General features: G+C 44.3%; 1 protein-coding gene and 1 long non-coding RNA gene across 2 annotated transcripts in view; both read right to left on the reverse strand.

Annotated features, from left to right (window-relative positions):
- Positions 1–35082: 35082 nt before the first annotated feature.
- LOC147700996 (uncharacterized) lies at positions 35083–103839 on the reverse strand. The gene is made up of 4 exons (XR_015297423.1): positions 103718–103839; positions 92332–92481; positions 40623–40757; positions 35083–35676 (listed from the first exon to the last, which is right to left on the reverse strand). It is a non-coding gene; the product is annotated as an uncharacterized LOC147700996 (long non-coding RNA).
- Positions 103840–129183: 25344 nt separating this feature from the next.
- The window catches only part of LOC147700997 (phospholipase A2 inhibitor and Ly6/PLAUR domain-containing protein-like), a 23681-nt gene continuing 8685 nt past the window's right edge, over positions 129184–144179 (reverse strand). Inside the window, exons 3-5 of the mRNA XM_086929288.1 lie at positions 142486–142635; positions 134702–134836; positions 129184–129755 (exon numbers count right to left, since the gene is read on the reverse strand). Of these exons, the coding sequence (XP_086785414.1) occupies positions 129574–129755; positions 134702–134836; positions 142486–142635 (467 nt within the window). The 3' untranslated portion in view covers positions 129184–129573. The remainder of the gene's footprint in view (positions 129756–134701; positions 134837–142485; positions 142636–144179) is intronic.

The following is a 144179-nucleotide window of genomic DNA, read 5'->3' on the forward strand; positions in this document are numbered from 1 at the left end:
AACGTCCCTGAAACCTATGGTTTTTTCAGTGGATATATATATATATATATATATATATCTTCCCACGCCGGTTCACAGTTTCCCGGCCATTGAGCGCTCGTTGTGGGTGCGGTCCCTACGGCAGAACCTCGCTGTTAATTATTTAACACTCCTCCGCCACTTGGACGAAAGTAATGGGCGCATTCCCTTTGAGTTCCACAAATTGATTTATTTAAATCTCTTCAGCAATGAAAACAACACGATCTACGCGTTTCAGTGCTCCTAGCACCTTGCTCATGATCACTTTCTCAAGTTTTTTGTTCCACATTTAAAGCAACCTCAGTATTTGATGTTACATCACATCCTGTTTTTAGTAGCTAGGCATTGTGGTATTTGTGGTTTTTAACAAATTATTTGTAAAAAAAAGTCTCTAAGTGAAATTAAACCATTTGACAAGAGAAATCAAAAGAAATCAGTCAACATTTTGCTTTTGTACTTTTGATAATATTGGCTGACATTGTGATTTTTCGACAACTCCAGTCCCTTTCCATCCCTCTAGTGGGATTGGTTAACTGTTTGTTAAATAAGGTTCCCTTATTTTTAGTCTTAAACTTTCATTCTAACACATATGATAATATTTAGCTGACATTATAATTTTTCCGCCATTATTTTTGTCAACGCTTGTCCCTTTCCATCCCTCTAGTGGGATTAGTTACCTATTTGTTGATAAGGCTCCCTTATTTTTGGATCATCAAGTCTTGTTTTGAAATGGTTTTCAACCTCACCAGTTCACTTGTATATGTTCCTCATTTGTCCATATTAGAGATGAATATATAACTCTTCTGATTGGTTCAGGCCGTGCGGACTTAAAGTTCTAAAATTTAGGATGTGGGGTGACTCCTTTTGTCTCAGAATTTTTTCGCGATCTCCTCCACGAATATTACTTGGGACAGTTTCTATTCCAAAGAATTTCAGTTTTAGCCAATCTTCATTGTGCTTTAGCTCCATATGTTTTGCCACTGCGTTGGCTCTGTCCTTATGTACTGTGGCTCTCACGTGTTCCATTATTCGTTTTTTTAGTTCACCTTTGGTGCTACCCACGTACATAAGGGGGCATGGACATTCTATTCCGTAGACTGTGAATTCAGTTTTGCATGAGATTAATTGTCGTATCTGCCATTTTTTGTTGTTACGCAATGATATTTCCTTAGTTTGTTTGGCAATTTGGCACATTTTGCAACCATAACATTTCACGAAGCCAGTGGTTTTAAGCCAGTCTTTCTTTTTGTTGGGTTTACAATGACTGTGAATCCACTGATCCTTCAAGTTGGGTGCTCTCCTGTATGTTACCACTGGATGTTGCCCCACTAGCTTCCCTAAAGTGTCATCCAAATGTAAAATCTTCCAATTTTTTCTCATGATTTGAACAAGTTTTTTACTGTTTTCAGAGTAATCAGTGATAAGTCTGATGGGTTCTTGATCGCTTTTGTCTTTGTTCGATCGTTTTAGGCATTCCTGTCTGGGTTTTTCATTGGCTCTTTTCCAACATTTCTAAATGTTCCCCTGATTATATTTGCGGTTTTTGAATCTTCGTTTTGTTGTGGCACTATGTTTTTGCCATTCAGAATCTTCGCTGCATATTCTTCGGATGCGAAGAAACTCCCCATATGGGATGCTTGAGATCAGGGAGGCCTGGTGGAAGCTTGTCGCTTCTAGTGTTGCATTGGTAGCCGTTTCTTTTCTGTGCAACGTCGTGTGGATCTGATTGTTTTTGATATAGATGCGGGTATCCAAGAATGTTACTTCTTTGTTGTTGATTTCGTATGTGAAGGTCTTCCTGGAGGTTTGTTTCGGTCTTTGTGGACCTTTGGCAGGAAATATATTGTTGCTGTTGTCGGGTGGTTAGTTGTTAAATACTTTTGTTCATCTTCATCAATCAAATTATTCAATTTCCATTGTCTTAGTTTTTCATCCAATTTGTTCTTTATTTCAACCGTTGGATTAGTTTTGAGCCTCTCATAGTATTTAGCATCTTTCAATTGTCTATGAGCTTCAATGATGTATGAACTTTTTTCCCAAATCACAATATCTCCTCCCTTGTCCGCCATTTTTATTTCTATTTGGTCATCTTTGCACAGATTTTCTAGTGCTTTTCGTTCCTCCAGGGTTAGGTTATCTTTATAATTGGATCCCTTGATTTTATACAGGTCCTGGATCACAGCTTCTTGGAAAATATCCACCTTGTTTCCAGCCGGTAACTGGGGATAGAATTTCGATTTGGGCTTTAGTTTGCTGATGCCTGCTCCTGTTTGTGCAATTGCTTGACTAACCGTCATTTCATTTTCATCAGTTATGTCTAGATTCAGAAGTGTGGTATATGCTTCTGCTTCTTTTACACAGAGATTTGGGGTATTTTCTTCTTCCATTTGTATTTTTCGGAAATCTTTTTTGTTTTTATTTTCCTCAAAAAACTTGGCCAATTTGATCTTTCTTATGTATAGATAGAGGTCTATTCGTACTTGAGCAATGTTCATCTTTTTCTTTGGGCAAAAGTTTATGCCTCGCTTTAATAACATGGTTTCTGTTTCAGTGATTGTTCTTTTGGAGAGGTTAATAATTTGCAATTCATTGTTTATTTCCCCCTCTTCTGGCGCATACTCCATGTTTCCGTGCCCACTTTTTCACTTGATTGATTTGTTCCTGTTGCCCCTTCTTGTCTTTTTTTGTTTGTGGTCCAACGTTGTCCTCTTCCCCTTCCTCTTGATTGATTTTGTGCGCCTCGGCTCTGTTCCCACTGTCTTTGTTGTAGCACCAGGCGCATATCTCCTAAAAAAGGCATCTTTTCGTTATTTACTGATGTGCTTGGTTCACCTTCATTACCTTCCATTGAAATTAATGAACATGAGGAAGATGCACTACTGGAAAGATTTGAGCCACGTTTTTGTGGGGACAGTTGTTTGAAAAAGTCGTATTTCCTCGAGAAGCTAAATATACAACCCTCCTCATAGTCTACAGTGTCACGTATGAACTTGTTATGTTTGCGTTCTCTAACTGTATCCTCATGTTTTTCAATTTGGCTTTCTAGTTCCTCCTTAAATTTGACCATTTCATTGTTAAGTTTTAAGGATGTGACCTCTTTCTCCATTTCCTTTACTTCTTCCTGTATTTTATTCAGGCTGATTTCAATATGTTTCACGTGAATTGCCACTAGTCCCAGAGACGATTTTAAAAAGAATTCCCCCCATTCATTGCTGAAGAGATTTAAATAAATCAATTTGTGGAACTCAAAGGGAGTGCGCCCATTACTTTCGTCCAAGTGGAGAAAGGAGTGTTAAATAAATATATATATATATACATATATATATATATATATATATATATATATATATATATATATATATATATATATATATATATATATATATATATATATATATATATATATATATATATATATATATATTACCTACTGGCTATCGCCAGTAGGTATATATAGTTAGGATTAATTCCCTATGGGATTTCTGAAAATTCTATGTCTAATAACTTTGGCGTTTGTGGACGGAATCGGCTGAAATTTTCAGGAAAATGGCACATTTTGTTTCTGAGCAGCCCCTGAAAATTTCGTCAAGGGGGGGCTGAGAAAAAAGGGGGGTCCCAAAACGCGTTTTTTGCATTGAGTTTTCCATAGGGCGGTTGGACTCACTTTTAGCTCGAACGGCTGAATGGATTTGCACGAAACTTTGCAAAATTGTAGGGACTGTTAGCCCGATGTGCCTTTGCTAGGTCTCAATATATGTGCTTCAGTGGATTTTGAGAAATTAACATTTAAATCAAGATATATATCTGTAACAGCGCTCAGGGCAGCGATCCGGTCCGCTTACTTTTCGCGTTTCGGAACTTTGCGTGCAGAAAGCTGATTGGCTCTCCGGTGTCTGTCAACATTCTAAACAGTCCGGAGCGGCCGCCATCTTGTCTCTCGGTAGGATCGAGAGAGAAGAAGAGGTGAAAAACGAAAGGGGAATTTAATGAAAGGGGGCAAGGTATCCCCCTCTTGACCCCCTAGGAATGTTGTTGGGGTTATTAAAGGGTCCCGTGGGGAAAAGAAAAAAAAAATGATTTTTCACGGTAGAAGCACTTCACGGGCCGCGAACTGGGCCGCAAACTGGTAGCGAAACGGGAATTCGCCATTTTGTGCTTCGTTTTAATTGTTTAGAGATAAAAATTATCGCCGCACATCGGCCACAATGCATGAGTATCGTTGAAAAGTCAGCGATATTCATGCATTATCCAGCAAATGCTCTTAGCCGTGTTATCCACCTTCCATTGGATAACATGGTTAAAAACTGCTCTGTGCGTGAGCTTTTTTTTTTTTTTTGCTGCGTGACGTTTGTTAACGTTCGATTCGATGGAAATCAGGAAGTGTTGACCACCATTTTGTCACTGCGAGTAAATATTTTGTTATAAATGAATCCTTATTGAAAAACATTGTCTGCGCCATCTTGCCTTTTTGTCCAATGCCACAATTTTGTCGTGCACGGCAGCCATTTTAGATGCCTTGACCAGGCCCACTCTCTGCACGCCGCCGATCCTCAGCATGGCTTCCCACCCTCGCAAGCATCTCCCCCACGCACTGGTCATCCCCGCTCTGTCTCTCATGCATGGGCCATATACTTCCCCCCATCTGCGCTGCTCTTCTCTGAGAATCACACCCTGTGCCCTCCCGACACCTCTCTTTCACCCTATTCACTACCGCACCCTCTGACACTCCTCTTCCTCTGTGTCCGATTGTCCAGGCCGGACCTAGGCTATCACCTACCCCTGCGGATGTAGTTTATGGCCCCAGCTGTAGAGAATTCAGACATGCCAACCCTCCCGATTCAGGCGTGTGACTACTGATTTCAGTGCTAGTCTCCCGCCTCCCGATTTCTGCAAGCAAAAACTCGGGGTCATATTACCAACAACTAGCGATAATTTTTGTCTCTTATTTGTTTAGAGACAAAAATTATCGCCGCACATCGGCGATTTTTATCGCAGATAAACCTTGCTATTATCGCAGAAAAGTCAGCGATATTCATGTATTATCGAGCAAATGCTCTTAGCCATGTTATCCACCTCCCATTGGATAACATGGCTAAGAACTGCTCAGGGCAGGTGTTAGATTTTGGAGATATTCGCGCTTAGCGCGAATATCTCCAAAAGTTGGTAATAGGAGATAGCGATGTTAGGGACTGTTTCCAGTCGCTAACATCTTGGCACGCCCGCTTTGCATGTCATTAGTGATAAGTATCACTGACATGCAAAGCGGGGCCCAAGATGGTCGCTATCTCCTTTTAGCTGTCACTAACTGGTGTTAGCGACAGCTTGGTAATAGGGAGATATTTTTATCTCCGCTTTCTTGGCTTTTAAAGCCAAAAAAGCGGAGATAAACCCCCTTGATAATATGCCCCACGATTCCTTGGGGGTTTCAGCTGACAGGGCTTGGTATTGTGTTACATGGTAATTTTTCCAGGAAACGTCAGAGGGTCGATGCAGGGGTTCTAGAAGAGGTGATAAACCATTTAAGCCTCATGAACAAGCGCATGGTCTTTTAAAGATTTGTGAAGTACTCGGGGCGGCGGTGTGTGTGTGCCCTCTTTCAGGAGCGGGCGGGGGGGGCACTGCCAGCAACTTGCCAGGTCAGGTAGTGTTCAACACGTGCATCACCCTTTCTCTGCCTGCTATTGCGCTCCATGCTTCGGAAAGGTAAGAAAAAGAACGTGCATTTGAGTTTGAAATGTCCGATCCTGCAGCAGCACACTTCCAAAGCCCACACATGACAATAACCCGATTCAAGGCCCCATTCACCCCGTTTAAAAAAAATAGATAACACTCCAACAAAGTAAGATTATAAAACTTTATTAACTATTAACTATAACGAACGGAACAAAAACTAAAAACATTTAAACATTTTTCAACACAAAAAGCAACAATGGTTAGAAGCTGTCTTTTGTGCGAATAGTCCCAAGGCAGCACAACGTGCAGAGTTCTGGACGGCACCCAGGTGATGTCGCCTGGGTGCCGCACTGGTTTTGGGATCCTACAATGCAGCACAGAAAAACAGCGTGGGGCGTCCCGGGTGGTGCGGGGGGAGGCCTCGTCAGTAGCGGTCTGTTGTGCGAATAGTCCCAAGGCAGCAGAACGCGTTGAGATGTTGATGGGACTGTGTCCAGTGTCACATGGCTGACACAACATGTACGACAGGCACCCAGGTGATGTCCAGTAAACTGCTGCACTGGTTTTGGTATCCTACAATGCTGCTCCGAAAATTGGCGAGCGGCGGCCCGGGGGTGGGGGAGGCGGCGTGAACGGGCCTCCCCAGGTGGCGGCCATCTAGCTGAGTTGCGCTCGCTTTTGCGGCTACAGCGTCTCGCTCACCATGTTGTTGAGTTGCTTCCACTCTTGCAGTGCAGCGATAGGCGGCTGCCACATGGCTCTTAAAATGGCGGACGGCTCCTCGGTTTTGGGCCTGGTCCACTGAAATGGCCCTGGGACACCTTGGAACTCGGACGCTTGCCTGCTAGGGCTTGGGCTCCATTCTCGAAAAGCGTCCCCTCAGCCGTGAAGATTCTACAAAAGTTTTGGGGGCCCCCGACTCCCGCAGGCTTCCGGTGGGGAGCGGCTGCCATGATTGCTCGCGGAATGACCACGACGGAGCCACGAGATGGTGGTGCTCTCATGCTGACGCCAGTTTCAGTCTGAATGATCCAGAAACAAGGTGGGGCTTTCATCGTTTGGGAGAAAAAAATGTTCTAAACCAATGAAAAGTGTTATTTTTAGGTCATATGACCAAGCCTTCCATCTTTAGGAAACCAAAAGTAAAATGAACCAATGAAAAGTTTTATAAACAAGTCACATGACCTGTTATGCGGCATAGGGCTACAAAAAGCGTAGAAAATCCGTTGGCACGTGAGGCGGCGTCAGTAGCGGACCGATGTGCGAATAGGCCGAAGGCAGCACAACGCGCCGAGATCCGGATGGCACCGAGGTGGTGTCCAGCAAATTGCCGCACTGGTGTGGCCATCCTACAATGCTGCGCCGAAAGACGGCGTGTCCAGCTGAGTTGCGGTCACTGTTGCGGTACAGTGACTCGAACGCGCCGAGATCCGGATGGCACCGAGGTGGTGTCCAGCAAATTGCCGCACTGGTGTGGCCATCCTACAATGCTGCGCCGAAAGACGGCGTGTCCAGCTGAATTGCGGTCACTGTTGCGGTACAGTGACTCGAACGCGCCGAGATCCGGATGGCACCGAGGTGGTGTCCAGCAAATTGCCGCACTGGTGTGGCCATCCTACAATGCTGCGCCGAAAGACGGCGTGTCCAGCTGAGTTGCGGTCACTGTTGCGGTACAGTGAGTCGAACGCGCCGAGATCCGGATGGCACCGAGGTGGTGTCCAGCAAGTTGCCGCACTGGTGTGGCCATCCTACAATGCTGCGCCGAAAGTCGGCGTGGGGTGCCCCGTTGGCTTATGAGGTGATGTCAGTAGTGGACCGATGTGTGAATAGGTCGGAACCAGCACAAGGCGCCAAGATCCGAACGGCAAGTCCTGGATGTTGAGTGCCTCAGTTGAGAGTTCTGAGCAGTGCTTGTAAGACTATCTGAAGTTTATTATAAGAATCAGAGTAAGTTGAAGACTGTCTGAAGCTTATTTGCACCTTTTGCAGCTTCACTATTGCCCAAGGTGGTGTTCAGCGGAACTTTTTTCCTTTTCCTTTCTGCTTCTTTTCCTACAATCCGTTTCATCTGAAGACACGACCAGGTCCCTGAATGTGTGTAGGGGGACGCTATTGAGTGAATGAAAATGGCGGCTTGTCCAGCTGAATTGCGGTCACTGTTGCGGTACAGTGAGTCGAACGCGCCGAGATCCAGGACCGATGTGTGAATAGATCGGAACCAGCACAAGGCGCCAAGATTCGAATGGCAAGTCCTGGATGTTGAGTGCCTCAGTTGAGATTTCTGAGCAGTGCTTGTAAGATTGTCTGAAGCTTATTTGCATCTGCTGCAGCTTCACTATTGCCCTTGTGTGGCCAAAGGTCGCACATGACATAGGCGGCCGGCTCCCGAGGTCCGGCGGAACTTTTTGCCTTTTCCTTTCTGCTTCTTTTCCTACAATCCGTTTCATCTGAAGACACGACCAGGTCCCTGAATGTGTGCAGGGGGACGCTATTGATTGAATGAAAATGGCGGCTTGACACAAAGCTGACTCAAGCGTTACTGTTGATGCTATACAGACAAAAATTGGTTTTCAGTTTGTACATTCTTCATGTTTTTTTTTTCCATCCAAGTCTGATTAAGAGTTTGTAGAAAAATGGCTTCAGATTTTCCACATACTACTCTTCAACATTCTTCCTAAATGTAACAATGTGAAACTCACTAGGAGAACGGCTGTTTCTGTTTCCTTTCAAAATGCTGCCAACAATATTTTCTGAATGGAAGACACCATCTTGTAGCATAAAGGGCCGAAAGGGGTTCTGGTCTGGCCGATGGTTGGTGGAGACATTTTGACTATATCTTGGACCTGCCCGGCCTCGCCCAAAATGGCGCCGGTATAAATGGGACTCGTAACTCCTTGCCCGCAAATGTATATCTAGAAAATGTTATTGTAAGTGGCCCTGTCCTATTTTAATTACAAAATGTATGTCCACCGATTCTGCAACTGTTAGACACCTTAGTTCTTGCAACCTAATGGCCCGCTCGTTACGTTCCTCTACAGTGTAAATGTCTCCTCATCATATACGATTTCAGTTTGCTCCGTGGCCGGCCCACGTGGTTATAGGCCCGTATTTGTATACTGACATTTTCACAATAAAGGTTTTTAAAACAAAACACGGTAGTAGTATTTACATTGGTAAAGTTTTTACTTTTAGTCACTGTTTTCGAATCAGTAAAAGGCAAGTGAAATAAAGCAGTCCAATTACATGACGGATAAAAGGTATAATATGTAGGAACGCAGTAAAGATAAATGGTCAAGGGCAGTTGTGTTTTTCATGTCTGCAAAATAAAGTGATCGATAAGAATCTGATAATCAGGCGTATCTGCGACTAAGATAGCAGGCCGAATCTCTTTTACTCAACGGTTCCGTCATGGAAGGAAGAAACGCCCTTTTTCTCGAAAAAGGAATATATTTTACTTGCAAGACAGTTGTAAATTTTCCGGGAAAGTACATTAGCCTGGAATATTATAACATATGTTTGAAAAAAAAATATTCGAAAACAATAAAAAGCGTAATTTTTAGGTCATATGACCAAGCTTTTCATCATTAAATTAACAAAAGTAAAATGAACCAATGAAAAGTTTTATTAACAAGTCACATGACCTGTTATGCTTACGTTACGCGCTGCGCGCTGCGCCTCGGATCACTTCCGGGTGCGCTAACGCGGCGTGTCATATAACGCATTACGCGACAACGTAGGTCAAGAATATAGTCAAAATGTCTCCACCAACCAGCGTTCAGAACACAACCCCTTTCAGCAGTCCAAAAAGTTCTGTTAAATGACAACAGAGGAGACAGGCAACAAGAACCATCAGTCAAAGAGGGGAGGGCAAGTTCTTCTCTTCCGGGTCATGTTGGGGCGCTACCGGAACTGATCGAATTGGTAGTCTACAGTGTTTCTGGATGTTTCAGACTAAAGCTGGCGTCAGCATGAGACCACTACCATCTCGTAGCTCCGTCGTGGCCATTCCACGAGCAATCATGGCAGCCGCTCCCCACCAGAAGCCTGCGGGAGTCGGAGGCCCCCAAGACTTTTGTAGAATCTTCACGGCTGAGGGGACGCTTTTCGAGAATGGGACCCAAGCCCTATCAGGGAAGCGTCCGAGTTCCAATGTGTCCCAGGGCCATTTTAGTGGACCAGGCCCAAAACCGAAGAGCCGGCCGCCATTTTGAGAGCCATGTGGCAGCCGCCTATCGCTGCACCGCAAGAGCGGGAGCAACTCAACTACATGGTGAGCGAGACGCTGTAGTCGCAAGAGCGGGCGGTAAACAGCTGAATGGCGGAAGAGGCACAGTGTAGCAAAAGCGGCCGGAATGGCAACTAAAACGGTAAAGGGGCGCCCCACTACAGCTTGTCTTCAGGTGAAACCGATTGTGGGACAAGGTCCAGAATTGAAGAGTCATCAAAAGGCAAAAAGTTCCGCCGGACCCCGGGAGCCGGCCGCCTATGTCGGGGGCGATCTCAGGCTACACCAGTGCTATAAGACTTGGGGAGGGTGTCGGAGCCAAGCGTCTTATCCGAGTCCATGGCCATCACACCGCCCCTCAGGGGCCTCCGTCAAGCTGTTTAGGAAGGTAACATATCACATTGTTTTCTAATGCAGTCAGGTCCACAAACGACACTCACTTACTTTGAGAATAGTGAAGCTGCAGTAGGTGGAAATAAGCTTCAGACAGTGTTACAAGCACTGCTCAGAACTCTTAACTATGGCACCCAACATCCAGAACTTATGCTATTTGAGAATGGCAGTGACATCGAAGCAACTCAGGGACCAAAACCATTAACGTACTTTCACGTATGAAAATCTTACTTGGGGAGGGGGCAGGAGCGAAGCGCCCCCTTCCAGTCAGCGCCACCACACCGTATGTTGAAAATTTGAAGCCATCGTTCTACAAAGTCAACCAAACTTGGATTGAAAAATCTAGAAAAATGTACAAACTGAAAACCAGTTTTGGTCTGCTTAGCATCAGTAGCAACGCTTGAGTCAGCTTTGTGTCAAGCCGGCATTTTGATTCAACAAAGCACAGGCATTGAAAAAGGCTCAAACTCAGAACTCTGAACTATGGCACCCAACATCCAGGAGCTTGCCATCCGGATCTTGGAGCCTTGTGCTGCTTTCGATCTATTCCCACATCGGTCCACTACTGACATCATCTTATAAACCAACGTTATGTAAATAGTTTTTTAATAAAATGTTTTACCCTGTTTCTTTGCTGGTGTGTTGTCTATATTTTTAATATTTGCATAGGGTTTGTCATTATTTTGTGCGGGATGGGTGATGGAGCCGAGCTGTCTTGCAGCTCTCATGGTGTGGAGCTCAGTTCATCTCACTATTTTCGTATTTCTCATGAAGGGTTGTTCCTAATATTTCTATTTTAGCGAGGTCAAAAAGAGATCCAATTAGTGGCCTACTGATTTTGCTCGATTACTTTTATTTTTTTACACGATTTTTCACTATCTGCAAAGACTAAACAGAGTATTGCGACTTTGTGCTTGTTTGTAAATAGAGAATGATCCAAAGAGAACCAATTCTAAAACAGTAAATGCTTGGACAACAATCAATCAAATGGAGAGACAAGCAGGCACGACGGATTACAACGGGGGCAAAGGCTTGCGTTAACTACCGTTCACTATCTGCAAAGAGAGAGTACTACTAAGACAAAAGAGGGGAGGGGGGGTGCAGCGTTCAAAGCACATCAGCGTGCATAAATACAAAAATGTTTTTATCTATCACGTACTTGACATTTTAAAGCTTTTCATATTTGCTATTAAAAAACCAATGAAATTCACAGAAAAAACCATAGGTTATAGTGGATATATAGTTAGGAATTTGCATTTACAAAACCTTGAAAATTTAATGAAAAAACCATTGGTTTTAGGCCATATATAGTTAGGGATTTGCATTTACAAAACCTTATTTTACTCGCATAAAACCATTGAAATTCCATATATAGTTATAAGCGCTAACTATATATCGCGCACCCGCAATCCACTGCTGATGATGTCACATATTACATCATTCATGACATGGTTAGTGACATCACTGATGACATCACTGATGACATCTCAAATGACATCACTGATGACATCACTGAAAACATCTCATTTGACATGACTGATAACATCACTGATGATATAATTCATGTGATAATACGATGAACCTCTTCAGACTCTAATATAACCTTAGATACAATCAGTGTAAACAGACACTCACAGACTGTCACTCATCCATGGAGTTACTCACACACCTAGTCAGTCATGCAAAGAATCAATCACACCTCCATTTCCTCAACTATACAGTTATACAAACTTTACTTATTCAAACATATACTAACACATATTTACTCTATTATACAATCCCTGATACAAGTTCACAATGATCCATACAGCCACTCACACATTCACTGGCTCTTATGCACAGTTATTTATATATGTCAACTCTCACATGTACTGTGTTTTACATATGTACTTACTTTGACATGTAGCACTGAGATATCCATTCACTCACCAATGCACTCATGCACACAGTCAACCGCCCATACAGCTGTTTCCACATGCACTTTTGAAACCATACATCTAGTGAATCAACTGCTCACACATCTATGCACAGAGTCATACACCTCCCAGCCACCCACCCACACACTCAGTATCCCATACAAATACTTGGGCAACCAATCAATAACCCATATAGTTACTCATATAGCTACTTATCAACACATGCAACAGTTTACAGAACAACAGACATGATGATGCACAAATGAAGACAGTTTAGTCACTAACCCATGCACTCAGTGAGACACATTTAATCACTCACTCATACAGTCAGTCATGCACCTACTAAATCCTTCATCCAGACACTTATATATCCACTCATTCTTCAATATGTAAGAGATATTTTAACTTTACAGAAACATACAGTCACTGGATGTTGTCATCAGTGATGTCATCAGTGATGTCATTTGAGATGTCATCAGTGATGTCATCAGTGATGTCACTAACCATGTCATGAATGATGTAATATGTGACATCATCAGCAGTGGATTGCGGGTGCGCGATATATAGTTAGCGCTTATAACTATATATGGAATTTCAATGGTTTTATGCGAGTAAAATAAGGTTTTGTAAATGCAAATCCCTAACTATATATGGCCTAAAACCAATGGTTTTTTCATTGAATTTTCAAGGTTTTGTAAATGCAAATTCCTAACTATATATCCACTATAACCTATGGTTTTTTCTGTGAATATATATATATATATATATATATATATATATATATATATATATATATATATATATATATATATATATATATATATATATATCGCCACAAAGATGCCGAGCAAACCAAGCACGAACCTTGAAGGGCGCCCTTCAAGGTTCGTGCTTGGTTTGCTCGGCATCTTTGTGGCGATTTAATTGTTGGAGCCCGACCTGCTTGCCCCCTGTGACGCTGTTGCGGAGCGAGGCAAGTTGGGAGCAGAAGGACAGATGTCCAGATTGCAGGCTGGAAGTACTTTGGATAAGCAGTGAGTGCAACTAACAAATCATGAACTGGGCAAGAATGTTACCTGTATGAAATGCGCAAAGGGATTATCAAATACTCAAGACATGTGTGCGCAATTCAGCAGTAGAACTTTAATATGCTGGCGTTCACTTTTGAAACAAAATTAATTTACCTGCGCGCACTCTGTGGGAGAATACGGCCCGTGTGGATAAAAGAGATGTCACGTGGGCAATTCAAAGGACAGAGAGGCACCGCCCGTGATCAAGGCTTGTAAGAGCAGAAACGTTGGGCTCAGGTAGCCTCTTGCCGTCATGCTGTGCATCATTAAAGCAGTTTTCTTAAGCAACCCAGCCAGTGTCAGTGTGCCTTCTTGGAAGGAAAGGAGGGTTCGTTGCTATATATATATATATATATATATATATATATATATATATATATATGTATACATCCAACTCATCGCTTGCAGCTGCCTCTCCTGGGCAAAATGACAAAAAGTGGACCCAAACTTTAGTGCCAATCAGTAGTGCTTTATTGTCAAACCAGCCAGGCCACCATAACGCATTTTGACCCCCACTCGGGTCTTGATCTCATGACGCGTTGTCACAGGAAAGGGCGGCATATAAAGTGTGTACACAGGAAATGACGCTATCTCAGTGCAAACCAAATCATGGAGAGCAACGAGTTACTCTTAGCAGCTTATTACAATAGAACTGTGTAAAATATCATGCATAAATTCATGTAGGCATCATGTAAAATAAATATATAAATATAGTAATACATTTATAAATATTTAAAAACACTTTTTTGATGCTCTAAAAACGTATATGCCACAATAGTATTTCGGTATCAAACTATCCTAATCTCATGATGTCTGACACTTTAAAATATACCTATGTATACATTTGGTATTTGCCCTATGAAACTTGTGACCTGGAAATCCAGGTATACACACTTAAATTAATCATAACGGGCCAATCGTTTTTAAAACCTATGTATATACATTCTGCATTTTCTAAAAAATGTTGTATTGCCACAGTTACTTTAAATCATGTTGTTATATAGCCCAAGTGAGCATCGTATTTTTATCCTAAGATACTTATGTAATTTTGATCCTGTATTTGACATCACTTTATACCAATACAAAAAAATATGTGCAAAATAGTGCAAGAATAAATAACGCCCTTTTGCAGAAAAGCACCCGTTACAGGTGTCATTGTACACTAGTGTTATACTCCAAAGAGAATGTGTTAAAAAAGCAAAAAAATAATAATCACTGAATCAATTCCTATTTTAAAAAACCAGAACCTGATTTTTACAACTGTCATACTTATATTCAATATGGGCCCACATTGAAATTTTAAATATCAGAGAACAATATATAGATATGAAGGAAAAAGATTATAAACAAGTATAAAAGTCTTCACTAGAAATCAATCCTGCTTGATTTTTTGTGTCAAGCTCAATTATGTATCTAGTCTCAAGGACAATTAGCTTCGCCTCACGGTTGCCACCCCGCTTCATTGGTAAAACCGTATCAATTAGATAATATTGTAAGAAATTTGGATTGCTGTTGTGTGTCTGCTCAAAATGTCTAGCTACTGGGAACGATAGGTCCTTTCCCGCAATAGCTCTATTGTGTTGGAGTATCGGTTTGTGGGCTGGTAGTTTTGTACTACCTACATATTTGAGCCCACAAGGACACTCCAGCACATGTTGCAACCAAATCTACAAGCCTTGCAACTAGGACATTTTCTGAACCCCTTAATCTGTGACATCCAAGTTCCCTGAGTGGCTACTTTGGGGCTACTGCTCACTAGGCTGTTACCCATCGAGAATGATTTCTGAATGTGAGCTCTGTTTTTTTGGAGACCAAATCTCCAATCACTGGGTCCCCCTGAACCAGGTTCCAGTTGCGATTGTAGATTTTCCGTAGATCTTGATGCTGCCTAGTAAAAGTGAGAATGATCCTAGTTTGGGTGCCAGATTTGACATCACCCTGCACTGTTTGTTGTATCTTAGGTATCAATGTTTCACTTCTGGATATATTTTTGGTCTTTTGCAAGGCTACATCAATCACACTAACAGCATAGCCTCTAGCCGGAAAGTGTCTTTTACTGGCTGCCTGGGTAATCTGACACTCCACGTCCGAGCTGCATATACGTCTGATACGCAGCATCTCACCATAGGGGATGCTGTGCATCAGATGCTGCGGATGGTGACTCGACGCGTGGAGCACAGTATTGACCGCAGTGGGTTTCCTATATAGTCTTGTTGCCAAGGAGTCATTGTCTATGTACACCTCCACATCCAAAAAGCCCACAGCTTGTACGTGAAATGTAAAATAAGGTGGTTTCTGTTAAGCATTTCAACACATTGGATTGCACTCTGCTCTGTGCCTTTCTAAATAAAAAATAGGTCATCAATATACCTGAGATAAACAGCATAATTCTCGCGTGATGGCCCATCAGGACCTGCTCCTCCCACAGCCCCAAGTGTAAACAAGAGTAACTGGGGGATAACTAGGCCCCCATAGCAACTCCTCTCAAGTGATGGTAGATCTGGTTGTTGAAAAGAAAGTAGTTGTGTTCTAAGAACCCTTTCATCATAGCTAACAACATTCTATTGTGTGGTGCACAGTTCATAGGTCTCATATTCAGGAAATGTTCAACTGCCTTTATGCCGTCATTGTGTCTAATTGAGGTGTACAAAGAAGTTACATCTAAAGTCATCAATAACTCCATTCGATATGCTCAATTTTTCTTAAAAAATCAGATGTGTCTTGGACATATGAGCTCAGACCCTGATCCTCTAAGTACATTGACTAGTTCCTGCAGGAAATAGTCAATGTACTTAGAGGTGTTTTCCATTATGCTATCATTAGCCGATATAATCAGTCTGCCCAGTGGTTTGGTAATGTTTTTATGCACCTTTGGAATTAGATAACATGTGGGGATCACTGGGTGTTCTTTCTTCAAAAATCGATATTCTGCATCACTGAATAGACCCCCACTCTTCCAGGCAAGAAGTTTAAGGTAGTGATTGTTCTATGCCGCTTTAAGAATGTGAATGTTACTTTTTCTGTAGAAGGATATATCCGATAGTTGTGATTCAGCTTCATTCACTTAGAGCTGTCAAGGCCTTAAGACCACGTTTCTACCTTTATCTGCTTGTCTCACGATTACATTTGCATCTGTACTCAATTTCTTCATGAGAATGTTGTGACATAGATTAAGTTTGTTTGTTGCATGGTGGGCTTTATTCACAGTGTTATATAGTGTTTTCAGATCCTGCGTTACTAGTTCGTGATATACGTCTAAATTGTCATGCAGCAAGCATTATTGGTTGGAAGACAGATTTTGGTTTGAAGGGCGTTACCCAAGCCCCTCTGTCCCCCAAGTGCGCCGTATTATCCGCCACCATTGGACCTTCCTGCTCATTTTGTAATGCCCATGCTCCTTCAAACACCTCCAAGTCTCCCGCTGTTAAAAGAGAAGGGCTGGTTGGATTTGCCACAGTGGATAAAGCAGATTTTTTTTTTGGGGTTGCAGTAAATGGGAATTTGCAAGTTTTAGCTTTCTCGATAAGCGATAAGTGTCCAATCTCACATCAGCATAGTTAAAGTTACACGAAGGACAATATGAAAGTCCTAGTCCTAGGACCTTTGTTTCCACTGCTGTTAGTTTTATATTTGTTAAATGAATTACTGTGTTGGAATTTAGCTTGCTCTGATTCCTCTCCTGGAATCGGTTTCATGTGCCCATCACTGCTTTTTTGCCCACGATTTTGCTGTCTTTTATTGCACTTTCTTCTCTGTTGCCGCTTGTAATTGTGTCTTTGTTTTTGGCTCCATGGGCTCCGCGAGGCCTCAATGTTTCTCGTCTGTCTTTGCACAGACAGTCGACCTCTTGGGCCAGGGAAAGCTTTATAAACCCCAAATTTTGTGCCCTGATGCCATCATTCTCCGGGTCACTTCGGTGGCCAAACTCAAATCCGAGGCCGAAGTTGAGGTTACAGTCGCTTCACTTTGTTCATGGTCTGGGACTGCCGGCCACCCCCGCCTTATCATGCAAACTATAGTAAACAAAACGTATCAGTCAAGCAACAGAATTCTATGGAAGGCAGGGGGTCTCGCGACCCCCCGGCCGTATTTATTAAAATATGAAAACAAATCAAAATGAAATAAAATAACATTATTTACATAATTATTAAATGCAAAATTCAGACATTAGATTTACAGCGAGTTAGACAGGTATGATGGGCTAACCTAAACAAATGTCTAATACAGCGTGTTTCCTAATCGAATCTAACATCCTACATATCAATTTTGCATTCTAATAATTTCTGGTCCTACGGCAAGGTCGTTAACCGGTGTCAGATCCTTTACCCAGCTACGCCCTCACGTCAGAGTGCACATGCGCGACAAGGGCCCGGTTACCAGGAGAGTTCGTCCCTCTCCTGGTTGCCCTCGTACACTCCGTGAACTCCATTTAACCCAAACGGAGGGCCCTTACACTCGCGCCATTTGCTGACGTCATAGTGTATGTGCGGGGTGGCTACCAGCCCGAGGAAAGCGTGACTCCCTCCCCTCCACCCTTCCAAGCAAGCGGATATCCTGCCCCTGAAGTTCTAGGAGAGACCATTGGCCCCTCCCCCTGGGCAGCCCCATTCGCTAATGGTGCCGCCCCCTAAGGACCTTAAATTGCTGCTCACCATTTATGACCTTACCGCCACAGGCCAGCATAGTTGACCAACTATCTGCTCCCCCCCCAACTGCCTACACTGAAAGGTCATACCCTCCTAGCAAAACCTTCTACCCATGCTAGTATGTTCCCTATCAAAAGGGCATTCCCATCCCACAAGTAGAACTGTTCCCCCCAAATGCACCCATGAGGTATACTCTGTAGGTGAGGAGTTCGAAAAAGCTTGTCTATTTTATTGTTGACCCTCTTTACCGAGTGATTCAACGCCCTTACTGTGATTTACCCCCCTCCACTGAAGCCTCGGTATCAACTGTGGCCACACTATAGTTCAATCCGGTAACAGTTTCGCCAGGCAACCTGCCGCTGAGATGATTTCTTCCAACAGGACCCTTCTGCCCAAGTCGACTAAATCATTCCCCCCAGGTGCAGGATGACCACTGAGGGCGGTGAGGTGTGTCTTGTGAGTAAATCTGACATGTAGCCCCTAAGCTGACTGAGGCGGAGCACCCCTCTGCCATGGAAGGAAACATTGAGACCCCCGCACTCCGCCCTCCGTCTACCCTCACCTGCAAGGAAAATTGGTTTAGCATGTTTCACATAAGAATGACCGACTATCCATACTACATGTGTCCTCCTTTTGTCTTCCTGCTGTTGCCGAGATGTTGATGGTTAGTTTTGATGACACTGTAGAAGTTTCCGCCCTGCGTCACAGGCCAGAGAAACTAGAAGATAAACATAGACAAAGCAGGCATCAGGGGGTGTCGACTGACCCTTACAACATGTGCAGCCGCACATAACGCTTATAGGCATTGGAAGACCATCTCCCAATCCTCTTCACACTATTGACATTCAATCCCCTCACAGTGGCCTCGGTGGCTGCCCCTATCCGGAAAGAATGTGTCCCAAATTCCTTGGGGTTTAAACCTGCTTTGGCAATAAGCATAGCTAAGACTCTTTGGAACTGAAACCTGGTCAGAGGGGTACCATCTGCATGCATTAGCAATGCCCCCCTTGCCTCACCCGCTCGTTGTTTGATTAACGCTTCAACATGTGACACCGGGCAGCAAGGGTTATTCAGTGCCCGATGTAGTACTAAACTCTCTCCCCTGGCCTCCTGATCAGTCTTGGATTTCCGGATGGTAACCCACATTGTGTCACCCCGTATACTGGTATCTCTCAGCTGAAGGCCACCTATTGTGTTGAGTTTGTTGCTAGCAACTAATTTGCCTACCCGGAATGCCCCATAAAAGGCCAGGGAGGAGGCAGCCTTGAATAATATCACCTCTCCCAAAGAACTGCATGTGTCGGCCAGGGCGAGGAATACTACTGCCAACCGTTCTAGACCTATCGGTCTTCTGCTATCGGCGGTGGTTGCTTGTAGGCGCCGCCATCCCTTCAAACCCTTTTGTATTATGAAGCTGTCCGTAGGATCGCTGGCTCCACTTGCTTGTGCGAAAAAGGAAACAGCTGCCTTATATCTGCTAGCTGTTGCCGCTGAGCGCCCCTCTTTGTGTAATGTGTCCATGTACCCATTAAAACTAGCCTCCCAATCCTGTCCCAGAAATTTACAGTAAGACCTGAACGCCTGGTCATGAGAGCTAGGCTGGCTGCCACGAGGTCATGTAGTTGGGGGCACCAATCTGCCAAAGTGTTGATGGGAAGTGAGCTGGCGAGGCCTCTGCAGCTGGTAGGTGTTCCCTGAATACCTCCATCTTAAAGCGAGAAAGGGCGTCAGCTGCGTTATTCAAAACCCCTGGAACATGTTTGGCCCTGAAATGTACATTCAATTTCATGCAACTCAGCACAATCTCCTTTATCAGGTGTAGTATGAACTTACACCGCGCTGCCTGTTGATTGATGCATTCCACCACGGTCATGTTATCTGACCAGAAAATGACAGATCGATTAGCCAATTGCTCGGGCCATACCATTAACGCAACCCAGATTGGGAACAGTTCCAGGAACCCAATGTTTGCTGTCAAACCGCTCTCTTCCCACCAGTTGGGCCATCTTTGGGCCACCCACTTATTGCCAAGTATGGCGTCAAACCCTACACCGCCGGCAGCGTCAGTCTATAGTCCTAACTCTGCTGAGGTCAGCGTGGGGGCACCCCACAGTACTCTGCCATTGAAATCCTCCTGGAATGCAATCCATATCCGCATGTCCTGGCGAACCTCGACTGACAGTCGTGTGCGATGATGCTTGTCCCGCAGGCCCTTCATGGCTTGCGCAATGGAGCGGGAAAATGGGCGTGCCATAGGTATGACCCGCAAGGCAAAATTTAGCTGGCCAACTGTCTGCTACAACTGCTGTAGAGTGACTTTCTTTTTCAGCAAACATAGTTCAATGGTTGCCCTGAATTTCGCAATCTTTTCTTTGGGTAACCTAAAACAGCCTTCCACGGAATACAATTCAATTCCCAAGAATTCCAGACATGTCAATGGCCCTACTGTCTTTCCATGCGCGAGTGGGACTCCAAAAGCACGCATGAGCATGAAAAATCCCATGCGCACTCCTGTGTGCCCGCCAGACCCAGGAAAAGAAAATCATCTAGGTAATGCATGACATACTGGTGGCCCGTAGATTGTCTCAGAACCCACTTCAGGAAAGAGCTGATGTTTCAAAGTAAGCACATGAGCTAGAGCAACCCATGGGCATACACCTATCCATGTAGTATTTGCCTTCGAAGGAAAAACCTAGCAAGTGTTGGTCTGCTGGATGCACTGGGAGTAGTCTAAACGCTGACTCAGTATCTGATTTCGCCGTCAATGCCCCAGGACCCAAAACTCTCAACATTTCAACTGCCTGGTCAAAAGACGCGTATTTCACACTACAAATGGACTCATCAATTGCATAATTCAATGATAAGCCCTCAGGTGCGGACAGATTGTGTACGAGCCTATACTCGCCCTTTTCTTTCTTCAGGACCACTCCTAAAGGCGAGCAGACAAAATCCTGTACAGGGATGTGGGAGAAAGGCCCTGTTACTCTACCTAAGCGCAGTTCCTTCTCTATTTTGTTTGCCACCACCCCGGGATTGTTCTTAACTGACAACTGGTTCCTACACTGCGATGTCTCGGTATAACCCCCAGCTGGAATCCAGAAACCATGTGTGAAACCTTCTTGGAGCATCCTTGCGGAAGCATAGTTTGGGTATCTATTAAGCCAAGGGATCATAGCAGCCACGATAATAGGTGAATGCGCAGTAAGGGTGTGTCCTCCGCTATTCTGGTTTTCTCCTCCCTCTGTTACCTGACGCACTACCTTTTGACCGGCATGCCATTTCTGGGTGGGAAGGGTGGCCGTATATGTAACACGCTTGCCTGAATTTACAAGTGCCCGGGGCCCTGTTGCAGGTTTGCCTATTGAAATCCCAGCAGACTCCTTTCCCACCCGTATTACCTTTGGCCCTATTGGCCATTTCTCCGCCTTGCTCTGGCCGAAAGGGCTGCTGAAAGGGCTGGTGGGGCTTGGGGGAGTATCCTTTGTTCCAGTTTGTGCTAGTACCTGCAGATTGCCCCCTCTCAAACTGAGAATGCCAGGAAATAGAGTCAACTTTGTCCCATGCTCCCTCGCTTTCCTGACAGCTATGTCATATTCCTTCCAAGCGTCCCCCCCTTGATTCTCATTAAACATTGTAATCCTGCTCTGATAGCAAGCCATCTCAGCCTGCATTCCGGGGTAACGTTCGGCGGTAACTGCACTAAACACAGAAAAAGCCCTGATCCAGTTGATGAGCGTCTCCTCTACCCTAAATTTGTATAACTGAGATCGTCATTCACTAGGCAACATCATCTCTTTCTGTGATTTAGCATATTCCCACTCCCTGTTGTCAATAAGCAATGAGAAAATATTAATATATTTATCTGCCCAAATCAATTCCTTCACACTTTGAGATACACTGCAGCTATCTGTGCCGCTAATTCTGGTGGCACCTGACCCGCCCCAGTTGATGGGCTTTCTGGAGGTACCGGCGGGACAATGACAGGGACTGGGTTACTCGGTGGCGCGACCGGCAGCAGGAGAATGACAGGGACTGGGTTAATGGGTGGCATGACTGGCGCTATTGGCACGTTTACTGGAATTTGCGGAGCAGGCGTGGGTGACCCAGGTACCACAGACACTCTATTCGGTACCGGCCTCGGGGACCCCCCACCCACAATGGGCTTGGGAGGGCGAACACTACCCTTCCTAGTTCTGCTACGTTTTGGTGGTGTCTCGAAATCCTCCCATGGTTTGGGCGGTACTATGGTCCGTTTAGGCCTTCCCGTCGGCCCTGCCTGTGCCTCAACCTTCGTATCCAGCTCAGCGACAGTCCTACCCAATTTGTCCAACTTCCCCAATCTCTTGTCCATTGCTGACATTCTGCGCATCATTGTTCGAAACATTAATTCCATGTGCGAATTCCCTGCACCCCGTCTGGCAGACATATTGCTCTTACACCTACACTGAACAGTGCGTTCTGTTAGTTACTGGCACAATGTGCCCTGTACCTGTCCAAGTCGGAGGCTCACGAGCTGGCCGTAAGCACCACGCAACTGTGACCGCACACACCAGCTAGCCTGGAGTGTTTGGGCAAGCGAACTATAGCCCCGCGGCCCGCCAGAAGCAGTGAAATGCAGGCCTGCCCACGTCCTCAGAATCCGCCGTCCACCGTGAGCTCCCTAGCTGCCCGGTCCGCAGCGGCCCTTGTCTTTGGTCCTAAAATGAGAAAATAGTTAAAAGCGAATTCAGGCTATACAAAATGAGGTATTTTATGTCCCAAACTGTGTAAATACTCCTAAATGCTTTGCCTTGATTATTATTAAATCACACCGCCTGATTTAAACACAAAATTAGCCCCCCACTGAACCCTCTATGCAAAAAGGCTGCCACTGGGCTGTGGCAAACAGTATGCTAATGCAAGAAACAAGCTGTTGTACCAACAATATAGTGCAAAAAACTTGGCCTGAATCAAACAGTATGCTAATGCAAAAAACAAGCTGTGGTACAAAGAATATACTGCAACACTTGACCTGAATCAAAACAGTATGTTAGGCACAAAACGCGCTGTTGTTCAAACCACTTTTTATATAGAGGAAACTTGCCATAATCAGTTATACACGTGCTTCATTTAGCACCAATTCATTAACCTAGGGCACTGAATTTTGATAAGCACCATGAGATTAAGGGGTTTGCCCAGACTTGCCCTGCTTCCTGAACGATTATTCTGGCTTTGTAAAATTATTCACAGTCAGCCCCCGCCTAAACTCACAGCGATACGATCTTTCTGGTCTCCCATCGGATTACTGCCCAGGCCGCCCCTGTTCAGCCTGTGTCTCTCGATCACCATATCCCCTGCAAAATCGCATGCGCTCCACTGGGCCAGATCCCGAACGGCCGTACAGCAGAGCCTGTTATGTACCTTGTGCACACCAAACCTGCACCATACGCGCTCGCTCTCCGTGTCCACAGCTTCCCTACGCGCCCATCTGTGACAAAACCGCACCGCTGAGCTCGGCTCTCCCTGGATCGTGAATCCTGCTCTTCTCTTCTGGCTCGATTCGAATGCCGACCGCTGCCAAACCGCAATCCTGAAAAGACAAAATAAAAGAAAATTACAAGCCCCACAGCCGGGCGAGGAGCGAGCCTGGGAAGCGCGGGCACAAAGAGGACGCTTCCCATGCTCCCCAGGCTCTTAAACCCCCCCTTTGCTATGGGTCCCGCCCCCTTGACCCGGAAGTGTAAAACGGCTTCCGGGTCAATGGCGGGACCCACGGACCAATCAGGGCGGAAGAAGGGGGGTTGGGCCCAGCCATGTGTGCGTGGGGGCCGAGGGGCCCCCCTTTCCTTTCTTTGTGGCAGATTGTTTGTTCGTGCCTTAACCGCATCATATCCCCGGGCATACGTAAATACCTGCCCGTTGAGATAATCCGCCCGGTCTCTTTCAGACTTAAAAGCCTTCCTTCTTTTGATGACATATTCTTCCTTACATAGACGGGTCAGCATATCTTCCCTTAACTTCTTCGTTTGATCAGTTTCCTCCAGTTTCTCTATTTCCATTTCCAAAGACTCAATCTGGATCTGCAATTTAGTGCGATCACTGTCCGCATATTTAAATAATATCTTCATGAGTTTTCTTGACGAGGCCTGACTAGACTCCGCCCATTCTGATAACATAGCCGGATCAGGATTTTCGTAACTGGGTGCTAGTGCAATTCTCAGTCCTCTCGGCACCCTATCAACCTCTAAGTAGCGGGATAATGATCTATGTTCCCACTACTTTGAAGGGTCTGAGTGTTTTAATTTTTCCAATCTTTTGTAAAGTTCTCTGGTATTGGGGCTCCCAAGTGTGTTACTTATGTTTATGACAGCAGCCGATCCCCCAGCCGGGAAATCCGAAAACATGGAGCAGGCTAATTATACATTTGCGAAAGGTTGCCCCAAATGGAAGAGCCTCACCAGGTACAGTGTTTTCAAGAGCTGTCTTTCACGGAGGCTGCACGCAGATTTGGACAGGGATATCATCAAACGTTAACTGCCAGGCGCGTTTCAAGTATTCCTGACTCTTAATCATTGGCAAAAAATCCGTAGAGCAGGAAGCCATGTGCCACACGTTATAATCGCTTGTACCGCCTCTGTGGCCCTGGCCACTTCTCTGGCCTTGTGGTTATCGTATTGCACACAAATTAACTGCCAGTGAGCCGGAGCGGGCCGCTCAAATATAATCGCCTAAGGTTGTCCCAAATGGAAGAGCCGCACCAGGTAGAGTATTTTCAAAAGCTTTATTTAATGGAGGCTGCACGCAGATTTGGACAGGGATGTCATCAAAAGGTAACTGATTACAACAACAAAAGAGTGCCTGATGCTGTGAATTCGCAGTGACAGTGTCCCTACCTAAAAGAAAACACAGTATAGAAAAACTAAACTAACATGTGCGGTCAACAGACCGAAAAAAAGGAAGAAAAGACTATTTTCTTAAAAGAACTCTCACCCACCCTAGTGGTGACATGCTTCATCATGGGGTTCCCACAAGAGGGACCGAATGTCCCCCCTGTGTGCTTCAACGCCTGCAATTGCAGCGGAGGTAGTTTTTTTGTTGTTAAGATTGTGTATAGAGACGTTAGAAGACAATGACTGGACAGAAGCAATACAGAGTCCGAGGAGGTAGCAATTAGGGCACGATTCTGCTAGTATAAGTGAGTATATTGCATAGATCATACAGCTCATGGACATTACTGCATGATATAGGGCGCAGCGACTCAGATCAGTGTGCAAGGGGCTGAGGGGAAGCAGTCAAATTTTACCCATACATTGTGGGTATGCCCAACAATTCAACAGTTATGGAGAGAAATAATGGGGATCATGTCAGAAGTGATAGGTCAGGAAGTCACACCTGGCGGTGAAGAAAAATGGCTGAAATATTTTTATGGTATGGCTCATGATTGCAAGGCATAGTAGCCAAATGAAATCTAGTAAGGGAGTCGGGTGTGAATCAGCCACCGAGTGTAGTGAAGTGGAAGGAAGACTTAGACTGGTGTTGCAATGCTGAAAAAGTGAAATTTCAGGACAGGGGATGCCCGAAGAAATGGGACAACATATGGGGTAAATGGACACAATACAGAGGACTATGAGAGATTTGTTGGAGCAGTTAGTGGGAATGAAGGGGAGAACAACATATACTGTATTGCTTTGTAATGTACCCAAGATTGATTTTTTTGCTACGTCTCTGTATTACATACAAAAGACTCATAAATGTTAGTACGAACATGTATGGAATGTATTTGTTAACGGACGCATTGCCAGGACATTTGTTTGTCATCTTAATAAAAAAGATTTTTTTTAAAAAAGTAAGAATTAATTCTGTTGGACACATGGCCCAAGTTACCATTCCTAAAGCACTTTATTATTGAGCCCCTACCAGTCGGTCTCTTAAATCATCTCCACTAGTTTTTACGTCACCACTCTAATGTCTCTATGAGGTATGCTCTATCCCTACCACAATATCAACAGCATCTTTCAAGGAAGTGTTCTTAGCCAAGGGTTTTTTTCCTGTACCCTCAGGTTGTTGGTGCAACACACCAACAGGTCTCAGATAATAACTCTGTAAGGCGGCCAGGGAGCGTGTTCTATTCCTTCAACCAACACCAGCTCTGTGGAGTGCGCTGCATGCACTGCTCACGTGATTATGACATGGGAAGTGTTCTTCATGGTTCTATGTATGGATCCCGGCCTATCCTGGTCTCACTTACGGATTTTCGACAAGTAACTCCCCACCCTTCGTCAAGCGCCTTGAGACCCTCTGGGTATGTAGCGCGCTATACAAATCTTTTGACTTGACTTGACTTGACTTAGCAGCTTCAGGGTAGAATGGTTGGAGCCATTGCATCCCGGCAGTAAAACTTCAATTAAATCCAAGTAAACACATATGCACTTTCTCATCAAGGTCTTTCACCAGACACATCTACCTTAACATTGTGGAGTACAGACATCACTCTCCACAAGCACCTGAAGTGGTGGGACGGGTTCAATGGTTTCAGTTAGTTCCCATAGGTCGGAGGGGTTGAGGTTGTGAACATGTCTTCCTCTAGCAGAGTTCTTCAACACCAGTGTTCAGTCCTGTTTACTGAACAGTCCCATGTGGATCTGTAAGGTAGGCAGGTTCCTTCTGATCAGCAACACCATCAAGCACAGGCAAAGCTAGACCAGTCCAAAACGGAGCCTTGCAGTATTTGCCCAGGAGAGAAGGACAGAGGAAGGGTCGTCACCCTACAAACTTGCACGGAGCACTTTATTTCAGCCACGTGGGGAAGAACTACAATTCCCAGCAGCCCTTGCGCCTGGAGGCACCACATGCGGCAGACCAGCACACCCTCTGTGCCCTAGACACCGCTCTTAAGCGGCCACCGGCTCCCGGGGGCGGGAGCCTTGCAACATTTGCCCAGGAGAGAAGGACAGAGGAAGGGTCGTCACCCTACAAACTTGCACGGAGCACTTTATTTTGGCCGCGTGGGGTAGAACTACAATTCTCAGCAGCCCTTTCCCCTGGAGGCGCCAAACGCAGCACACCAGACACAGCTCTTAAGCGGGAGCGGGCTCCTGCAGGGCGGGAGCCTTGCAACATTTGCCCAGGAGAGAAGGGCAGAGGAAGAGTCATCACCCTACAAACTTGCACGGAGCACTTTATTTCGGCCGCATGGGGAGAACTACAATTCCCAGCAGCCCTTATGGCTGGAGGTGCCGCACACAGCACGCCAGCATGCCCTCTGTGCCCCAGACACCGCTCTTAAGTGGCCACGGGCTCCCATGGGGCGGGAGCCTTGCAATATTTGCCTAGGAGAGAAGGACAGAGGAAGGGTCACCACCCTACAAACTTGCACGTGGAGGCGCCGCACGCAGCACGCCAGCACGCCCTCTGTGCCCCAGACACCACTCTCAAGGACTTTGTACCTATAATTATCTAAAAATTGATTTTGTGGTTCTATCATATTGTTAGTATGCATGTGGAGCAGAAATTATCTTTGTTTATAGTGAATTTCTATAACAATGTCTCCCCTGTAATGATGGAGAATTTGCTTCGAAATTTGGGTAGGGATATGAACAGTTTGCATAGCCTGAACACCAAGGACACTTTTATTATTTGGGGTGGGGACTTCAATTGTCTTTTATGTCACAAGGGGGATAAAGGAGTTTGTGGCAATAATCATGTTAAGATACTAGTTTGCTGCATTTCTCCCACCTATTGCAGGGTGATTTTCTTAATGACATTGTATTCATCAGTGGCATGGGGTTTGCAAATAGTCTTTGCTCACCGGAGGTCCCATTTAGCCCAACTGTCGAGGTGTTTTTTCAACAATTGATTATATCCTGATATCATGTAGACATTGTTCTAGAGTTTAGAATTTTACCACACACGGTATAGCCCTGAGTGACCACTTTCCGTTAAGCATCAACATTTTGGTGTCCAATCAAGACTTTAATAGTAGAGGTAAATCTGGGGAGTTTGTAAATAACATTGAGTTGAGTAGCCAGAATTGGTATGCACTGAAGTGGATTAAGGTGAATCCAGTAGATTTTCTCACAAAATTAGTAAGGAAGTGCGAACAGAGTTTTCACGTATATCTTGACGAGAATACCTTCCATAAATTATTAGCAGAAAATGTTAAAGTTATTTTAGCTTTTGTTAAAGAAACACTCTGGATGAAAACAAAAAAACGCAATAAGCATAGTGAGAAGTGGTTTGATTCCACTTGTACTAAGGCCCATACCAGACTGCAACATGCCTTAAAAGCTAAAGTTAAGGATTATGACCTTATTAGGGATGCCAGAAGGGGCTATAAGTGGGCACAAGCAGTAAGGAAGAATGCGCCAAAAAAGGAAGCTTGGGACGCCTTGCATGAGGCTTCATTAAATCATGAACCTGCTGCTATTTGGAAGGCGGTTAATGCATCTTTCTTTATGGATAAATCGAAAGCAACTATTGAAATTGCTATTACGGAGGAGGAGTGGGTGTCACATTGTTCGAAACTATATACCACTCAAACTGTAGTTGAGCATACAAGGGAGAGGATCGAGGTTGATACAGAGTTTTCTCCCACCCAGTGTAAACTTAGTATGGATTTTACTGTGAATGAGGTGACTGGGGCCATACAATCTAGCCTGGGATGAAAGGCACCGGGAATGGATGGTGTCCCGGTTGACCTGTATAACAACAATGAGGACTTATGGGGACCATGCTAGCACAGCTATTTAACGCCTGTTGCTCTACTGGGGTTTTAACATCTTGGTATGAATCCTTTATTGTACCTATTTTTAAGAAGGGCGAAAGGGCAAATCCAGCCTGCTATCGCCCTATCTCATTATTGGATTCTACAGTAAAAATTAAAGGGAGTGTGATTTTAGACAGACTTCACACAGGGGCGAAGGACCATTCCATTATAAGTGATGTACAATATGGTTTCCGTAAGGGGCTAGGTACCATTGATCAGGGCCTAAACCTTCACATTCTGCTGGAAAAATACACAAAGGCAAAAAGGGAAAGACTGTTGTTAACGTTTGTTCATCTAACCTCAGCATTCAACTGTGTTGTGCATGAGAAACTCTGGGCAATTCTGGAAGGGCGGGGGCGGATGACTCTACGTTTTATTTCTAAGGCAGCCTTATTCAGGGGCTAGGGCTAGGGTCCGTTTCGGACAGGATAGGGACTGTACTAGAAACTTTTCAATCATGAAAGGGCTGTGTCCTTGCCCCATTCCTATTTACGCTATATATTAATGAACTTGAAAGTACCCTAGTCAAGGAGTGCAGGGATCTGCCAATGGCAGCTACACATCCTATCCCTGCACTCCTTTATGCAGATGATGCAGTCCTTATGGCCCATATGCCCATTGCCTTGCAAAGGGTTGTAACCTCATTTACACAGTTTACTGACAAACCTGGGTTTAACTATCAACTTTTCCAAAACATTTTCTATGAGGTGCGGGTTAGGGTCAAAAAAGAAGAAAAGCTTTATTTTTATTGTCTAAAAGCCAATTGAGCATACTAATATATTCTCATACTTAGGAATTTTATTTGAACAGACAGGCTCCTGGTGTAGAGTAATTATGGCGAGAAGACTCCTATTTTGTAAGTCAATATTGTCACTAACTAATTTTAGCAGGGAATGGGTAGAAGTCAACCGAGAGAATTGTTGAATATTTATAGGGTAAAATGTGTAGCAATTGCCACTTATGGGGCAGGTATCTGGGGGTTTGTCAATGTTAACTCACTTCAAGTAGATGAAAACCTCTTCCTCGGATACCTCCTAGCAGTACCGGAAAGTACTTCTACACTTATTTGCCACACTGAACTGGGAATGCCTTATCTTGAAGATGTGATCAAGAAGATACAGCCTTTACTGTTGTAGCACAGGGTTTGGACCACTGAAGAGTCTGTATTTAACCAGCGCATTTTAAAGGATGTTTAAGTATTGATGGGGCAAAAAAGATAAGACGTCTAAACTATGTTGAGAAGTTTTTTACTCAAATAGGCCACAAGAAATATTTTAATGACCCATCTTCCATGTGTCGGCTGTCAAGAAAGGACCTCAAAAAAATATATATATGTCATACCTGAGCGAGTTTAGAATTTCAAGTGAAATGACCAAACCATTGGTGGGGGCACATCAGCTTACCTTGATTACTGTTAACATGCAGCCTCACATTTTGCTATCCACTAAGGACTTTTAAAGATTTTTGTTAACTTGCCTCAGGCTTAATATCTTGCATAGAATTTTTAGTTTTCCAGAGGTAAATGACTGATCAAGATCACTTTGTAACCGCCCATGTGATGATATTTCAACTCAGTCGTCCATACACATCAATCAATCAATCAATCAATCAGAGAATTTGTAAAGCACGCTACTTACCCGTGAGGGTCTCAAGGTGCTGAGGAGGGGGGGGGGTGCTGCTATTGTTAGAAGAGTCAGGTCTTGAGGAGTCTTCTGAAGGCGAGTAGGTCCTGGGTCTGCCGTATGTGGGTAGGGAGGGTGTTCCAGGTCTTGGCTGCGAGGTAGGAGAAGGATCTGCCACCGGAGGTTGTTTGTTGGATGCGGGGGGCGGTGACGAGGGCGAGGCTGGCAGAGCGGAGCTGGTGGGTGGGGGTGTGGAGCTGAGTCTGCTGTTCAGGTAGGCTGGTCCGGCATTGTGGAGTGCTCTGTTCTTTTGTAAATTTTATTCCATACCCAGAAAAAGGTGGATTGTTCCCGTGCTAAAAAGATTGCAATCCCGACGGTGCCATCCTGCTGTCTTGGTGATACAGAATTTAGACAATGTATTTACTATTGCCTCTGTCACTGCTTTTAAAAGAAATATTTTTAAATCTCATAATTCACTTAGGATATGAATTTATACAATTGTTTCTATCTATCATTTTAATGCAATTTATATAAACTGTATTTTCTTCACAGAAGCCTCTCAAAAGCGGTATCGTTACCACGTTAAGATCTACCTCATTTACTATCCTGCTCATTTTAACTCCTTTGCAGCCAGAGCGTAGTGCTACAGTGCCCCGCCCGCCGAGCAGCTCTGTTTACATTTTGCGAGGCCATCTGACCCATAACGAGTGACGAGTTTAGTGCGCTAGTTGTACTGTTATTTGGCACATCTCTGCCTGTGTTTGACCTGCGCCCGTAATTGCATTGTGTACCTACCTGACCACCTTTGTCATCGCGATCGCCTACTCTGTGCCCCAGTGTTGTTTGCAGTTCAACTGCTTGCTGCCATTTTGTTTGTTGTTTGTGCCTCCTTCCACCGATCTCCACCCGCCTCCCTGCTGACCCTCCCTCCCTCTGATACTGACCTCGCAGCCCCTCCTTGCTTGCGCTGTGACCGCCCTGCTCTCAGCAGAAGCGGCCGCTCATCACGCAGCTCCCAGCTTCACAGAAGCCTCTCAAAAGCGGTATCGTTACCACGTTAAGATCTACCTCATTTAATATCCTGCTCATTTTAACTCCTTTGCAGCCAGAGCGTAGCGCTACAGTGCCCCGCCCGCCGAGCAGCTCTGTTTACATTTTGCGAGGCCATCTGACCCATAACGAGTGACGAGTTTAGTGCGCTAGTTGTACTGTTATTTGGCACATCTCTGCCTGTGTTTGACCTGCGCCCGTAATTGCATTGTGTACCTGCCTGACCGCCTTTGTCATTGCGATCGCCTACTCTGTGCCCCAGTGTTGTTTGCAGTTCGACTGCTTGCTGCCATTTTGTTTGTTGTTTGTGCCTCCTTCCACCGATCTCCACCCCGCCTCCCTGCTGACCCTCCCTCGCCCCTCCCTTTCCTCTATCCACATATGACTGACGCCTTTTCGTGCAGCGTTCACGCGCAGCGGTCGTGCCCCAGTTGCGCTGAAGGTGCGCCAAAGGTAAGCCCGTCTGCGCCCGTCCGGCGCAACTCCACGCCCAGCGCCAGACCCCCTGGTCCATGCAATGCCCAGCTCTCCCGCATTACATACGACGCCTCCACCCTCCTAGCCCTTAACCCCGGCCGACTCCCCAACTGCGCCCAAGCCGCTCCCGGACACACCCATGGACCCTTCACATGCTACTCCTGCAAGTTCGACGACACCAAGATAAACTCCTCATCCACGAAAGTACAACAGATATCTGACTCCAACCACCTAAAATGCATCCTGCTCAACACCCGCTCAATCCAGTCACGCCATCGACCTCTGGAACCTACTAGACTCCATTTCTCCCGATGTCGCCTTCCTAACAGAAACATGGATGAACGCCTCATCAGCCCCAGACATCACCATTGCCATCCCGGAAGGCTACAAGATCATCCGTAAGGACCGCACCGACCAAACAGGAGAAGGCATCGCTATCGTTCATAAGAACTCCATCCGCATCTCAACCAGCTCAGACGTCAACCTTGCCAGCGCCGAACACCTCCACTTCCAGATCCACACCGACACCAAGACCACACTCAGAGGCACACTCCTCTACCGACCTCCAGGACCACGTGCACAATTCAGCGACGTTATCACTGACTTTATCACCCCACACACCCTCCCCTCCGAGGAATACATTCTACTGGGAGACCTCAACTTTCACCTGGAAAAGAGCAATGACAGCAACGCCACCTCCCTTCTGGACAATCTCGCCAACCTCGGACTCAAACAACTTGTCACTACGCCCACCCACATCGCAGGTCACACACTCGACCCTATCTTCACCTCCAGCAAACATGTCTCCTTCAGTCACACCACTATTCTCCATTGGACGGACCACAGCTGCGTACACTTTACCTACAATAAGACCACAACTCACAACCATCCTCAACCTACTCTGAGAAGAAACTGGAACAAAATCACCATCGACCAGATCTCCTCATCGCTTCTTCAAAACCCTCCTGCCCTCTCCTCAAACCCCGACCAAGCAGCCATTAACCTCACCCAATGGCTATTAAACAGCGCCGACATCCCAGCACCGCTGAAAAAATGTCAAATCAAACTAGGCAGCAATAACGCCTCCTAGTTCAACGATGATCTTAAGAAATCAAAGAAACTCTGTCGCTCCCTCGAGAAGGCCTGGAAAAAAGACCCAAACACCATCACCAGGGACGCCTTCAAAAACGCCACCCGCATACACCACCAACTTACCCGATCTGCCAAGAAAGCCACATTCAAAGACCGACTTGACAACAACGCCCACAACAGCAAGGAATTATTCAACATCGTCAAAGAATTTACCAACCCCTCAGCCAACTCCAACGACATCACCCCCTCTCAAGCCCTCTGCGACTCCCTAGCTTCGTTCTTCCACAGCAAAATCGCAGACATCCACAACAGCTTCGACAACCGACCCGGAGACCAACCCACCCAACCTTCTGCAGGACCTTCACCCCCCTTGAACATCCTTAATGACTGGAACCCAATATCCACTGAGGACACCATTCGCCTGATGAACTCCATCCACTCAGGATCCCCCTCAGACCCTTGCCCTCACCACATCTTCAACAAAGCAGACTCCATCATAGCACCACACCTCCGAGACGTCATCAACTGCTCCCTCAAATCCGGCACCTTCCCAGAAAGCTGGAAACACGCCGAACTCAGCGCCCTTCTGAAAAAACCCACAGCTGACCCCACCGAACTCAAAAACTACCGCCCCATCTCGCTCCTCCCATTCCCGGCCAAAGTCATCGAGAAAGCTGTCAACAACCAGCTCGCCGCCTTCCTCGAAACCAACAAATCCCTCGACTCCTCACAATCCGGCTTCCGAGCCAAACACAGCACAGAGACCGCCCTCATCGCAGCAACAGACGACATTCGAACTCTACTGGACAATGGAGACACACTCGCCCTCATCCTCCTCGACCTCTCCGCAGCCTTCGACACAGTCTGTCATAGCACCCTTCTACAGCGCCTCAGAAACATCGGAATCCAAGGGAAAGCACTGGAATGGATCACCTCGTTCCTCACCGGAAGAACCCAGAGAGTCCGCCTCCCACCATTCCACTCAGAGGCCACTGAAGTCATCTGCGGCGTACCACAAGGGTCCTCACTCAGTCCCACCCTCTTCAACGTATACATGAGCCCCCTCGCGACCATCGCACGCCAACACAACCTCAACATCATCTCCTACGCGGATGACACTCAACTGATCCTTTCACTCACCAAAGACCCTAACACCGCCAAAAGCAACCTACATGAAGGAATGAAAGATGTAGCCGAGTGGATGAAACACAGCCGTCTGAAACTTAACTCAGACAGAACAGAAGTCCTTATCTTAGGTTCCTCCCCCTCCGCCTGGGATGACTCTTGGTGGCCAGAAGCCCTTGGAAAAGCACCCATCCCGACGGACCACGCACGGAACCTGGGCGTCATCCTGGACTCCTCACTCTCTATGAACAGACAAGTCAACGCCGTTTCATCATCTTGCTTCAACATTCTTCGCATGCTCAAAAAAACATTTCGCTGGATCCCCACCGAAACCAGAAAAACGGTCACCCATGCACTGGTCACCAGCCGCCTGGACTACGGAAACACCCTATACGCCGGTATCACTGCAAAACTCCTGAAAAAACTCCAACGCATCCAGAACGCATCAGCCAGACTCATACTAGACATCCCACGTAAAGACCACATCTCTAGTCACCTGAAAAACCTCCACTGGCTCCCCATCAATATGAGGATTACTTTCCGCCTTCTAACCCACGCACACAAAGCACTTTACGAACTTGGACCCGAATGCCTCAACACACGACTTTCCTTCTACACCCCCTCCCGCCAACTACGATCCTCCAACCAAGCGCTTGCTACCGTACCTCGCATCAATAAAACCACCATGGGAGGTAGATCCTTCTCCTACCTCGCAGCTAAAACCTGGAACTCACTCCCCACTCACCTTCGTCTCACTCAGAACCACCTAGCATTCAGAAAGCAACTTAAAACTTGGATATTCGACAAGTAATTCCCCACCCTTCTTCAAGCGCATTGAGACCCTCCGGGTATGTAGCGCGCTATATAAATCTTTGACTTGACTTGACTTGACTTATTTCTTGTAATATAACCGAATAAAGATCTTTGAATTGAATTGAGTTAGAATCTGTCCCACTTATATTTACATCATCACATCCTACATGTGAGGTCAGGGTAGGATGAAAAAGTAAAAAACACTGCACACAATATTTACTGTGGGTCATTATTCATTTATTTACTCGTGAAGTTCTACATAGTGTACATGGCCCAGCGGCAACAGAGCACATTACAAAGAGACATGAGGATAGATGCAGACAGTGCCAACAAAGAAAGAAGAAACAGTGATCATTCTGACACCAAACGAGAAAGTAATCTGTCAAGTAAATGAGGTATTTACTTGTACATTGTAGCCGTTTGGACCTCACATTCGAGTGTATTAAGTAGTGCAAGATGCATGTCTGCTACGAAAGGTCTTCTGTGGTTTCCTGAAGAGAATATCTCGAGTGTAGGCAGAGGCTGAGGCACCACTTCTGCCCAAGTACCAATAGATGGGTGACCAGAGGTGGGATAAGGATGGCACAGTTCAGGTGTCCACTGGTAGTGTGATGCTGCAGAGGAAGGCTACAGATGCAGTTTCATCAGCAGGAGTAGAGCAGCTGCTGGCAGGAGGAGCCCATCTCCAGGGCGAGAGGCGCTGTTGGTACATACTGTCCTATATTTTATAGCTGGACTTGAGAAATTACCTAGTGCACAAAAGCTTTCAGTGGCACAGCCACGAAGGGTAACTTGAGTGCTCTGGGAACCTGCAGAAAGAAGAACAATATGTCAGGAATTTATGAAGCACTTACAACAAGTGGTTCTTAAGTAATGGGTGACTGGTAGAAGATGTTCCTTAAATGATAAACTTTGCCAGCACCACCATTTGTGACCTTCAGCTTTCCTTCAGTCCTTTCAGTGAGCCCTCACCCACCCTCACCCACCCTGGTGGATGCCGTTGCTCTGTAGTCAGTGCACAGGTAATAAGTCTCTTTGCCAATGTTGTGATGCTGTTAGGTGCTGCATGTGCGCTCCTATTACCCTCACTGTGTGATGCCTCGTTAACTGCAGTTGCTCGTGTCCTGTTATGATTGAACTCAAGGATGCTGGTACCCCCATGTGCCTGCAACGGGTCTTGTCTATCTGTTACCTACGTGCATCTAATATAGTTTTATTATCTGCATCCAGAGTATCCTGATATCAGCACTTAAGTCTTATGTTATCTAGATGCTAAGTGGTACTGTTTTCTGCAAACCGGGCAAGCCACATATCATCCATTTATGGGACATAGCCATTACAACGTGGATGTTACCACGCACAGACTTTACCATGCATGTGTTACAATGCATTCACCATCACTATGTATCGCCTTTACCATGCATTTTTTACAACGCATATGACTTTACCACAAATGCCTTTACAATGAATTACTTAGCAAAGGTATGTATAGTTAAGGTATATGTTTGGTACTGGTGGTAACAGCAAATGTGTGGGAAGTGTGGTGTAGGCTATCGCTTCATTAGAGGAAACAAAGAGACCCTTTTGCTTCCTCTTTATGACGTTTGCAGCGCCTCAGAGGAGCTGCTGGTAGTCGTGGAGAGGTAAATAGGGTTGGACCTGAGGTGGGCTTCTACAGTTTTAGGGCTTTGTGCTGGGGATGGGTATTTTTAAAAAGTGCTGGAGCCAGGGAGAAGTCGATCAGAGTTCCACTTTTAGGGCTCAGGGGAGGGGTAGTTTTTTAGAAGGGCTAGGGGCCGGGTGGTGGAGGGAGGGTGGTTTGTGCAGAGGTCCGCGTTTAGGTTTCATGGCAGGGGAGGGCTATTATTTAGAAGGGCAGGGGGGGGTCGCACAGGGTTTTACTTTTAGTGTTCAGGGGAAGGGTAGTTTTTACAATGACTGGGGGCTAAGGGGGGAGTCGCGCAGGGGTTCACTTTTCGGGCTCAGGGGAGGGGAGGGCAAGGGTAAAGGAGGGGTATTTTTTTTAATGTGCTGGGGGCTGGGGTGTAGGAGCACCAGGGACCGGTTATAGAACTCGGAGAAGGGGTCAGGGAAAACCTTTACCATGTATATGCCTTTAACATTCATGCTTTTACAACTACATTTGTTGGAAAGGCATGCAAAGTATAAGCATATTCATTGTAAAAAAAATATCCGTTAAAGGTTATGCGTGGTAATGGCACTTGCTTTGTAACACATGCGTGGTAAAGGCATGCGTTGCAGTGTAATGCGTTGTATCGTCATACATCCTACTTTTATTGGCGCTTCTGGTCGTTCTGCTCTCGGTATTCTGCATGATCTTGTCTTCAGCACCCTGTGTTGTCTTGTGATGTGCACTTTGTGTTATCTTATTTTCTGCACCCCACATACTTATTTTAGCGGCACCCGAGGTCACCAAATTAAGTACACCTCATGCGATCCTGACAACTGGATTCCATCTAATTCAGTTATCTAGCTGGCAAGCTGGCCACCTACACCATCTGAGTTTTTCTACCTTACCTATTCTAGTTGTCAGAGGTGTGGATGTCTTGTTACTCTATGTGTCCTCCACCCCTTCTACCGCCATATCTATATTATTTTCCGCTAGCCCTCCTAGACACTTGGGGACGGATTCACAAAGGTAAACTTAAATGTTTGGCCTAGATTAAGACCAAATGTCTAAGTTCATGACTTTGGGTATTCACAAAGGGCATTTATGAGTACTATCTTTATATCAGCTCTTAGGCCGGATCTCCGCCCGAGTGCGGACATAAAGAAATTACTCGTAAATGGCCTTTGTATATTCCCAAAGTCATAAACGTAAACGTTTGGACTAAGTTTAGGTCAAACATCTAAGTTAACTCTGTGAATCTGGCCCATGGCTGCTTTCCCTATCCTATATTTCAATCTACTATGTTCACTATTAACTTCAACAACTTTCTAATTATTATTGTAGATTTCAACTACTGGGCTTCAAGGCTGAGTGAAAGACTAAGGATTCCAGCGACCTCCTCACTAAAGTTTCAAACAAAAATCAATGGTCCTACATATATATATTTAAGGGCATATTTTGGACCGTACACTTTAACTGAAAGCTTTAAAATTAAACCCAATCCTTGGTCAGATAATTAAATCATACAATGTTCTATTTTATATCTTTATAATAAGCAAGAAACCCGTAAAGAATATATATATACAGGTCTAAAACTGTTCTAAAGAAAATGTTATCTAATTTTAAAAGGACCGTGAAAATATTACTCCTGCTAAGTTCGATCATGCTTAAGACAGATGGATAAATCAAATGACAGATTTGCAAGGACCTGTGAATTTACAGACATAGAAAAGAAACACCCTGATGCACAGAGGATGTAGATTTGGCCAAAACAACAATGTACCAAGCAGAAGCCTGAAAATAATATTCAAAAGAGTAATACATATTTGTGAACTCCTAATCGAAAATACCAAAGAAAAGTATTATTCTGCAGAACATTACTACCTCGTCTAATCAGTATCAAGTAGTTTTTCAGATTATTAAATAACTTTTAGATGACTGAAAGACTGGCCCTGATGTCACTCTAACACAAGACTTATGTAACTCCTTAAATACGTACATCATTGATGATGTGTAAAGCTTGTGGCGCAAAACAGAATCTGACCATTCCTCCCAGCCATGATGAAGCACACGCCTGTCCCCAACAGACTCTTCAACTTGGCTCCTTTTTCTACTGAGGACGTTTGGCAGGCTCTGATCAATTTAATGTGGTCCATGCCCTTATACTATCTTAAAACAGACTCAGATCGACTCTTTCAACCCTCTAAGAGAAATAATATTCAATAATTTGCTAGAATCAATTGTTTCTTGGAGATCATTGAAGTCTGATTCAGTTACTCCCATCTTCAAGGAGGCTGGAGCAGACCCCAGGGCAATTAAATGAATGTCCCATGCAGCAGCATCAAAGATATAAAAATAAATCACATGGGTAGACAACTCAGTAGTCCTGTCCAACACAGGCTTTTGGCCTTAGTTTGGAAGCAGACGGGGGGGGGCTGATATTACTAGACCTTCTAGATGCCTTTGACACCTTTCGACGGTGGCCTGGAAGCCATCATTCCTGAGGGAGCGTATTCACTCAGTAAGGCTCTCTCCTAATCAAGCTTCGACTGTCCCTCTGAAATGTAGAGTCAAGTAAGGTCCAGCTCTATCTTCTCATTTACCACCTCTACATTGGGCCACTTGACAAACCATTTCAATGACAGGTAAACATTGTTATATGTACATCAATGCCACCTAGCCGTTAGTAAAACTGGGTGGGGATTTGCGCCCCGGTTCACACTTCCAGGAGTACATGTCTGGTATGTAGGGGAAGATGGGTAGCAGCTGGCTGGAATTGAATTCGGAAAGGAGGTCTTTGACTAGACTCCTTTGGCCAAGAGGAACGGATTGCATACAGGGAGAAGTACAGGTAATGAAAAACCTGGGAGTAAAGGTACAAATCCACTTTATTTATTTCCAATCATATCTCTGGGCTGGTGTTCCCTCACTCCTACTGACTGACAAAGTGAAGGAAATCACACCTTTCCTCACAGAAGATGGGAAAAGTTGAGCAATATTGCTTATTATTAGCTCCGGATTGGACTATGCCAGTTTCTTTTATTCAGGCCCACCTGATTATTGACTTCAAAGCATGCAGGTGATCCTGATCCCTAGTGCATGTCTTGAAGCTCCTCTTTTAAGCCTCTTCTCCGATTATTATATAGACCGTCCATCAGGGAGCGTATCCATTTTAAGACTTCAAGCTCTGAACACCGAACAATGTACGGATATTGTCCTTGGTTTATATACAAATGCACTTGTCCTCTAGAAAATTGTGGTCATCCAAAGATAATCTTGTGATGACCCAAATTCACCAAAAAGGAGGTTGGTAGCCACAGCTTCTCTGTCAACACAGACAGTCTCTGCAATTCAGTGCCAGATTACTTATGATTACACACATCTCTCAGTGCGTTGGACGAGATCAGAAATCATGGTTGCTTACCCAGGAATTATAAGCTTGAAAGTCTTTATCAGATGTTCCATAATATACAAATGTTAATTCAGTGCCAATAAAGTATTAGTGTACATGCACTCTATACATTTTTCATATAGATAAATAGACAGATAGATGTGTAAATGTGTATATATAGATACATAATTCATGTATATACTTTACACACAAATATATATCTTTATTTATGCATGTCTATAATTTACGTATTTTTTTGTTTTGAAGAGGAGAAGCCGAAGAGACTGGCCTAAAAATCATCTCTGAAGCTGGATATACATTAAATGCACTGACCGCAAGCTGATCTAATGAGGCGATTAATGAGCATGCTGAAGATAGTTGTTTCCAGTTGGATTGAAGTTGTCTTACTTTAGGCCCTTCAAGGTACAGAGATAGTCTTTGTGTTATTGCTTCTCTAGGTTTTAAGAGCTGCTGATGCTTGAAATATTCTACAGAGTAGATTTGACCCCTTTCCTTTCTAGGTTTAGGTCTGAGGCTGTTGTGTTGTTCAGTGCTTTGGGTCGTTCTTCTGGACACAGGACAGTTTTTAAATGTCTCACTGCTAAAATAAAACCTGACCATCCAAACCTCTAGGTGTTAGTCCTAGATTTGCCGGTCACTTTTGAATTGACAACAGTAGGATTGCAATGAGATATTTCTGAGCTGTAGATACTGTGGCGGTGCACCAGGTTTACCTATGCTTGTTTCCACAGTGTACCAGAGGCATTTGTTCTCCATCCCAGAGCACTGCATGGTGTGATTCTGTGGGTCACACGCGCCACTGTTATCACGGAGGCAGGCTGGACACGACAGTCGGTTCTTAGTGGTATCTGGTGAAAGAAAGAAAATAGGACGATTGATATTCCTCAATAGTCAATGTTATCAGCATCTGGAAACAGCAGGTTCTAAACACATTGTAACTTCAGGACCAGAGAAAGAAGAAAGACACATGCTGTACCAGCTTCTGAATTCAGTCTCAACATTGCCTCAGCATTGTTTCTGGTGATGAGGTGGTAATACACTGGACCTGGAAACGAGCACGAAGAACCACAGCTGAAGGGTGAAGTGAGGTAAATGTTAATACAGTTCAAAAGAGGAAGGATAGTGCTTGAAGTGAGGCTATTGGTGTGGATTTTAATGCCTTCTGCCTGTAGCTCAGTGGGAAGCTAGCCTCATATGTGGTCGCATCCATGTTATCCCCTGTTTCAGATTATGTATCCCACTCGGAAACATCATTTACCTTGAACTTTCAGAGGCTTGGAAATGACACTAATTTAGAATGTGCTAGTGGGGCTGATGTTAATTTTCAGATGCCTCTAGTAACTAATCCATTTGTCGGGAGATTGAAAAAAGCAGGCGATGATGGTAGTACCACATGTCCTTCTTAGACTTAACTTAATCTGCCTTTGCCTCTTCTCAGATCCTTTCTAAAAAGACCAAACTCGCCCATGCCTGATAATTCATCCTGTCCCTATGATGTTCACACAGTAAAATACACTGACTCCTATCTGTGGGTGGATTAATGCATTCACTGCAGGGATCCATTGTCACTGGTTTGAATGCTGGACGCTGCACGTAGACCATCAGACTGAGGTGCATCTGTGACAGAGCACCATAGGACCACCAGGTGATCAGGCTCCTTACAAATACCTTTGTTATTTTTAAGAACTTTGGCACATTCTCTACTTTCCTCTTCCCCTAAGACATTCATATCCACACCACACTGATCATTATTCCACTTTGGCTTCTTGCACCACATTTGACCTGAGATCAGCTGCACCCCTTTGTCCATCAATAACACTGGAGGAAAACCAATCCCCCTTCTACAGCAAATCCTCCATGAGCCTAATCATAGACCAAGAAAGGGGAGGATTCCTGCTGTAAAACACCTCAGAATCAGAGCATGCACTCTTAAACGTATCCCTCAGTCCTCTAGATGTGACAATAGTAAGGGTGATACTTGGCAAAGCTCATTCGCTATTTTTGACTCCCTAGCACTAGGTCTGTGCCTCGTCCTCCAGGGGTAGCACTACCACTAGGGTGAAGGAGCAACGCACCACTGCTTTTTTTTGCAGTACGAGAAGCAGAATAACTTGCATTTATTACCATTTTATGTTTGGTTGCGTGCAGGCGGGAGGGCATAGCTGCTCTGAGAGCAGGGCAGAGTGTGCCTGCTCACTCCCGAGTTGCAAAGACTGTTTTATGCCGCTCCCCTGGGGCAACCAAAACCAATCATGCTCACTCTGCCCTTCTCCATGCAAGCTGCAATGCAGCCTACATGGAGAAAATGGCCTCCCCATAAGACGATGGCTGGGCGGCGTCCCGACCAATCACAATGCTACTTGCAGCGTTTTGATTGGCTATAGGGGAGGGAGCCTGGCTGCCTGCTTCTGTTTCCTCTTCTGCTGAAGGCAGGAGAGCAGGAGCAGTGAAGACAAGAGACCCAGCCAGCAGAAAGGTAAATTTAATTATATATATATTTTTAATTAAATTAACCCTCCCTTTCTCTGTGTGATCCCCTCCCTGTGCAAAACCCAACCACGAGTAATGTCGGCTGCGACTGCCATCCTCACTCTCATCATCAAGACCCTTTTCATGCAGCTAATCCGATAGCCAAGCACAAGCACCAGTTGGGAATACTCCAAAAGGGGCCCCCTATTTTAGACCTATTAAGCACTTCATATCTTTTCCCTCATTTTTCAGACTATTAATATTTTACTCTTTTTGACTCCTGTGTGTGGAATGTGTTCTTCAAAATTAGAAACAATCAGCAGTTTTCGTTTAGCCTATGGTTCTGGAGCCTTCAAAATGGGGAATCCTTTGCTTGCTTGATTCCCTCACCATTAACGCCATGACCTAGGGCTCTACTTGGTCACACCTCAACGTGCACTTACCACTATTAATAGTGAGTTTCCCAGTTTATGGAATTTAAATGAATTTTCTTTTGTGCTAGGCAAGAGAGCACACATCATTGTATTGCATTAAACAAACCGCTCACCACTATTTGAAACATTAGTGCCACTCAGGTCGTACATCTCTAGATGTAGACACTCACACACACAATCTGCAGCACTTCTTTCTGAGGTTCTAGCTCTGTAGATGTAGTTGCTTACGTTACATGTAAGGGGGGTTGAACCCATGCAGTCGCGGGGACCTGGGCGTTATATGGTATGTGTAAAGAGGGTCCCCGCAAGGAATAAGTGTTATGTGCACCATACACCACAAACAAAACTAAGTGTTATTTTACAAACTCTGTAGACAATAATCAGAACTACTGAAAACCGGTATTGATGTTTATTTTCCAATACCCATCGCAAGACACTTATCGGTACATACATAAATCATTTTCAAAAAGCCCCAGAGGCCGCGGGGGAGGAGGTGAAAAGGTGAAGGGAAGGGCATGTGCTCAAGGCAGGATAAAGTCAAAAGGAATAAAGGAGAATCACAATGAACACAATCAGAATTGATAATACATGAATCAAAACAAATTTGATACCATTGCCTATGAAATTATGGCATTCAATATAGATATGATACAAAAAAGACCTTCAACGGTCACACATGGAATACTATTGAAAGGGCAGGTGCCGGAGGTCTGTGTTGAGGAAAGAAGCCGTCGACGTTTCGACCCCTGGCCGTAGGCTAAGTTAGGTCCTTAAACGGGGTCTTCATCAGGACAAGGAAGGGGCAGGGTGGGAAGGGGCAATATTATCTGTCAAATTAAAATAAAAACAATTGATCAAATTACTGTTCTAAAACTGTCAACCATTTGGACAGAGTAATTAACAACAATTAATTTACCATGGGCTTAGGGCCAAATGGGCCTCTAAGTGTTGGGAAATTATTAAGTTAGACCAGCCATAAGTCTGGTTCATAAACAAGTGCTATAAATCCACAACTACACAGAGGGGAACGCTAGCGAATTATTACATAAAGGAACGAGAGTTAAAAAACTCACATCACTTGTCTGCCAATCAGCCGATTGGAGAGATTTACTGTTATCAACCCACACAGGGGATTAGGAAACCAGGCAGTGTTCTTGAACTGCAATCAGAAGGTGGTAATCGATAAATGAATATTGTATATGAAAATGGCCTACTGAATGCCCATTCGGACATATGGACTTACTTAAAAAGAGAGGGAAGTCAACCCTGATGTCACCATGGGTCTGTCCCTGGGAGGCTTGCTTCTTAATCAAGGTTAGAAATATTTAAATTTTGCTGCGGAGGGAAAATGAAAACAGACTTGTAAAGGGCTACATCATTGAAATATATGCTGTGAAAGCACACTAGCGGGCAAAAATGCCCATTTTACGTACCACTAAGGTAATCCGTCACTCACACGGCATCAACAACTCATCGTGGGTCCGATTAAATCATTATGGACGCTTGGAGCCTATACGAAAAAATGCAATACTGTCCATTAGGAAACGGCTAGTGTTTGTGAGGCATTAATCGATAGAAGTAAAACAACACCAAACTTACACGTGATGGTGCTCGTCTATTCAAGATCGTACAGCATAACTCCTTTGTTCGTTAGAGTTAGTGCCGAGTAACTGCCGGGATTGGCTTTCGAAGTATTTCAAAGTATTTAGCGGGAAAATCAATCCTGAGAAAAACCAAGAGATTGGGTTTCAGGGTTATCTCCGTATTTCTAAGGTTGTTTAGTGTGTATAATCGGGCGGCCGCTTAATATAGAACGACGTTTCGTACCTGTACCGGCTGACGATTACAGCCGCCTTCTATGCGCATCAAGGTGAATCTGCAAGTCCGCTACGCGGAGTTGGGGGCGGAGTCTACAGGTAAAAAGGCTTGTTAAACATAAAGGAGTTACTCCGAGCCTTGCGCAATCAGAGGTTGTAGTTTTGGGAGAAAGACTTGCAGGTAAAACGCTACGCGGAGTAGGGGGCGGAGTCTGCAGGTGAGGGCTTGTTAAACATGGAGGAGTTACTCCGAGTACTGCGCACTAAGTGGTTGTAGTTTTTAAGATTTGATTGAAAGACTTACAGGTAGCGAGATCTTCTTTAAGGTCACAAACTTACACGTGAAACTTAAAATTCACAACTATTCGCGCACCTCTTCAACACAAGGGTGTAGGCGAGTAGTGCCAATTGCAAGATTTTTTAGCAACTTTAAAGAGATTCCACGAATAGATATTAGCAAACACTAAGCATGATCTTTTTACTATATAAGAAACCACACCATGAGAAAATCAGCGTTACTCGCGCACCTCTTCAACACAAGGGTGTAGGCGAGCGAAACCACACACAAGAATTTATAATACATTATGATGTTGTCACAGAAAGAGAAGAGAGAGATGTTACCTCGGGCAGATAGGCTCATATAAGTTAAGAGTTTTTTACAAGAGTGAAACATTATCGAAAAATTGAAAGATACTCGCGCACCTCTCCAACATGAGGGTGTAGGCGTGCCAACTTTTCAAAGTGTATGACTTTACTTCAGGCAGATGACAAGAGTATGATAGCCAAGTTATGTGATACACATACAGACCTTATCAATCTAATGAATGAGGAATTGCAAGTTAATATATCAGGTAACACACAACATTTTCATGATAACTCCTGCACTCAGTCGTGTGATATTGCCATACTGAATACACGGGCGACTATATATGTCCACTAGTAGTTTACCCCAGTGCTGCTAACTGTGCCAGGCTACTATCATGTTCGTTCAGACCATTTTTGATAGAGTCCAGAAGGGACATCCATTTAGATTCCCTTGTGTTGAGAGCTCCCTGAAGGTTACCTCCTCTGGTGCCCAAAGATACTTTTTCGACCACCCACCATTTTAGGTCGGGTACCAAATGTCCCTCCTTCTGCCAATGGTCTACTAGGGGGGCACCCAATACCTTGCACCGCAACCTGCTACAGTGGGACGAAATGCGGGCTTTTATCTTTTGCTGGGTTTGCCCCACATATATGTGATCACATGGGCATTTTATGATGTAGATCACGCTGCATGAATTACAGTTCGTATGGTGTCTCAATGTGTAAGTCCGTCCGCCATGAGTGAATGACTTAGTCTGAACGGTAGTGTCGCATGCAGTACAATTTCCGCATCGAAAATGACCTATCAACGGAGGTATATTCCATAATGTTGTAATCGTAGGGTGACTCTCTGGTTCGAGGTAGGAATGAACCACCATGTCACGGATGCATTTTCCCTCCGCAGCAAAATTTAAATATTTCTAACCTTGATTAAGAAGAAAGCCTCCCAGGGACAGACCCATGGTGACATCAGGGTTGACTTCCCTCTCTTTTTAAGTAAGTCCATATGTCCGAATGGGCATTCAGTAGGCCATTTTCATATACAATATTCATTTATCGATTACCACCTTCTGATTGCAGTTCAAGAACACTGCCTGGTTTCCTAATCCCCTGTGTGGGTTGATAACAGTAAATCTCTCCAATCGGCTGATTGGCAGACAAGTGATGTGAGTTTTTTAACTCTCGTTCCTTTATGTAATAATTCGCTAGCGTTCCCCTCTGTGTAGTTGTGGATTTATAGCACTTGTTTATGAACCAGACTTATGGCTGGTCTAACTTAATAATTTCCCAACACTTAGAGGCCCATTTGGCCCTAAGCCCATGGTAAATTAATTGTTGTTAATTACTCTGTCCAAATGGTTGACAGTTTTAGAACAGTAATTTGATCAATTGTTTTTATTTTAATTTGACAGATAATATTGCCCCTTCCCACCCTGCCCCTTCCTTGTCCTGATGAAGACCCCGTTTAAGGACCTAACTTAGCCTACGGCCAGGGGTCGAAACGTCGACGGCTTCTTTCCTCAACACAGACCTCCGGCACCTGCCCTTTCAATAGTATTCCATGTGTGACCGTTGAAGGTCTTTTTTGTATCATATCTATATTGAATGCCATAATTTCATAGGCAATGGTATCAAATTTGTTTTGATTCATGTATTATCAATTCTGATGGTGTTCATTGTGATTCTCCTTTATTCCTTTTGACTTTATCCTGCCTTGAGCACATGCCCTTCCCTTCACCTTTTCACCTCCTCCCCCCCCGCCTCTGGGGCTTTTTGAAAATGATTTATGTATGTACCGATAAGTGTTTTCAGATGTAGTTGCTTAAGCACACAATCTGGGAACCTTCTGTTTGTGGTCTTAGCCCTGTAGATGTAGGCGCTCAAACACATAATTCACAGGCCATCTGTTTGAGTTCTTAGTATTGTTAGAGAAAGCTCTTAAGCACACAATCTGGAAACCCTTCTGTCTGAGGTCCTACCTCTGTGGATGTAGGTTCTCAAGTACACAATGCAGCACTTCTGTTTAAGGTACTAGCTCGGTAGATGTAGGTGCTCAAGCACACAATCTGCAGACCTTCTGTCTGATGGCCTAGCTCTGTTGATGTAGGCGCTCAAGCACACAATCTATAGAACGTCTGTTTGAGGTTGTACCTCTGTGGATCTGGGCGCTCACGCACACAATCTACAGAATGCCTGTTTGAGGTCCTAGCCCTGTGGATGTGTGCCCTCAGAACACACAATCTTCTTCCTTCTTTCTGAGGTCCTAGCTTTGTGGATGTACGTGCTCAAACACACAAGCTGCAAGACCCACCTTCTGTGGTCCTAGCTCTGTAGATGTAGTTGCTTAAGCACACAATCTGTGAACCTTCTGTTTGTGGTCTTAGCCCTGTAGATGTAGGCGCTCAAACACATAATTCACAGGCCATCTGTTTGAGGTCTTAGTATTGTCATAGAAGGCTCCTAAGCACACAATCTGGAAACCCTTCTTTCTGGGGTCCTACCTCTGTGGATGTAGGTTCTCAAGTACACAATGCAGCACTTCTGTTTAAGGTCCTAGCTCGGTAGATGTAGGTGCTCAAGCTCACAATCTGCAGACCTTCTGTCTGATGTTCTAGCTCTGTTGATGTAGGCGCTCAAGCACACAATCTATAGAACGTCTGTTTGAGGTCGTAGCTCTGTGGATGTGGGCGCTCACGCACACAATCTACAGAATGGGTGTTTGAGGTCCTAGCCCTGTGGATGTGGGCTCTCACGCACACAATCTACAGAACGTCTGTCTGAGGTCCTAGCTCTGTGGATGTCGGCGTTCATGCACACAATCTACAGAACGCCTGATTGAGGTCCTAGGTCTGTGGATATATGCCCTCAGAACACACAGTCTTCTGCCTACTTTCTGAGGTCCAAGCTTTGTGGATGTACGTGCTCAAACACATAAGATGCAGACCCACCTTCTGTGCTTCTAGCTCTGTAGATGTAGGAGCTCAAGCACACATTATGCAGCTCTTCTCTCTGAGGTTCTATCTCTATAGATGTAGGCTCTCAAGCACACAATCTGCAGACCTTATGTCTGTAGTCCTTGCTCTGTAGATTTAGGCGCTCAAGTGCAGTGAACCAGTTCCCATAGATTAATTTCAAGAAGACCACACTTTTTGACAACTGAGGTTCCCCACAGTCACCCCATTTCACCACTTCAGAAAATGTTGAACAACACCACTTTACACCAATCAGATTTGCTTTACAGAAGAAGAGTCAGAGCTGCCTTTAATTAGAAGTCCAAGGAATTCTCAAAACGCGAGCCAGCACTTGTAAATACTAATATTCCTCAATGGTACATAAAGATATTTTCACTAGAAAAGTGTTAATTGATGTTATGGTTCTTTACACAAAAGATAAAATATTGTTAGTCACAACAATAAATACAATGTATCTACATATTGGTGGAATGTTATGTAACATCTACAGCTACTCATGTTAGGGAGTTAAGGTGATGATCTGAAACTGAACACCAATTTTTAGAGGCTTTTGTGGAAAACATTCACAGTTCCTATGGCAGTCTCATACTGAACAGACTGACATGGTTACTGCCCTGCAACTTTCTGCCAGCATCACTGCCACCATAGGACACATATCTTTACCTCTCCTGTGGAAATGGGAATAGGGAGCACAGAAGTGAGTGAATGGGACATCATTTCTTTCATTTTGTGGTTGTTACATAACTTTCCACCTATCGATCAGGCTCTATAATCCCTTCCTTATACATAGGACAATGAACCACCTGCTGGGCAATTAGAAGCCTTCACTTCAGTTTGTGTTGAAAAGATTCCATATATCAATTTCTCTTATTCCTGATCTCCCAGGTCACTCTCCTCCTGTTCATTTGTAAGGACGCCATGAAAGGTTGTTGGAAAGGAGAATCAGAATCCCTGCAGCGGTTCCTGCTCAGGCACCGCCTCCTTGTAAGGGGCACAATTCCAATCACAGCCCCAATAGGATCCTAGATCCTGTCGGGAGCAGCAGTCTTTCCCCTAACCTCTGCTGTCCAACCCCCTGCTTCGTGATGTGGCTGTCGGCCCTATGGCCTGTCTGTCGGGCAGACGGCATCGATGGCCTGTCAGTGGCGGTCCGCCCGACATCCTAATCAGGCCCTAGGTATCAATTCAAGTCTGGGCACAGTTTCATTTTTGTAGACAAGCCTGTAGGACCACAATCTACAGTCTATACAGATTGATATTTAAAAAAAACAGCTAAAATGTAACCAGTGATGTTGTAAATGACCATTGCTGTCAATGGAGAGCCCACCTGTTGTGTGTATGTAATTTAACTGCATTTTTGGGGAAAGTGTGTTTTCTATGCTTTCGAAATCTCAGAAACAACCAGGTGGGGTAGATTAGTGAGTTTTTCATAAGGCCCCGAAAGACACTTACGTATAAAACGTAGTACAATGACAGCAATTAGATGTGTGGATGGATGTGCTTTTATCATTTATGATAGACAATGGGATTTATATCATTATTACTGTAGCTTTGGGGCTGATCGAAGTGCCCTGGTGTTGGATGGGATAATTACTGCACCAGATGAAATCTGATTTAGAATGTTTGTAATGTATCAGGTGCAATAATTATCACCTAATTCAAGTTTCTGCCTGAAAAAAAGGGACATAACATGATGGTTTGATGTTCCCGCACCAACATTTGCATGTTTAAGGTAGTTATAGGGCATTTTTCACCCATGAAATTGCATCAAGTAAGATGTGCTGAAATTTGAACGAGGAGTGTTAACTTTATTGCGCCTGGTAATTAGACCTTATAATTTGGATCCCTGCGCCTGGATACCCTCAGGGGTGACAAGTAGCGCTCTACAAATTGACTGTTTGATTGCGCAATAAGGTACATGTAATCAGCTGCTTAGAATCAGGAATAGCTACATATGTGTACATATGCAATAAAATATGTGGTGGTGACAAAACAGCCAAAGATGGGCTTCATTAATATAACCGTGAGACTTTTGGAAACATTGATGCGGTGGTAAGGTAGCCATGACCTGAACATACGTAACACATTGAAGTACTGGACCAATGTTAAAGCTCTTCTGTGTAAATGTAAATGTAAATGTATGTAAATGTATAGGCATTTATATAGCGCACTACTTACCCGGAGGGTCCCAAGGCGCTTCGACCGCTGCGAAACCCTTCCTGGCTTCCCTGAGAGATGGTCCCTTAATGGGTATCTCCAGGGTGAGACCAGGCATCCCCGGCGGTCTGGTGGGGCCGTTAGTGAGGATGAGGCAAGCTAATGCCCAGAGTTGCCGAGTGTGAACGCTGATCAGAGTGGGCACCGAGGCGAGAGAATTATCGAGTCCGCTGACCCTGGTCCAGAAACCTGCCGCGCCGGGAATCGAACCCTGGTCCCGGGCCGTCCTCTGCTCTCGGGTCTGCAGTTCTGAATTCTGACTGTGCCCTTCAGCATAACAGTCCAGAAAGACCAGACCTCCTAAGGTGATGTTCATTTAACGTATCCTTTTCTTCAACAGTATCTGGGCCATACACAGTTTTCCTTCTTTCATGGCAAAAACAACAGAACATTGTTATTTTGTAATGAGGTGATGACAACAGAAGTATCGAATTATTCTGCAGCCATTGGGATATTTTCATCAGAAATTAAAATAAACAGCAACACTGCATTTGAAAAGTAGCAGAAAGTCTGAGAAAGCATGTATTATACCACTTACTGAGGGGAATCACAGGCGTGCAGCCGTCAGTCTTGCAGCAGCTAGATCCACTCACGGTGTAAACGCCGTCAGCGTTAACACTATATATTGCATTACATGATTTAGATTCTCCACATCTCTAGGCAGAAGCAGCTGCTTCAATTGACCTCTACCAAGCTGAGGGGATATGGTTTCATATATAAATTTTCATACAAATTTTTTCTATTTTAACTTGTTGTGCCTGTTTTCCATAGAACTAAATATTTGCCAAAGCTGGTTCTTAATAATAATTCCAAATTACAGATTTCAATACAATTCTTTTTTTTTGTTTTTACATTTGTGATCACAGCCGATTCTTTATAGGAACTTTTATTCACTAGTACGTATGACACAATTAAATAGTTTGTCTTTATGCTTTGGTGACAGGAATGAGTCACGTGCTCCATGTTTTACGATTATTTTTGTATTCTCAGTGGTGTTAAAGCAGCCTTGTGAAATATGACCTGCAGGAAGCTGAGAGCGTAGTGCTTTAGTATATACATTTGTGTACACACTTTTGCTTTTTTAACAAGTTGTGCTTGTTTTCTATAGAATTCATTATTTGCCAAAGCTGGTTTATAATAATGAGTCAAAATTACGGATTTCAATACATTTCTTGATCATTTTTTAAACACCCATCTATTTAAAGGAATGTTTATTCACTGGTAAGTACAACACAATTAAATAGTTAGTTTTGTTTTTTTATGTTTTGTTGGCATTGGCATTCTCCATTATTTTTTGTACTCTTCCTCTAGGGGCAGCGGTGTTAGTGCAGGCTTATTGGCATTCCGTCTAGAGGCTTGTGACATTGCAGTGAATGCAGCTGTGTGAGGCTCCCTCCAGGGGAAACACACACGTATGGACCTCATTCTCGGGGAAAGAGGGAGCTTGGTATCACCACCCGGCCCCTAGCCCTTAATTCAGACACTCTGTTCATCACCACCCCCTTTTCTGAATCGTTTTTGGCCACTATAGTTGTGGCAGGGTATACTCAGACATGAGTCCCTTTCTCACTGCACCATCAGGATTCAAGCAATCCGGGCCAAAGACCGCTGAAATGCCAGAAACCGGTCCCCGGTAGCTTGTCTCCTTTCTGGTGAAGAATTTGTTCGGTAGTTTAGTGTGCCCTGTTCCCATGATGCACTGGGCCAGGGACAGACTGATTTGCATATAGCCAGGTTCTGAACTGGGATGGTGCAGTGAGATAAATAACGGTGATGGATCAAGCCCTGATCTTTGGACTGGGTAAGGGTGGTCTGCTTAATTCAGACACTCTGTTCATCACCACCCCCTTTTCTGAATCGTAATTACCTGGGAAGCTGCAGGAAGTGACAGAGGTCCCAGCAGTGTCCTCCTGTACCAAAAAACGTCATTCACAGGCTCCTGCTCACCGTGGAAATCCCTGGTAGAAAAAATGTCAGTCCCGGCCTGAGCCTAGTGGAGTTCTCAGAAACCATGGAACCAACACTAATAGGCAAAGGACAGAAAAATAACAGGAACTATATGGTTTTCCCCAAAACATCCTAGAAGAGTGAAGAAGGAGGCCATGTGTCAGGAGTTCACAAACTATGGGGGCCTTAGGATGTTGGACTTTGAGGCGCCGCACGCAGCACGCCAGCACACCCTCTGTGCCCCAGACACCGCTCTTAAGCGTCCGCGAGCTCCCGCGGGGCGGGAGTCTTGCAACATTTGCCCTGGAGAGAAGGACAGAGGAAAGGTCGTCACCCTGCAAACTTGCGCGGAGCACTTTATTTCGGCTGCATGGGGGAGAACTACAATTCCCAGCAGCCCTTGCACCTGGAGGCACCGCACACAGCACACCAGCACATCCTCTGTGCCCTAGATACCGCTCTTAAGCAGCCGCGGGTTCCTGCGGGGCGGGAGCCTTGCAACATTTGCCCAGGAGAGGAGGACAGAGGAAGGGTCGTCACCCTACAAACTTGCATGGAAGCACTTTATTTTGGCCTTGTGGGGGAGAACTACAATTCACAGCAACCCTTGCGCCTGGAGGAGCCGCACGCAGCACGCCAGCACGCCCTTTGTGCCCCAGACACAGCTCTTAAGCCGCCGCAGGCCAAAGGCGGGCCATCTGCACCCGTCATAGACCGTGAGAGTTCAGGCTGGGCCACATCGCTTATGTTCACTACTAAGGTACTGTGCCACTAAAGATATTGTGAAATACATTCAGGGCATATGCCTGGATGTAACGCTGAAGCCAAATATCATTGACCTGAATTGTATTTTGGAATCAATGTAATGGTCTAGTATTGTTAAGAATTATTTAGCCATATATTGCTGCTTTGTAATGAACTATAAGTATTTCTCATTCTGCTCCATATAAAATCTGTGGTGCCTGCGATCAGTGCGTGACTGCCCAAGCATGGGGAAAAGAAAAACAATGTCCGCACAGACTAAGAAGCCAACAAAAAAAGGAGAACATTAACGCCAGTCGTTAATTAGTTACTTGGCTGGAGCTGTAGGTACAATAGAGCAACAGATTACTACAGTTGAAGAGGCTTTAAAATCAGGGGCAGAAGAAACCATCATATGGAAAGTGAGTTCTGATACTCATGTTATACAGAGCAGTAAGCAGGATAAAAACAGCTGTGTGGTTAATATATCAGATCGTTTATCATGTAGCGAGCAGGAATTTGAGTTGCAGCTTCAACCCCCGAATAAGCGTGCACGAAACCCGAGTGAGTGTCAAATTACCCCTGAGGATGAGGTCATAGATACCACTGTACCAGAGAGGCTTTCACCCAGAAGGCGTAAAAGGCCTGCTAAAAGGACAAAGTCCACACCAGGGAATTAAATGGAAAACTGGGAAAAATCGATACTTAGCACTAATATGCGTATGCAGAGTGAGGTAGGGAAATTAAAAGCAAAACTGGATGACCTGGACACCTTGATTCGGGACAGTCTAGGTAGCCTGACATCCAGAATAGGTTCCATTGAGGAGTCTTTGGCTAAATGCCTAGATACTTTACAACAATTTGTATCGGGCAGAACGAGTTTGCCATTGCATACTACTAAGGAAGTTCATCAAGTTATTATCTCAAGTCAATCACTCAGGTTTACTCCTAGTTATCCTCCTTGTCACCCACATCCTATTGCATTAGAAAAGGCTCCTACAAGTAAAACTAATGGTCATTCAATTAGTATTGCACCTGCTGTGGCAAACCCTGTTATTACTCCATCCCTACTAAACCCAAGCAATTTAGACCGGACTCAGGGGGCAGACTGTAGCAAACGCTTAGACCTACCTCTCGCTGCCACACCGTATGTAGTGATTTTATTCAATGTTCCTAAACTGGCAGGTGACACGGGAGAATCATGGGAGAATTTAAGGAACAAATCACTACAGTGGTTGGGTTTGAGGACTGGCCTAACCAAGAAGCTATTTAAATAGTTTAAGATGGAAAGGAGAATGGGATGACTAGGAAAAGTCCCAAAAATCAGGAAGGGGATTGTGTGGTGTTTAAAACCCCACATTTTGTAAGACTAGTCTTGAGCAGAGTGGGAGACAGCTGCTTAGGAAACTCGTAGTTCCCTTAGGTTACTTTTATCAGCCTTCAAGTTGGAACCTGCCTAGGTTAAACTGGGAAAATCCCACTCCACTTTACAGGAGAAAGTTGAACATCCCCCTGCAAAATTGGTTTGATAGTTTAGCTCTCCTTAATCAAGTGGACTGACTAAGTTCTGCGGTCCACATGCAAGCAGTTACAACTGGTCCATTGGATGACCCTAGTCGCAAGGGCATTTCACCATCTAGCTCTCATTGTAGAGTGGCAGTACAACTTGACCATGAGGTATTGGTTTGCATGGGTAATAAATATGTGGGTAAGGCGGAGGTCATTGTCCACATTCCCACATCGAATAATGTACTTATTTCAACTTTCCGGACTGATGAGGGTACTTGTGGCATACCAGGAAGTGAAGTGAATAAAAAAAATGTGAGATTATGTTCTGGAATGTGGCAGGATTGAAAACAAAAGCGACCAACAAACTGTGTGTGGATTTTGTTAATAATTATGAGATATTCTGTGTACAAGAAACCTGGGTTGAGGAAGCAGTTCACTTGTGTGGTTATAAAACATACAGCAATTAGGGGAACTTTGTACCTATAATTATCTAAAAATCAAGAAAATTGATTTTGTGGTTAGTAATAGCTACTATCATATTGTTAGTATGCATGTGGAGCAGAAATTATATTTGTTTATAGTGAAATTCTATAACAATGTCTCCCTTGTAATGATGGAGAATTTGCTTGGAAATGTGGGTAGGGATATGAACAGTTTGCAGAGCCTGAACACCAAGGACGCTTTTATTATTTGGGGTGGGGACTTCAATTGTCTTTTATGTCACAAGGGGGATAAAGGAGTTTGTAGGATTAATGATGTTAAGATACTAGTTTGCTGCATTTCTCTCACCTATTGCAGGGTGATTTTTTGGATGACATTGTATTCACCAGTGACATGGGGTTTGCAAATAGTCTTTGCTCACCGGAGGTCCCATTTAGGCCACCTTTTAACGGTCGAGGTGTTTTTTCAACAATTGATTATATCCTGATATCATGTAGACATTGTTCTAGAGTTTAGAATTTTACCATACACGATATAGCCCTGAGTGACCATTTTCCGTTAAGCATCAACATTTTGGTGTCCAATCAAGACTTTAATACTAAAGGTAAATCTGGGGAGTTTATAAATAACATTGAGTTGAGTAGCCAGAATTTGTATGCACTGAAGTGGATTAAGGTGAATCCAGAAGATTTTCTCACAAAATTAGTAAAGAAGTGCGAACAGAGTTTTCACGTATGTCTTGACGAGAATACCTCATATAAATTATTAGCAGAAAATGTTAAAGTTATTTTAGCTTTCATTAACAAACACTCTGGATGAAAACAAAAAAACGTAATAAGCATAGTGAGAAGTGGTTTGATTCCACTTGTACTAAGGCCCATACCAGACTGCAACATGCCTTAAAAGCTAAAGTTAAGGATTATGACCTTATTAGGGATGCCAGAAAGGGCTATAAGAAGGCACAAGCAGTAAGGAAGAATGCGCCAAAAAAGGAAGCTTGGGACGCCTTGCATGAGGCTTCATTAAATCATGACCCTGCTGCTATTTGGAAGGCGGTTAATGTGTCTTTCTTTATGGATAAATCGAAAGCAACTATTGAAATTGCTATTACGGAGGAGGAGTGGGTGTCACATTGTTCGAAACTATATACCACTCAAACTGTAGTTGAGCAAACAAGGGAGAGGATCGAGGTTGATACAGAGTTTTCTCCCATCCAGTGTAAACTTAGTATGGATTTTACTGTGAATGAGGTGACTAGGGCCATACAATCTAGCCTGGGATGAAAGGCACCGGGAATAGATGGTGTCCCGGTTGACCTGTATAACAACAATGAGGACTTATGGGGACCATGCTAGCACAGCTATTTAACGCCTGTTGCTCTACTGGGGTTTTAACATCTTGGTATGAATCCTTTATTGTACCTATTTTTAAGAAGGGCGAAAGGGCAAATCCAGCCTGCTATCGCCCTATCTCATTATTGGATTCTACATTAAAAATTAAAGGGAGTGTGATTTTAGATTGACTTCACACATGGGCGGAGGACCATTCCATTATAAGTGATGTACAATATGGTTTCCGTAAGGGGCTAGGTACCATTGATCAGGGCCTAAACCTTCACATTCTGCTGGAAAAATACACAAAGGCAAAAAGGGAAAGACTGTTTTTAACGTTTGTTCATCTAACCTCAGAATTCAACTGTGTTGTGCATGAGAAGTTCTGGGCAATTCTGGAAGGGCGGGGGCGGATGACTCTACGTTTTAATTCTAAGGCAGCTTTATTCAGGGGCTTGGGCTAGGGTCCGTTTTGGACAGGATAGGGACTGTACTAGAAACTTTTCAATCATGAAAGGGCTGTGTCCTTGCCCCATTCCTATTTACGCTATATATTAATGAACTTGAAAGTACCCTAATCAAGGAGTGCAGGGATCTGCCAATGGCAGCTACACGTCCTATCCCTGCACTCCTTTATGCAGATGATGCAGTCCTTATGGCCCGTATGCCCATTGCCTTGCAAAGGGTTGTAAACTCCTTTACACAGTTTACTGACAAACCTGGGTTTAACTATCAACTTCTCCAAAACATTTTCTATGAGGTGCGGGTTAGGGTCAAATAAGAAGAAAAGCTTTATTTTTATGGTCTAAAAGCCAATTGAGAATACTAATATATTTTCATACTTAGGCATTTTATTTGAACAGACAGGCTCCTGGTGTAGAGTAATTAAGGCGAGAAGACTCCTATTTTGTAAGTCAATATTGGCACTAACTAATTTTAGCAGGGAATGGGTAGAAGTCAACCGAGGGAATTGTTGAATATTTATAGGGTAAAATGTGTAGCAATTGCCACTTATGAGGCAGGTATCTGGGGGTTTGTCAATGTTAACTCACTTCAAGTAGATGAAAACCTCTTCCTCGGATACCTCCTAGCAGTACCGGAAAGTACTTCTACACTTATTTGCCACACTGAACTGGGAAGGCCTTATCTTGAAGATGTGATCAAGATACAGCCTGTACTGTTGTGGGACAGGGTTTGGACCCCTGAAGAGTCTGTATTTAACCAGCGCATTTTAAAGGATGTTTAAGTATTGATGGGGAAAAAAAGATAAGATGTCTAAACTATGTTGAGAAGTTTTTTACTCAAATAGGCCACAAGAAATATTTTAATGACCCGTCTTCCATGTGTCTGCTGTCAAGAAAGGACCTCAAAAATATATGTATGTCATACCTGAGTGAGTTTAGAATGTCAAGTGAAATGACCAAACCATTGGTGGCGGCACATCAGCTTACCTTGATTACTGTTAACATGCAGCCTTACATTTTGCTATCCACTAAGGACTTTTAAAGATTTTTGTTAACTCGCCTCAGGCTTAATATCTTGCATAGAATTTTTAGTTTTCCAGAGGTAAATGACTGATCAAGATCACTTTGTAACTTCCCATGTGATGATATTTCAACTCAGTCGTCCATACACATCAATCAATCAATCAATCAGAGAACTCGTGAAGCGCCCTACTTACCCGTGAGGGTCTCAAGGTGCTGAGGGGGGATGTGGGGGGGTCTCGGGGGGTGCTGCTATTGTTCGAAGAGTCAGTTCTTGAGGAGTCTTCTGAAGGCGAGTAGGTCTTGGGTCTGCCGTATGTGGGTAGGGAGGGTGTTCCAGGTCTTGGCGGTGAGGTAGGGAGGATCTGCCACCGGAGGTCGTTTGTTGGATGCAGGGGGCGGTGACAAGGGCGAGGCTGGCAGAGTGGAGCTGGCGGGTGGGGCTGTGGAAGCTGAGTCTGCTGTTCAGGTAGGCTGGTCCGGCATTGTGGAGTGCTCTGTTCTTTTGTAAATTTTATTCCATACCCAGAAAAAGATGGATTGTTCCCATGCTAAAAAGATTGCAATTCCGACGGTGCCATCCTGCTTTCTTGGTGATACAGAATTTAGACAATGCATTTACTATTGCCTATGTCACTGCTTTTTTTAAAAATATTTTGAAATCTCGTAGTTCACTTAGGATATGAATTTATACATTAGTTTTTATCTATCATTTTAATGCAATTTATATAAACTGTATTTTATTACTGTACTTTTATGGTTATTTCTTGTAATATAACTGAATAAAGATCTTTGAATTAAATTGAGTTAGAATCTGTGCCACTTATATTGACATCATCACATCCTACTTGTGAGGTCAGTGTAGGATGAAAAAGTAAAAAACACTGCACACAATATTTACTGTGGGTCATTATTTATTTATTTACTCATGAAGTTCTACATAGTGTACATGGCCCAGCGGCAACAGAGCACATTCCAAAGAGACATGAGGATAGATGCAGACAGTGCCAACAAAGAAAGAAGAAACAGTGATCCGTCTGACACCAAACGAGAAAGTAATCTGTCAAGTAAATGAGGTGTTTACTTGTACATTGTAGCGGTTTGGACCTCACATTCGAGTATATTAAGTAGTGCAAGATGCATGTCTGCTATGAGAGGTCTTCTGTGGTTTCCTGAAGAGATCATCTCAGGTGTAGGCAGAGGCTGAGGCACCACATCTGCCCAAGTACCAATAGATGGCTGACCAGAGGTGGGATAAGGATGGCACAGTTCAGGTGTCCACTGGTAGTGTGATGCTGCAGAGGAAGGCTACAGATGCAGTTTCATCAGCAGGTGTAGAGCAGCTGCTGGCAGGAGGAGCCCATCTCCAGGGCGAGAGGCGCTGTTGGTACATACTGTCCTATATTTTATAGCTGGACTTAGAAATTACCTAGTGCACAAAAGCTTTCAGTGGCACAGCCACGAAGGGTAACTTGAGTGCTCTGGGAACCTGCAAAAAGAAGAACAATATGTCCAGAATTTATGAAGCACTTACCACAAGCGGTTCTTAAGTAATGGGTGACTGGTAGAAGATGTTCCTTAAGTGATAAACTTTGCCAGCACCACCATTTGTGACCTGCAGCTTTCCTTCAGTCCTTGCAGTGAGCCCTCACCCACCCTCACCCACCCTGGTGGATGCAGTTGCTCTATAGTCAGTGCACAGGTAATAAGGCTCTTTGCCAATGTTGTGATGCTGTTAGGTGCTGCATGTCCACTCCTATTACCCTCACCGTGTGATGCCTCATTAACTGCAGTTGCTCGTGTCCTGTTATGATTGAACTCAAGGATGCTGGTACCCCCATGTGTCTGCAACGGGACTTGTCTAACTTTTACCTACGTGCATCTAATATAGTTTTATTATCTGCATCCAAAGTATCCTGATATCAGCACTTAAGTCATTATGTTATCTAGGTGCTAAGTGGTACTGTTTTCTGCAAACCGAGCAAGCCACATATCATACATTTGTGGGAAACAGCCATTACAACATGGATGTTACCACGCACAGACTTTACCATGCATGTGTCACAATGCATTCACAATCACTATGTATAGCCTTTACCATGCATTTTTTACAACGCATATGACTTTACCACAAATGCCTTTACAATGAATTACTTAGCAACGGTATGTATAGTTAAGGTATATGTTTGGTACTGGTGGTAACAGCAAATGTGTGGGAAGTGTGGTGTAGGCTATCGCTTCATTAGAGGAAACAAAGAGACCCTTTTGCTTCCTCTTTATGACGTGCGCAGCGCCTCAGAGGAGCTGCTGGTAGTCGTGGAGAGGTAAATAGGGTTGGACCTGAGGTGGGCTTCTACAGTTTTAGGGCTTTGTGCTGGGGATGGGTATTTTTAAAAAGTGCTGGAGCCAGGGAGAAGTCGTTTAGAGTTCCACTTTTAGGGCTCAGGGGAGGGGTAGTTTTTTAGAAGGGCTAGGGGCCGGGTGGTGGAGGGAGGGTGGTTTGTGCAGAGGTCCGCGTTTAGGTCTTAGGGCAGGGGAGGGCTATTATTTGGAAGGGCAGGGGGGTCGCGCAGGGTTTTACTTTTAGTGTTCAGGGGAAGGGTAGTTTTTACAATGACTGGGGGCCAGGGGGGGAGTCGCGCAGGTGTTTACTTTTCGGGCTCAGGGGAGGGGAGGGCAAGGGTAAAGGAGGGGTATGTTTTTAAAGTGCTGGGGGCTGGGGTGTAGGAGCACCAGGGACCGGTTATAGAACTCGGAGAAGGGGTCAGGGAAAACCTTTACCATGTTTATGCTTTTAACATTCATGCTTTTACAACTACATTTGTTGGAAAGGCATGCAAAGTATAAGCATATTCATTGAAAAAAAATATCCGTTAAAGGTTATGCGTGGCAATGGCACTTGCTTTGTAACACATGCGTGGTAAAGGCATGCGTTGCAGTGGAATGCGTTGTATCGTCATACATCCTACTTTTATTGGCGTTTCTGGTCGTTCTGCTCTCGGTATTCTGCATGATCTTGTCTTCAGCACCCTGTGTTGTCTTGTGATGTGCACTTTGTGTTATCTTATTTTCTGCACCCCACATACTTATTTTAGTGGCACCCGAGGTCACCAAATTAAGTACACCTCATGCGATCCTGACAACTGGATTCCATCTAAATCAGTAATCTAGCTGGCAAGGTGGCCACCTACACCATCTGAGTGTTTCTACCTTACCTATTCTAGTTGTCAGAGGTGTGGATGTCTTGTTACTCTATGTGAACTCCACCCCTTCTACCGCCATATCTATATTATTTTCCGCTAGCCCTCCTAGACACTTGGGGAGGGATTCACAAAGGTAAACTTAAATGTTGGCCTAGATTAAGACCAAATGTCTAAGTTCATGAGTTTGGGAATTCACAAAGGGCATTTATGAGTACTATCTTTATATCAGCTCTTGGGCCGGATCACCGCCCGAGTGCAGACATAAAGAAATTACTTGTAAATGGCCTTTGTATATTCCCAAAGTCATAAACGTAAACGTTTGGACTAAGTTTAGGTCAAACATCTAAGTTAACTCTGTGAATCTGGCCCATGGCTGCTTTCCCTATCCTATATTTCAATCTACTATGTTCACTATTAACTTCAACAACTTTCTAATTATTATGGTAGATTTCAACTACTGGGCTTCAAGGCTGAGTGAAAGACTAAGGATTCCAGCGACCTCCTCAATAAAGTTTCAAACAAAAATCAATGGTCCTACATATATTTAAGGGCATATTTTGGACCGTACATTAGCTCTAGACCCTTTTACTGCAAGCTTTAAAATTAAACCCAATCCTTGGTCAGATAAATAAATCGTACAATGTTCTATTTTATCTCTTTATAATAAGCAAGAAACCCTAAAAGAATATATACAGGTCTAAAACTGTTCTAAAGAAAATGGTATGTAATTTTAAAAGGACCGTGAAAATATTACTCCTGCTAAGTTTGATCATGCTTAAGACAGATGGATAAATCAAATGACAGATTTGCAAGGACCTGTGAATTTACAGACATAGAAGAGAAACACCCTGATGCACAGAGGATGTAGATTTGGCCAAAACAACGACGGACCTAACAGAAGTCTAAAAAATAATATTCAAAAGAGTAATAAATATTTGTGAACTCCTAATCGAAAATACCATAGAAAAGTATTATTCTGCAGAACATCACTACCTCGTCTAATTAGTATCAAGTAGTTTTTCGGATTATTAAATACCTTTCAGATGACTCAAAGACTGCCCCTGATGTCACTCTAACACAAGACTTATGTAACTCCTTAAATACGTACATCATTGATGATGTGTAAAGCTTGTGGCGCAAAACAGAATCTGTCCATTCCTCCCAGCCATGATGAAGCACACGCCTGTCCCCAACAGACTCTTCAACTTGGCTCCTTTTTCTACTTAGGACGTTTGGCAGGCTCTGATCAATTTAATGTGGTCCATGCCCTGATACTATCTTAAAACAGCCTCAGATCGACTCTTTCAACCCTCTAAGAGAAATAATATTCACTAATTTGCTTGAATCAATTGTTTCTTGGAGATCATTGAAGTCTGATTCAGTTACTCCCATCTTCAAGGAGGCTGGAGCAGACCCCTGGGCAATTAAATTAATGTCCCATGCAGCAGCATCAAAGATATAAAAAAAGAAACACATGGGTAGACAACTCAGTAGTCCTGTCCAACACAGGCTGTTGGCCTTAGTTTGGAAGCAGACTGGGGGGCTGATATTACTAGGGGGGATGATATTACTAGGCCTTCTAGATGCCTTTGAAACCTTTCGACGGTGGCCTGGAAGCCATCATTCCTGAGGGAGCGTATTCCCTCAGTAAGGCTCTCTCTTAATCAAGCTTCGACTGTCCCTCTGAAATGTAGAGTCAAGTAAGGTCCAGCTCTATCTTCTCATTTACCACCTCTACATTGGGCCACTTGACAAACCATTCCACTGACAGGTAAACATTTTTATATGTACATCAATGCCACCTTGCCGTTAGTAAAACTGGGTGGGGATTTGCGCCCCGGTTCACACTTCCAGGAGTACATGTCTGGTATGTAGGGGAAGATGGGTAGCAGCTGGCTGGAATTGAACTCCGAAAGGAGGCCTTTGACTGGACTCCTTTGGCCAAGAGGAACGGATTGCATACAGGGAGAAGTAAACGTAATGAAAAGCCTGGGAGTAAAGGTACAAATCCACTTTATTTCTTTCCAATCAAATCTCTGGGCCGGCGTTCCCTCACTCTTACTGACTGACAAAGTTAAGGAAATCACACCTTTCCTCACAGAAGATGGGAAAAGTTGAGCAATATTGCTTATTATTGGCTCCGGATTGGACTATGCCAATTTCTTTTATTCAGGCCCACCTAATTATTGACTTCAAAGCATGCAGGTGATCCTGATCCCTTGTGCATGTCTTGAAGCTTCTCTTTTCAGCCTCTTCTCCGATTATTATATAGACCGTCCATCAGGGAGCGTATCCAATTTAAGAGTTCATGCTCTGAACACCGAACAATGTACGGATATTGCCCTTGGTTTATATACAAATGCACTTGTCCTCTAGAAAATTGTGGTCATCCAAAGATAATGTTGTGATGACCTAAATTCACCAAAAAGGAGGTTGGTAGGCACAGCTTCTCTGTCTGCACAGACAGTCTCTGCAAGTCAGTGCCGGATTACTTATGATAACACTCATCTCACAGTGCATTAGACGCGATCAGAAAACCTGGTTGCTTACCCAGGAATCATAAGCTTGAATGTCTTTATCAGATGTTCCATAATATACAAATGTTAATTCAGTGCCAAGAAACTATTAGTGTACATGCACTCTGTACATTTTTCATATAGATAGATAGACAAATAGATGTGTAAATGTGTATATATAGATACATAATTCATGTATATACTTTACACACAAATATATATATATATTTAATTATGCATGTCTATAATTTACGTATTTTTTGTTTTGAAGAGGAGAAGCCGAAGAGACAGGCCTAAAAATCATCTCTGAAGCTGGATATACATTAAATGCACTGTCCGCAAGCTGATCTAATGAGGCGATCAATAAGCATACTGAAGATAGAAGTTTCCAGTTGGATTGAAGTTGCCTTACTTTAGGCCCATCAAGGTACAGAGATAGTCTTTGTGTTATTGCTTCTCTAGGTTTTAAGAGCTGCTGATGCTTGAAATATTCTACAGAGTAGATTTTACCCCTTTCCTTTCTAGGTTTAGGTCTGAGGCTATTGTGTTGTTCAGTGCTGTGGGTCATTCTTCTGGACACAGGACAGTTTTTAAATGTCTCACTGCTAAAATAAAACCTGACCATCCAAACCTCCGGGAGTTAGTCCTGGATTTGCCGGTCACTTTTGAATTGACAACAGTAGGATTGCAATGAGATATTTCTAAGCTGTAGATACTGTGGTGGTGCACCAGGTTTACCTATGCTTGTTTCCACAGTGTACCAGAGGCATTTGTTCTCCAGCCCAGAGCACTGCATGGTGTGATTCTGTGGGTCACACACGCCACTGTTCTCATGGAGGCAGGCTGGACACGACAGTCGGTTCTTAGTGGTATCTGGTGAAAGAAAGAAAATAGGACAATTGATATTCCTCAATAGTCAATGTTATCAGCATCTGGAAACAGCAGGTTCTAAACACATTGTAACTTCAGGACCAGAGAAAGCAGAAAGACGCATGCTGTACCAGCTTCTGAATAAAGTCTCAACATTGCCTCAGCATTGTTTCTGGTGATGAGGTGGCAATACACTGTAACTGGAAACAAGCATGAAGAACCGCAGCTGAAGGGTGAAGCGAGGTAAATGTTAATACATTTCAAAAGAGGAAGGATAGTGCTTGAAGTGAGGCTATTGGTGTGGATTTTAATGTGTTCTGCCTGTAACTCAGTGGGGAGCTAGCCTCATACTCATATGTGGTCGCATCCATGTTATCCCCTGTTTCAGATTATGCATCCCCACTCGGAAACATTATTTACCTTGAACTTTCAGAGGCTTGGAAATGACAAAAATTTAGAATGTGTTAGTGGGGCTGATGTTAATTTTCAGATGCCTCTAGTAACTAATCCATTTGTCGGGAGATTGAGAAAAGCAGGTGTTGATGGTAGTACCACATGTCCTTCTCACACTTAACTTAATCTGCCTTTGCCTCTTCTCAGATCCCTTTTTAAAAAAAGCAAATTGCTAATCGCAAATAAGGAATAATTCCCCATTCATTCCTATGGGCCAAAAGGCCCATAGGAATGAATGAGGAGTATTGCTTATTTGCGATTAGCAATTAGCTAATCGCAAATAAGATAGCGATTGAAAGGGTGCCAGGGGTGTCCAAAGTACACCCTGTAGCACCCCTTAAATGCTAATATGAACAGGGGTTGCGCACACACATGTCCAAAGGACATGTGTTTGTGCAACATGCAACTCAGAAAAATGCTTTTAAAAGCATTTTTCTGAGTTATCGCTATTTACCACGAGGTTTGACCTCGCGGTAAATAGCGGCCCGAAATTGCGATTTCGCAATTTTTAAATGGATGATGAATTGCATTTAAGGAATCTCAAATAGAGATTCCTTAAATATAATCCATCGCTAATTTGCGAAAACGCAATTACCGATTTTTGCATTTGGGATGATGAATCCCAAATGCAAAAATCTCACTCGCAAAGGGCCAGATTCTCAGAATCTGGCCCTTTGCGAGCCGAATTCAGCTTCATGAATTAGGCTGTTTGTCTTTATGTTTTGGTGACAGGAATGAGTCACGTGCTCCATGTTTTACGATTATTTGTGTATTCTCAGTGGTGTTAAAGCAGCCTTGTGAAATATGACTGCAGCAAGGTGAGAGCGCAGGGCTCTAGTATATAAATTTGCGTACACACTTTTGCTATTTTAACAAGTTGTGCTTGTTTTCTATAGAATTCATTATTTGCCAAAGCTGGTTTATAATAATGAGTAAAAATTACAGATTTCAATACATTTCTTGATAAATTTTTTTAAACACCCATCTATTTAAAGTAATTTTTATTCACTGGTAAGTACAACACAATTAAACAGTTAGTTTTGTTTTTTTTATGTTTTGTTGGCAGGAACGTCCTGCATTCTCCATTATTTTTTGTACTCTTCCTCTAGGGGCAGCGGTGTTAGTGCAGGCTTATTGGCATTCCGTCTAGGGGCTTGTGACATTGCAGTGAATGCAGCTGTGTGAGGCTCCCTGCAGGGGAATGACACACGTATGGACCTCATTCTAGGGGAAAGAGGGAGCTTGGTATCAGGAAGGATACCAAGAATATGCAAACATCTTTAATTTGAGAGTAGTGTTTTCTGCATGCTGACAGGGCTTGTACAACACTCCAATCGGGGAGATGCTGCTCCACAACTAATCTCTAGAGGGCTCTCTCAAGTCAGATACAAATGGATGAAATGTCAATCACAATGATGTGGGGGTGTGGCCCCAAACTAAAAATCTGCATATTCACTCTAGCCACTCTAATGACTTGTACTAATTGTTTGTAGGATGAATAAATATACCGAAGCTGGTTTAGAGAGAAGAATGTACATATTAATTTACAATAAATGTCTTGAGGGTTATGAAAATAGTTGATGTTACCCTACTATTCATAGGGACTTTCAGTCATTGGGAAGTGCAAGTGTTTAAAAGTTTTTATTTTGGGTGAACTATTTTTATATGTGTACAAAAGCAGAAGGGTTATGGTACAAGGTTAAAATGTAGTCACTCAAAATAAAAGCATCCAATAGCTGAAGTGTGCTGGTCTATTGATCAATACCTTTTGCTGGGGTAGAAGGGACATGTCAACAGACCAATGGTGAACAAGTGTTTATTGGTAACCTCTAAATAGGCATGTCATTTTTGTATGATTTTATTTAAAGCATGAGGCTGACAAGACAGCTAAAGCTGTTTTGTCAGCCAGACCTAAAAAGTGTAATACAGTCACAGACCAGCTGACGTTTCACTGCCAGCTGAAGAAGATCAGGCGCACTCTAGACACCTAAATATTTGTTATCCAGTTGCAATTTGGACACATTTTAGAGAAGACAGTTGGAGCTCAGCCACCCCCCCACGCCCCATCCCCCATCCCCCCACCCACACCACAGGGCCTCTGGGAGCCTATGTTATCCCACAGTGGGCACCCAGAGCTATGTAAAGGTTATGGTACTCAAGTGAGGTATACAACTTCCATGTTTTTGACCAATAGCAACAGTCTGTCTGCTCTCAACCATTGGCCCAGTGGATCTCTGAGAGAAATAATTAACATGTTAGAGAGGGAGGGTGCTGTCCGGTTTGCTCTGACAGGAGTTAGATGTTGGCCAAGAGAAAGTAAAGAACCCCTGTACCGGTCCCATGCACAGATCACCCATTTCTTCCATAGAAAGTGAATTTCAGTGAGAGACTGCAAATGCCTATCACCTGTCTGCTCTCCCACCATGTGCTAAAGTGCTCCATCATGGCATGTAATTGGGATTCTATACTTTGTAATGTTATATCTAGAGTATGGCATTGTTTCTTATGGCATATTTCAACAATCTGTGTGTAGTGTTGACTCGTATTTTGTGGTATTTTTTCATGTCATTTAATGTTACACAATGAAAGGTGTTGCTATGATGTGTTACATTGCAGCCCCAGGTTCCACCCAATAGCAGGATTTTGTTTTATGTCTGAATAGCAAGGTTGTCTCTGGATTATCTACAGAGAATGATACATAATTTGATGTCTCCCCACCAATATTGCAGAATATATGGAACTAATTTGTGTCACTTCATCTGACCAAGTAGTGATGACCCTAGGACTCATAGTGTGGATATTTACATGGATGAAGTGTCATGCTTTGTAGATTGAGGACTGTACTGGCTGGACTATATCAAGCACTGGTACCATGGACTCACCATTTGTAGTTTCAGCATAGTGACCAATGCAGGTATCATATGGAGCGCCACATGCGGTCACTTTCCACGCGCAACACACGCTGGTCCCATTTTGGCACACCTGGCACGAGATTGCTTTTCCTGAAAGAAAAAACAGATGGGCAAAGTGTTATGTATGGCTCCCAGCGTTACCTCATCCCTACTGCTTCTTTGCAAAATATATTAGTTGCTGCAAACACATGTCACTTTAATTAGATGCTGCTATAATGTTATTTGCTGCTAGCATAAGGCACTTTAGTAAGCATAATGCATTGTTCATTGTTTTTATAAAGTTTTTAAAATTAATTTATCTACACATAATTGGTGGATCTTTCCTAGGATTTTAATAGCTTTGTGTATATATGCTTGTTTGTTTATTGCTTTTTTCCTTTCTTATTTTTCTTGTTTGTAATGATTTTAACTAATCAACAAATAAAAAAACCTACCTACCTACCTACTGCTTCTTTGAATGATATATTATTCTCAATCAATTTGATTTTCTGAGGGGCACTGAACAGAGGGATTCCTTCTCAAAGGGACCTCGTGCTGCGATGGGTTGAGGGCCTTCCACTATTCTAGTGTTTACTTCTTTTTTAGATTTGTAAAGCTCTACAACTCATCAAGGTGCTGTTGAGCCAAAAAGCAGATCAAGATGTATCGAAAGGTTGCGGGACAGCAGCTGTGTGGTAAGGGTACCGCCACTATCTACGGTTTGGCTGAATCTGGTATTCCATTAGGAGGCAGTAGTAACAGAGAAAGCTCTTCCCCTATATGTGCCCGTGGACCGGGATTTGAAGAAGAAAAAGGTCCAAAGGTCTGGGATTATGCAGAGGATGGGACCAGAGTCAGCTTTACCGCTGGCGATGCCAGGTGTAATAATTACAACCTCCGGGCACCTAAACCATAGTATGGAGACTTGGGTTAGTAGTTGGTGAATTAAGAGGTTATGATCGCCTTATAGGCGTCTTTCAACAGCCATATCTAGGGATATCCAATAATATATAACCTATTAAACTAATGTATGTTATTTTGCAGTCCATTATAAAAAATGTATTGCCTATATGTGTCTGAGGCAGTTAGGGTCAGGTGGGCTAGCTGATGACCTGCCCCTATGAACAATGTCCGATGTAACTTCCTGTTATCTCAGGGACACCCCACACCTGATTGTATGGTTCAAAGGAAGTGCTGAAGCCAGTTACAACCCAGAGAGCCTCATCTTGTTGTCCACAATACAAACTAATGAGTCAAGCTGAGCACCAAGGGACCTCATTGTCAACTCTGTATCCACTATCCCCGTTGAAGTACATTGAAGACCATAGGCTGGTTACGTGTTTTAAAGCTGAAGTACAGCTGCTGACTATCATGATCGTTGCTTGTTATTCCTCCTAACATTACAGTGCAAGCTGGTGTGTCGAGTACTTCACATGAGGGTTTTGATGAAATTATTGTCGGGTTGGTGCCATCCCTCCTTCAACAACACCTAAAGACTTCTATTAATGTATTTAGATCATTCATATTTGAAAGGGCGAACCTTTTTGTGGGAGTATTTGTATTGCTTCTTGCAATCTGGGGATCTATCCGAGCTAGCTGTCCAATGCATCTTTTTGCATAATTCTCATCTTCAAAAATAAAGAAAACTTTTTTAAAAAAAATGCTAAAACGTTCTACTGTGTCTTTCTTGTTGATCTTGATCTACACTCTAATGATGGTTCATTCTTCCCACACAAGCCCTTAGTCCTACCTTTGAGTATGATCTGGAACTCAGTTTACTGGCCTTATTTTAACTTTTTCCTGAAGCTTAGTGCGTGATCCTCCCATAGATTCTGGCCTATAGTGGGTTGCCCTGGCCTTGTCTGGGAGTGAGACTTGAACCCAACGCAATGGACTTGCATTTGAGTTTGGTCTGGACCCAGTACTGCAGGCGACTTGAACCCAACTCAATGGGCTTGCATTTGAGTTTGGTCTGGACCCAGTACTGCAGGCGACTTGAACCCAACTCAATGGGCTTGCATTTGAGTTTGGTTTGGACCCAGTACTGCAGGCGACTTGAACCCAACTCAATGGGCTTGCATTTGAGTTGGGTCTGGACCCAGTACTGCAGGCGACTTGAACCCAACTCAATGGGCTTGCATTTGAGTTTGGTCTAGACCCAGTACTGCAGGCGCCTTGAACCCAACTCAATGGGCTTGCATTTGAGTTTGGTCTGGACCCAGTACTGCAGGCCTGCCTTGGGGGTGACATGGGACCCAGAACGGGATCCTGCTTTGGGGTTGAATTTGATCCCACTGCATTGTACCTCACTTGGTATTGGATTAGAAATCCGGATTCTTGAACCTTGCTTAGGGTTCATGACACAGTGCCGGCCTTCGTTAATGATTTTCAGCCCTCCACATTGGGCCCTCATTGAAGTACGTTGTGCTGCCAAGTGCTTTGGGTTTGTAAAGGACCTCACCTTGGCCTAAACAGCTTTGTTGTTATTAATATTGTTATTGTTATTGTTATTAGTGGTAGTAGCAGAAGAGCTAATATAGTGCAAGCAGCTACCCACAACGAGATTTCCCGGCGCTAAAGACAGAATGGGTGCAGTCATATCCCACTACTCTAACAATGATGTCTTCAGTTGTTTCTGAAAGGAGGACAAAGAAGTGCAGCCTCTCAAAGTTAGCGGAAGACTGGTCCAAAGCTTGGGGCCCATATAGGCAAAGGACCGTCCTCCCGAGTGAGTCTGTTTGACTCTTGAAACTACACATAGCGAAAGATCCCTGGAGCACAGTGAACGAGTCAGAAGCTAAGGTTTCACTAGTCCATGGAGATAGCAAGGGCCAACTCCTGATCTAGCATGGTGCACAAGGCAGAACTGTTTTAATTGAATGTGCTTCTCCACCTTAAGCCAGTGCAATTCCTTCAGGAGAGAAGAAGCTGCTGCATGTTTTGGGAGTCTGTAAAGTAGCCTGGCAGCCTAGTATTGCACCACCTGGAACCTATTTAGAGAGGCTCTATCAGCCCCCTCATAAAGGATGTTGCCGTAGTCCAATCTGCATAGAATAAGGCATGACTGATTGAGCAGAGAAAGGAGGAATCCAAAGGATTCTCTGCAGTCATTTCAAGACCCCAAAACACATGCCATCCACCTTCACAACCTGAGGCTTCACGGACAAATTGTTCTCATGTAAGAAACTGAGGTTGTTCACCTTTTGAGCCGGTGCAGGAAGTGCACCTACATTGTTCAGCCAATGCTGTGGGGCCCCATAGGGCCGAGTTCTTTCCCAGTACCAGAACCTCCATCTTTTCTCCATTCAGCTTCAAGGCGTTTGACTTCCTCCACAAAGCAACCCAAGCAAGGCATGAATTTAAGGCCATTGAGAAGTAATGCCGCACGTAGGAAAGCAAAAAGAAAAATTGTGTGCATCTGTGTAGGAAAATATGGTAAAACCAAAGCTCTCCACTAGTTCAGTTAAAGGTTGAACATAGATGTTGGGCATGGCCCGGGGCTGGACTGGGAACCAAAACTGGCCCTTGCAAAGAGCTCGGCTGGCCCCCTTGGGAGCGGCTGAGCTGTTTGCCTGGGCCGGTTTCAGGATATTTTGTTACAGTGGCCGATTTTGCTCTCTCTCACTCTCTCTCTCTCTAACTCTCACTCTCACCAGCTTTGCTTCCTTCCTCCTTGCTTCCTTACTCTCGCTCACTATCTCTTTCTAACTCTCTTTCTCTGTCACCAACTCTGCTCCTTTCCTCCTTGCTTCCTTGCTCTCTTTCTCACTCTCTCTCTCACTCTCTCTAACTCTCTCTCTCACCAGCTCAGCTCGCTTCCTCCTTGCTTCCTTGCTGTCTCTCACTCTCTCTCACCAGCTCCTTGCTTCCTTGCTCTCACACTCTCTCACTCTCTCTCTCTCTCTCACTCTCTCTCTTTCTCTCTCTCTTTCTCTCTCCTCTCTCTCACCAGCTCTGCTCCTTTCTTCTTTGCTTCCTTGCTCTCTCTCTCACTCTCTTTCTAACTCTCTCTCACCAGCTCTGTTCCTTTCTTCCTTGCTCTCACTCTCTCTGTTTCTCTCCCTCTCTCTCTCTCTCTCTAACTCTCCCTCTCTCACCAGCTATGCTCACTTCCTCTTTGCTTCCTTGCCCTCTCTCTCTCTCTAACTCTCTCTCTCACCATCTCTGCTCCCTTCCTCCTTGCTTCCTTGGTCTCTATCCCACTCTCTCTCTCTCATCAGCTCTGCTCCTTTCTTCCTTCCTCTCTCTCTCAATTTCTTGCTCTCTCACTCTATATCTCACTAGCTCTGCTTCCTTCCTCCTTGCTTCCTTGCGCGCTCTCTCTCTCTCTCTCTCACACCAGCTCCGCTCCGCTTCCTTCCTCCTTGCTTCCTTGCACTCTCTCTCTATCATTCTCTCTCTTTCACCAGCTCTGTTCCCTTCCTCCTTGCTCGCTCTCTCTCACCAGCTCCGCTCCCTTCCTCCTTGCTTCCTTGCTTTCTTATCTCTCTCTCTCTCACTCCCATGAAGCCCTTCCCTTCCATTGCCTGCTGTAATTACCTGGGAAGCTGCAGGAAGTTACAGAGGTCCCAGCAGTGTCCTCCTGCACCAGAAAACGTCCTCCACAGGCTCCTGCTCACCGTGGAAATCCCTGGTAGAAAAAATGTCAGTCCCGCCCTGAGCCCAGTGGAGTTCTCAGAAACCATGCAACCAACACTAATAGGCAAAGGACAAAAAAAAACAGGAACTATATGGTTTTCCCAAAAAAATCCTAGAAGAGTGAAGAAGGAGGCCATGTGGGTCTATGAGGGTCATTACGATGTTGGACTTTGAGGCACCGCACGCAGCATGCCAGAACACCGGCTGTGCCCCAGACACCGCTCTTAAGCGGCCGCGGGCTCCCGCGGGGCGGGAGTCTTGCAACATTTGCCCTGGAGAGAAGGACAGAGGTAGGGTCGTCACCCTGCAAACTTGCACGGAGCACTTTATTTCGGCCGCGTGGGGGAGAACTACAATTCCCAGCAGCCCTTGCACCTGGAGGCACGGCACACAGCACGCCAGCACATCCTCTGTGCCCTATATACCGCTCTTAAGCAGCCGCGGGTTCCTGCGGGGTGGGAGCCTTGCAACATTTGCCCAGGAGAGAAGGACAGAGGAAGTGTCTTCACCCTACAAACTTGCATGGAAGCACTTTATTTTGGCCTCGTGGGGGAGAACTACAATTCACAGCAGCCCTTGCACCTGGAGGAGCCGCACGCAGCATGCCAGCACGCCCTCTGTGCCCCAGACACCACTCTTAAGCGGCCGCGGGCCAAAGGCGGGCCCGTCGGCACCCGTCATAGACCGTGAGAGGCCGGGTTGGGCCACATCTCTTCATCTCTTATGTTCACTACTAAGGTACTGTGCCACTAAAGATATTGTGAAATACATTTAGGGCATATACCTGGATGTAACACTGAAGCCAAATATCATTGACCTGAACTGTATTTTGGACTCATTGTAAAGGTCTAGTATTGTTAAGAATTATTTAGCCATATATTGCTGCTTTGTAATGACTTATAAGTATTTCTCATTCTGCTCCATATAAAATCTGTGGTGCCTGCGATTAGTGCGTGACTGCCCAAGCATGGGGAAAAGAAAAACAATGTCCGCACAGACTAAGAAGCCAACAAAAAAAGGAGAACATTCACGCCAGTCTTTACTTAGTTATTTGGCTGGAGCTGTAGGTGCAATAGAGCGACAGATTACTACAGTTGAAGAGGCTTTAAAACCAGGGGCAGAGGAAACCATCATACGGAAAGTGAGTTCTGATACTCATGTTATACAGAGCAGTAAGCAGGATAAAAACAGCTGTGTGGTTAATATATCAGATCATTTATCATGTAGCGAGCAGGAATATGAGTTGCAGCTTCAACCCCCAAATAAGTGTGCACGAAACCCGAGTGAGTGTCATATTACCACTGAGGATGAGGTCATAGATACCACTGGACCAGAGAGGCTTTCACCCAGAAGGCGTAAAAGGCCTGCTAAAAGGACAAAGTCCACATCAGTGAATTAAATGGAAAACTGGGAAAAAACGATACTTAGCACTAATATGCGTATGCAGAGTGAGGTAGGGAAATTAAAAGCAAAACTGGATGACCTGGACACCTTGATTAGGGATAGTCTAGGTAGCCTGACATCCGGAATAGGTTCCATTGAGGAGTATTTGGCTAAATGCCTAGATACTTTACAACAATTTGTATCGGGCAGAACGAGTTTGCCATTGCATACTACTAAGGAAGTTCATCAAGTTATTAACTCAAGTCAATCACTCAGGTCTTACCAGAGTTACTCCTAACATCCCTAATTATCCTCCTTGTCACCCACATCCTATTGCATTAGAAAAGGCTCCTCGACACCACAGCTCCAGACGTTGCCTTCCTCACGGAGACCTGGATGAACGCCTCTTCAGCTCCCGACATCGCCATCGCCATCCCAGAGGGCTACAAGATCGTCCGGAGGGACCGAAACGCCAACCAGATGGGAGGAGGCATCGCCATCATCCACAGGAGCACCATCCGTCTCACGACCAGCACCGACAACTCCCTGACCACCGCCGAACACCTGCACTTCCAGATCCACACCAACCCGAACACCACCCTCAGAGGCACCCTGATCTACCGACCCCCTGGACCAAGCACACAATTCAGCGAGGACATCGCCGACTTCGTCAGCCCACATGCCCTCCCCTCCGCTGACTACATCCTCCTGGGAGACCTCAACTTCCATCTGGAGAACAACAACGACCGCAACACCAGCACCCTGCTCGACAACCTCGCCAACCTGGGACTCAAGCAACTGGTGTCCACCCCCACCCACCTCGCCGGACACACACTCGACGCTGTCTTCTCATCCAGCAAGGACATCGACTTCAGCCACGCCACAGAGCTTCAATGGACGGACCACAGCTGCGTCCACTTCACCTTCAAGAAAACAACGACCCACCACCACCAGCAACAGGCCGCCCGCAGAAGCTGGAACAAGATCACAGCAGACCAGCTCGCCACCTCCCTGAGCCAGCACCCTCCTGCCAGCTCAGCGAACCCCAGCCAGGCCGCCGACAACCTCACGAAGTGGATCAGCAACTGCGCGGACGAACTCGCCCCACTGAGGACCCCGCCCAGCAGACCCGGCAGCAAGAAAGCCCCATGGTTCACCGACGAACTCAAGAGCTCCAAGAAGAACTGCCGAGCCCTCGAGAAAGTCTGGAGAAGGGAACCGACACCGGACAACAGGACCTCCTTCAAACTTGCCACCCGGAAACACCACCAGCTGATCCGCGCCGCCAAGAAAACAGCATTCAAGGACCGGTTGGACAACAACGCACACAACTGCAAGGAACTCTTCAACATCGTGAAAGAGCTTTCCAACCCCAGCGCAGGAAACAACGACATCACCCCATCGCAAGACCTCTGCAACTCCCTCGCTTCATACTTCCACAACAAGATCGCGGACATACACAACAGCTTCAACAACCAACCAACGCACACCATGACCGAACAACCACCCCCCACCACCACCCTCCACGCCTGGACTCCGATCAGCACCGAAGACACCATCCGCACGATGAACTCCATCCACTCCGGATCACCGACCGACCCCTGCCCTCACCACGTCTTCAACAAGGCCGACGCTGTCATCGCACCCCACCTGCGAGACATCATCAACACATCCTTCGACACCACCATCTTCCCTGAGAGCTGGAAACACGCCGAACTCAGCGCTCTACTCAAGAAACCAACAGCGGACCCCACCGACCTCAAGAATTACCGCCCCATCTCGCTCCTCCCGTTTCCAGCCAAAGTCATCGAGAAGACCGTCAACAAGCAGATGGCCGCTTTCCTCGAGACGAACGGATCCCTCGACCCCTCACAGTCCGGCTTCCGAGCCAACCACAGCACCGAGACCGCCCTCATCGCCGCCACCGATGACATCCGAGCCCTGATGGACAACGGAGAAACAGCGGCCCTCATCCTCCTAGACCTCTCCGCGGCATTCGACACGGTCTGCCACCGCACCCTAGTACGGCGCCTCAGCAACGTCGGAATCCAGGACAAGGCGCTGGAATGGATCATCTCCTTCCTCGACGGAAGAACACAGAGAGTCCGCCTACCACCGTACAAGTCAGAGGCCACCGAAGTCATCTGCGGCGTCCCCCAAGGATCATCTCTGAGCCCCACCCTCTTCAACGTCTACATGAGCCCCCTCGCGGCCATCGCACGCCAACACAACCTGAACATAATCTCCTACGCCGACGACACCCAGCTGATCCTCTCCCTGACCAACGACCCCGCCGCCGCCAGAGCCAACCTGCACGAAGGGATGAAAGAGGTAGCCGAGTGGATGACGACCAGCCGCCTGAAACTGAACTCGGACAAGACGGAGGTCCTCATACTGGGCTCCTCTCCCTCCGCCTGGGACGACTCCTGGTGGCCTCCCGCCCTGGGCACCGCACCCAAACCGACAGACCATGCACGCAACCTGGGCTTCATCCTGGACTCCTCCCTCTCCATGACCAGGCAAGTCAACAACGTCTCCTCGGCATGCTTCAACATCCTACGCATGCTACGGAAGATCTTCTGGTGGATCCCCACCGAGACCAGGAAGACCGTCACCCAGGCCCTCGTCACCAGCCGACTGGACTACGGCAACGCCCTCTACGCCGGTACCACCGCCAAGCTCCAGAAGAGACTCCAGCGGATCCAGAACGCCTCAGCCAGACTCATCCTCGACATCCCACGAACCAGCCACATCTCCGGACATCTGAGAGACCTTCACTGGCTCCCCGTCAACAGAAGAATCACCTTCCGCCTCCTCACCCACGCACACAAAGCCCTACACGACCAAGGCCCGAGCTACCTCAACAGCCGAGTCAACTTCTACGCTCCCAAACGCCACCTCCGATCAGCCAACCACGCCCTCGCCGCCGTCCCCCGCATCCGAAGAGCGACTACAGGAGGAAGGTCCTTCTCCTACCTGGCCGCCAAGACCTGGAACTCCCTCCCGACCGACCTGCGCCTGACCCAAGACCACCTCTCCTTCAGGAAGAAGCTGAAGACCTGGCTGTTCGAGCAGTAGCGGCTCCCCCCCCCCCCAGCGCCTTGAGACCCTACGGGTATGTAGCGCGCTTTATAAGTGTCACTGATTGATTGATTGATTACAAGTAAAACTAATGGTCATTCAATTAGTATTGCACCTGCTGTGGTTAACCCCGTTATTACTCCATCCCTACTAAACCCAAGCAATTTAGACCGGACTCAGGGGGCAGACTGTAGCATACGCTTAGACCTACCTCTAGCTGCCTCACCGTATGTAGTGATTTTAGTCAATGTTCCTAAACTGGCAGGTGACACGGGAGAGTCATGGGAGAATTTAAGGAACAAATCAATACAGTGGTTGGGTTTGAGGACTGGCCTAACCAAGAAGCTATTTAAATAGTTTAAGATGGAAAGGAGAATGGGATGACTAGGAAAAGTCCCAAAAAATCAGGAAGGGGATTGTGTGGTGTTTGAAACCCCACATTTTGTAAGACTAGTCTTGAGCAGAGTGGGGGACAGCTTCTTAGGAAACTCATATATCAGCGTAGTTCCCTTAGGTTACTTTTATCAGCCTTCAAGTTGGAACCTGCCTAGGTGAAACTGGGAAAATCCAACTCCACTTTACAGGAGAAAGTTGAACATCCCCCTGGAAAATTGGTTTGATAGTTTAGCTCTCCTTAATGAAGTGGACTGACTAAGTTCTGCAGTCCACATTCAAGCAGTTACAACTGGTCCATTGGATGACTCTATTCGCAAGGGCATTTCACCATCTAGCTCTCATTGTAACGTGGCAGTACAACTTGACCATGAGGTATTGGTTTGCATTGGTAATAAATCTGTGGATAAGGCGGAGGTCATTGTCCACATTCTCACATCTTATAATGTACTTATTTCAACGTTCCGGTCTGATGAGGGTACTTGTGGCATACCAGGTAGTGAAGTGAATAAAAATAAATGTGAGATTATGTTCTGGAATGTGGCAGGATTGAAAACAAAAGCGACCAACAAACTGTGGGTGGATTTTGTGAATAATTATGAGATATTCTGTTTACAAGAAACCTGGGTTGAGGTAGCAGTTCACTTGTGTGGTTATAAAACGTTTCATACAGAAATTAGCAGGACTTTGTACCTATAATTATCTAAAAATCAAGAAAATTGATTTTGTGGTTAGTATTAGCTACTATCATATTGTTAGTGTACATGTGGAGCAGAAATTATCTTTGTTTATAGTGAAATTCTATAACAATGTCTCCCCTGTAATGATGGAGAATTTGCTTGGAAATTTGGGTAGGGATATGAACAGTTTGCATAGCCTGTACACCAAGGACGCTTTTATTATTTGGGGTGGGGACTTCAATTGTCTTTTATGTCACAAGGGGGATAAAGGAGTTTGTAGGATTAATGATGTTAAGATACTAGTTTGCTGCATTTCTCTCACCTATTGCAGGGTGATTTTCTGAATGACATTGTATTCACCAGTGACATGGGGTTTGCAAATAGTCTTTGCTCACTGGAGGCCCCATTTAGGCCAACTTTTAACGGTCAAGGTGTTTTTTCAACAGAGTTTTCACGTATGTCTTGACGAGAGTGACTATTTTCCATTAAGCATCAACATTTTGGTGTCCAATCAGGACTTTAATAGTAAAGGTAAATCTGGGGAGTTTGTAAATAACATCGAGTTGAGTAGCCGGAATTCGCATGCACTGAAGTGGATTAAGGTGAATACAGAAGATTTTCTCACAAAATTAGTAAGGAAGTGCGAACGGAGTTTTCACGTTTGTCTTGACGAGAATACCTCACATAAATTATTAGCAGAAAATGTTAAAGTTATTTTAGCTTTTATTAAAGAAACATTCTGGATGAAAACAAAAAAACTTAATAAGCATAGTGAGAAGTGGTTTGATTCCACTTGTACTAAGGCCCATACCAGACTGCAACATGCCTTAAAAGCTAAAGTTAAGGATTATGACCTTATTAGGGATGCCAGAAGGGGCTATAAGTGGGCACAAGCAGTAAGGAAGAATGCGCCAAAAAAGGAAGCTTGGGACGCCTTGCATGAGGCTTCATTTAATCATGACCCTGCTGCTATTTGGAAGGCAGTTAATGCACCTTTCTTTATGGATAAATCGAAAGCAACTATTGAAATTGCTACTACGGAGGAGGAGTGGGTGTCACATTGTTCGAAACTATATACCACTCAAACTGTAGTTGAGCATACAAGGGAGAGGATCGAGGTTGATACAGAGTTTTCTCCCACCCAGTGTAAACTTAGTATGGATTTTACTGTGAATGAGGTGACTAGGGCCATACAATCTAGTCTGGGAGGAAAGGCACCGGGCCCGGATGGGGTCCCGGTTGACCTGTATAACAACAATGAGGACTTATGGGGACCACTCCTAGCACAGCTATTTAACACCTGTTGCTCCACTGGGTTTTTAACATCTTGGTATGAATCCCTTATTGTACCTATTTTTAAGAAGGACGAAAGGGCAAATCCAGCCTGCTATCGCCCTATCTCATTATTGGATTCTACAGTAAAAAGTATAGGGAGTGTGATTTTAGACAGACTTCACACATGGGCGAAGGACCATTCCATTATAAGTGATGGACAATATGGTTTCCTTAAGGGGCTAGGTACCATTGAACAGGGCCTAAACCTTCACATTCTCCTGGAAAAATACACGAAGGCAAAAAGGGAAAGACTGTTTTTAACGTTTGTTCATCTAACCTCAGCATTCAACTGTGTTGTGCATGAGAAGTTCTGGGCAATTCTGGAAGGGCGGGGGCGGATGACTCTATAGTTTTATTTCTAAGGCAGCTTTATTCAGGGGCTAGGGCTAGGGTCCGTTTCGGACAGGATTGGGACTGTACTAGAAACATTTCAATCATGAAAGGTGTGCGGGAGGGCTGTGTCCTTGCCCCATTCCTATTTACGCCACATATAATAATGAACTTGAAAGTACCCTAATGAAGGAGTGCAGGGATCTGCCAATGGCAGCTACACGTCCTATCCCTGCACTCCTTTATGCAGATGATGCAGTCCTTATGGCCCGTAAGCCCATTGCCTTGCAAAGGGTTGTAACCTCCTTTACACAGTTTACTGACAAACCTGGGTTTAACTATCAACTTCTCCAAAACTTTATCTATGAGTTGCGGGTTAGGGTTAAATAAGAAGAAAATCTCTATTTTTATTGGCTGAAAGCCAAATGAGTATAATAATATATTCTCATTCTTAGGAATTTTATTTGAACAGACAGGCTCCTGGTGTAGAGTAATTATGGCGAGAAGACTCCTATTTTGTAAGTCAATAATGGCACTAAATAATTTTAGCAGGGAATGGGTAGAAGTCAGTCGAGGGAACTGTTGAATATTTATAGGGTAAAATGTGTAGCAATTGCCACTTATAGGGCAGGTATCTGGGGGCTTGTCAATGTTAACTCACTTCAAGAAGCTGAGAACCTCTTCCTCGGATACCCCCTAGCAGTACCGGAAAGTACTTCTACACTTATTTGCCACACTGAACTGGGAATGCCTTATCTTGAAGATGTGATCAAGATACAGCCTGTACTGTTGTGGCACAGGGTTTGGACCACTAAAGAGTCTGTATTTAACCAGCACATTTTAAAGGATGTTTAACTATTGATGGGGCAAAAAAGATAAGATGGCCAAACTATGTTGAGAAGTTTTTTACTCAAAAAGGCCATAAGAAATTTTACAAAGACCCATCTTCCATGTTTCGGCTGTCAAGAAAGGACCTCAAAAATATATGTGTGTCATACCTGAGCGAGTTTAGAATTTCAAGTGAAATGACCAAACCATTGGTGGCGGCACATCAGCTTACCTTGATTACTGTTAACATGCAGCCTCACATTTTGCTATCCACTAAGGACTTTGAAAGATTTTTGTTAACTCGCCTCAGGCTTAATATTGAATTTTTAGTTTTCCAGAGGTAAATGACTGATCAAGATCGCTTTGTAACTGCCCATGTGATGATATTTCAACTCAGTCGTCCCTACACATCAATCAATCAGAGAACTTGTAAAGCGCGCTACTTACCCGTGAGGGTCTCAAGGTGCTGAGGGTTTGCTGCTATTGTTCGAAGAGCCAGGTCTTGAGGAGTCTTCTGAATGCGAGTAGGTCTTGGGTCTGCTATATGTGGGTAGGGAGGGTTTTCCAGGTCTTGGCGGTGAGGTAAGAGAAGGATCTGCCACCGGAGGTCGTTTGTTGGATGCGGGGGCGGTGACGAGGGTGAGACTGGCGGAGCGTAGCTGGCGGGTGGGGGTGTGGAAGCTGAGTCTGCTGTTCAGGTAGGCTGGTCCGGCATTGTGGAGTACTCTGTTCTTTTGTAAATTTTATTCCATACCCAGAAAAAGGTGGATTGGTCCCGTGCTAAAAAGATTGCAATTCTGACGGTGCCATCCTGCTTTCTTGGTGATACAGAATTTAGACAATGTATTTACTATCACCTCTGTCACTGCTTTTAAAAAAGATATTTTTAAATCTCGTAATTCACTTAGGATATTAATTTATACAATAGTTTTTATCTATCATTTTAATGCAATTTATTTAAACTGTATTTTATTACTGTACTTTTATGGTTATTTCTTGTAATATAACCAAATAAAGATCTTTGAATTGAATTGAGTTAGAATCTGTGCCACTTATATTGACATCATCACATCCTACATGTAAGACCAGGGTAGGATGAAAAAGTAAAATACACTGCACACAATATTTACTGTGGGTCATTATTCATTTATTTACTCATGAAGTTCTACATAGTGTACATGGCCCAGCGGCAACAGAGCACATTACAAATAGACATGAGGATAGATGCAGACAGTACCAACAAAGAAAGAAGAAACAATGATCAGTCTGACACCAAACGAGAAAGTAATCTGTCAAGTAAATTAGGTATTTACTTGTACATTGTAGCGGTTTGGACCTCACATTCGAGTGTATTAAGTAGTGCAAGATGCATGTCTGCTACGAAAGGTCTTCTGTGGTTTCCTGAAGAGATCATCTCAAGTGTAGGCAGAGGCTGAGGCACCACATCTGCCCAAGTACCAATAGATGGGTGACCAGAGGTGGGATAAGGATGGCACAGTTCAGGTGTCCACTGGTAGTGTGATGCTGCAGAGGAAGGCTACAGATGCAGTTTCATCAGCAGGAGTAGAGCAGCTGCTGGCAGGAGGAGCCCATCTCCAGGGTGAGAGGCGCTGTTGGTACATACTGTCCTATATTTTATAGCTGGACTTGAGAAATTACCTAGTGCACAAAAGCTTTCAGTGGCACAGCCACGAAGGGTAACTTGAGTGCTCTGGGAACCTGCAGAAAGAAGAACAATATGTCAAGAATGTATGAAGCACTTACCACAAGCGGTTCTTAAGTAATGAGTGACTGGTAGAAGATGTTCCTTAAACGCTAAACTTTGCCAGCACCACCATTTGTGACCTGCAGCTTTCCTTCAGTCCTTGCAGTGAGCCCTCACCCACCCTCACCCACCCTGGTGGATGCAGTTGCTCTGTAGTCAGTGCATTGGTAATAAGGCTCTTTGCCAATGTTGTGATGCTGTTAGATGCTGCATGTGCGCTCCTATTACCCTCACTGTGTGATGCCTCATTAACTGCAGTTGCTGGTGTTCTGTAATGATTGAACTCAAGGATGCTGGTACCCCCATGTGCCTGCAACGGGTCTTGTCTATCTGTTACCTACGTGCATCTAATATAGTTTTATTATCTGCATCCAGAGTATCCTGATATCAGCACTTAAGTCATTATGTTATCTAGGTGCTAAGTGGTACTGTTTTCTGCAAACCGGGCAAGCCACATATCATACATTTATGGGACATAGCCATTACAACATGGATGTTACCACGCACAGACTTTACCATGCATATGTTACAATGCATTCACCATCACTATGTACAGCCTTTACCATGAATTCTTTACAACGCATATGACTTTACCACAAATGCCTTTACAATGAATTACTTAGCAAAGGTATGTATAGTTAAGGTATATGTGTGGTACTGGTGGTAACAGCAAATGTGTGGGAAGTGTGGTGTAGGCTATTGCTTCATTAGAGGAAACAGAGAGACCCTTCTGCTTCCTCTTTATGACATGAGCAGCGCCTCAGAGGAGCTGCCTGGTAGTCGTGGAGAGGTAAATAGCGTTGGACCGGAGGTGGACTTCTACAGTTTTAGGGCTTTGTGCTGGGGATGGGTATTTATAAAAAGGGCTGGAGCCTGGGAGAAGTCGTTCAGAGTTCCACTTTTAGGGCTCAGGGGAAGGTTATTTTTTAGAAGGGCTAGGGGCTGGGTTTTGGAGGGAGGGTGGTTTGTGCAGAGGTCCACGTTTCGGTCTAGGGGCAGGGGAGGGCTATTATTTAGAAGGGCAGGGGCGGTCACAAAGGGTTTTACTTTTAGTGTTCAGGGGAAGGGTAGTTTTTACAATGACTAGGGGCAAGGGGGAGAGTTGCGCAGGGGTTCACTTTTAGGGCTCAAGGGAGGGGAGGGCAAGGGTAAAGAAGGGGTATTTTTTAAAAGTGCTGGGGGCTGGGTGTAGGAGCACCAGGGACAGGTTATAGAACTCGGAGCAGGTGTCAGGGAAATCAGTTAAAGGTTATGCGTGGTAATGGCACTTGCTTTGTAACACATGCGTGGTAAAGGCATGCGTTGCAGTGGAATGCGTTGTATCGTCATACATCCTACTTTTATTAGCGCGATCTGCTCTCGGTATTCTGCATGATCTTGTCTTCAGCACCCTGTGTTGTCTTGTGATGTGCACTTTGTGTTATCATATTTTCTGCACCCCACATACTTTATTTAGCGGCACCCGAGGTCCCCAAATTAAGAACACCTCATGCGATCCTGACAACTGGATTCCATTTAAATCAGTAATCTAGCTGGCAAGGGGGCCGCCTACAACATCTGAGTGTTTATACCTTACCTATTCTAATTGTCAGAGGTGTGGATGTCTTGTTACTCTATGTGTCCTCCACCCCTTCTACCGCCATATCTATATTATTTACCGCTAGCCCTCCTAGACACTTGGGGACGGATTCACAAAGGTAAACTTAAATGTTTGGCCTAGATTAAGACCAAATGTCTAAATTCATGACTTTGGGAATTCACAAAGTCATGAGTACTATTTTTATATCATCTCTCGGGCAGTTTCTCTGCCCGAGTGCCGACATAAAGAATGTACTCGTAAATGGCCTTTGTATATTTCCAAAGTCATAAATGTAAACGTTTGGACTAAGTTTAGGTCAAACATCTAAGATTTCCTCTGTGAATCTAGTCCATGGCTACTTTCCCTATCCTATATTTCAATCTACTATGTTCACTATTAACTTCAACAACTTTCTAATTATTATTGTAGATTTCAACTACTGGGCTTCAAGGCTGAGGGAAAGACTATGGATTCCAGCGACCTCCTCACTATAGTTTCAAACAAAAATCAATGGTCCTACATATATTTAAGGGCATATTTTGGACCGTACATTAGCTCTAGACTCTTTTACTGAAAGCTTTAAAATTAAACCCAATCCTTGGTCAGATAAATAAGTCATACAATGTTTTATTTTATCTCTTTAAGCAAGAAACCATAAAAGATTATATACAGGTGTAAAACTGTTCTAAAGAAAATGTTATCTAATTTTAAAAGGACAGTGAAAATATTACTCCTGCTAAGTTTGATCATGCTTAAGACAGATGGATAAATCAAATGACAGATTTGCATGGACCTGTGAAATTACAGACATAGAAAAGCAACACCCTGATGCACGGAGGATGTAGATTTGGCAAAAACAACGATGTAACATGCAGAAATCTAAAAAATATTATTAAAAGAGTAATAAATATTTGTGAACTCCTAATCGAAAATACCAAAGAAAAATATTATTCTGCAGAACATCACTACCTCGTCTAATTACTATCAAGTAGTTTTTCGGATTATTAAATAACTTTCAGATGACTCAAAGACTGCCCGTGATGTCACTCTAACACAAGACATATGTAGCTCCTTAAATACGTACATCATTGATGATGTGTAAAGCTTGTGGCGCAAAACAGAATCTGACCATTCCTCCCAGCCATGATGAAGCACAAGCCTGTCCCCAGCAGGCTCTTCAACTTGGCTCCTTTTTCTACTGAGGACGTTTGGCAGGCTCTGAATAATTTAATGTGGTCCATGCCCTGATACTATCTTAAAACAGCATCAGATCGACTCTTTCAACCCTCTAAGAGAAATAATATTCAATAATTTGCTAGAATCAATTGATTCTTGGAGATCATTGAAGTCTGATTCAGTTACTCCCATCTTCAAGGAGACTGGAGCAGACCCCTGGGCAATTAAATGAATGTCCCATGCAGCAGCATCAAAGATATAAAAATAAATCACATGGGTAGACAACTCGGTAGTCCTGTCCAACACAGGCTTTTGGCCTTAGTTTGGAAGCAGACTGGGGGGCTGATATTACTAGACCTCCTAGATGCCTTTGACATCTTTCGACGGTGGCCTGGAAGCCATCATTCCTGAGGGAGCGTATTTACTCAGTAAGGCTCTCTCTTAATCAAGCTTCGACTGTCCCTCTGAAATGTAGAGTCACATAAGGTCCAGCTCTATCTTCACATTTGCCACCTCTACATTGGGCCACTTGACAAACCATTTCACTGACAGGTAAACAATTTTATATGTACATCAATGCCACCTAGCCGTTAGTAAAACTGGGTGGGGATTTGCGCCCCGGTTCACACTTCCAGGAGTGCATTTTTGGTATGTAGGGGAAGATGGGTACCAGCTGGCTGGAATTGAATTCCGAAAGGAGGTCTTTGGCTAGACTCCTTTGGCCAAGAGGAACGGATTGCATACAGGGAGAAGTACAGGTAATGCAAAGCCTGGGAGTAAAGGTACAAATCCACTTTATTTATTTCCAATCAAATCTCTAGGCTGGTGTTCCCTCACTCTTACTGACTGACAAAGTGAAGGAAATCACACCTTTCCTCACAGAAGATGGGAAAAGTTGAGCAATATTGCTTATTATTGGCTCCGGATTGGACTAAGCCAATTTCTTTTATTCAGGCCCACCTGGTTATTGACTTCAAAGCATGCAGGTGATCCTGATCCCTAGTGCATGTCTTGAAGCTTCTCTTTTCAGCCTCTTCTTCGATTATTATATAGACCGTCCATCAGGGAGCGTATCCAATTTAAGAGTTCATGCTCTGAACACCGAACAATGTACGGATATTGTCCTTGGTTTATATACAAATGCACTTGTCCTCTAGAAAATTGTGGTCATCCAAAGATAATCTTGTGATGACCCAAATTCACCAAAAAGGAGGTTGGTAGCCACAGCTTCTCTGTCATCACAGACAGTCTCTGCAATTCAGTGCCAGATTACTTATGATTACACACATCTCTCAGTGCGTTGGACGAGATCAGAAAACCTGGTTGCTTACCCAGGAATTGCAAGCTTGAACGTCTTTATCAGATGTTCCAGAATATACAAATGTTAATTCAGTGCCAAGAAACTATTAGTGTACATGCACTCTATAAATTTTTCATATAGATAAATAGACAGATAGATGTGTAAATGTGTATTTATAGATACATAATTCATGTATATACTTTACACAGAAATATACATCGTTATTTATGCATGTCTATAATTTACGTATTTTTTTGTTTTGAAGAGGAGAAGCCGAAGAGGCAGGCCTAAAAATCATCTCTGAAGCTGGATATACATTAAATGCACTGTCCGCAAGCTGATCTAATGAGGCGATCAATAAGCATGCTGAAGATAGTTGTTTCCAGTTGGATTGAAGTTGCCTTACTTTATGCCCATCAAGGTACAGAGATAGTCTTTGTGTTATTGCTTCTCTAGGTTTTAAGAGCTGCTGATGCTTGAAATATTCTACAGAGTAGATTTTACCCCTTTCCTTTCTAGGTTTAGGTCTGAGGCTATTGTGTTGTTCAGTGCTGTGGGTCATTCTTCTGGACACAGGACAGTTTTTAAATGTCTCACTGCTAAAATAAAACCTGACCATCCAAACCTCTAGGTGTTAGTCCTAGATTTGCTGGTCACTTTTGAATGGACAACAGTAGGATTGCAATGAGATATTTCTAAGCTGTAGATACTGTGCTGGTGCACCAGGTTTACCTATGCTTGTTTCCACAGTGTACCAGAGGCATTTGTTCTCCAGCCCTGAGCACTGCATGGTGTGATTCTGTGGGTCACACACGCCACTGTTCTCAGGGAGGCAGGCTGGACACGACACTCGGTTCTTAGTGGTATCTGGTGAAAGAAAGAAAATAGGACGATTGATATACCTCAATAGTCAATGTTATCAGCATCAGGAAACAGCAGGTACTAAACACATTGTAACTTCAGGACCAGAGAAAGCAGAAAGACGCAAGCTGTACCAGCTTCTGAATAGAGTCTCAACATTGCCTCAGCATTGTTTTTGGTGATGAGGTGGTAATACACTGGACCTGGAAACAAGCACGAAGAACCACAGCTGAAGGGTGAAGCGAGGTAAATGTTAATACATTTCAAAAGAGGAAGGATAGTGCTTGAAGTGAGGCTATTGGTGTGGATTTTAATGTGTTCTGCCTGTAGCTCAGTGGGGAGCTAGCCTCATATGTGGTCGCATCCATGTTATCCCCTGTTTCAGATTATGTATCTCCACTCGGAAACATCATTTACCTTGAACTTTCAGAGGCACATATCCAGAATGTGTTAGTGGGGCCAATTTTAATTTTCAGATGCCTCTAGTAACTAATCCATTTATCGGGAGATTGCGAAAAGCAGGTGATGATGGGAGTACCACATGTCCTTATCAGACTCAACTTAATCTGCCTTTGCCTCTTCGCAGATCCTTTCTAAAAAGACCAAACTCGCCCATTCCTGATAATTCATCCTGTCCCTATGATGTTCACACAATAAAATACACTGACTCCTATCTGTGGGTGGATTAATGCATGCACTGAAGGGATCCATTGTCACTGGTTTGAATGCTGGACGCTGCACTTGGACCATCAGACTGAGGTGCATCTGTGACAAAGCACCATTGGACCACCAGGTGATCAGGCTCCTTACAAATACCTTTGTTATTTTTAAGAACTTTGGCACATTCTCTACTTTCCTCTTCCCCTAAGACATTCATATCCACACCACACTGCTCATAATTCCACTGAGGCTTCTTGCACCACATTTGACCTGAGATCAGCTGCACCCCTTTGTCCATCAATAACACTGGAGGAAAACCAATCCCCCTTCTACAGCAAATCCTCCATGAGCCGAATCATAGACCAAGAAAGGGGAGGTATCCTGCTGTAAAACACCTCAGAATCAGAGCATGCACTCTTAAACGTATCCCTCATTCCTCTAGATGTGACAATAGTAAGGGTGATACCTGGCAAAAGCTCATTCGCTATTTTTGACTCCCTAGCACTAGGTCTGTGCCTCGTCCTCCAGGGGCAGCACTACCACTAGGGTGAAGGAGCATCGCCCACTGCTTTTTTTTGCAGTACGAGAAGCAGAATAACTTGCATTTATTACCATTTTATGTTTGGTTGTGTGCAGGCGGGAGGGCATAGCTGCTCTGAGAGCAGGGCAGAGTGTGCCTGCTCACTCCCGAGTTGCAAAGACTGTTTTATGCCGCTCCCCTGGGGTAACCAAAACCAATCATGCTCACTCTGCCCTTCTCCATGCAAGCTGCAATGCAGCCTACATGGAGAAAATGGCCTCCCCATAAGACGATGGCTGGGCGGCGTCCCGACCAATCACAATGCTACTTGCAGTGTTTTGATTGGCTATAGGTGAGGGAGCCTGGCTGCCTGCTTCTGTTTCCTCTTCTAGTGAAGGCAGGAGAGCAGGAGCAGTGAAGACAAGAGACCCAGCCGGCAGAAAGGTAAGTTTAATTATATATATCTTTTTAATTAAATTAACCCTCCCTTTCCCTGCGTGATCCCCTCCCTGTATAAAACCCAACCCAGAGTAATGTCGGCTGCGACTGCCGTCCTCAGTCTCATCATCAAGACCCTTATCCTGCAGCTAATCCGATAGCCAAGCACAGGCACCAGTTGGGAATAGTCCAACAGGGGCTCCCTATTTTAGACCTATTCAGCACTTCATATCTTTTCACTCATTTTTCAGACTATTAATGTTTTACTCTTTTTGACTCCTGTGTGTGGAATGTGTTCTTCAAAATTAGAAACAATCAGCAGTTTTCCTTTAGCTTATGGTTCTGGAGCCTTCAAAATGGGGAATCCTTTGCATGCTTGATTCCCTCACCATTAACGTCATGACCTGGGACTCTACTTGGTCACACCTCAACGTGCACTTACCACTATTAATAGTGAGTTTCCCAGTTTATGCAATTTAAATGAATTTTCTTTTATGCTAGTCAAGAGAGCACACATCATTGTATTACATTAAACAAACCGCTCACCACTATTTGAAACATCAGTGCCACTCAGGTTCTACATCTCTAGATGTAGGCACTCACACACACAATCTGCAGCACTTTTTTCTGAGGTTTTAGCTCTGTAGATGTAGTTGCTTAAGCACACACTCTGTGAACCTTCTGTTTGTGGTCTTAGCCCTGTAGATGTAGGCGCTCAAACACATAATTCACAGGCTATCTGTTTGAGGTCTTAGTATTGTCATAGAAAGCTCTTAAGCACACAATCTGGAAACCCTTCTGTCTGAGGTCCTACCTCTGTGGATGTAGGTTCTCAAGCACACAATGCAGCACTTCTGTTTAAGGTCCTAGCTCGGTAGATGTAGGTGCTCAAGCACACAATCTGCAGACCTTCTGTCTGATGTTCTAGCTCTGTTGATGTAGGCGCTCAAGCACACAATCTATAGAACGTCTGTTTGAGGTTGTAGCTCTGTGGATGTGGGCGCTCACGCACACAATCTACAGAATGCGTGTTTGAGGTCCTAGCCCTGTGGATGTGGGCTCTCACGCACAGCTCTGTGGATATATGCCCTCAGAACACACAGTCTTCTGCCTACTTTCTGAGGTCCAAGCTTTGTGGATGTACGTGCTCAAACAAATAAGCTGCAGACCCACCTTCTGTGCTCCTAGCTCTGTAGATGTGGGAGCTCAAGCACACATTATGCAGCTCTTCTCTCTGAGGTTCTATCTCTATAGATGTAGGCTCTCAAGCACACAATCTGCAGACCTTATGTCTGTAGTCCTTGCTCTGTAGATTTAGGCGCTCAAGTGCAGTGAGCCAGTTCCCATATATTAATTTCAAGAAGACCACACTTTTTGACAACTGAGGTTCCCCACAGTCACCCCATTTCACCACTTCAGAAAATGTTGAACAACACCACTTTACACCAATCAGATTTGCTTACAGAACAAGAGTCAGAGCTGCCTTTAATTAGAAGTCCAAGGAATTCTCCAAAGGTCAGCCAGCACTTGTAAATAGTAATATTCCTCAATGGTGCATAAAGATATTTTCACTAGAAAAGTGTTAATAGATGTTATGGTTCTTTACACAAAAGATAAAATATTGTTAGTCACCAACAATAAATACAATTTATCTACATATTGGTGGAATGTTATGTAACATCTACAGCTACTCATGTTAGGGAGTTAAGGTGATGATCTGAAACCGAACCCCAATTTTTAGAGGCTTTTGTGGAAAACATTCACAGTTCCCATGGCAGTCTCATACTGAACAGACTGGCATGGTTGCTGCCCTGCAACGTTCTGTCACCATCACTGCCACCATAGGACACATATATTTACCTCTCCTGCGGAAATGGGAATAGGGAGCACAGAAGTGAGTGAATGGGGCATCATTTCTTTCATTTTGTGGTTGTTACATAACTTCCCACCTATCGATCAGGATGTATAGTCCCTTCCTTATACATAGGTCAATGAACCACCTGCTGGGCAATTAGAAGCCTTCACTTCAGTTTGTGTTGAAGAGATTCCATACATCAATTTCTCTTGTTCCTGATCTCCCAGGTCACTCTCCTCCTGTACATTTGCAAGGACGCCATGAAAGGCTGTTGGAAAGGAGAATCAGAATCCCTACAGCGGTTCCTGCTCAGGCACCGCCTCCTTGTAAGGGGCACGATTCCGATCACTGCCCCAATAGGATCCTAGATCCTGTCGGGAGCAGCAGTCTTTCCCCTAACCTCTGCGGTCCAATCGCCTGCATCGTAATGTTGGGCAGACTGTTATCGATGGCCTGTCAGTGGCGGTCTGCCCGACATCCTAATCAGGCCCTAGGTATCAATGCAAGTCTGGGCACAGTTTCATTTTTGTAGACAAGCCTATAGGACCACAATTAGACAGATTGATATTTAAAAAAACAGCTAAAATGTAACCAGTGATGCTGAAAATGACCATTGCTGTCAATGGAGAGCCCACCTTTAGTGTGTATGTAATTTAACTGCATTTTTGGGGAAAGTGTGTTTTCTATGCTTTCGAAATCTCAGAAACAACCAGGTGGGGTAGATTAGTGAGTTTTTCATAAGGCCCCGAAAGACACTTACGTATACAACGTAGTACAATGACAGCAATTAGATGTGTGGATGGATGTGCTTTTATCATTTATGATAGACAATGGGATTTATATCATTACTACTGTAGCTTTGGGGCTGATCGAAGTGCCCTGGTGTTGGATGGGATAATTACTGCACCAGATGAAATCTGATTTGAGGTGTTTGAAATGTATCAGTTGCAATAATTATCACCTAATTCAAGTTTCGGCCTGAAAAAATTGACATAACTTGAGGGTTTGATGTTCCCGCACCAACATCTGCATGTTTAAGGTAGTTATAGGGCATTTTTCACCCATGAAATTGCATCAAGTAAGATGTGCTGAAATTTGAACGAGGAGTGTTAACTTTATTGCGCCTGGTAATTAGACCTTATACCTCAGGGGTGACAAGTAGCGCTCTACAAATTGACTGTTTGATTGTGCAATAAGGTACATGTAATCAGCTGCTTAGAATCAGGAATAGCTACATATGTGGACATATGCAATAACATATATGGTGGTGACAAAACAGCCAAAGATGGGCTTCATTAATATAACCGTGAGACTTAAGGAAACATTGATGCGGTGGTAAGGTAGCCATGACCTGAACATAAGTAACACATTAGAAGTTGCGAGGGTTGGTTGAAGTACTGGACCAATGTTAGAGCTCTTCTGTGTGAATTCTGAATTCTGACTGTGCCCTTCAGCATAACATACCAGAAAGACCAGACCTCCTAAGGTTATGTTCATTTAACTTATCCTTTTCTTCAACAGTATCTGGGTCATACACAGTTTTCCTTCTTTCATAGCAAAAACAACAGAACATTGTTATTTTGTAATGAGGTGAGGACAACAGAAGTATCAAATTATTCTGCAGCCATTGGGATATTTTCTATCAGAAATTAAAATAAACAGCAACACTGCACTTGAAAAGCAGATGACAGTCTGAAAAAGAATGTATTATACCACTTACTGAGGGGAATCACAGGGGTGCAGCCGTCAGTCTTGCAGCAGCTAGATCCACTCACGGTGTAAACGCCTTCAGCGTTAACACTATATATTGCATTACATGATTTAGATTCTCCACAATCGATCTGAAAGTTACTGGCGACAACATGCCCACCTGAAACAGAAAAACAACTGGATGATTGTGTCAAGGACCAGCATACATCACCCACCGCCTGAGCTTTCATCCACCCTCCAGACCCCTGCGCACTGCCTCACTCTCCCTCACTCACACCCCCGCATCCGCCACGGCAACAGTGGAGGTCGTTCCTTCTCCTACCTAGCCATGAACTCCTGGAACAGCGACCCCATCCACCTTGGACCTCACCCTCCTTTCAGGTGTTCAAAAGGAGACTCAAGTCATGGCTTTTCAATGGAAGCCTCAGACCAGCCTGGACCTAGTGCCTCTGCATGGCATATAGGGTCTGATATCACCAGATCAAATATTTGAAAAAACAAAAATGCAATGGGGTTGGCTCCGGAACACTTGCTTGACACCCGATATCCGCTTCCAATAGGGGATAGCATCTGCATTTGGAAGGACAATGATTAGGCGTCAGCAACAGATGATGCCAGTTCAACTAACATTGGCAACGCCTATTGGCCTAGCCTTTCAAATAGTTACAGTACCTCACGTAATTACTAGATGTTATTTCTGGGTCAGAAAAAAATAAGAGAAGTCTTTACCAAGACTGCAGCCCTTCAGAAGTTCACTAGATGTACCTCGCAAGTCAGAAGCAACTGCTTAACATGTCTATCACAATGCTACAATAATCATGTTGTTACTAAGTGTCCCTCTTGAGGACGATGCAACTGCTTAAACTGTCATGCACAAGGTGAAGGTTTTAGGGCTTCAACATAAAAATATACCAATCCACTTTTGCTACTCCAATAAAGCGTTTATAGCCTTTCCCGAAGGTAGAGTTCCACAAGTCGGTACTAGGTGTCCATCAAATGCAGAACTATTGCACTTCTTACATGAAGCTGCTATTCCACTAATCATTACTAGGTGTCCCCGTTAAGTCAGATGCAAAAGCATTGAAATGTTTAAATGAAGCTGTAGGTCCACCAGTGGTTCCAAGGTGTCCCTCACAAATCAAATGGAAAAGCATTGATAGTCTTTCGTGAAGTTGAAGTTCCACAAGTCTGTACTAGGTATCCCTTTAAAACTCAAACTAATGCAAAATTAAATTCTTACTTGAACCTGCAGCTCCACTATTCGTTACTAGTTGTCCCTCAAGTCAAATGCATAGGAGGTGCAATTCCACAAGTCATAACTTGGTGTCCCTCTGAAGTCACATGCAAACGCATTGAGATCCCTTAATTAGGCCTCAGTTCTAAAAGTCTGTACAGGTCATCCTTCACAAGTTAAATGCAAAAGCACTGAAATTATTATGTCAACCCTCAGTTCCACTAATTTGCCCTTGTTGTCCCTTAAAAGTGGAATGGAAATGCATTAATTTAATTTCCTGAAGTTGTAATTCCATAAGACCTTACTAGGTGCCCCTCCTAGTCAATTGCGAAAGCACTGACATTTTTTCATGGAGCTAAAGTTCCATTTTCTGTTAATAAAGGTCCATCTCTAGGCAGAAGCAGCTGCTTCAATTGACCTCTACCAAGCTGAGGGGATATGGTTTCATATATACATTTTCATACACACTTTTTCTATTTTAACTTGTTGTGCCTGTTTTCCATAGAATTAATTATTTGCCAAAGCTGGTTCTTAATAATAATTCCAAATTACAGATTTCAATACACTTCTTCTTTTTTTTTACATTTGTGTTCACAGCCTATTCTTTATAGGAACTTTTATTCACTAGTACATATGACACAATTAAATAGTTTGGGGCAGATTTATGATGCCCTTGTGCCGCAATTGCGTCACTTCATTTGACGCAACTGCGGCGCAATCAATGCGCCCTATTTACAACGTGACGCATCTAGGAGATGCGTCACGTTGTAAAGCCCTGTGCCATAAGGAGGCGTTCCTGCGCAGGGGGGGCCTTCCTGCGCAGGAACGCCTCCTGAAAGTGGCTGAGTGAAATCTATGAGATTTCACTCAGTCACTTTCAGGCCAATGCTGCGTCAAAACCCTGCGCCTGCTTGAAGCAGGCGTAGGTCTTGATGCAGCATTGTGTAGGTGCGACGCAACTCCAGCAATGCGCCACATTTCCTGCACAGATGCGTCACGCTTCTGTGCCGTTTTTGCACCATGGTGCGCCGCATTATAAATGCGGCGCACCATGGGTGGCGGAGCTGTGGCGCACTGTTGCGCACGTTAACTGGCGCATCCCTGGGGATGCACCAGTTAACATAAATCTGCTCCTTTGTCTTTATGTTTTGCTTCATGTTTTACGATTACTTTTTGTATTCTCAGTGGTGTTAAAAAGCCTTGTGAAATATGACCTGCAGCAAGGTGAGAGCGCAGGGCTCTAGTATATACATTTGTGTACACATTTTTGCTATTTTAACAAGTTGTGCTTGTTTTCTATAGAATTCAGTTTCAGTTTCATAAACTTTTATTCGATTATCAATTGTATAATCATAAAAAGTACATACAGAAGAAAAAAAGTTTTCAGCGCATAAATGAGTTTAAAAATAAGTCGGAATACAAAGAGACATACTAAGAATAAAATTTGCAGTTTTGTTTGCTTCTGGTTAGTTTAGAACATTTTGACGTATTGTTATGACTACTTTAAGAAAAGTCACTATAAGTTTAGCTTCATGGGGCGTGTTCAGAGACTGCAAAAAAAGAAACGCAGAATAGCATTGTCTGAGGCCACTGGATCGGAGAAGTGGAATAATCCACGTTTTTCGTGGAAGTTTGTAATATTTACAAAATAAAACAACGTGGATCGTTGACTGTTGGGAAATTCCATCACATGGACAGTTCATCAGATTGCGGGACCAATTTTGAGTTTCCGGAAATGAAACAAAACGGAAAAAAATGTTAAAACGAAGTCTTGTTAATAAAAATTTCTCGTAGTTTGTTAAGAAGTACGTCAAATATGCTTGTATGCCTTTGCAAGATTGTTGTGCACAGATTTTTTCGTTAGATGGTTTTAAGATCTCAGTTTGATTCCGTAACTCCCTCAGGTGACCCAGACACATTGATTTTAATTGTTTCCTGGAAATATCTTCTATCGAAGTAGGATCTTCGAAGTAAGACTTGTGGTCCAGGTCTTTGAAGAAGTTCCATATGTAGGTCAACCAAGGAATTTTTCGCCAGTGTGTCAAGGCTAAGCAGTCTGTAATAAGGGAGCGAGTTAGATGGCATTCAGGGTTGGTCCATATTCGATGCCACAGTAAATTTGGTTGGCAGCGAATAGTGTCAACAATATGTTCCATACCAAGCTCGCAATGCGAGGCTAGTCTCGGGGAACTTTGAGGGAGGCCTAAGATGTATTTAATAAAGCCATTCTCCGTTACTTGAAGTTGATCTATGCGTCCATGACCCCAAACGCCAGCTCCATAGGTAGCCACACTATGGCACTTTGCGTAATATATGGTCAGAAGTTCGGGTGGCGCTGGTTTCCCCAGTTTCCTCGAGAAAGAAATCAATGCCGATGTTGCCCGCCGAAAGTGAAGGTTTCTGGCGTCGATTGCCTGGCGCCAGTTCACCGCATCATCCACTAGGATTCCCAGGTAGTGGTAGACTGAGGTTTTTTCCAGCTTCATTTTATCCACCATTATCGGTTTAGGGTTTTTAACCCTAGGACCATGTGCATTATGAAAGTTTTCTTTATGTTTATTTTGAGACCGAGTGAGTCCATAAATGTGGCATATTTGTTAGTTTGTATCTGGAGTTGGTTCAGGGTCCGTGCTAAGATAACTGAATCATCAGCGTATAGCAGTGTGGGTATCGGACGGTGGTTTATCTGGGGTAAGTCCTGGCTCCCTTCCAACATAGCCTGCTCAAGCCCGTTTGTGTAAAGGTTGAACAGGAAGGGAGCCAGTACACATCCCTGTCTTACTCCCTTCGTTATTTGAAATGAGCGAGACAGCTCACCACTGGTACCAAATCTTACTCGCCCTGCAGCATTAGAATAGAGTTCACGTAGGAAGGCTATTAATGGGGGGTCCACTCCAAGGTCACTAAGTATTTGCCAGAGTTTTGCATGTTGGACGCAGTCAAATGTCGCACTTAGGTCGACATAGACAAGGAAGATGTTACCTCCTTTGGTGCCAACATATTTCCCTGCCAGAAGGACAAGGTTAAGGGCCTGTTCCACAGTCCCAAGCCCCTTCTGGAAGCCGTATTGTAGGTCGGTTATGATGTTATTCTCCCGGGCCCAAGATTGTAAACGGTCCAGGAGCACTCGACCCGCGATCTTACCCATGGAGTCCAGAAGGGAGATTGGTCTGTAGCAAGCTGGGTCGTCGCGGTCGCCTTTTTTAAAGATGGGTAAAAGGATTGATGTCGACCATGATTGGAAAAGCCCGACCGAGGTTACAGCTGACATAACCCGAGTGATTAGCTGTGACCAAAAGTCTACATTGTGGAGAAAGATGTCCATTGGAACTCCATCGGGGCCAGGAGCCTTGCCAGATTTAGATGCCCTGATTGCTTTGATAACTTCGCTGAGGTGGAAATGAATATTTATCGGGTAGATATTGTTTCCCGATAAATGGACCTCATTTGCTACTGAACCGTTAACTACTGCAAAGTCCAGAGGTGGGCCAAAAATTTTTGAGAAATGGGTGACCCAGTCTTCTTCGGTTACTGCCACGTCTAGGTGTTGGGTTTCTGTGCTGTTGGCCAAAAATGGAGATCTTATGACTTGCCAGAATAAGGTACTGTCCTTTCTTTGGGTGCTATCGTGCAGTTGTGACCATAGTTCTTGTTTGATTTGTTTTTTACGTTCCCGTCTGGCAGAATTATATGCTTTTCTTAGGTTAGAAATTTCCAGGGGGTCTCTCGTGGGTCTGCGTAAGGCTTCTTTAAGGGTTGAAAGTGCCTTCCGACAAGCGGTGTCAAACCATCTCGTGGTAGGGGGCTTGTTGCTCTTTTTTAGCTTGACAAATAGTTCATTCCTTATTGTTTCTTGGATGCTTTGGAAACTACTAACAATTATTTGAGGTGATGTCTCCAAGGACATGCATTCAGATATCCAGTGTTTGGATTTCTCAAGGACCCTCTGCGTCGTCTCTTCCGGGTCGATCTTAGCCCATTTAACCGTGTAGCCATTCAGTTTGCTCATTGTAAGTGTTTTCTGATTTAGAAGGCTCGGCTTTGCAGAGTAGCCATTTACCAGTTTGATGATAATTCTTACACTGAGTGGGTAATGGTCACTCGTTGCGTTAGACCCAGTTTCAAAGTTTGCTAATTGCCCTTTAAGTGAATGGGAGGCTATTATGTAGTCTATGGTTGTTGAGTAGCCTCTTCCATGGAAGGTTGGTAGAAAATCCTGCTGCGGGTCTACTAATTTGTTCACAAAATCCATATCTAAAGAAAATATAATGTCATTCAGTTTACTTCCACATGTCGAGTGCACAAAGTGGGGTATGGGGCTGCCAAGTTCGTTTTGCAGCCCACAAATTTCTCTTTTATGATTTGGGCACAGAGGGAGATTGAAATCGCCACCCCATATTAGGTTTGTTGTAGTTTTGTTGTTATCATTTTGCAATGTTGTTAGGAATGTGGCAATCTCTGCTAAATTTGACCAACAATCCGAGGTGCCAGAGTTGTTATAATAATTGGTAAAAAATATAGGTGTTACCATTAGTGGTGATTATCTGCATAATTTGGTATGATGAGGACTCTTTTAACAGTTTCGATATAAAGGGAAGCGTATTGGCGACATAGATCATAAGCCCCCCCTTTGGTCTGCCCATATTTCCCTGCACTGCTGGAGTGAAGAAAGTTTTATATCCCATTAGATGTATTGGGGTAGTGCACCATGTTTCTTGTAGGCAGAGTATCTGATGTTCCCTGGCTGTGTCAAGCCATAAGTCTGATGTTATTTTTGAAGACAGACCTGCGACATTCCAATATGTGATGGAAAGACTCAGATTGGTAGATTCAGGGGATACATGAGGGAGAGGTATTTTCATCGGGGTAGTCGCTATCGGGGTGTCTGTTGAGTGCTCTATCTGGGTCAGTGGATATAATATGCATAGCATTAGTAGGATTGCAGGAGACATCAGTGGTAGTCTCCGACGTTTGGTTTGCGTGGATATGGGGAACAGACTTAGATGTCACTCGCTGCTGACTTAGATTTACTGGTGGGTATGTGATGTTGATGTTTTTACTCTTTGATTCAGACCAGAACGTTCAATCGACCATCTCTAGGCAGTCGAAGCGATTTTGTGTTGGAAAGCCCTGCCAACCTTCGTATGATTGGTAAGGTCTGTACTGCCAGTACTGCCTTGGCCAATCTCTAGATATATTTCTGTTTCCATGGTCATAGGTATACCCCACCTGCTTCCACTGATCACTTTGGGGCTGGTGCCAGTTCCAGGTTGGGGTATAATGGTGTTGTTTCGTTGGAGGATAAAAGAAAGAAAGATGACGAGCATCAATTCCACCTTTTTTCTCCAGCGAGGGCCAAGCGCAAATATAATCCACAGTGGAAGGGTCTCTACATGTTACGATGATGCAGTCACCGCGGGTCGATTTTGGTGCTTTACCTACCCATACTGCCCTGCGGACTGTGGAGATCCCTCCAGAATGATGGGGTTCTAATGGACTGTTGATGCTTAGCCATTGCATGACCTTGTTTTTAAGTGACCAGGCAGTTTCTGGTGTATCTTCTGTTAGTTCGGGTACACCAGTGAGTACGATTGTGTATGGCGTGGCCTCTGGGGGCAGATGGACTGGACGCCTGGCTCCTGGTATTTTTTTTGAGGTCTTTTTGGGTGACAACTGGGAAGGGACCGTTGGTTTAGATGGTAAAAGTGTTGACTTTTTAATGGAGTGAGTTGCATTTGGATTTCCTGTTGCAGCCCCTGTGGTTCCTGGGATTACCGGGCCTATGTTAGGTGTATGCTGATTCGACACCACAGTTGTTTTACCCTGTTGTGCTCGAGGCGTTGCATTTTGCAGATTTTGCTTTGAAACATTTTGTTTTGGATTTTGTAGGGGTGGGATAGTCGGAGTTGATTGTTTTGTTACTTTGGGTGGTTGTGGTTGGAGAGATGTTTTCGAGGGCTGGATCACATTTCGCGGCCCTTTTTTTGCAGGATGTGCGTTTGTATCGAGGAGTGTGGCGGAAAGAATTGCCAATTGGGCTTCAAGATTCCTGATACTTAATTGTATAGGTTTCAAATGCTGAACCAAGAGGTCTTTAGTTGCAGTTAGTATTTGTGAGGTGGTTTTACATGTTCTGCAGGGATTATCTGTAACCTCGTTGGGGGTGATAGGAAGCAAGAGGTTGGTTTCTGGAGGGATTGTTGTAATTAGTTGCACAGATTGTGTTGTGTGATTTAGTGGTTCCCTCCCCGGCTCCGTCTCGTGACCCGGGTTAGAAGCCGTAGCTACTGCAATGTCAGTGAGGTTTGTACTACCTAATTTTGGGATGGCTCCTTCTCTTTCCCCTCGAAGGTAAGTATCTATGTTGGTGTGTGATCCTTCGAATGTTTGACAGGCTACTAAATCGGGAGATGCCTCTAAGTTATCTGATGTTGATGATAAGTCAGACTCAAGTTGAGTTACAGATAAATCAACTGTGGACGGGACTGTATTGATGTCAGGAGCAGTCACAGTCACGGGAAGAGAAGAGTTTGGGAAGGTTTGATGAATGGGAGAAGTTGTGGTTGCTAGAGTGCCCAAAGACGATCGCTTTGCATTCATAAGGTCCAGTGACACTCTTTTTTCAAGAAGAGAGAAACTCTGGTTGATTACCTCATGTGTCCGTGAGATAAATAGATCGATCGGTCCGGTTATTTGAGCTACCTCTTGGGCATTCTTAGATTTGGTCTTGGCGTTACTTCTGGTTTTAGTAGGCATGGTACGAGTATGCAGCGGGAAAATAGGCTCTGAGATGAATGAATTTAATAGCTGTTGAAACCAGAACCAAAGGGGGTGGCCCGGTCCGGTCTCTGCCGGTCACTAACGGGCAACAACGGGCCCGCCCTTGGCCCGGGCTTCGCCCCGGGCTGCGACCCGCGAGCGTCCCGCGATGCGCGTTAATGCCCTTGTTTAAGTCTCTGTAAGGTGAGAGGGGGCGTGGCACTGGGAGGGGGCGCGGCTCACGCGGGAAGAGGCAACAGCTGATGGAATTGAACGCTGTACCTCGCAGTCCCGGGGCCGCGCCTCTTGCCTCCTCTGCGGCCTCGCAGGTAGTTTTCCTCCTCTTCACCAAGGGCACAAGGGCTGGAGCACTGGAGAAATGACGAGCTACTCCTGTAGCGGCAGGCAAGAGTTTCTGGCAAAAACCTCAGAGCGAGCGGCTCCCGCGAAGCGGGGGCCGCGAGAGGTTATGAGCAGCTTGGTGGGGGCAGGCACGGGGAGGGGGCGCGGCTCACGCGGGAAGAGGCAACAGCTGATGGAGTTGAACGCTGTACCTCGCAGTCCCGGGGCCGCGCCTCTCGCCTCCTCTGCGGCCTCGCAGGTGGTTTTCCTCCTCTTCACCAAGGGCACAAGGGCTGGAGCACTGGAGAAATGACGAGCTACTCCTGTAGCGGCAGGCAAGAGTTTCTGGCGAAAACCTCAGAGCGAGCGGCTCCCGCGAAGCGCGGGCCGCAAGAGGTTATGAGCAGCTTGGTGGGGGCGGGCACTGGGAGGGGGCGCGGCTCACGCGGGAAGAGGCAACAGCTGATGGAATTGAACGCTGTACCTCGCAGTCCCGGGGCCGCGCCTCTTGCCTCCTCTGCGGCCTCGCAGGTAGTTTTCCTCCTCTTCACCAAGGGCACAAGGGCTGGAGCACTGGAGAAATGACGAGCTACTCCTGTAGCGGCAGGCAAGAGTTTCTGGCAAAAACCTCAGAGCGAGCGGCTCCCGCGAAGCGGGGGCCGCGAGAGGTTATGAGCAGCTTGGTGGGGGCAGGCACGGGGAGGGGGCGCGGCTCACACGGGAAGAGGCAACAGCTGATGGAGTTGAACGCTGTACCTCGCAGTCCCGGGGCCGCGCCTCTCGCCTCCTCTGCGGCCTCGCAGGTGATTTTCCTCCTCTTCACCAAGGGCTGGAGCACTGGAGAAATGACGAGCTACTCCTGTAGCGGCAGGCAAGAGTTTCTGGCGAAAACCTCAGAGCGAGCGGCTCCCGCGAAGCGCGGGCCGCAAGAGGTTATGAGCAGCTTGGTGGGTCGGGCACTGGGAGGGGGCGCGGCTCACGCGGGAAGAGGCAACAGCTGATGGAATTGAACGCTGTACCTCGCAGTCCCGGGGCCGCGCCTCTCGCCTCCTCTGCGGCCTCGCAGGTGGTTTTCCTCCTCTTCACCAAATGCACAAGGGCTGGAGTACTGGAGAAATGACGAGCTACTCCTGTAGCGGCAGGCAAGAGTTTCTGGCGAAAACCTCAGAGCGAGCGGCATATAGAATTCATTATTTGCCAAAGCTGGTTCATAATAATGAGTCCAAATTACAGATTTCAATTCATTTCTTGTCATCTTTTTTAAACACCCATCTATTTAAAGGAATGTTTATTCACTGGTAAGTGCAACACAATTAAACAATTAATTTGGTTTTTTTATGTTTTGTTGGCATTGGCATTCTCCATTATTTTTTGTACTCTTCCTCTAGGGGCAGCGGTGTTAGTGCAGGCTTATTGGCATTCCGTCTAGGGGCTTGTGACATTGCAGTGAATGCAGCTGTGTGAGGCTCCCTCCAGGGGAATGACACACGTATGCACCTCATTCTAGGGGAAAGAGGGAGCTTGGTATCAGGAAGGATGCCAAGCATATGCAAAAATCTTTCATTTGAGAGTAGTGTTTTCTGCATGCTGACAGTGCTTGTACAACACTCCAATCGGGGAGATGCTGCTCCACAACTAATCACTAGAGGGCTCTCTCAAGTCAGATACAAATGGTTGAAATGTCAATCACAATGCTGTGGGGGTGGAGCCCCAAACTAAAAATCTGCATATTCACTCTAGCCACTTTCATAACTTGTGCTAATTGGCTGTAGGATGAATAAATATACCGAAGCTGGTTTAGAGTGAAGAATGTACATAGTAATTTACAATAAATGTCTTGAGGTTTATGAAAATAGTTGATGTAACCCTACTATACATAGGGACTTTCAGTCATTGGGAAGTGCAAGTGTTTAACAGCTTTATGTTGAGTGAGCTGTTTTTATGTGTGTACAAAAGCAGAAGGGTAATGGTACAAGGTTAAAATGTAGTCACTCAAAATAAAATCATCCAGTAGCTAGAGTGTGCTGGTCTGTTCATCTACATCTTTTGCTGGGGTAGAAGGGACATGTAAACAGACCAATGGTGAACGAATGTTTATTGGTAATCCCTAAATAGTCATGTTGTTTTTGTATGATTTTTTTAAAGCATGAGGCTGACAAATCAGCTAAAGCGGTTTTGTCAGCCAGACCTAAAAAGTGTTGTACAGTCACAGACCAGCTGACGTTTCACTGCCAGCTGAAAAAGATCAGGCGCACTCTAGACACCTAAATATTTGTTATCCAGTTGCAATTTGGACACATCTTAGAGAAGACAGTTGGAGCTCAGGCCCCCCACACCACAGGGGCTCTGTTATCCCACAGTGGGCACACAGAGCTATGTAAAGGTTATGGTCCTCAAGTGAGGTATTCAACTTCCATGTTTTTGACCAATAGCAACAGTCTGTCTGCTCTCAACCATTGGCGCGGTGGATCTCTGAGAGAAATAATTAACATGTTAGGGAGGAGGGGTGCTGTCCGGTTTTGCACAGATCCCCCATTTCTTCCATAGAAAGTGAATTTCAGTGAGAGACTGCAAATGCCTATCACCTGTCTGCTCTCCCACCATGTGCTAAAGTGCTCCATCATGGCATGTAATTGGGATTCTATACTTTGTAATGTTATATCTAGAGTATGGCATTGTTTCTTATGGCATATTTCAACAATCTGTATGTAGTGTTGACTCAAATTTTGTGGTATTTCTTCATGTCATTTAATGTTACACAATGAAAGGTGTTGCTAAGATGTGTTACATTATAGCCCCAGGTTCCACCCAATAGCAGGATTTTGTTTTATGTGTGAATACCAAGGTTGTCTCTGGATTATCTACAGAGAATGATACATAATTTGATGTCTCCCCAGCAATATTGCAGAATATATGGAACTAATTTGTGTCACTTCATATGACCAAGTGGTGATGACCCTAGGACTCATAGTGTGGATATTTACATGGATGAAGTGTTGTACTTTGTAGATGGAGGACTGCACTGGCTGGACTATATCAAGCACTGGTACCATGGACTCACCATTTGTAGTTTCAGCATAGTGACCAATGCAGGTATCTTATGGAGCGCCACATGCGGTCACTTTCCCCGCGCAAGACAGGCCGGTCCTATTTTGGCATACCTGGCACGAGATTGCTTTTCCTGAATGAAAAAAACAGATGGGCAAAGTGTTATGTATGGCTCCCAGCGTTCCCTCATCCCTACTTCTTCTTTGCAATTATATTAGTTGCTGCTAACACATGTCACTTTAATTAGATGCTGCTATAATGTTATTTGCTGCTAGCATAAGGCACTTTAGTAAGCATGAGGCATTATTCATTGTTTTTATATAGTTTTTAATATTCTGTAAAAAATGTAATTTATCTAAACATAATTGGTGGATCTTTCCTAGGATGTTAATACCTTTGGGGCATATTATCAATGGGGTTTATCTCCGCTTTTTTGGCTTTAAAAGCCAAGAAAGCGGAGATAAAATTATCTCCCTATTACCTAGCTGTCGCTAACACCAGTTAGCGACAGCTAGTAGGAGATAGCGACCATCTTGGGCCCTGCTTTGTATGTCAGTGATATTTATCACTAATGACATGCAAAGTGGGCGTGCCAAGATGTTAGCGACTGGAAACAGTCGCTAACATCTCTATCTCCTATTACCAACTTTTGGAGATATTCGTGCTAAGCGCGAATATCTCCAAAAGCTAACACCTGCCCTGAGCAGTTCTTAGCCATGTTATCCAATGGGAGGTGGATAACATGGCTAAGAGCATTAGCTCGGTAATGCATGAATATCGCTGACTTTTCAGCGATATTCATGCTTTGCGGCGATTTTTATCGCATTCGCGTTAAACCTTGGTAATACCAAGGTTTGTTTGCGGTAAAAATCGCCGCAGCTCAGCGGTAAATTTTTGTCTCTAACAAAGCAATAGCGATAATTATCGCTATTGCTTGGTAATATGCCCCTTTGTGTATATATGCTTGTTTATTATTTGCTTTTTTTCCCTTTCTTGTTTACCTTGTTTGTAATGATTTTAACTAATCAACAAATAAATAAACCTACCTACCTACCTACTGCTTCTTTAAATGATATATTTTTCTCAATCAATTTGATTTTCTGAGGGGGACTGAACAGAGGGATTCCTTCTCAAAGGGACCTCGTGCTGCGATGGGTGAAGGGCCTTCCACTATTCTAGTGTTTACTTCCTTTTGTAGGTTTGTAAAGCTCTACAACTCATCAAGGTGCTGTTGAGCCAAAAAGCAGATCAAGATGTATCGAAAGGTTGCGGGACAGCAGCTGTGTGGTAAGGGTACCGCCACTATCTACGGTTTGGCTGAATCTGGTATTCCATTAGGAGGCAGTAGTAACAGAGAAAGCTCTTCCCCTATATGTGCCCGTGGACTGGGATTTGAAGAAGAAAAAGGTCCACAGGTCTGGGATGATGCAGAGGATGGGAACAGGGCCAGTTTTACTGCTGGCGATGCCAGGTGTAATAATTACAACCTCCGGGCACCTAAACCATAGTATGGAGACTTGGGTTAGTAGTTGGTGAATTAAGAGGTTATGATTGCCTTATAGGCGTCTTCTAACAGCCATATCTAGGGATATCCAATAATATATAACCTATTAAACTAATGTATGTTCTTTTGCAGTCCATTATAAAAAATGTATTGCCTCTATGTGTCTGAGGCAGTTAGGGTCTGGTGGGTTAGCTGATGACCTGCCCCTAAGAACAATGTCCGATGTAACTTCCTGTTATCCCAGGGACACCCCACACCTGATTGTATGGTTCAAAGGAAGTGATGTAACGAAATATAACCCAGTGAGCCTCATCTTGTTGTCTACAATACAAACTAATGAATCAAGTTGAGCACCGAGGGACCTCATTGTCAACTGTGCATCCACTATCCCTGTTGATGTGCATTAAAGACCGTAGGCTGGTTACGTGTTTTAAAGCTTAAGTACAGCTGCGGACTATCATGGTTGTTGGTTGTTATTCCTCCTAACATTACAGTGCAAGCTGGTGTATCAGGCACGAGGCCCCGAGTACTTCACATGAGGGTTTTGATGAAATTATTGTCGGGTTGGTGCCATCCCTCCTTCAAGAACACCTAAAGACTTCTATTAATTTATTCAGATCATTCATATTTGAAAGTGTGAACCTTTTTGTGGGAGCATTTGTATTACTTCTTGCAATCTGGGGATCTATCTGAGCTAGCTGTCCAATGCATCTTTTTGCATAATTCTCATCTTCAAAAATAAAGAAAGCGTTTTAAAAAAAAATGCAAAATCGTTGTACTGTGTCTTTCTGGTTGATCTTGTCCTACACTCTAATGATGGCTCATTCTTCCCACACAAGCCCTTAGTCCTACCTGTGAGTATGATCTGGACCTCAGTGTACTGGCCTACTTTTAACTTTTTCCTGAAGTTAGTGCCTGATCCTCCCATCGATTCTGGAATAGATAGTGCAAGCAGCTACCCACAACGAGATTTCCCGGCACTAAGGACAGAATGGGTGCAGTTATATCCCACTACTCAAACAACCATATCTTCAGTTGTTTCTGAAAGGAGGACAAAGAATTGAAGCCTCTCAAAGTTAGCGGAAGACTGGTCCAAAGCTTGGGGCCCATATAGGCAAAGGACCGTCCTCCCGAGTGAGTCTGTTTGACTCTTGAAACTACACATAGCGAAAGATCCCTGGAGCACAGTGAACGAGTCAGAAGCTAAGGTTTCACTAGTCCATGGAGACAGCAAGGGCCAACTCCTGATCTAGCATGGTGCACAAGGCAGAACTTTTTTAACTGAATGTGCTTCTCCACCTTAAGCTTGTGCATTTCCTTCAGGAGAGAAGAAGCTGATGCATGCTTTGGGAGTCTGTAAAGTAGCTTGGCAGCCTAGTATTGCACCACCTGGAACCTATTTAGAGAGGCTCTATCAGCCCCCTGATAAAGGATGTTGCCATAGTCCAATCTGCATAGACTAAGGCATGAATGATTGAGCAGAGAAAGGAGGAATCCAAAGGATTCTCTGCAGTCAATTCAATTCAAAGAATCTTTATTCGGTGATTAAAAATCACCATAAAAGCACACACATATTTACATGAATAAAAAATCATTAAACATTTTCAAGATCCTTTATGCAAAGTATTAGTGTTAACGTGGAACCATGCAAGAAAGAATATAACACTTTAAAAAGGTAAAATCAGAAACATTTCATTCATCTCCCCTAGTTAGCCTTAAACGGACCGCTACCTTAATAAAATTCATTATACAACACAGTATTAAGGGGTCCGATGCTTTTTGTAAAAAGACTAATGCCTCCCTGGCATGTTCTAGTTTGGCTTTTTTTACAAGAAATCTGCCCCTGGGCATTGTAAAAAAAGGGCAGAGTAAAACAAAGTGAAGGGAATCCTGCGGAGACCTATTGTCGCAGCCGCAGGATCCCTTCTGTTCAATTGATGTTGTAAATCCTGCTGGTGATGCCAACATAAATGGGAGTAGGTTCAGTCTAAAATGACACATCAAGAATCTATCCTGTGCGTTATGCATAAGGTACAAATATGGCTCCATACCCTCCACGCTCTTCACCAGGTTGTGGGCCCTCACTGTCTTTTTAAGCCCTTCAGCCTCAGCTCTGCGTTGACTTTTCAGCTCTAGGAAAGTTTTCCCTACTTGCATCTTATGCTGGGCTACAATTGTTGCGGGGTTAGTGAAGAGATTCCCAAAGCCTAGTTCCTCTAGGGTGTTCTTTACATAATTGAGCCAGGGAATACGCATACATTTGTCCCTCTCTAAACAGTCGATAAAATTTCTCTGCTTAGAGACGCATCAGGATTAACCCAGATTTTTAGCCAGGCCACAATTGGCCTGAGTTTTACCAAATCATCTAGGTGTGGCCTCCCTAATTCCCTGTGAGTTACGAAGCCAGCAGTACTTGGGGGTACCCTCAGGATGGATTTTAGATATCTGTTTTCTTCCCGTTGGATTCTTGTGGTGTTAACAAAGCCCCATACTTCTGCCCCATAGATTACTTTAGAGCATGATACGGAGCTGTACAGGTTCATCACCTGTTCCGGGCTCCATCTACCTAACCTATTGCCCCGTTAGAAGCGATCATTTTACTACAACGCTCCTCCACCAGGAAATTAAACTGTAAGGCGCCATCAAAAGTTACACCAAGATAAGGAAACGTTTTGACCTCTTCTACTATATGGCTTCCTATTGTGTAGGTGAATTTAGAGGAAGTTTTTTTACCAGCCAGGAGCACATAGGATTTGCCCAGGTTAACAGAAAGATCTAGGGCACCCATGAACTTAACAAATCCGTCGATCAAGATTTGTAAGCTCCAGGGTGTGCGTGCAATCAGGACCGCTTCATCTGCGTAAAGCAGAACAGGAATGCTCACTCTAGCCACTTTCATAACTTGTGCTAATTGGCTGTAGGATGAATAAATATACCGAAGCTGGTTTAGAGTGAAGAATGTACATAGTAATTTACAATAAATGTCTTGAGGTTTATGAAAATAGTTGATGTAACCCTACTATACATAGGGACTTTCAGTCATTGGGAAGTGCAAGTGTTTAACAGCTTTATGTTGAGTGAGCTGTTTTTATGTGTGTACAAAAGCAGAAGGGTAATGGTACAAGGTTAAAATGTAGTCACTCAAAATAAAATCATCCAGTAGCTAGAGTGTGCTGGTCTGTTCATCTACACCTTTTCCTGGGGTAGAAGGGACATGTAAACAGACCAATGGTGAACGAATGTTTATTGGTAATCCCTAAATAGTCATGTAGTTTTTGTATGATTTTTTTAAAGCATGAGGCTGACAAATCAGCTAAAGCTGTTTTGTCAGCCAGACCTAAAAAGTGTTGTACAGTCACAGACCAGCTGACGTTTCACTGCCAGCTGAAAAAGATCAGGCGCACTCTAGACACCTAAATATTTGTTATCCAGTTGCAATTTGGACACATCTTAGAGAAGACAGTTGGAGCTCAGGCCCCCCACACCACAGGGGCTCTGTTATCCCACAGTGGGCACACAGAGCTATGTAAAGGTTATGGTCCTCAAGTGAGGTATTCAACTTCCATGTTTTTGACCAATAGCAACAGTCTGTCTGCTCTCAACCATTGGCGCGGTGGATCTCTGAGAGAAATAATTAACATGTTAGGGAGGAGGGGTGCTGTCCGGTTTTGCACAGATCCCCCATTTCTTCCATAGAAAGTGAATTTCAGTGAGAGACTGCAAATGCCTATCACCTGTCTGCTCTCCCAGCATGTGCTAAAGTGCTCCATCATGGCATGTAATTGGGATTCTATACTTTGTAATGTTATATCTAGAGTATGGCATTGTTTCTTATGGCATATTTCAACAATCTGTATGTAGTGTTGACTCAAATTTTGTGGTATTTCTTCATGTCATTTAATGTTACACAATGAAAGGTGTTGCTAAGATGTGTTACATTATAGCCCCAGGTTCCACCCAATAGCAGGATTTTGTTTTATGTGTGAATACCAAGGTTGTCTCTGGATTATCTACAGAGAATGATACATAATTTGATGTCTCCCCAGCAATATTGCAGAATATATGGAACTAATTTGTGTCACTTCATATGACCAAGTGGTGATGACCCTAGGACTCATAGTGTGGATATTTACATGGATGAAGTGTTGTACTTTGTAGATGGAGGACTGCACTGGCTGGACTATATCAAGCACTGGTACCATGGACTCACCATTTGTAGTTTCAGCATAGTGACCAATGCAGGTATCTTATGGAGCGCCACATGCGGTCACTTTCCCCGCGCAAGACAGGCCGGTCCTATTTTGGCATACCTGGCACGAGATTGCTTTTCCTGAATGAAAAAAACAGATGGGCAAAGTGTTATGTATGGCTCCCAGCGTTCACTCATCCCTACTTCTTCTTTGCAATTATATTAGTTGCTGCTAACACATGTCACTTTAATTAGATGCTGCTATAATGTTATTTGCTGCTAGCATAAGGCACTTTAGTAAGCATGAGGCATTATTCATTGTTTTTATATAGTTTTTAATATTCTGTAAAAAATGTAATTTATCTAAACATAATTGGTGGATCTTTCCTAGGATGTTAATAACTTTGGGGCATATTATCAATGGGGTTTATCTCCGCTTTTTTGGCTTTAAAAGCCAAGAAAGCGGAGATAAAATTATCTCCCTATTACCTAGCTGTCGCTAACACCAGTTAGCGACAGCTAGTAGGAGATAGCGACCATCTTGGGCCCTGCTTTGTATGTCAGTGATATTTATCACTAATGACATGCAAAGTGGGCGTGCCAAGATGTTAGCGACTGGAAACAGTCGCTAACATCTCTATCTCCTATTACCAACTTTTGGAGATATTCGTGCTAAGCGCGAATATCTCCAAAAGCTAACACCTGCCCTGAGCAGTTCTTAGCCATGTTATCCAATGGGAGGTGGATAACATGGCTAAGAGCATTAGCTCGGTAATGCATGAATATCGCTGACTTTTCAGCGATATTCATGCTTTGCGGCGATTTTTATCGCATTTGCGTTAAACCTTGGTAATACCAAGGTTTGTTTGCGGTAAAAATCGCCGCAGCTCAGCGGTAAATTTTTGTCTCTAACAAAGCAATAGCGATAATTATCGCTATTGCTTGGTAATATGCCCCTTTGTGTATATATGCTTGTTTGTTATTTGCTTTTTTTCCCTTTCTTGTTTACCTTGTTTGTAATGATTTTAACTAATCAACAAATAAATAAACCTACCTACCTACCTACTGCTTCTTTAAATGATATATTTTTCTCAATCAATTTGATTTTCTGAGGGGGACTGAACAGAGGGATTCCTTCTCAAAGGGACCTCGTGCTGCGATGGGTGAAGGGCCTTCCACTATTCTAGTGTTTACTTCCTTTTGTAGGTTTGTAAAGCTCTACAACTCATCAAGGTGCTGTTGAGCCAAAAAGCAGATCAAGATGTATCGAAAGGTTGCGGGACAGCAGCTGTGTGGTAAGGGTACCGCCACTATCTACGGTTTGGCTGAATCTGGTATTCCATTAGGAGGCAGTAGTAACAGAGAAAGCTCTTCCCCTATATGTGCCCGTGGACTGGGATTTGAAGAAGAAAAAGGTCCACAGGTCTGGGATGATGCAGAGGATGGGAACAGGGCCAGTTTTACTGCTGGCGATGCCAGGTGTAATAATTACAACCTCCGGGCACCTAAACCATAGTATGGAGACTTGGGTTAGTAGTTGGTGAATTAAGAGGTTATGATTGCCTTATAGGCGTCTTCTAACAGCCATATCTAGGGATATCCAATAATATATAACCTATTAAACTAATGTATGTTCTTTTGCAGTCCATTATAAAAAATGTATTGCCTCTATGTGTCTGAGGCAGTTAGGGTCTGGTGGGTTAGCTGATGACCTGCCCCTAAGAACAATGTCCGATGTAACTTCCTGTTATCCCAGGGACACCCCACACCTGATTGTATGGTTCAAAGGAAGTGATGTAACGAAATATAACCCAGTGAGCCTCATCTTGTTGTCTACAATACAAACTAATGAATCAAGTTGAGCACCGAGGGACCTCATTGTCAACTGTGCATCCACTATCCCTGTTGAAGTGCATTGAAGACCATAGGCTGGTTACGTGTTTTAAAGCTTAAGTACAGCTGCGGACTATCATGGTTGTTGGTTGTTATTCCTCCTAACATTACAGTGCAAGCTGGTGTATCAGGCACGAGCCCCCGAGTACTTCACATGAGGGTTTTGATGAAATTATTGTCGGGTTGGTGCCATCCCTCCTTCAAGAACACCTAAAGACTTCTATTAATTTATTCAGATCATTCATATTTGAAAGTGTGAACCTTTTTGTGGGAGCATTTGTATTACTTCTTGCAATCTGGGGATCTATCTGAGCTAGCTGTCCAATGCATCTTTTTGCATAATTCTCATCTTCAAAAATAAAGAAAGCGTTTTTAAAAAAAATGCAAAATCGTTGTACTGTGTCTTTCTGGTTGATCTTGTCCTACACTCTAATGATGGCTCATTCTTCCCACACAAGCCCTTAGTCCTACCTGTGAGTATGATCTGGAACTCAGTGTACTGGCCTACTTTTAACTTTTTCCTGAAGTTAGTGCCTGATCCTCCCATCGATTCTGGAATAGATAGTGCAAGCAGCTACCCACAACGAGATTTCCCGGCACTAAGGACAGAATGGGTGCAGTTATATCCCACTACTCAAACAACCATATCTTCAGTTGTTTCTGAAAGGAGGACAAAGAATTGAAGCCTCTCAAAGTTAGCGGAAGACTGGTCCAAAGCTTGGGGCCCATATAGGCAAAGGACCGTCCTCCCGAGTGAGTCTGTTTGACACTTGAAACTACACATAGCGAAAGATCCCTGGAGCACAGTGAACGAGTCAGAAGCTAAGGTTTCACTAGTCCATGGAGACAGCAAGGGCCAACTCCTGATCTAGCATGGTGCACAAGGCAGAACTTTTTTAACTGAATGTGCTTCTCCACCTTAAGCTAGTGCAATTCCTTCAGGAGAGAAGAAGCTGATGCATGCTTTGGGAGTCTGTAAAGTAGCATGGCAGCCTAGTATTGCACCACCTGGAACCTATTTAGAGAGGCTCTATCAGCCCCCTGATAAAGGATGTTGCCATAGTCCAATCTGCATAGACTAAGGCATGAATGATTGAGCAGAGAACGGAGGAATCCAAAGGATTCTCTGCAGTCAATTCAATTCAAAGAATCTTTATTCGGTGATTAAAAATCACCATAAAAGCACACACATATTTACATGAATAAAAAATCATTAAACATTTTCAAGATCCTTTATGCAAAGTATTAGTGTTAACGTGGAACCATGCAAGAAAGAATATAACACTTTAAAAAGGTAAAATCAGAAACATTTCATTCATCTCCCCTAGTTAGCCTTAAACGGACCGCTACCTTAATAAAATTCATTATACAACACAGTATTAAGGGGTCCGATGCTTTTTGTAAAAAGACTAATGCCTCCCTGGCATGTTCTAGTTTGGCTTTTTTTACAAGAAATCTGCCCCTGGGCATTGTAAAAAAAGGGCAGAGTAAAACAAAGTGAAGGGAATCCTGCGGAGACCTATTGTCGCAGCCGCAGGATCCCTTCTGTTCAATTGATGTTGTAAATCCTGCTGGTGATGCCAACATAAATGGGAGTAGGTTCAGTCTAAAATGACACATCAAGAATCTATCCTGTGCGTTATGCATAAGGTACAAATATGGCTCCATACCCTCCACGCTCTTCACCAGGTTGTGGGCCCTCACTGTCTTTTTAAGCCCTTCAGCCTCAGCTCTGCGTTGACTTTTCAGCTCTAGGAAAGTTTTCCCTACTTGCATCTTATGCTGGGCTACAATTGTTGCGGGGTTAGTGAAGAGATTCCCAAAGCCTAGTTCCTCTAGGGTGTTCTTTACATAATTGAGCCAGGGAATACGCATACATTTGTCCCTCTCTAAACAGTCGATAAAATTTCTCTGCTTAGAGACGCATCAGGATTAACCCAGATTTTTAGCCAGGCCACAATTGGCCTGAGTTTTACCAAATCATCTAGGTGTGGCCTCCCTAATTCCCTGTGAGTTACGAAGCCAGCAGTACTTGGGGGTACCCTCAGGATGGATTTTAGATATCTGTTTTCTTCCCGTTGGATTCTTGTGGTGTTAACAAAGCCCCATACTTCTGCCCCATAGATTACTTTAGAGCATGATACGGAGCTGTACAGGTTCATCACCTGTTCCGGGCTCCATCTACCTAACCTATTGCCCCGTTAGAAGCGATCATTTTACTACAACGCTCCTCCACCAGGAAATTAAACTGTAAGGCGCCATCAAAAGTTACACCAAGATAAGGAAACGTTTTGACCTCTTCTACTATATGGCTTCCTATTGTGTAGGTGAATTTAGAGGACGTTTTTTTACCAGCCAGGAGCACATAGGATTTGCCCAGGTTAACAGAAAGATCTAGGGCACCCATGAACTTAACAAATCCGTTGATCAAGATTTGCAAGCTCCTGGGTGTGCGTGCAATCAGGACCGCTTCATCTGCGTAAAGCAGAACAGGAATATGACGCGACCCCACCCTGGGGCAATCTGCCTTTAAACCTAACAGATGCTGCTCCAAATTGTTAATATAAAGGGAGAACAAAAAAGGGGCGAGAATGCCGCCTTGCCGGACTCAACTCATGCAGGGAAAAGAGTCGGTCAGTCCCCCCTCCCGGTTAAATCGGACCTTAGCCGTGGTGTCGCTATGCAGTTCCCTAAGTATGTTAATTAGGCCACTCTCTATCCCCATGCTGGACATCATGTCCCACAGTTTCTCCCTGTTGACGTGATCAAATGCTGCTGCCAAATCCATGAATCCCATATAAATCGATTCATCACTGGCCATGGTATATTTGGCTGTTAGCATGTAGAGGTTCAGGCATTGATCACTAGTGGACCTCCCTGTCCTAAATCCATATTGAGTGTCCGAGAAGATGTTATTTTCTTCGGTCCACTCGGACAGTCTGTTGAGGATCGCCCTACCCAGGAGTTTGGCCGATACGTCAATCAGGGAAATAGGACGATAGCACTTGGGATCGTCCCTGTTGCCCTTCTTAAAAATCGGCACAATTATCGCTTCGGACCAGGACGGTGGCAGACCACAAGTAATGGCAGTATTAATGACCCTGGTCATTAAAGGGGCCCAGAGTTCTATGCTGCTCTGAAACAGGTTGGGGGGAATTCCGTCAGGGCCCGGGGCTTTGTTTTTGGTCAGACCCTCTATCCCAGCAGTGATCTCCTTGATAGTAAATACAACCGTTGAAGCCTGAGTTGGAATTTCAGGTAGCTCTACGGGAGTACCGGGCTCATGATTATCAGACCCCTATAGTGGGTGACCCACTGTTCTGGGAGAATATTTGACCCTATCTCCGGGGTGTCGTTTTCCTGGAAAGTTGGTTTATTAATGATTCTCCAGAAACCCGCTAAATCCTTTCTTTCCCCTGCTTCTCTTAGGTCTGCCCACGCTTCTGCCTGAAGAGCGAGTTTCCTCCTGTTGGTCTCTTTTTTATATATCTCCCTACACACCTTGATTTTTTGGGGGTCCCTTGGTTTAAATTTAAGGCTGCTTTTAAGCTCCCTCAGTGCTTTGGAGCAAACATTATCGAACCATCGAGGGTTACCGTGGTTCCTTGTGGGCGCACTAGTTTTTAATAGGTCATCAATCAGATTAGCAATCTGATTGAATGCTTCCAGTAGCCTTGATCCGTGGACTTCTGTATCTAAACAGTCATTAATGGCAGATTTGCCAGCGTCCACCAAGGCCTTATAAAACTTTTCCCCATCTATTTTGGACCACTTTAATCTCCTGCCTTGATCTGTTACCCTCTCCGTGATTGTGTGATGGTCTCTACTTTTTGAACCCACCCTATACAACAGCTCCAAAACAAGTGGGTTGTGGTCGCTGAAACTGCTCCATTCAATCCCTACACTAATTATCTTATTTAGCAGGGATCTTGAGACCAGAATGTAGTCTATGACGGATGAGCATCCTCTGCCCTTGAATGTGGGTGGGAGTGTGCCATCCTTCTGTGTGCCTATCATATTAATAGTATGCTCAAGATCATACTTGCGCCGGAGCATACTAAAAGCTGACCCTGTCTGCGTATGGGAAAAATGCGGCCCCTTCTCCATGGGGCATTGGGACCAGTCTGTGTTTGTTGGGACCAATGCCGGACAAAGGTGGCAATTAAAGTCTCCCATGACCAGCAGCGCATATGACTGCCCCTTTTTCTGGACTGTTGTTTCCTGACCCAGCCTATAATCCAGTTCAGCTACAAGTGAGGTATGATTTCTCGCTATCTCGTTGTTATAGATATTAAAGACTGTGAATCTTAGCCCCTTCCCGGAGAACCGAACTGCCTGAATCCCATGGGAGTTCCAATCAGGGGAAGACCAACTGCCCGGAAGGTCTAAATCTATGTAAATGGATAGCCCTCCCATGGCTCTCCCTGATCTTGATTTTTGTGCGGGTACAAAGAGACACTTATACCCCTGCAAGTAAAAATTGTTCTCCGGGGCCCATGTCTCCTGCAGGCTGATTACATGGAATTTTCTAATGTAATCAAGCCACTCTTTATTGTTAAATTTACCTGCCAAACCTGCTATGTTCCAAGAAATCATTCTCAGTACCTCACCACTCCGCTCTAATCCCCCTTGGGGCCCCATTTGTGTCTCTCGCTCTGACTCTTGTATGTCCAGCCCGTGTCCCCCTCCTACACATTCAATATCTATAACCCTGGGCCCATCTAACACAGACTTCCCGTCCCAACTCGATGGAGTTTGCTGTGCCAGGAGATTTTGCTCCTCCATCTCCTCTACCAAGGCCCCTTTTTCCCCATCTCCTAGAGGGACAGTATCCGTTTGTCAATCAACCCCCTCAAGGCCGTTCAAACAGTTGAACCGGTTGAAAGTGTGAAAGGGTGGCTCTGGGCGGCTAAATAGTGGCCTGGGGTTAAATTCATGGTGTCTTCCCCTCCGACCAACCCTCTCCCAGTTATCATAGGTTTGAAACGGATGTGCAGGGGCAGGGATAGGGGGAAAGAAGAAGGACACCTGAAGGGTTTGAATTGTTGATTCCCGAGATCTATTCTTTCCTTGACATATGTGAGAGACAGTTCCAGCATCCCTGAAGCTCACCAATATGCAGTCCCCTATTATGGATTTATGTGTTTTCCCCACCCATGGCACCCTTCTAACCATTATGATTTCGTTATTTAGGTGTACCGGGAGGGGTCTGTTCATGTTTAGCCACTTGATTACCCTGCTTTTTAAGGAACAAAAATCCTCAGCTTCACCCGCTTCAAGTGGGGGGACGCCCGCCATGACAACCGTGAAATCATTTGCCTCTGGAGGTAGATTAGGTCTACGTGGCCTGGAGGGAAGCTTCATTAAAGGTGTCGGTGCAGCACTATCTACAGGCTGTGCCAGAGGGACAGGGTCTACGGGGGGAGTGGACCTATTGGGGTTAAGTGACTTGGTTGGTGCAGGATTAGTCCTCAGGGGTTGTGGAGGGGCCACAGCATTCGCAGCCTCTGGGAGGGCTGAGCTCATTGCGCTATTTAAGGGCTGCTGGGGGGCCGTAGGAGTGGAAATGAGCTCCGAAGACCTTCCCTGGAGGCCAGCCGGGGTTTTCATGCTACTTAATATAGCCTCCAGGATGGTAAGTCTTATCTCGACCTTTTTAATGCTCTCGCTGATTGGTAGTAGTAGTGACCTGAGCAGGAATTCCAGGTTACCTAGCGGGGCAACAGAAAGGGGGACATTAGCAATATTATTTCCTGTGTCTTTTGTCAGAACGGGGGCCAAGGCATCCTGTACAGTGGGTTTGGGATGTAATTCATCCGCTAATCTCACAGTCGGTGTGGAGGGTTTTGATGACCTCCCAAAATCAGAGTGAGGGATTTTAGGTTTGTTTTTGCCCTGGGCACCCCTCGACTTCCTCCTACGTTTGTTTGGGGGGGGGGGGGCATGTGCTCCTTGTACAGTGGCTGGTTTAGGTTTGGCTTTCCTAGCTTTCGGGGCTGGGGGGGGGTTGAGAAATTAAATCGATAGTCACCCTGCTTGGGCTTGGACTGGTGGCTGGGGTTAGACTCGTAGATGGGACTGGTGGGGTGTTCGTACAATCCCTCAACAGGAGGGGGACATCGTCTATTGAGGTCGCCTCTTCACTATGCGTGGTAGAATATTCTCCAAGGGGTCTGTGTTTCAGGTTATCTATAGAGCGTCTCCGCTCTGCCCTGAGCCGGATTAAGGTGCTCTCCTTGTCCCCATCCCCCGCAGCCTGGGGAAAGTAGTTCTCTAAGGTCCTATTTTTAACTCCTCCCTGCTTCATGGGGGTACCCTCCCTTGCCGGAGACGGCATGTCAGCAGAAATTTGATGGTAGTATATGGGGAGCTATATCAACTATTTGGACCGGGCCTCAAGTATCCAAAGCAAGAGGGTAGGCCCAGCCCAGCCTACTCCGGCCTATGACGGCCTTAGACGGTCCCGCCCTTGTCCCGGGCTTCTCCCGGGCACGCTCCATCGCGCTCCCGCGCAGCGGCTCCTACAACTCCTATTATAGGGAGGAGGTGCTCAGGGGTGGGACAAACAGGGAGAGCGACCAGGTGCAGGTGATGACAGCGCAGGGATTCCTGGGCAATGGAGTCCCTGTACCTCACCTGGCGCTCGCAGCCCTCTTGTCCGCCTCCAGTCCAAAGTATTAATCCACAGGAAAGCGAAGCAAGACGCCCAGGCACACGGGCGAAGCGGGAGCCGCGCAGCGGGTACCGCGAGGTCTCCTGAGAGAGGAAGCAGTCTTGAAGGGCAATTTGACACGCAGAGGGCTCTCCCGCCTCGAACCAGCAAACAGCAAATGTCTCCCACTTGACGCTAGTCCACAAGCACCTTTGACTCGGCGCTCAGGGGCGGGACAAACAGGGAGAGCGACCAGGTGCAGGTGATGACAGCGCAGGGACTCCTGGGCAATGGAGTCCCTGTACCTCACCTGGCGCTCGCAGCCCTGTTGTCCGCCTCCAGTCCAAAGTATTAATCCACAGGAAAGCGAAGCAAGACGCCCAGGCACACGGGCGAAGCGGGACCCGCGAAGCGGGTACTGCGAGGTCTCCTGAGAGAGGAAGCAGTCTTGAAGGGCAAAACGACACGCAGAGGGCTCTCCCGCCTCGAACCAGCAAACAGCAAATGTCTCCCACTGGACGCTAGTCCACAAGCACCTTTGACTCGGCGCTCAGGGGCGGGACAAACAGGGAGAGCGACCAGGTGCAGGTGATGACAGCGCAGGGACTCCTGGGCAATGGAGTCCCTGTACCTCACCTGGCGCTCGCAGCCCTGTTGTCCGCCTCCAGTCCAAAGTATTAATCCACAGGAAAGCGAAGCAAGACGCCCAGGCACATGGGCGAAGCGGGACCCGCGCAGCGGGTACCTCGAGGTCTCCTGAGAGAGGAAGCAGTCTTGAAGAGAAAAACGACACGCAGAGGGCTCTCCCGCCTCGAACCAGCAAACAGCAAATGTCTCCCACTGGACGCTAGTCCACAAGCACCTTTGACTCGGCGCTCAGAGGGCGGGACAAACAGGGAGAGCGACCAGGTGCAGGTGATGACAGCGCAGGGACTCCTGGGCAATGGAGTCCCTGTACCTCACCTGGCGCTCGCAGCCCTGTTGTCCGCCTCCAGTCCAAAGTATTAATCCACAGGAAAGCGAAGCAAGACGCCCAGGCACAGGCCCTTCCTGAGAGAGGAAGCAGTCTTGAAGGGCAAAACGACACGCAGAGGGCTCTCCCGCCTCGAACCAGCAAACAGCAAATGTCTCCTTTATCCGCCCCCTGATAAAGGATGTCGCCGTAGTCCAATCTGCATAGAATAAGGCATGAATGATTGAGCAGAGAAAGGAGGAATCCAAAGGATTCTCTGCAGTCATTTCAAGACCCCAAAACACATGCCATCCACCTTCACAACCTGAGGCTTCATGGACAAATTGTTCTCCTGTAAAAACTGAGGTTGTTCACCTTTTGAGCCGGTGCAGGAAGTGCACCTACATTTTCAAGCCAATGCTGTGGGGCCCCATAGGGCTGAGTTCTTTCCCAGTCCAGAACCTCCATCTTTTCTTCATTCAGCTTCAAAGCGTTTGACTTCCTCCACAAAGCAACCCAAGCAAGGCATGAATTAATGCCGCACGTAGGAAAGCAAAAAGAAAAATTGTGTGCCACCTGTGTAGGAGAATATGGTAAAACCAAAGCTCTCCACTAGTTCAGTTAAAGGTTGAACATAGATGTTGGGCATGGCCCGGGGCTGGACTGGGAACCAAAACTGGCCCTTGCAAAGAGCTCGGCAGGCCCCCTTGGGAGCGGCTGAGCTGTTTGCCTGGGCCGGTTTCAGGCTATTTTGTTACAGTGGCCGATTTTGCTCTCTCTCATTCTCTCTCTCTAACTCTCACTCTCACCAGATTTGCTTCCTTCCTCCTTGCTTCCTTACTCTCGCTCACTTTCTCTTTCTAACTCTCTCTCTCTGTCACCAACTCTGCTCCTTTCCTCCTTGCTTCCTTGCTCTCTTTATCACTCTCTCTCTCACTCTCTCTAACTCTCTCTCTCACCAGCTCAGCTCGCTTCCTCCTTGCTTCCTTGCTGTCTCTCACTCTCTCTCTCTCTCTCTCACTCTCTCTCTTTCCCTCTCTCTTTCTCTCTCCTTCTCTCTCTCTCACCAGCTCTGCTCCTTTCTTCTTTGCTTCCTTGCTCTCTCTCTCACTCTCTTTCTAACTCTCTCCCACCAGCTCTGTTTCTTTCTTCCTTGCTCTCACTCTCTCTCTCTCTCTCTCCCTCTCTCTCTCTCTCTAACTCTCCCTCTCTCACCAGATCTGCTCGCTTCCTCTTTGCTTCCTTGCTCTCTCTCTCTCTAACTCTCTCTCTCACCATCTCTGCTCCCTTCCTCCTTGCTTCCTTGGTCTCTCTCTCACTCTCTCTCTCTCATCAGCTCTGCTCCTTTCTTCCTTCCTCTGTCTCTCAATTTCTTGCTCTCTCACTCTATATCTCACTAGCTCTGCTTCCTTCCTCCTTGCTTCCTTGCGCGCTCTCTCTCTCTCTCACTAGCTCTGCTTCCTTCCTCCTTGCTTCCTTGCGCTCTCTCTCTATCATTCTCTCTCTTTCAACGCTCTGTTCCCTTCCTCCTTGCTTCCTTGCTTTCTTATCTCTCTCTCTCTCACTCCCATGAAGCCCTTGCCTTCCATTGCCTGCTGTAATTACCTGGGAAGCTGCAGGAAGTGACAGAGGTCCCAGCAGTGTCCTCCTGCACCAAAAAACGTACTCCACAGGCTCCTGCTCAGCGTGGTAGAAAAAATGTAAGTCCCGGCCTGAGCCCAGTGGAGTTCTCAGAAACCATGCAACCAACACTAATAGGCAAAGGACAAAAAATAACAGGAACTATATGGTTTTCCCCAAAACATCCTAAAAGAGTGAAGAAGGAGGCCATGTGTCAGGAGTTCACAAACTATGGGGGTCATTAGGATGTTGGACTTTGAGGCGCCACACGCAGCACGCCAGCACACCCTCTGTGCCCCAGACACCGCTCTTAAGTGGCCGCGGGCTCCCGCGGGACGGGAGTCTTGCAACATTTGCCCTGGAGAGAAGGACAGAGGAAGGGTCGTCACCCTACAGACTTGCACGGAGCACTTTATTTTGGACGCGTGGGGGAGAACTACAATTCCCAGCAGCTCTTGCACCTAGAAGCACGGCACACAGCACGCCAGCACATCCTCTGTGCCCCAGATACTGCTCTTAAGCAGCTGCGGGCGGGAGCCTTGCAACATTTGCCCAGGAGAGAAGGACAGAGGAAGGGTCGTCACCCTACAAACTTGCATGGAAGCACTTTATTTTTGCCTCATGTGGGAGAACTACAATTCACAGCAGCCCTTGCGCCTGGAGGAGCCGCACGCAGCATGCCAGCACGCCCTCTGTGCCCCAGACACCGCTCTTAAGCGGCCGTGGGCCAAAGGCGGGCCCGTCTGCACCCGTCATAGACCATGAGAGGCCGGGCTGGGCCACATCTCTTATGTTCACTACTAAGGTACTGTGCCACTAAAGATATTATGAAATACATTTAGGGCATATACCTGGATGTAACACTGAAGCCAAATATCATTGACCTGGACTGTATTTTGGACTCATTGTAAAGGTCCAGTATTGTTAAGAATCATTTAGCCATATATTGCTGCTTTGTAATGAACTATAAGTATTTCTCATTCTGCTCCATATAAAATCTGTGGTGCCTGCGATTAGTGCGTGACTGCCCAAGCATGGGGAAAAGAAAAACAATGTCCGCACAGACTAAGAAGCCAACAAAAAAAGGAGAATATTCACGCCAGTCTTTACTTAGTTATTTGGCTGGAGCTGTAGGTGCAATAGAGCGACAGATTACTACAGTTGAAGAGGCTTTAAAACCAGGGGCAGAGGAAACCATCATACGGAAAGTGAGTTCTGATACTCATGTTTTACAGAGCAGTAAGCAGGATAAAAACAGCTGTGTGGTTATTTTATTATTTATTTTTATTTAGAAGTTTTCTATAGCGCTAACAAGACCCGAAGGTAGCAGAGCGCTTTACAGTAAAAGGAATGAAAAGGTGGACAAAAAGACAAGTAACAAATAAAGGTGATCATCAAATGACAATTAGGGGAGAGGAGAAGTTCGTACAGTAGGACTTCTCGGCAATAGGATACAGAGTTCTCACATAGTTCTGGGGATGGATGTTGATCCTAGTTACCCGGGACCTAGGGAACGGATGAGGAACAAGGATTTGAGTTGGCTCTTGAATTCCGCATAGGACGGTATGGTTCTGATATGCGGGGGGATAGAGTTCCATATTTTGGGGGCATTTCCTGAGAAGGAGCAGTCCGCAGTTTTCTTCTTTCTGGTTTTTGGTAGGATGAGCAGCAGGGAGTTAGAGCTTCTCAAGATTATCTTTGGCCAGCTTTTGTGAGTTTGTTTGCCAGGTATTCTGGTTTTCCGGTGTGGAGGGCCTTGTGGGTTAGGCAGGCCGTTCTGAAGGTGCTACGCATATCCACCGGGAGCCGTTCAAGTTCTTTGAGTGCAGGGGAGATGTGGTCGGATTTTTTGCATCCTGTGATCATTCTTGCTGCCGCATGCAATGTTGTTTTTAATGGAGCCAGGTGTGATTTGGGGATGCCTGTTAGGATTGAGTTCCCATAGTCCAGTCTAGATAGAACTAGAGATTGCGTGGCTAGTTTTAGGTCCTTGTTGGGAATGAAAGGTTTGATTTTGTTCAGAAGTCTGAGGTTAAAGAATGCGCTTTTTGCCGAGTTCTTAATGTGGTTTGTCAAGGTTAGTTTGGGGTCTAAGGTGAAGCCCAGAGATTTTACGGAATCAGCTAGCGTGAGAGAACCTTTAAGAGCATCGATCGACTTCAGCCACTCGATGATTTGAGGGTTGTCTTCTTTGTTTGAGATGAGAAGAGTTTTGGTCTTGTCGGGATTGAGTTTCAGGTGATTCTTTGTCAGCCAATCTTGAACATCATTTAAGACGGCATTTACTCGGTGGATGTCGTTAATTGAAGAGGTTTCCAGGTAGATCTGTGTGTCATCCGCGTAGAGGTGGAAGTGGATATTGTCATTCCTCAGTAGTTTGGCGAGCGGTTCCATATAGATGTTGAAGAGCTGAGGAGAAAGTACTGATCCTTGGGGGACACCCCTGTTGACTTGCTGGGATTCGGAGGTGAACTTCTTCATTTTTATTATTTGCGAGCGGTTGTGTAGAAAGGAGGAAAACCAATCGAGAACTACCTCGCCGAGGCCAGCTCTTACTTGCAGAGTCTTGATGAGGAGCTTATGGTCCACCGTGTCGAAAGCTGCGGATAAATCAAGTAGTATGAGGAGGCAGCATTTGTCAGCATCAAGGGAACTGTGAATGTCGTCTATGATGTTCAGCATCGCGGTTTCTGTGCTGCGGCCTTGTCTGAAGCCGGATTGGAGGGGGTCTAGGAGATTGATGTTATCCAGATGATGAGTCAATTGCAGGAGAACGCATCGTTCCAGTGTTTTGGCAAGTAGAGGGAGGTTAGATATCGGTCTGAAATTGTTAAAGTCAGTAGAGTCAAGACCGGGTTTTTTCAGCAAAGGGGTGACTTGTCCCATTTGTAGACAGTCGGGGACCACTCCGCTTTGTAGGGAGCTGTTTATGATTTTGCCCCAGATAGGTGCTAAGGTGAGCTTAATTTTTTTGATTAGTGAGGGAGGAATGGGGTCTGAGATGTGAGCTGATGGTTTGGAGGTCGAGATCAACAAGATTATCTCAGTTTCCTGCACATGGCGAAAGCTTAGCCAACGGAGGGGGGAGGAGCCGGATGGTAGGGCCTGTGGGATGGCCGCGTTGTTCTTCGGGAGGTGTGAGTTGTTGATGTCTAGAGATAATTCGATTTTTAAGACTTTATCGTTGAAGAAGGTGGCAAAGTTATCGCATAGTTCTTTGGACTCCTGCAGGGGTGAGGGCAGAGGCTTGGATGTTTGACGTCTGATAATGTTGTAGAGCTCCTTAGGTCTGTTTTTGGAATTGGCTAGTGCCTCTCGGAAGAAGCTGGATTTCTTGTTTTTGATGTGGTTGTTGTATTTCCTGCGTGCTGTTTTTAGTTGTAAGCGAAGGATGGCTGTTGGGTTGTTTCTCCACTTTCTTTCTTTGGCTCTCAAGGATCTTCTTTCTGCGTTGAGGTCCGCATTGAACCAGGTGTAGCGAGCAGTAATTTGAGTTGCATCTTCAACCCCCAAATAAGCGTGCACGAAACCCGAGTGAGTATCAAATTACCACTGAGGATGAGGTCATAGATACCACTGTACCAGAGAGGCTTTACATCACAAGGCGTAAAAGGCCTGCTAAAAGGACAAAGTCCACATCAGTGAATTAAATGGAAAACTGGGAAAAATCGATACTTTGCACTAATATGCGTATGCAGAGTGAGGTAGGGAAATTAAAAGCAAAACTGGATGACCTGGACACCTTGATTAGGGATAGTCTAGGTAGCCTGACATCCCGAATAGGTTCCATTGAGGAGTCTTTGGCTAAATGCCTAGATACTTTACAACAATTTGTATCGGACAGAACGAGTTTGCCATTGCATACTACTAAGGAAGTTCATCAAGTTATTAACTCAAGTCAATCACTCAGGTTTTACCAGAGTTACTCCTAGTTATCCTCCTAGTCACCCACATCCTATTGCATTAGAAAAGCCTCCTACAAGTAAAATTAATGGTCATTCAATTAATATTGCACCTGCTGTGGCTAACCCCATTATTGCTCCATCCCTACTAAACCCAAGCAATTTAGACCGGACTCAGGGAGCAGACTGTAGCAAACGCTTAGACCTACCTCTAGCTGCCATACCATGTGTAGTGATTTTATTCAATGTTCCTAAACTGGCAGGTGACACGGGAGAATCATGGGAGAATTTAAGGAACAAATCACTACGGTCATTGGGTTTTAGGACTGGCCTAACTAAGAAGCTATTTGGAGAGTTTAAGATGGAAAGGAGAATGGTATGGCTACGAAAAGGACCAGAAAATCAGGAAGGGGCATGTGTGGTGTTTAAAACCCCACATTTTGTAAGACTAGTTTTGAGCAGAGTGGGAGACAGCTTCTTAGGAAACTCATATATCAGCGTAGTTCCCTTAGGTTACTTTTATCAGCCTTCAAGTTGGAACCTGCCTAGGTTAAACTGGGAAAATCCCACTCCACTTTACAGGAGAAAGTTGAACATCCCCCTGCAAAATTGGTTTGATAGTTTAGCTCTCCTTAATGAAGTGGACTGACTAAGTGCTGCGGTCCACATGCAAGCAGTTACAACTGGTCCATTGGATGACCCTAGTCGCCAGGGCATTTCACCATCTAGCTCTCATTGTAACGTGGCAGTACAACTTGACCATGAGGTATTAGTTTGCATGGGTAATAAATCTGTGGATAAGGCGGAGGTCATTGTCCACATTCCCATATCTAAAAATGAACTTATGTCAACTTTCCGGACTGATGAGGATACTTGTGGCATACCAGGTAGTGAAGTGAATAAAAATAAATGTGAGATTATGTTCTGGAATGTGGCAGGATTGAAAACAAAAGTGACCAACAAACTGTGGGTGGATTTTGTGAATAATTATGAGATATTCTGTGTACAAGAAACCTGGGTTGAGGAAGCAGTTCACTTGTGTGGTTATAAAACGTTTTATACCCCAGCAATTAGGGGGACTTTGTACCTATATTTATCTAAAAATAAAGAAAATTGATTTTGTGGTTAGTAATAGCTACTATCATATTGTTAGTATGCATGTGGAGCAGAAATTATCTTTGTTTATAGTGAATTTCTATAACAATGTCTCCCTTGTAATGATGGAGAATTTGCTTGGAAATTTGGGTAGGGATATGAACAGTTTGCATAGCCTGAACACCAAGGACGCTTTTATTATTTGGGGTGGGGATTTCAATTGTCTTTTATGTCACAAGGGGGATAAAGGAGTTTGTGGCATTAATCATGTTAAGATACTAGTTTGCTGCATTTCTCCCACCTATTGCAGGGTGATTTTCTGAATGACATTATATTCACCAGTGACATGGGGTTTGCAAATAGTCTTTGCACACGGGAGGCCCCATTTAAGCCAACTTTTAACTGTCGAGGTGTTTTTCCAACAATTGGTTATATCCTGATATCATGTAGACATTGTTCTAGAGTTTAGAATTTTACCACACATGATATAGCCCTGAGTGACCACTTTCCATTAAGCATCAACATTTTGGTGTCCAATCAAGACTTTAATAGTAGATGTAAATCTGGGGAGTTTGTAAATAACATCGAGTTGAGTAGCCAGAATTGGTATGCACTGAAGGGGATTAAGGTCTCTCCAGAAGGTTTTCTCACAAAATTAGTAAGGAAGTGCGAACAGAGTTTTCACGTATGTCTTGATGAGAATCCCTTCCATAAATTATTAGCAGAAAATGTTAAAGTTATTTTAGCTTTTATTAAAGAAACACTCTGGATGAAAACAAAAAAATGTAATAAGCATAGTGAGAAGTGGTTTGATTCCACTTGTACTAAGGCCGATACCAGACTGCAACATGCCTTAAAAGCTAAAGTTAAGGATTATGACCTTATTAGGGATGCCAGAAGGGGCTATAAGAGGGCACAAGCAGTAAGGAAGAATGCATCAAAAAAGGAAGCTTGGGACACCTTGCATGAGGCGTCATTAAATCATGACCCTGCTGCTATTTGGAAGGTGGTTAATGCGTCTTTCTTTATGGATAAATCGAAAGCAACTATTGAAATTGCTACTACGGAGGAGGAGTGGGTGTCACATTGTTCGAAACTATATACCACTCAAACTGTAGTTAAGCATACAAGGGAGAGGATCGAGGTTGATACAGAGTTTTCTCCCACCCAGTGTAAACTTAGTATGGATTTTACTGTGAATGAGGTAACTAGGGCCATACAATCTAGCCTGGGAGGAAAGGCACCGGGCCTGGATGGTTTCCCGGTTGACCTGTATAACAACAATGAGGGCTTATGGGGACCCTGCTAGCACAGCTATTTAACGCCTGTTGCTCCACTGGGTTTTTAACATCTTGGTATGAATCCCTTATTGTACCTATTTTTAAGAAGAGCGAAAGCGCAAATCCAGCCTGCTATCGCCCCTATCTCATTATTGGATTCTACAGTAAAAATTATAGGGAGTGTGATTTTAGACAGACTTCACACATGGGCGAAGGACCATTCCATTATAAGTGATGTACAATTGGGTTTCCGTAAGGGGCTAGGTACCATTGATCAGGGCCTAAACCTTCACATTCTCCTGGAGAAATAAACAAAGGCAAAAAGGGAAAGACTGTTTTTGAAGTTTGTTTATCTAACCTCAGCATTCAACTGTGTTGTGCATGAGAACTTCGGGGCAATTCTGGAAGGGCGGGGGCGGATGACTCTATAGGTTTATTTCTAAGGCAGCTTTATTCAGGGGCTAGGGTCCGTTTCGGACAGGATAGGGACTGTACTAGAAACTTTTCAATCATGAAAGGTGTGCGGCAGGGCTGTGTCCTTGCCCCATTCCTATTTACGCTATATATTATTGAACTTGAAAGTACCCTAATCAAGGATTGCAGGGATCTGCCAATGGCAGCTACACGTCCTATCCCTGCATGCAGTCCTTATGGACCGTATGCCCATTGCCTTGCAAAGGGTTGTAACCTCCTTTACACAGTTTATTGACAAACCTGGGTTTAACTATCAACTTCACCAAAACATTTTCTATGAGTTGCGGGTTAGGGTTAAATAAGAAGAAAATCTCTATTTTTATTGGCTCAAAGCCAATTGAGAATACTAATATATTCTCATTCTTGGGAATTTTATTTGAACAGACAGGCTCCTGGTGTAGAGCAATTAAGGCGAGAAGACTCCTATTTTGTAAGTCAATAATGGCACTTACTAATTTTAGCAGGGAATTGGTAAAAGTCTGCCGAGGGAATTGTTGAATATTTACAGGGCAAAATGTGTAGCAATTCCCACTTATGGGGCAGGTATCTGGGGGCTTGTCAATGTTAACTCACTTCAAAAAGCTGAAAACCTCTTCCTCAGATACCTCCTAGCAGTACCAGAAAGTACTTCTACACTTATTTGCCACACTGAACTGGGAAGGCCTTATCTTGAAGATGTGATCAAGATACAGCCTGTACTGTTGTGGCACAGGGTTTGGACCACTGAAGAGTCTGTATTTAACCAGCGCATTTTAAAGGATGTTTTAAGTATTGATGGGGCAAAAAAGATAAGATGTCTAAACTATGTTGAGAAGTTTTTTACTGAAATAGGCCACAAGAAATATTTTATTGACCCATCTTCCATGTGTCAGCTGTCAAGAAAGAACCTCAAAAATATATGTATGTCATACCTGAGTGAGTTTAGAATTCGAAGTGAAATGACCAAACCATTGGTGGCGGCACATCAGCTTACCTTGACTACTGTTAACATGCAGCCTCACATTTTGCTATCCACTAAGGACTTTGAAAGATTTTTGTTAACTCGCCTCTGGCTTAATATCTTGCATAGAATTTTTAATTTTCCAGAGGTAAATGACTGGTCAAGATCACTTTGTAACTGCCCATGTGATGATATTTCAACTCAGTCGTCCATACACATCAATCAATCAATCAATCAATCAATCAGAGAACTTGTAAAGCGCGCTACTTACCTGTGAGGGTCTCAAGGTGCTGAGGGGGGGGGGATGCTGCTATTGTTCGAAGAGCCAGGTCTTGAGGAGTCTTCTGAAAGCGAGTAGGTCTTGGGTCTGCTGTATGTGGGTAGGGAGGGTGTTCCAGGTCTTGGCGGTGAGGTAGGAGTAACATCTGCCATCGGAGGTAGTTTGTTGGAAGCGGGGGGCGGTGACGAGGGGGAGACTGGTGGAGCGGAGCTGGCGGGTGGTGGTGTGGAAGCTGAGTCTGCTGTTAAGGTAGGCTGGTCCGGCATTGTGGAGTGCTCTTTTTTTTGTAAATTTTATTCCATACCCAGAAAAAGGTGGATTGCTCCCGTGCTAAAAAGACTGCAATTCTGACGGTGTCATCCTGCTTTCTTGGTGATACAGAATTTAGACAATGTATTTACTATTGCCTCTGTCACTGCTTTTAAAAAATATATTTTTAAATCTCGTAATTCACTTAGGATATGAATTTATACAATAGTTTTTAATCTATCATTTTAATGCAATTTATCTAAACTGTATTTTATTACTGTACTTTTATGGTTATTTCTTGTAATATAACCCAATAAAGATCTTTGAATTGAATTGAGTTAGAATCTGTGCCACTTATATTGACATCATCACATCCTACATGTGAGGTCAGGGTAGGATGGAAAAGTAAAAAACACTGCACACAATATTTACTGTGGGCCATTATTCATTTATTTACTCATAAAGTTCTACATAGTGTACATGGCCCAGGGGCAACAGAGCACATTACAAAGAGACATGAGGATAGATGCAGACAGTGCCAACAAAGAAAGAAGAAACAGTGATCAGTCTGACACCAAACGAGAAAGTAATCTGTCAAGTAAATGAGGTATTTACTTGTACATTGCAGCGGTTTGGACCTCACGTTCGAGTATATTAAGTAGTGCAAGATGCATGTCTGCTATGAGAGGTCTTCTGTGGTTTCCTGAAGAGATCATCTCAGGTGTAGGCAGAGGCTGAGGCACCACATCTGCCCAAGTACCAATAGATGGGTGACCAGAGGTGGGATAAGGATGGCACAGTTCAGGTGTCCACTGGTAGTGTGATGCTGCAGAGGAAGGCTACAGATGCAGTTTCATCAGCAGGAGTAGAGCAGCTGCTGGCAGGAGGAGCCCATCTCCGGGGCGAGAGGCGCTGTTGGTACATACTGTCCTATATTTTATAGCTGGACTTGAGAAATTACCTAGTGCACAAAAGCTTTCAGTGGCACAGCCACGAAGGGTAACTTGAGTGCTCTGGGAACCTGCAGAAAGAAGAACAATATGTCAAGAATTTATGAAGCACTTACCACAAGTGGTTCTTAAGTAATGGGTGACTGGTAGAAGATGTTACTTAAATGATAAACTTTGCCAGCACCACCATTTGAGACCTGCAGCTTTCCTTCAGTCCTTTCAGTGAGCCCTCACCCACCCTCACCCACCCTGGTGGATGCCGTTGCTCTGTAGTCAGTGCACAGGTAATAAGTCTCTTTGCCAATGTTCTGATGCTGTTAGGTGCTGCATGTGCGCTCCTATTACCCTCACTGTGTGATGCCTCGTTAACTGCAGTTGCTCGTGTCCTGTTATGATTGAACTCAAGGATGCTGGTACCCCCATGTGCCTGCAACGGGTCTTGTCTATCTGTTACCTATGTGCATCTAATATAGTTTTATTATCTGCATCCAAAGTATCCTGATATCAGCACTTAAGTCATTATGTTATCTAGGTGCTAAGTGGTACTGTTTTCTGCAAACCGGGCAAGCCACATATCATCCATTTATGGGAAATAGCCATTACAACGTGGATGTTACCACGCACAGACTTTACCATGCATGTGTTACAATGCATTCACCATCACTATGTATAGCCTTTACCATGCATTTTTTACAACGCATATGACTTTACCACAAATGCCTTTACAATGAATTACTTAGCAAAGGTATGTATAGTTAAGGTATATGTTTGGTACTGGTGGTAAAAGCAAATGTGTGGGAAGTGTGGTGTAGGCTATCGCTTCATTAGAGGAAACAAAGAGACCCTTTTGCTTCCTCTTTATGACGTGTGCAGCGCCTCAGAGGAGCTGCTGGTAGTCGTGGAGAGGTAAATAGGGTTGGACCTGAGGTGGGCTTCTACAGTTTTAGGGCTTTGTGCTGGGGATGGGTATTTTTAAAAAGTGCTGGAGCCAGGGAGAAGTCGATCAGAGTTTCACTTTTAGGGCTCAGGGGAGGGGTAGTTTTTTAGAAGGGCTAGGGGCCGGGTGGTGGAGGGAGGGTGGTTTGTGCAGAGGTCCGCGTTTAGGTTTCAGGGCAGGGGAGGGCTATTATTTAGAAGGGCAGGGGGGGGTCGCACAGGGTTTTACTTTTAGTGTTCAGGGGAAGGGTAGTTTTTACAATGACTGGGGGCCAAGGGGGGAGTCGCGCAGGGGTTCACTTTTCGGGCTCAGGGGAGGGGAGGGCAAGGGTAAAGGAGGGGTATTTTTTTTAATGTGCTGGGGGCTGGGGTGTAGGAGCACCAGGGACCGGTTATAGAACTCGGAGAAGGGGTCAGGGAAAACCTTTACCATGTTTATGCCTTTAACATTCATGCTTTTACAACTACATTTGTTGGAAAGGCATGCAAAGTATAAGCATATTCATTGTAAAAAAAATATCCGTTAAAGGTTATGCGTGGTAATGGCACTTGCTTTGAAACACATGCGTGGTAAAGGCATGCGTTGCAGTGTAATGCGTTGTATCGTCATACATCCTACTTTTATTGGCGCTTCTGGTCGTTCTGCTCTCGGTATTCTGCATGATCTTGTCTTAAGCACCCTGTGTTGTCTTGTGATGTGCACTTTGTGTTATCTTATTTTCTGCACCCCACATACTTATTTTAGCGGCACCCAAGGTCACCAAATTAAGTACACCTCATGCGATCCTGACAACTGGATTCCATCTAATTCAGTTATCTAGCTGGCAAGCTGGCCACCTACACCATCTGAGTTTTTCTACCTTACCTATTCTAGTTGTCAGAGGTGTGGATGTCTTGTTACTCTATGTGTCCTCCACCCCTTCTACCGCCATATCTATATTATTTTCCGCTAGCCCTCCTAGACACTTGGGGACGGATTCACAAAGGTAAACTTAAATGTTTGGCCTAGATTAAGACCAAATTTCTAAGTTCATGACTTTGGGAATTCACAAAGGGCATTTATGAGTACTATCTTTATATCAGCTCTTAGGCCGGATCTCCGCCCGAGTGCGGACATAAAGAAATTACTCGTAAATGGCCTTTGTATATTCCCAAAGTCATAAACGTAAACGTTTGGACTAAGTTTAGGTCAAACATCTAAGTTAACTCTGTGAATCTGGCCCATGGCTGCTTTCCCTATCCTATATTTCAATCTACTATGTTCACTATTAACTTCAACAACTTTCTAATTATTATTGTAGATTTCAACTACTGGGCTTCAAGGCTGAGTGAAAGACTAAGGATTCCAGCGACCTCCTCACTAAAGTTTCAAACAAAAATCAATGGTCCTACATATATATATTTAAGGGCATATTTTGGACCATACACTTTAACTGAAAGCTTTAAAATTAAACCCAATCCTTGGTCAGATAATTAAATCATACAATGTTCTATTTTATCTCTTTATAATAAGCAAGAAACCCTTAAAGAATATATATATACAGGTCTAAAACTGTTCTAAAGAAAATGTTATCTAATTTTAAAAGGACCGTGAAAATATTACTCCTGCTAAGTTTGATCATGCTTAAGACAGATGGATAAATCAAATGACAGATTTGCAAGGACCTGTGAATTTACAGACATAGAAAAAGAATCACCCTGATGCACAGAGGATGTAGATTTGGCCAAAACAACGATGTACCAAGCAGAAGCCTGAAAATAATATTCAAAAGAGTAATACATATTTGTGAACTCCTAATCGAAAATACCAAAGAAAAGTATTATTCTGCAGAACATCACTACCTCGTCTAATCAGTATCAAGTAGTTTTTCGGATGATTAAATAACTTTCAGATGACTGAAAGACTGGCCCTGATGTCACTCTAACACAAGACTTATGTAACTCCTTAAATACGTACATCATTGATGAAGTGTAAAGCTTGTGGCGCAAAACAGAAACTGTCCATTCCTCCCAGCCATGATGAAGCACACGCCTGTCCCCAACAGACTCTTCAACTTGGCTCCTTTTTCTACTGAGGACGTTTGGCAGGCTCTGATCAATTTAATGTGGTCCATGCCCTTATACTATCTTAAAACAGACTCAGATCGACTCTTTCAACCCTCTAAGAGAAATAATATTCAATAATTTGCTAGAATCAATTGTTTCTTGGAGATCATTGAAGTCTGATTCAGTTACTCCCATCTTCAAGGAGGCTGGAGCAGACCCCAGGCCAATTAAATGAATGTCCCATGCAGCAGCATCAAAGATATAAAAATAAATCACATGGGTAGACAACTCAGTAGTCCTGTCCAACACAGGCTTTTGGCCTTAGTTTGGAAGCAGACGGGGGGGCTGATATTATTAGACCTTCTAGATGCCTTTGACACCTTTCGACAGTGGCCTGGAAGCCATCATTCCTGAGGGAGCGTATTCACTCAGTAAGGCTCTCTCCTAATCAAGCTTCGACTGTCCCTCTGAAATGTAGAGTCAAGTAAGGTCCAGCTCTATCTTCTCATTTACCACCTCTACATTGGGCCACCTGACAAACCATTCCACTGACAGGTAAACATTGTTATATGTACATCAATGCCACCTAGCCGTTAGTAAAACTGGGTGGCGATTTGCGCCTCGGTTCACACTTCCAGGAGTGCATGTTTGGTATGTAGGGGAAGATGGGTAGCAGCTGGCTGGAATTGAATTCGGAAAGGAGGTCTTTGACTAGACTCTTTTGGCCAAGAGGAACGGATTGCATACAGGGAGAAGTACAGGTAATGAAAAACCTGGGAGTAAAGGTACAAATCCACTTTATTTATTTCCAATCATATCTCTGGGCTGGTGTTCCCTCACTCCTACTGACTGACAAAGTGAAGGAAATCACACCTTTCCTCACAGAAGATGGGAAAAGTTGAGCAATATTGCTTATTATTAGCTCCGGATTGGACTATGCCAGTTTCTTTTATTCAGGCCCACCTGATTATTGACTTCAAAGCATGCAGGTGATCCTGATCCCTAGTGCATGTCTTGAAGCTCCTCTTTTAAGCCTCTTCTCCGATTATTATATAGACCGTCCATCAGGGAGCGTATCCATTTTAAGACTTCAAGCTCTGAACACCGAACAATGTACGGATATTGTCCTTGGTTTATATACAAATGCACTTTTCCTCTAGAAAATTGTGGTCATCCAAAGATAATCTTGTGATGACCCAAATTCACCAAAAAGGAGGTTGGTAGCCACAGCTTCTCTGTCATCACAGACAGTCTCTGCAATTCAGTGCCAGATTACTTATGATTACACACATCTCTCAGTGCGTTGGACGAGATCAGAAATCATGGTTGCTTACCCAGGAATTATAAGCTTGAAAGTCTTTATCAGATGTTCCATAATATACAAATGTTAATTCAGTGCCAATAAAGTATTAGTGTACATGCACTCTATACATTTTTCATATAGATAAATAGACAGATAAATGTGTAAATGTGTATATATAGATACATAATTCATGTATATACTTTACACACAAATATATATCTTTATTTATGCATGTCTATAATTTACGTATTTTTTTGTTTTGAAGAGGAGAAGCCGAAGAGACTGGCCTAAAAATCATCTCTAAAGCTGGATATACATTAAATGCACTGACCGCAAGCTGATCTAATGAGGCGATCAATGAGCATGCTGAAGATAGTTGTTTCCAGTTGGATTGAAGTTGTCTTACTTTAGGCCCTTCAAGGTACAGAGATAGTCTTTGTGTTATTGCTTCTCTAGGTTTTAAGAGCTGCTGATGCTTGAAATATTCTACAGAGTAGATTTGACCCCTTTCCTTTCTAGGTTTAGGTCTGAGGCTGTTGTGTTGTTCAGTGCTTTGGGTCGTTCTTCTGGACACAGGACAGTTTTTAAATGTCTCACTGCTAAAATAAAACCTGACCATCCAAACCTCTAGGTGTTGGTCCTAGATTTGCCGGTCACTTTTGAATTGACAACAGTAGGATTGCAATGAGGTATTTCTAAGCTGTAGATACGGTGCTGGTGCACCAGGTTTACCTATGCTTGTTTCCACAGTGTACCAGAGGCATTTGTTCTCCAGCCCTGAGCACTGCATGGTGTGATTCTGTGGGTCACATACGCCACTGTTCTCAGGGAGGCAGGCTGGACACGACAGTCGGTTCTTAGTGGTATCTGGTGAAAGAAAGAAAATAGGACGATTGATATTCCTCAATAGTCAATGTTATCAGCATCTGGAAACAGCAGGTTTTAAACACATTGTAACTTCAGGACCAGAGAAAGAAGAAAGACGCATGCTGTACCAGCTTCTGAATTCAGTCTCAACATTGCCTCAGCATTGTTTCTGGTGATGAGGTGGTAATACACTGGACATGGAAACAAGCATGAAGAACCACAGCCGAAGGGTGAAGTGAGGTAAATGTTAATACAGTTCAAAAGAGGAAGGATAGTGCTTGAAGTGAGGCTATTGGTGTGGATTTTAATGCCTTCTGCCTGTAGCTCAGTGGGAAGCTAGCCTCATATGTGGTCGCATCATGTTATCCCCTGTTTCAGATTATGTATCCCCACTCGGAAACATCATTTACCTTGAACTTTCAGAGGCTTGGAAATGACACAAATTTAGAATGTGTTAGTGGAGCTGATGTTAATTTTCAGATGCCTCTAGTAACTAATCCATTTGTCGGGAGATTGAAAAAAGCAGGTGATGATGGTAGTACCACATGTCCTTCTTAGACTTAACTTAATCTGCCTTTGCCTCTTCTCAGATCCTTTCTAAAAAGACCAAACTCGCCCATGGCTGATAATTCATCCTGTCCCTATGATGTTCACACAGTAAAATACACTGACTCCTATCTGTGGGTGGATTAATGCATTCACTGCAGGGATCCATTGTCACTGGTTTGAATGCTGGACGCTGCACGTAGACCATCAGACTGAGGTGCATCTGTGACAGAGCACCATAGGACCACCAGGTGATCAGGCTCCTTACAAATACCTTTGTTATTTTTAAGAACTTTGGCACATTCTCTACTTTCCTCTTCCCCTAAGACATTCATATCCACACCACACTGATCATTATTCCACTTTGGCTTCTTGCACCACATTTGACCTGAGATCAGCTGCACCCCTTTGTCCATCAATAACACTGGAGGAAAACCAATCCCCCTTCTACAGCAAATCCTCCATGAGCCTAATCATAGACCAAGAAAGGGGAGGATTCCTGCTGTAAAACACCTCAGAATCAGAGCATGCACTCTTAAACGTATCCCTCAGTCCTCTAGATGTGACAATAGTAAGGGTGATACTTGGCAAAGCTCATTCGCTATTTTTGACTCCCTAGCACTAGGTCTGTGCCTCGTCCTCCAGGGGTAGCACTACCACTAGGGTGAAGGAGCATCGCCCACTGCTTTTTTTTGCAGTACGAGAAGCAGAATAACTTGCATTTATTACCATTTTATGTTTGGTTGCGTGCAGGCGGGAGGGCATAGCTGCTCTGAGAGCAGGGCAGAGTGTGCCTGCTCACTCCCGAGTTGCAAAGACTGTTTTATGCGGCTCCCCTGGGGCAACCAAAACCAATCATGCTCACTCTGCCCTTCTCCATGCAAGCTGCAATGCAGCCTACATGGAGAAAATGGCCTCCCCATAAGACGATGGCTGGGCGGCATCCCGACCAATCACAATGCTACTTGCAGCGTTTTGATTGGCTATAGGGGAGGGAGCCTGGCTGCCTTCTTCTGTTTCCTCTTCTGCTGAAGGCAAGAGAGCAGGAGCAGTGAAGACAAGAGACCCAGCCAGCAGAAAGGTAAGTTTAATTATATATATTTTTTAAATTAAATTAACCCTCCCTTTCTCTGTGTGATCCCCTCCCTGTGCAAAACCCAACCACGAGTAATGTCGGCTGCGACTGCCATCCTCACTCTCATCATCAAGACCCTTTTCATGCAGCTAATCCGATAGCCAAGCACAAGCACCAGTTGGGAATACTCCAAAAGGGGCCCCCTATTTTAGACCTATTAAGCACTTCATATCTTTTCCCTCATTTTTCAGACTATTAATATTTTACTCTTTTTGACTCCTGTGTGTGGAATGTGTTCTTAAAAATTAGAAACAATCAGCAGTTTTCGTTTAGCCTATGGTTCTGGAGCCTTCAAAATGGGGAATCCTTTGCTTGCTTGATTCCCTCACCCTTAACGCCATGACCTAGGGCTCTACTTGGTCACACCTCAACGTGCACTTACCACTATTAATAGTGAGTTTCCCAGTTTATGGAATTTAAATGAATTTTCTTTTGTGCTAGGCAAGAGAGCACACATCATTGTATTGCATTAAACAAACCGCTCACCACTATTTGAAACATTAGTGCCACTCAGGTCGTACATCTCTAGATGTAGACACTCACACACACAATCTGCAGCACTTCTTTCTGAGGTTCTAGCTCTGTAGATGTAGTTGCTTAAGCACACAATCTGGGAACCTTCTGTTTGTGGTCTTAGCCCTGTAGATGTAGGCGCTCAAACACATAATTCACAGGCCATCTGTTTGAGTTCTTAGTATTGTTAGAGAAAGCTCTTAAGCACACAATCTGGAAACCCTTCTGTCTGAGGTCCTACCTCTGTGGATGTAGGTTCTCAAGTACACAATGCAGCACTTCTGTTTAAGGTACTAGCTCGGTAGATGTAGGTGCTCAAGCACACAATCTGCAGACCTTCTGTCTGATGGCCTAGCTCTGTTGATGTAGGCGCTCAAGCACACAATCTATAGAACGTCTGTTTGAGGTCGTACCTCTGTGGATCTGGGCGCTCACGCACACAATCTACAGAATGCCTGTTTGAGGTCCTAGCCCTGTGGATGTGTGCCCTCAGAACACACAATCTTCTTCCTTCTTTCTGAGGTCCTAGCTTTGTGGATGTACGTGCTCAAACACACAAGCTGCAAGACCCACCTTCTGTGGTCCTAGCTCTGTAGATGTAGTTGCTTAAGCACACAATCTGTGAACCTTCTGTTTGTGGTCTTAGCCCTGTAGATGTAGGCGCTCAAACACATAATTCACAGGCCATCTGTTTGAGGTCTTAGTATTGTCATAGAAAGCTCTTAAGCACACAATCTGGAAACCCTTCTTTCTGGGGTCCTACCTCTGTGGATGTAGGTTCTCAAGTACACAATGCAGCACTTCTGTTTAAGGTCCTAGCTCGGTAGAGGTAGGTGCTCAAGCACACAATCTGCAGACCTTCTGTCTGATGTTCTAGCTCTGTTGATGTAGGCGCTCAAGCACACAATCTATAGAACGTCTGTTTGAGGTCGTAGCTCTGTAGATGTGGGCGCTCACGCACACAATCTACAGAATGGGTGTTTGAGGTCCTAGCCCTGTGGATGTGGGCTCTCACGCACACAATCTACAGAACGTCTGTCTGAGGTCCTAGCTCTGTGGATGTCGGCGTTCATGCACACAATCTACAGAACGCCTGATTGAGGTACTAGGTCTGTGGATATATGCCCTCAGAACACACAGTCTTCTGCCTACTTTCTGAGGTCCAAGCTTTGTGGATGTACGTGCTCAAACACATAAGATGCAGACCCACCTTCTGTGCTTCTAGCTCTGTAGATGTAGGAGCTCAAGCACACATTATGCAGCTCTTCTCTCTGAGGTTCTATCTCTATAGATGTAGGCTCTCAAGCACACAATCTGCAGACCTTATGTCTGTAGTCCTTGCTCTGTAGATTTAGGCGCTCAAGTGCAGTGAACCAGTTCCCATAGATTAATTTCAAGAAGACCACACTTTTTGACAACTGAGGTTCCCCACAGTCACCCCATTTCACCACTTCAGAAAATGTTGAACAACACCACTTTACACCAATCAGATTTGCTTTACAGAACAAGAGTCAGAGCTGCCTTTAATTAGAAGTCCAAGGAATTCTCAAAACGTGAGCCAGCACTTGTAAATACTAATATTCCTCAATGGTACATAAAGATATTTTCACTAGAAAAGTGTTAATTGATGTTATGGTTCTTTACACAAAAGATAAAATATTGTTAGTCACCAACAATAAATACAATGTATCTACATATTGGTGGAATGTTATGTAACATCTACACCTACTCATGTTAGGGAGTTAAGGTGATGATCTGAAACTGAACACCAATTTTTAGAGGCTTTTGTGGAAAACATTCACAGTTCCTATGACAGTCTCATACTGAACAGACTGACATGGTTACTGCCCTGCAACTTTCTGCCAGCATCACTGCCACCATAGGACACATATCTTTACCTCTCCTGTGGAAATGGGAATAGGGAGCACAGAAGTGAGTGAATGGGACATCATTTCTTTCATTTTGTGGTTGTTACATAACATTCCACCTATCGATCAGGCACTATAATCCCTTCCTTATACATAGGACAATGAACCACCAGCCTTCACTTCAGTTTGTGTTGAAGAGATTCCATATATCAATTTCTCTTATTCCTGATCTCCCAGGTCACTCTTCTCCTGTTCATTTGTAAGGACGCCATGAAAGGCTGTTGGAAAGGAGAATCAGAATCCCTACAGCGGTTCCTGCTCAGGCACCGCCTCCTTGTAAGGGGCACGATTCCAATCACTGCCCCAATAGGATCCTAGATCCTGTCGGGAGCAGCAGTCTTTCCCCTAACCTCTGCTTTCTAACCCCCTGCTTCGTGATGTGGCTGTCGGCCCTATGGCCTGACTGTCGGGCAGACTGCCATCGATGGTCTGTCAGTGGCGGTCCGCCCGACATCCTAATCAGGCCCTAGGTATCAATTCAAGTCTGGGCACAGTTTCATTTTTGTAGACAAGCCTGTAGGACCACAATTTTACAGATTGATATTTTTTAAAAACAGCTAAAATGTAACCAGTGATGTTGTAAATGACCATTGCTGTCAATGGAGAGCCCACCTTTAGTGTGTATGTAATTTAACTGCATTTTTGGGGAAAGTGTGTTTTCCATGCTTTCGAAATCTCAGAAACAACCTGGTGGGATAGATTAGTGAGTTTTTCATAAGGTCCCGAAAGACACTTACGTATACAACGTAGTACAATGACAGCAAATAGATGTGTGGATGGATGTGCTTTTATCATTTATGATAGACAATGGGATTTATATCATTATTACTGTAGCTTTGGGGCTGATCGAAGTGCCCTGGTGTTGGATGGGATAATTACTGCACCAGATGAAATCTGAATTGAGATGTTTGAAATGTATCAGGTGCAATAATTATCACCTAATTCAAGTTTCGGCCTGAAAAAAAGGGAAATAACATGAGGGTTTGATGTTCCCGCACCAACATCTGCATGTTTAAGGTAGTTATAGGGCATTTTTCACCCATGAAATTGCATCAAGTAAGATGTGCTGAAATTTGAACGAGGAGTGTTAACTTTATTGCGCCTGGTAATTAGACCTTATAATTTGGATCCCTGCGCCTGGATACCCTCAGGGGTGACAAGTAGCGCTCTACAAATTGACTGTTTGATAGTGCAATAAGGTACATGTAATCAGCTGCTTAGAATCAGGAATAGCTACATATGTGTACATATGCAATAACATATATGGTGTTGACAAAACAGCCAAAGATGGACGTCATTAATATAACTGTGAGACTTAAGGAAACATTGATGCAGTGGTAAGGTAACCAAAACTAAGGGGGTACCTCTGATAAGACCTATATTACTTTTTCAGTGATATTCTTCACAAATACTTTAGGAAAGGATGCTATATGTAAGAAAAAGTCATGTGATTTATTCAAAACATTATTTTATTATTTTCCTTTTTTTGCCTTACGGTTTATATATTTATACATACATGCATATTACTTTGTTTACATGCAAAAGACATTTTAAATAACAATTTATATGTATGCAATTAATCAGTACATAATACAATTAGAACAAAAGAACCCCAAACAATTCATCTTATCCTCTTATCATTCATTCCATCATACATACTACTACACTCACCATCCGTCTAAAAGGAGAAATATAAACAGAATTATCAAAAACTCACATTAAGCTAACACAAAATTGTTCTAGAAAGACCTCAATAAATGTTGAGAGTGAAGTCCTAAAAATCAGTCGCATTTTGATTTGAACATTATTTACAAAAAAGTCCTTCTTTCTCTATGTATATGGCAAGTTAATAGTGCATATAAGGGTCTTTGATGCGTACGGCCTACGTACGTTTCGGTGACTGCTGATATTTAAATCACCTTCTTCAGGGCCAAAAATAAAGAAAAACAAGTGGACAAAATACAAGTACAATACACCAACGAGTAAAATACGGGGGTTCTTCAATTTCTATGTTTAATAATAGCAATGGGTCCAAAGTCCCTTGCTGTGTAGACTTTAAAGAGGACTCAGTTTATCCGTATGATGGCTGCTTCTGTGAGGTAGTACCTTCTTTCTTTATCTTGATTTCTAGGTATTATATGGGGGCCAACTGCTCGCAGGGTTCACAGCTTAATGTGAGTGTTTCAGGTGATTCTACCTGGTATTTGTTCTTGTACTATCGGAAAGGGCAGGGTAAGATTTTCCTTCCTGTCCCTGTTATAAAGTTGGCCGATGAAAAAAACATCACATCGCCATCGGTTTTATATGAGATTCAATCGTCTGCCGGGAGTCCTCTGGTGTGAGTGCCCTGAAGAAGGTGATTTAAATATCAGCAGTCACCAAAATGTACGTAGGCCGTACGCATCAAAGACCCCTATATTCACTAATAACTTGTCATATATATAGAGAAAGAAGGACTTTTTTGTAAATAATGTTCAAATCAAAATGTGACTGATTTTTAGGACTTCTCTCTCAACATTTATAGAGGTCTTTCTAGAACAATTTTGTGTTAGCTTAATGTGAGTTTTTATTAATTCTGTTTATATTTGTCCTTTTAGACTGGGTAGTGAGTGTAGTGGTATGTATGATGGAATGAATGATAAAAGGATAAGATGAATTGTTTGGGGTTCTTGTGTTCTAATTGTATTATGTGCTGATTAATTGCATACAGATAAATTGTTATTTAAAATGTATTTTGCATGTAAACAAAGTACTATGCATTTATGTATAAATATATAAACTGTAAGGCAAAAAAAGAAAAATAATAAAATAATGTTTTGAATAAATCACATGACTTTTTCTTACATATAGCATCCGTTCCTAAATTTTTTGTTAAGAATATCACTGAAAAAGTAATATAGGTCTTATCAGAGGTACCCCCTTAGTTTTGGTTTTCTTCTCTCCCTCCTCTGGACCTAAAACTATACTGGGAAAACTCTTCCTTTGATTGCAGTGGTAAGGTAGCCATGACCTGAACATAAGTAACACATTAGAAATTGCGAGGGTTGGTTGAAGTACTGGACAAATGTTAAAGCTCTTCCGTGTGAATTCTGAATTCTGACTGTGCCCTTCAGCATAAAATACCAGAAAGACCAGACCTCCTAAGGTTATGTTCATTTAACTTATCCTTTTCTTCAACAGTATCTAGGTCATACACAGTTTTCCTTCTTTCATGGCAAAACAAAAGAACATTGTTTTTTTTTTAATGAGGTGATGACAACAGAAGTATCAAATTATTCTGCAGCCATTGGAATATTTTCTATCAGAAATTAAAATAAACAGCAACACTGCATTTGAAAAGCAGCAGAAAGTCTGAGAAAGAATGTATTATACCACTTATTATTATACCATTCCCTAATTACGTCCCCTCTTGAGTTCTCTGTGTTCAGTTCAGCCTTCAGCGCTGGGACGCTCCAGGGCAGCCATGCGCTCTATAAATCCAATTTCATTTCATTTCATTCATTCATTCATTTCATTTCACCACTTACTGAGGGGAATCACAGGGGTGCAGCCGTCAGTCTTGCAGCAGCTAGATCCACTCACGGTGTAAACACCTTCAGCGTTAACACTATATATTGCATTACATGATTTAGATTCTCCACAATCGATCTGAAAGTTACTTGCGACAACATGCCCACCTGAAACAGAAAAACAACTGGATGATTGTGTCAAGGACCAACATACATCACCCACCGCCTGAGCTTTCACCCACCCTCCAGACCCCTGCGCACTGCCTCACTCTCCCTCACTCACACCCCCGCATCCGCCACGGCAACAGTGGAGGTCGTTCCTTCTCCTACCTAGCCACGAACTCCTGGAACAGCGACCCCATCCACCTTGGACCTCACCCTCCTTTCAGGCGTACAGAAGGAGACTCAAGTCATGGCTTTTCAATGGAAGCCTCAGACCAGCCTGGACCTAGTGCCTCCGCATGACATATAGGGTCTGATATCACCAGATCAAACATTTGAAAAAACAAAAATGCAATAGGGTTGGCTCCTGAACACTTGCTTGCCCCAGAAGGAAGACACCCGATATCCGCTTCCAATAGGGGATAGCATCTGCATTTGAAAGGACAATGATTAGGCGTCAGCAACAGATGATGCCACTTCAACTAACATTGGCAACGCCTATTGGCCTAGCCTTTCAAATAGTTACAGTACCTCACGTAATTACTAGATGTTATTTCTGGGTCAGAAAACAAATAAGTGAAGTCTTTAACAAGACTGCAGCCCTTCAGAAGTTTACTAGATGTACCTCGCAAGTCAGAAACAACTGCTTAACAAGTCTATCACAATGCTACAATAATCATGTTGTTCCTAAGTGTCGCTCTTGAGGACGATGCAACTGCACAAGGTGAAGGTTTTAGGGCTTCAACATAAAAATATACAAATCCACTTTTGCTACTCCAATAAAGCGTTTATTGTCCAGTTCCACAAGTCGGTACTAGGGGCTTTATTTATGAAGGTCTTGCGCCACTTTTGCGTCACTTTTAAAATGGGAAAAAATGACGCACCGGTGGCGCAAGGCCTTCATAAATGAGGCCCTAGGTGTCCATCAAATGCAGAACTATTACACTTCTTACATGGAGCTGCAATTCCACTAATCAATACCATGTGTCCCTGTTAAGTCAGATGCAAAAGCATTGAAATGTTTAAATAAAGCTGTAGGTCCACCAGTGGTTACAAGGTGTCCCTCACAAATCAAATGGAAAAGCATTGATAGTCTTTCGTGAAGTTGCAGTTCCACAAGTCTGTACTAGGTGTCCCTCTAAAACTCAAACTAATGCAAAATTAAATTCTTCCTTGAACCTGCAGCTCCACTATTCGTTACTACGTGTCCCTCAAGTCAAATGCATCGGAGGTGCAATTCCACAAGTCGTAACTTGGTGTCCCTCTGAAGTCAGATGCAAACTCATTGAGATTCCTTAATTAGGCTGCAGTTCTAAAAGTCTTTAAAGCCATGCCTCACAAGTTAAATGCAAAAGCACTGAAATTATTACGTCAACCCACAGTTCCACTACTTTGCCCTTGTTGTCCCTTAAAAGTGGATTGGAAATGCATTGATTTCATTTCCTGAAGCTGTAATTCCATAAGACCTTACTAGGCGCCCCTCCTAGTCAATTGCAAAAGCACTGACATTTTTTCATGGAGCTGAAGTTCCATTTTTTGTTAATTAAGGT

Source organism: Lissotriton vulgaris, chromosome 7 (assembly GCF_964263255.1).
Source record: "Lissotriton vulgaris chromosome 7, aLisVul1.2, whole genome shotgun sequence".
Classification (NCBI taxonomy): Eukaryota; Metazoa; Chordata; class Amphibia; order Caudata; family Salamandridae; genus Lissotriton; species Lissotriton vulgaris.